Source organism: Tympanuchus pallidicinctus, unplaced genomic scaffold (genome assembly GCF_026119805.1).
Source record: "Tympanuchus pallidicinctus isolate F22 unplaced genomic scaffold, pur_lepc_1.0 scaffold21, whole genome shotgun sequence".
Lineage (NCBI taxonomy): Eukaryota > Metazoa > Chordata > Aves > Galliformes > Phasianidae > Tympanuchus > Tympanuchus pallidicinctus.
Genome location: NW_026294733.1, coordinates 1366143 through 1510321, shown reverse-complemented (window position 1 = coordinate 1510321; position 144179 = coordinate 1366143). Strand labels below are relative to the sequence as shown.

The 144179-nt window shown below is 45.9% G+C and overlaps 3 protein-coding genes across 4 annotated transcripts; 1 reads left to right on the top strand and 2 right to left on the bottom strand.

Annotated features, from left to right (window-relative positions):
* Positions 1-14551: 14551 nt before the first annotated feature.
* On the top strand, positions 14552-16319 carry HAND1 (heart and neural crest derivatives expressed 1). Of its 2 annotated transcripts, none has more exons than XM_052684693.1 (2): positions 14552-15284; positions 15780-16319. In XM_052684693.1, the coding sequence occupies exons 1-2, from the start codon at positions 14781-14783 to the stop codon at positions 15876-15878; spliced, it is 603 nt and encodes a 200-aa protein (XP_052540653.1). In that variant the 5' UTR covers positions 14552-14780; the 3' UTR covers positions 15879-16319. The 2 variants fall into 2 exon arrangements, with proteins under 2 accessions (XP_052540653.1, XP_052540652.1); XM_052684692.1 differs by having other exon boundaries at positions 15777-16319.
* Positions 16320-24506: 8187 nt separating this feature from the next.
* On the bottom strand, positions 24507-32978 carry SAP30L (SAP30 like). Its single transcript, XM_052684694.1, has 4 exons — positions 32778-32978; positions 31061-31183; positions 29341-29439; positions 24507-27433 (listed from the first exon to the last, which is right to left on the bottom strand). The coding sequence occupies exons 1-4, from the start codon at positions 32961-32963 to the stop codon at positions 27305-27307; spliced, it is 537 nt and encodes a 178-aa protein (XP_052540654.1). The 5' UTR covers positions 32964-32978; the 3' UTR covers positions 24507-27304.
* A 3196-nt stretch (positions 32979-36174) lies between these two features.
* GALNT10 (polypeptide N-acetylgalactosaminyltransferase 10) lies at positions 36175-118268 on the bottom strand. Its single transcript, XM_052684655.1, has 12 exons — positions 117962-118268; positions 77940-78042; positions 77005-77143; positions 73156-73322; positions 57326-57511; positions 55299-55482; positions 54291-54408; positions 47434-47541; positions 45348-45569; positions 44522-44638; positions 42553-42705; positions 36175-41827 (listed from the first exon to the last, which is right to left on the bottom strand). Exons 1-12 carry the CDS (start codon positions 118139-118141, stop codon positions 41660-41662), a joined length of 1845 nt encoding a protein of 614 aa, XP_052540615.1. The 5' UTR covers positions 118142-118268; the 3' UTR covers positions 36175-41659.
* Positions 118269-144179: the final 25911 nt, after the last annotated feature.

The following is a 144179-nucleotide window of genomic DNA, read 5'->3' as shown; positions in this document are numbered from 1 at the left end:
CCCAGCCTTTGGGTTTGGATGTGAGTATGATACAACATGACATGAGCAACCTGCCTTGTTCTGCTGCCCGTTGTATGTTTGGATAGCAGGTGGTGCTTCCATCTTTGCTTCCCAGAGCTGCTTTCAGCAGGGCAACAATCACCCCAGGGGGAATCCTGCAACAGCCTCATGGGAGATAAACCCCATGTGAAGGACAGCAGGGTTTCCAGTTCTCTGTGCCCGCAGCAGGAGCCAGGAGGAATGCAGTGTGCCTGCTGTGTCACGTCCAAGCATCCCTTCAGGTTTGCACCTCTTTTGCTGTGTTCCTGCCAGCTGAGTTCTACTGGGGATGCTTGGGGCAGGGTGCAGTTCAGTGCAGAGAGCTGCCACCTTCACAAACTGCATCACATCATAGAATCATTAAGGCTGCAAGAGACCTCTAAGACCATCTGAGACCAACTATTAGTCCATCACCACCATACCTACTGAACTGTATCCACAAGTGCCATATGTACACAGGGAGTTTTATGGAATTTGGAGTGGATTTAGTGGTGACCCCAGAGGACATCGCTTGCTGCACAGTACAGAACAGGCTGGAAGCTCATTCTGCTCATTCAGGAGGGAAACAAAAAGTTTATTCTCTGAAACAGTGGTAATGCAGTGGCACTGCTGCCCAGGGAGGTGGGCACCACCATCCCTGGAGGTGCTCCAGAACTGTGGAGATGTGGCACTGAGGAATGTGGGCAGTAGACATAGTGGGGGTGCACTGAGGTTGGACTTGTTGAGCTTGGAGATCTTTTCCAGCCTTAATGATTCTGTAATACTATAAAATGATGCGGTTTGTGAAGGCAGCAGCTCTCTGTGCCTAAAGGAATGTCCCCATCTCCCTGTGTTACTGGGGCTGTTCCTGGGGGTAGCAGCAGGCACCCCACTGCCTCCAGCACCCTGGCTGTTTCCCATGGACCCACTCAGCAGTGAAGGAGAAGGACGGAGCTCTGCAGGCAGATGGAAGGGGCTCTGCTCGTCACCCAGACAGCCATACCCGTGCCTCAGTTTCCCTGCAAGCCAGTGCAACAGCTCAGGGCATTGAGCTCAGGGCTCTCGAGAGAAACCAGGCAAAGCCATGCACAGAGCCCAGCACATCCCAGTGCTGATAGCAGAGCCCCGCATTGGGTCTGGGCTCAGCTCAGCAGCTGAATCAGCAAATAATTAGCAGGGCCAGAGCAGGAGGATTAGCCACACTCCTTCCCAACTCTCCAGCCCTGTGTTAACCCTTTCAGCCCTGAAGCTTTGGGGTCTCTTACGGGTGTCCCCTCGCAGCACCGCAGTCCTCATGCGCAGCATCCCGGGGAGCAGGGCGGGATGTCAGCCCCGCGCCTGGCGGCTCGTTTGTTCACCTCCGGGCAGCCTGATGACAGCGCTTCCCTTTGCTACCAGCTGCAAAAACCTGGCAGCTGATTTAGGAGAGCTCCCGGGGCCCAAAATGTAAACCGTTTTTCACCAGGAATGTATAAGCAAGCCATAAAATAAGGGATTTGGGTCTGGTCACATGGGACAAGCCTCCCATAAAATTGAAGCATTGATCTGTATTTTCGTGAGTAGCTTCGGAGCTGCCCAGATGATGGAAGACCTGAGCTTTAACAAACTCTGTAATCTCCTGCCATACATCTGAAGTGGCATGTTTGAAGTCCGAGGACGAGTTATTTATATTATTTATATAATGCACAGTGAAAGGACATGAGCCGGAGCAACGGTGGTGGGTGCTGTTCGTGGCCCTGCTGTCCATCACCGCTGTGCACTGGAGATGCCCAACATGGGCAACATGTTGGCAATGGCTCAAGCATCCCAAGACCAGTGGTGCTGGGCCCAGCCACCACCCCCAGAGCCACCTGATATGTGCCACCCACCCCTGCCCTGGCTCAGTCCCTTTTGGTGGGGTCACTCCCTTCCCAGTCACTGTATTCACTGTAAAAATTGTAAATCTGGGGCTGAACAAAGTGCTTTATAAATTACAATCCAAACTTTGGTGAGGCTGGAGGTAGACGTGGGACGATGGCACCAGTGCTTTGTTTCAGCTGTTTCCAAAGGTGATCGTTCCTCCTGTCCCAGAGATGTTCCCTCTCTGCAATGAATTCACTTTCTGTCTCTTAAGGAGTTAAATCAAAAATGATTCAAAGCTGGAAGGTAGTTCCTTAAAAATGAAAAATCCCAAACTGCTGGAGTCACCTAAAGCATTTCTCAATGTCCTTAGTATTTTCTCTGCTTTTTCCCATTGCAAATCTACAGGAACCTGTGATCCCAATATAGGATAACCCGGAGCTCCTGAGCCTTGGAAATCCATGGGTCCTGTGCCCAAATGGGCTGCAGCCTGGGCAGGTGCACAGCTCGGGCTCAGCCCCAAGGTCAGGGGTGTGTGGAAAGCAGCAGTGGTGCAGAGAGCAGCAGAGTGGCCAGGGAATGCTGAGGGCTGCCTCCCCTTTGCTGCTGTAAGCCTGTGACAGAGATGCTTTTTCAAAAACCGCTTTTTCTCTGCAGCTTCCTGATAGCAGATCTCTCTCTGGCAGCTAAAAACTGGGAATACTGCAGCATTCTGGGGACTAAAAACTGGGAATATTGCAGCAGTTGGGGGTTCCTAGAAAGGAGAGCAGCCCCATGTCCAAAGCAAAAGCCCTTCTCTAAATAACCCCCGGCACACCCTCCCATCACATGGGGCGAGATGCACATGGGTTGTCGTTGCTGTGCAAAGCTCAGCACCCAGCCTGCGTTCTGCAGAGCCTGCAGCCAGGCTCCTGTGCCCTTGGTGGGACGGAGGCAGCGACTCCTCAATCCTTTGCCCACTTAAGGCAGGCTCCTCTCTCCAGCCCGTGCAGGGCATAGCTGAAATGCTTTGGGCTGGGTTCGGGCTCTGTGTTTCCGACAACAGCCAGGAGCAAGAAGGACGGGGTCTGCTTTGTCTCAGCACCCGCACACTGGGGGTGCAGTGATTCCTTCGGGATGTGGCTGAACAAAGCCTTGTGCAGGAGCCGGCTGCTCCGTGCCACTTGAGGAGGGATTAAACCTACACACCCGATAAGGGGTAACGGGGTTATTTCCCAGCCCAGGTGCCGGATTTGCTTCCAGCTGGGTGTTGTGCTGAGTCCTGGGGTGCTCACCCTGTGCACTTCATTCCTGGGGAGCTGCAGTGAATGCACAGCTCATGTTTTCTGCATGGGAGAAAGTGATAGGGCAGGTGTGAGCAAGAGGCAGCTTCTTGTGCTGGTGCAGTGTGCCCCAATTCCCAGCAGAATTAGAGAAACTGAGTGCTGCTCTGAGCAATTCTGTTGCAGCTTCGAGCAGCCCCTGCATCGCTGGGTGCAGGACTTGCACCGGGGCTGCTGAGGTTCTGTGGCTATGGGAAAAAAATCAGCTTTTGTTAAAAAAAAAAAAAAAAAAACAACCAAAAAACCAACATTTTGAAAAGCTTTCAATGCGATCACTTAAAAAGGGGTGTGTGTGTGTGTGTGTGTGTGTAAATAATTTTTAAGTCAGTCTCAGGAGCATAGCTGGCCTGACTCATGGCTTTTTTATGCATCGCAACAGTGAATACTGTAAAACACACTTCCAATGTCTCCCAGGGCCTCAGAGTGTTCCAAAGCATCAATTACCCGCTTGCTGTGGGCAGGAGGGTTTGTGTGAACCCTGTTACAGAGTCACCCTGAGAACTGTGCCTCCAAATCCCCTCTGTGTACCGATGGCTGGAACTGATTTCTGCCTGTGCTCCGGTGCTAGTAAATGTTTTAGCTTAAAAACGTGGAAAACCATTAAAACCAGCCCGTGTGCACTTCTGACGGAGAAAATCCCACACAGATGGACTGCATTGAGCCATGAGCAATTATTTTCTGGTGTTCCCGTGAGCTAATGAGATCATCAGCAGTCCCCAGCGGCGACGGTACCCTGAGCATCCATCCAGGCTCCTCCTCTGGGCTCAGAGCCCCACGGGGCTGCAGGCGGCACCGGGTGCCCCGTCGCTGTGCCATGCACTGTCCGTGCACATCCATCGCTCCGGCACCAGCTTTATCAGCACCAGAGCCCTCATTACCCTCCTGCAGCGTAATGCTGCAGGCTCGGCCGGTGCCTTACGGGACCACTCCCTCAGACAGAAGCTGTTATTGTCCAGATGAGGGGTTTGGAATCTCGCAAACACAATCCTATTCTCGAAGGGAATCTCTTTCGCTGATACTTCTCAAGACAAAGAAACATTTCGCTGGGGTTCGGCCGCTTTCCTTCACCCCGGGGCATTCACGGCGCTGCTCCTTTCTGCTTCCATTAGGGAGGGCAGCGGGCACAGCTCACGACCCCTCCAGCATCACCGCCGTGTTCACACCGCGCTCACTGCAAAGCAGCACGGCGCTGTGACCTGCGGTGCCGCCGCGGGTCGGAGCGGTGCGATGGGACGCAGCAGCTGTTAGAATGGAACCGGCGCGGTTAACAAGCTGCTGCACAGACTGGATTACGGCGTGCACTCACCCATAGTTCATTAGGGCTTCGGGACGGGAATCCACGAGAAGTCATGAAATACGATCTCCTAATCTCTCTTAAGCAGGAGAAGCCCGGCTATAAAGAAAATACCTTTTAAAAATACCCGAGAAGTGAATAAATCTCTGCTGGGCTAAAAGGCACCGAGAGCAGAGTGCTGCAGAGGGGACTCTGCTCACATGGATAGGGACTTCGCACTCAGGAGGGGGAACTGAATGCTTTCTGGTTTCCACCCATTAGAAATAGATTTGCAATGGCTTTTTTGGGGGAAATAAAAGAATAAAAGGCATAGGTGGGAGGAGGGGGTGAGTGCAGTGCTTCTGAGAAAGCCATGAGGGGGGAAATTCTGCTCATCCTGGGGAGACACACATTCTTGTGCCCTTCTCAGTCCCAAATGCCCTCCCTGATCTTAGGGCTAGAAATGTCACTTATCAGCAGGAGCAGCACCCAGCAGCACCATGCACCTCTAAGGGCATGCTCTGATTTTGGGACAAACAGACAATCCCTGTGAAGATCCCTCATCTCCTCTGAACCATCACTGCCCTTATCAAGAGAGCGTTCAGTGCACGATTAACTGAGGCCTTCATTAATACTGGTGCAGCTGGGATAGCTCAGGGGCTTAACCCGAAGCATGTGCTGCTCCGGCCGAGGCTCTCCATGCACCGTGCACATCTGGCTGCCGCCCGCCCCTTCCAGACCTTTCTTCTCTCCACGGGCACGCGGGTTATCTGAAGGGGAAGGAAGTCTGCAAGCCGGCTCTGTCCTCCGGGGCTGCTTCATTCCTCGGATCTCCCAGGGGATGATTTGGCAGTAAGGAGCGTCGCCAAAAGGAATGTCCCGTGATGGACGGGGCTTAACGGGACACCTCGGCACGCACCGCCCGGCACAGCCATCCCCAACCCGTCCCCAGCAGCATCCCTGTGCTGGTGTGGAGAGGGGATGCTGGGTGGGAGGATGCGGCGATGCGAGGGGATGTATGGGACTGCCTGTGCTCGCACGTGGGATGCACAGGAGGATGCCCATGTCTGCACACAGGACTCACGTTCTCCCACCAGACACCTCTACACAGGCACTGATACCTCTCTCTGAACACGCAGGCTATGCAGACTCCAAATGTTTGACAGAGCAGCATACGTATTCCAAACATTGTTTGATTCATGTTTTAAAGTCCCACTTGCAAGCATACTTCCACAGCTCGGACATCAATCACTGCAAATATGTTCTTATAAACAAAGCAATACAGACTGACTGTCTCTCCCACCCCTACCATATGCAGGTCAGCGGGCAGCACCCCGAGGAAAGGCTTTTTCCAGCACATCTGAGACCGCCTCTGGCAGCAGCCAGCACAGGTACTTGGGAAAAAACAACAGGAAATCTATTCCCAGGGACACCACCACCCAAGGGCCTGGTAGCCCAGGACAAGGCAGCAGAATCCTCCACTGCTGCTATGGGATGGTTTGGTCCCAATTGCACCCAATGCCCACAGACACACAGAGGGGCAGAAGTGGAAATGCCACAGCCAGGACAGGGATGTCCCAGTGCCAGGAGTTTCTCCATGCACGGTTATTCATGAGTTCTATTTAATCTTCAACCCTCACTGTCTGATTATGGCGTCTAATACTGGGACGCTAAGAAATCTCTGCTCCAGATTCAGGGAATTTGCAAAGAAAACCTCAGCTCAGGGCACTTCATGAAGCACAGGATGCTGCTGGTAGGCTTCTCTCCCCCTCCTCTGCCCTCTGTTTAGGAAAAATAAATAGGAAAGAATCCAGCGGCGGCGCTTCCCTCGTGCCTTGTGAGATGGATCTGCACTCGCGACAGCAGAAAAAACGACCCAATGTGATCCAACGCAGTGCTTTGTCCTGAAATGCTCTGCTCCATATAAATAAATGGCTCCTCTGGAGAAGGGTGACACATTCCAGCCCCAGATGGTGACACTGACGGATGTAATCAGGCTGGAAGGTTTAATGGGAACATGGCGCTGGTGGAGCCGGGAACGGGAAATTTATGGGAGATTTGACAGAGGAAGAGGAAAAACACCAATGGCTGCGGTGCAGGGAGTGCAGGACGGGCCTGCAGCCAGCTCAGTGATGTGATGTGTTGGGCTGGGTGGTGTGGGTTGGCAGCAGCCTCCTGTTCCTATCCATGTCCCTGCCCATGGTGAGAGGGCAGCAAAGGGGTCCTGATGCTTTGCCACCTGGAGAGAGCAACCAGAAAATGTCTGAGTCCTTCATTGCCTTTGGGAGTGATCAGAGCCCCATCCTGGGGATGTTCAAGGCCAGGCTGGGTGGGTCCCTGATCTGGTGGCTTGGAACCTGATGGGCTTTGAGGATCTCTTCCCACTCAACCAACCCTATGATTCTATGATCTCCAACTGGGAAAACCCCGCTATGAAGCTGAGTGTGTGCTGACATAGGTAGGACCTTTCCAACCTTAATGACCGTATGTTTCAGTGACAGCATCCCTCTGGGCCTGAGCTCCCCCTCCCAGCTCGATGCAGAGAGCCCAGCCACCAGCAGCCTCAGCCACGTAGGTGACTCAGGTTTTGACCGTCCACAGCACTGTAGTGTGGGAAACTGGCCAGCACCCGGCCTCTCCGTGTCAGACACACAGATTAGGGATTCCCCCGCACCCTTCCCTGCCCTACAGCCCCATGGCTCCTGCAGCATCTCTGTCTGCATCTCGAGCCACGATGGCCCCAGATAGCAGCAAGCCCTCGGCTGCAGGGCTGATCAGTGAGGAGCCAGCCCTGTCTGCACCTGGGGCTCTTCCCCAGTGAGGCGTGCAGCCAGCCCCATCCTCCGGGCCAGGAGGGGGGAAAATGTGTCACGTTCCTGCAGGGAGCCTTCCCGGGCTTCTTATCAGCACAGGAAGAGCTGCAGCTTAGGGGCAAATAGGAGATGCTTTGCCTATTGCAGAATTTTTTCCTACCGGTGCAGGCATGGCTCCCCCCAGCTGGACCCCGCATCCCATCTCCACTGTCTGAGCCCCCGCAAATACGCTGGGGAAGTTCTATTTGTTTGGTATGGACGTGTGTGAGAGAGGGGGAGAAACAGCCTCCTTGTCCCATATGCTAAATAATAACATCCATATGAAGAGAAAAACAAGAGCGAAGCAGGGACGGGACCAGCAGATCTGGCACAATCAGAGACGGATCAGCTGCGAGGCGCGGGGGGGCCGCTGCACACAAGAGACCCGGCCCAGCTTGGGTTTCGGCTCTGGTTAATGACACTGTAAATTAAGGCTGTCATCTTCAGAAAGGATTTTTCTTTCGGTTTCGGCTCGAGAAAACAACAACAACAAGCCTCCAAAAGGGCGATTTTGCAGCCCTGCAGCCCCTTGCAAACCATTGGGTTCGCTCAGACCCACTGGCAGTAGGCATGCTGCCCCTTACACTCAGGGTGCTCTGTGTTTACATATCTGTATGGTATCTATAAGGTATTGCTGCCTGAGCAATCACTGGGATTACTTTAAGTGTAAAGCATAGTGGAAAACCAACATTTAATGGAAGGATCTTGGTGTCACCTCTTTGGGAAGGTCTGTCTGCTCACTGTGGGGTGCCCTGATCTGACCCACAGTGCGGCTGCATCAGTGCAGGGCTCCCTGTGCCCTCTGCCAGCACTGCCTGCCATGGGCAGCAGGCAGAGCACCATTGGTGCCCCTCTCCTTATCTAACTTCTGTACATCCCTGGTGCAATTATGGGCATTTACGGTGCCGAACAAACAGACTTCTTTCTTTTACCTCAGCAAGATGCTTCTGCAGAAATGGCCGTGTTGGTTGGTTTGGTTTGAATTTTAAGGTCTTCTCAAGCGGAAAAGTTGGTTTGCACAGAGCCACCCCGAGTGCTTCCCAGCAAAGTTTAACAGCAAACTGGAGTTTCGATTAAGCACACTTTACGAGGGATGGCTTGCTCTCCCTTCATTATCACTTTCTGGGAAGCAAGGATCCAGAAACAGAAATGTCTTCAGCTCAGAGCAAAGTATTCCATTTCATTTTTGAGAATTGTGGATGGGGAAAATCAGCATTTTTACAGGAGGAGCTGGATCTCAAACAGTTTTTCTGCAGTGTGTTAGGAGGGCATGCAATAAAATCATTGCTCCATACAGATCTGGATTCACTTTTCCAAGTCTAGCCCATCCCTGGGTGGGACTCCCCAAATCATTGCAGTGCTGCCCAGCACCCGGAGCCACACATAGAGCCCACAGTGGGGTCACATCACCACATGGAATCACAGTGCTTTTCCCACTGTGCAACTCAGGAGTGCATTCCAGCACTGTAGAGTGGGATAAGGCTGGAGCAAGTAGCTGGGACAGCCCCAAGCAGTGCTCCCCTCCACATAGCACAGGTTTGTGCTTATAAAAGCAGCGATGGTGTGGCCGAGGTTTGGGTACAAGCTGTGAACAGCAATGATTTTCTGCACAAAAACTTGCTTTTTTTCTTTTAACCAAAGGAACAGCCGCTCTGCAAACCTCCAGATTTCCATTTCTTCTCCCCTTTTGTTTGGCCGTAGACCAAAGCTCAAGGAAACAACAAAAATAACTGACCCCCAGCTCCATCACCACCTCCTCCCCAAAAAGTTTTCATCCTAAAAAGGAAAATATTCGCAGTCCTGCTCAGGCTGCGCTCCTGCTTCTGCCACCTCCCATTTATAAAATGAGAAAAGAGGGTGGAAAAAAGCACTAAAATTATTTAAAACCCTCGGATCCCAAATAATTCTCAGCTGTGAAAAAGTCCTAACAGACGCCTGTTAATTTTTAACTCTCCAAAAACTGAGTTTCTTTGTGGTTTTTTTTTCTCTGCTTGGATTACCTTCCTGCCTCCGGCTCTGGAGCCCACTGCCTGCTTTAGTACATGTGGCATCTGCCTTTTCTCTGCTTTATGCACGAGGCTTCATCTGAATTTTTTCCCTCTCTGTGTTTAAAGAGCTGCATGAGTTGCTCTTACATATAGGATACCCATGGGGAAACCCATCAGTTTGGGCTGGAAAAGCCACTTCTTGCTCTGACCACTGTGAAACTGCACTAGGTTCTGAGAAGAGATAAAACCAGTGCTTGTGGGGTATGGGGTCCCAAAATATCACCATCTTCAGCAGTCTGATAACTTAGGGCAGGAGAATCCAGCTGAGCCACACAGCTGAGGTTGACCTCCATATTTTGGTATGGAGCAGGATTTGGGGCACCTTGGAGGTGTTGTTACCCCACGGGAAAACCAGTCCAATGCTCCCCTGCAACACTGTGAGGGCTTCACCCAGAGCACTGCTCTGATTGGATGTGAGGAACTTTTCCTCTCCAAAAGAGCAGCGATGCAGTGGCACTGCTGCCCAGGGAACTGTGGTCACCATCCCTGAAGGTGTTTGAGAACTGTGAGATGTGGCTCGTGGGGTTCAGTGGGCACAGTGGGGATGGGTCAGCTGCTGCGCTTTGTGATCTTGGAGGTCTTCTTCAACCCCAGTGATTCTATGACTCCAAGTGCCTACAGTGCAGCCCAGCCCGATCAGATGCTCCCAGCTGGTGTTGGAGGCCTGTGCTGCTTTCACCATCCTTCCTCACCACAAAACCTACCTGGAGCAGAGGAGCACCCTGTGCCCAGCAGCTGCTGCAGCTCAGCCTCTCCCTGCATGGGATTCCAGCCTGTAGCCCCTCTTCTTTTCCCACGTGTGTGAGTGCGAGCCGACCCAATCCTGCTCTAACATCAGGGTGAAGGCTGGGAGCAGCTCCAACCCCAGCAGTGCAGCTCCAGCCGTGCCCCAAACCAGATGCTTCGGCCGAAGACGCCAGGAGCTGCCTTAATAAGCGATTATGCAATCCCTCTCGCACGGAGGAAATGTCTTTCCCAATCCCCAGCCATTAGCAGTTGGCTTATGCCCTGGAGCATGACATTTTAGAGCCCTTGTAAATTTGCTTCAGGAGTGGAAAGCGTCCGGAGGAGGGGCTGGCGCTGGTTTGTGTCAGTGCCGACACCAGGGGGTGGCTTTGGCCACTGCTCCCTGCCGACGGGCGGATGGCACCGCGGGTCCTACATCAGGGCTGAGGGACAGCAGTGCCACCCCTGCCCTGACCCTGAGGCTCTGGGGCTCCCCGCATGTCTCCGCATGGAATTTGGGTGGAGAGACCTGGATTTCGGGTAGAAAAATGTCTCCTGTTTCAGTGCTCCAGTTTCTCCTAGAGGAAGAATGGAGTGCGACAGAGAGGCTCTCTGTGCACCTGGGCTGCGACTCGGAGCTCACGGACCCATTTTTCCATCATCACGACTTGTGTACCCACGGCAGGTAACGGAAATGCAAAGAAAAAATCCCTTTGTGGCACATCCCCCCTCCACCCAGCCCCCTGATTTCAGGGTGAGTGAGGCTCAGAGGGAACGGCTTTGGGCTCAGGGCTGTCACCGCATCCCTTTCTCCTATTGTTCGCATCCCAGCATCACTGCAGACTGACACGGGGCGTCTCTGGGGCTCAGCCGCTCTGCCCCACTCCGCCGGCACAATGAGTCGTTGTTGATTTGGCCGCAGCAATTTCGCAGGTTAATTTATGGCCGCCACACCCCATTAGCGGCAATAAATGTGGAGCCCGGTTTTGCCGAAATCGTGAGTTACGGTTTTTCAAATAAATACATTTTCCTATAAACCAGCGCTGTGTTTAGGTTGAGTGTTCCGCGCAGACACATCCATCTACATAAAATACACAGGAGAGGAAGCTGAGCTGTGACTCCGCTCTGATGACATAAAAACTTCTGTAAACACAGTTGTCATTTACAGCGCGCACGGAGGAGAGGGGAAAAAAATAAACAGCGAGCGCCTGGCGCATCCCTGCAGGAACACATGGAAAATTTAATAATCTTTTTTCCATAAAGCTTTGTTTTCGGTTTGATTTATCCAGACAAGGCAGTGCCAGGTTGGCCATAAATAGATCGGGTTGCTGGAGGGGGAATGGCTGAAGTGGGAGCATTGTATGGAGGGGACGGGCGGCACCGGGGCTGTGGGACATCGGTGGGGTGACAGCGCCTGGGGGTGGGGTGGAAACGGGGCGCTGCACCCCACCTCTGTAAGCACAGCACAGCCCGTGCCTCAGTTTCCCCGTGCTTTTCCCAAAGCAGCAGCGGTGATGGGAAGGTGCTGAGTGATGATTATTGCGCTGGTTCAGGAGAGTGCTATAAATACCCGGGGCACCTTCAGACACAGCCCAGCTGCCCCGGGGGGGGGGGCTGGCACAGCCCTGCTCTTTTGGATGCTGGGTTTGGGGCAGCTGGGCTACGACCTGCTTGAGGGGAAAGGGAGGGGGGGGGGGAGGGGAGGGGGGGGGGGGCAAAACTTGCTGGGGGTGGGGGGGCATTGGGGATGGATCCTGCCCACTGCACCCCAGGGTGGGGACGCAGCCGGGTGCCGGGATGCTGCAGGGAAGACAAGGGGAATATTTTACGGGGCTGCAATGTAAACAGAGTTGGAGCAGAGCCCCTTTTTATGGAGTCCCTGTCCTGCCAGGGCATCTGCCAAGGCCCTGATTTACACTCCTATTTAGATAAGGGAGCAGGGGAGGGGGAGCGGAGCTGGCGTCAAAGTCACAGCACAGCCTGGGCCGCTGCGCGCCGGGAGCTGATAAGGGGCTGCCCCAGGGTTGGGGGCTGAAAGCACAGCCCCTGTGCAGGGCAGGTGATGGATCTGGGGTGTCGGGGGCCAGCGATAGCCTCACCCCACCGCGATGTGCAGGACGCCTTTCTCCAGGCAGGATTTGAAGGAAAACAGGTGGGGAGAAGCAGAGTTCCTCCCGCAATACGAGCCATAAATCCCCTAATCTGAACCGCTTGCCATTTCCCCCCAACACAAACGGGAGACGCAAAACTTAAAGAAACTCACCCAAAGTTGGAGAAGTGCTAAATTTGGATGCCGCGGCAAAGGCAGCCTGGTTTGATTTAGAAGGTGTTGGAGTGAAAAGGGCTCCAGTTTTATTATTTTATTAAAACACGAAAGATTAGAATGATTTTCCAAAGGAAAATCAACGCAGTGATCCCATTATTTGCTCAGCTGAATCCTTCCAGTGTGCACAGGGACTGCTGTCAGGAGGGGAGTAAAGGAAGATAGTACCTGGGCTGGGGCTGAGCTCAGGGGGTCCAGCATTACTCAGTGCTGCACTGCCCATATCCCATGTGATGCAGCTGTAAGAAGGCTGCACACAGCAGTGCTTTGGGGGATTTTGAGGGATGCTCTTCTGCGTGACCCCAGTCTGGTGATTTGCTGGATCAGAACTGTTTAAGGGCTGGGGATCACCGCAGGGAGCAGAGTGCGGTAGCTGTAGCTGATGCTGAGCTGGCACAAAGTGAGACCCGATGGCATTGGCATCCCCCAGCCCCACGCAGGGCTCAGGGATCCCACCCAGACACCGGCACTTGGAAGGAAATTGGGGGGTGGGGGGACGCAGTGACCTACCCAAGGCCCGACTTAACGGCGGGGTAATCACTAGCAAATGTGTGCAGGGTGCTTGTTTAAAGCGGGTGGGGAAAGGGGGGTGGGGGTTCATCGTCAGAGAACAAAGCAGGGGGTGAGATGGGCCCCCCCCCGACCTCTGGGGCCCGGCAGCAGCGGGGACCCCCTTGCACCCTGCCCCACTGAATGGGGGGGCCCAGAGCCCTGCCTCCCGCTTCTGCAGCGCGCCTTGTAACAGCTAACGATGGAAAATCCGAGGCATTTAAGTGGCTCCCGAATCCGCCCGGGAACCGTGATTGAGAGAAGTCAAATAAAATTTGTCATCTTTAAAATGCAGGAGGACGTTAATGGTGTGTTAGCCCGGATGATTAATACAAGCGCCTGCAAACAACCCTCCAACGTTTCCACCCTCCGCTGCAAGATGAATCGCTGCAAAACGCCGTTAATCGCTAACATACCTCGGGCCCGAGCCCCTTCCTGCCCCACTGCCGCCGTCACCACCGCAGCGCCCTGCTGTCCACGCTGGGACAAACTGGGACCGGCCCCGGTGCCACCAGGAGCTGTCAGCTGGGAAGTCTGAAGCAGCACAGCCACAACAGGGCTCAGCCTGGGGATGGGGGAAGTGCAAGAGCAGCACTGGGAGCCCCCCGTCTTGGGATGGAGAAATGCAGGGCACGTCCCCACGCGCCCACTGTCCTGTTAGAAACGTGTTAGTGTGCTTGCACAGGGTAATTTCTATGTATTTATATCTGTAGGTATGTGTTTTCCGTGCATGGGTGTGCACACGTGTGTATGCGTGCAAATCAATATGTGTAAACGCACAGAGTGCAGCTATCTGTGCACAGGACACACGGTGGGTGCATGCAGGCCACATAGCACATATGTGATGGCACGATGTGTGTGTGCAGCGTGTCAACTGTGGGTGTGTGCATGGCTGCAGCTAAGTGTGTATGTGACCCAGCTGTGTGAGCAGTGCACGCACAGCGTGTGCCCGTTCGTGTGCAAGTGCTGTACATGTTGCTTTCCCTGAGTGCACTTGCACAAATCTATGCAGCGCATCCGCCTGCTGATTGCGGATGTGCAACATGCTCCCTGCATACAGGGCTCGCATGCAACAATCTGAGGGTCCAGCACCACCATCCTAACACACACAACCAAGGGGTTCTCCCTGCTGTGCCCTCACTCTCCTCCCCGCGTTGCAGCACTCTTGGCCGCACCGCTCCCACTGGGCCGGGTGTCGTCCCATCCCGTCCCGTCCCACCCTCCCCTCTTCCTCCCCACGACTTTGGCTTTGGGGAAGCAGAGCCCCCTGTGCTCCGTGGTGCCCACCCGGCCCCGCCGCACCCCGTAGCCGCCTCCATTCCCCCGACGGGCGCTTCTTGGGAGGGGGCGCGGATATCCCGGCCCAGGACAGGGAAGCAGAGGGGATCACGAAGGCTGCGGTCCCCCTTTGGTCACCGCTCGCCTCTTTTTCCACGCAGGGAGGGAGGAGAGCGAACGGCGGAGGTGTGAGACCGAATAAAACGCCCCTCCGCTCCCCCCGGGGCCCCCGAGCATCCTCCCCTGCCCATTGGTTCCTCGGCGGGGGGAGCCCCGGCCCTATATAAAGGCAGAGCCGGGAGGCTCCAGAAAGGGTTAAAAAAAAAAAAAAAAAAAAAAGAGAGAAAAAAAAAAAAAGAAGAAGAAGAAGGAAAAAAAAAAAAAAAAAGAAGAAAAGAAAAAAAAAAACAACCCAGCCAACAACGAAACAACCCAAAGCCCAAAGGCACCACCGCCTCCAACGCCGCAGCCCCGGCCCCGCCGCCCGCCCGGAGGAGCGCAGCGCAGCTCGGCCATGGCGCGGTGCTGAGCCCCGCGGGGCCCCGACGGACCATGAACCTGGTGGGGGGCTACCAGCACCACCACCACCACCACCATCATCACATGCTGCACGAGCCCTTCCTCTTCGGGCCGGCGGCTCGCTGCCACCAGGAGCGCGCTTATTTCCCCGGCTGGGTGCTGAACCCGGCCGAGGTGACCCCGGAGCTCCACGGGCAGAGCACCGCGTACGGCCCCGCCGAGTTCGGATCCGGAGGAACGGGCAGGCTGGAAGCGCTCAGCGGTCGTTTGGGGAGAAGGAAAGGGGTCGGGGGTCCCAAAAAGGAGAGGAGGAGAACGGAGAGCATCAACAGCGCTTTCGCTGAGCTCCGCGAGTGCATCCCCAACGTGCCCGCCGACACCAAGCTGTCCAAGATCAAGACGCTGCGCCTGGCCACCAGCTACATCGCCTACCTGATGGAGGTGCTGGCCAGGGACAGCCAGCCCGGAGAGCCCGAGGGCTTCAAGGCCGAGCTCAAGAAGGCCGACGGCCGAGAGAACAAGAGGAAACGGGAGACGGTAAGCGGCGGCCGCGGCCCTTCCCCTGCGCAGCCCGACGGGAGCGGCGGGGCTGAGGGAAAACCCTCCCGGCATTGCTGGGGAATTGCTTTTCCCCTTAAAAAAGAAAAAAAAAAAAAAAAAAAAAAGGAAAAAAATGAAACAGAATAACGTTGGGGATTTCGGTGGAGGAAAGGTCGGGATTCGCGCGGTCTGTGCGGGGCAGCGGCCCGAGGGCTGACATCGCGGCGGTCTTTCCTTCCCCATCAGCCGGGCCGGATTGGAGCGGGGTGGCCGCGGCTCTCCCGTCCGTTTCGGGAGGAACAGATCGCATCGTACCGTAATAGCAACAATAACTATAACGGCAGTCATAACACTAACAGCAACCGTGATATTACGAATAATAATCATAGAAGAAAAAAAGGAGAAAAGCGCAGGCTCCCTATCCCGGGGCTGCTAAGGGCCGCTTTGCTCGACCCGTCTCTCCTCTCCTCACTGCTCTTTTCTCCGCAGCAGCCCGAGGTGTACTCGCAGCCTTTGGCTCACGGCGAGAAGAAGCTGAAGGGCCGCACCGGTTGGCCCCAGCAGGTCTGGGCTCTGGAACTGAACCCCTGAGCCCCGCTCCATGTGCAATGCCGTCGGGGAGGAGCGGGGGGGGGCACAGCGGAGCCGGGTGCCGCCGTTCCCCCCCCCCCCCCCCCCCCACCCTCCCCGTCTCCCCGGGCTCCGTCCCCGTTTTGAAGCCATCCCCGCTCCCCCCGCCGCCCGCAGCCCCCGCCCGAGCCGGGCCGGGTGGGATCGGTGTTGTTCGTTCGCTGTTGGAATAGCGGAGAAACCCCGACCGCGGCCGAGAGACTGCGTTGAAACTACCTAAGGTGCCTCCGGGACCGCGCCTGGGCCGGGCGTTCTACCTCAGCTCTGCATGACCACTTCCCGAGGGACCGGGCGCGCCACACCACGTATTTAAAACAAAACAAACAAACAAACAAAAAAACCCAAAACCGGAATAATTAAAAAAAAAATAATAACAATAAAATTTAATCTTTATGCAAACGATTCCGGGTCCGCCCGCTCCTCCTTCCCCGCCGGCTGCAGAACCGCGGCGTTGGTTGTCGGACGGGGCAGCGGGGCGTTTTTTGCAGTTCCCCGTCCTGCAGCCCCCGCCCGGCGCGTGGTTCTGAGATGCCCCGCAGCGCTGTGTGCGGGGCGGCACCGCGGGCTCCGTTCCATCGCAGCGCTGCGGTTCCCATTCCTCTCCGCACTCGGCAGCTCCCCGCACAGCTCCTCGCAGCGCTATGGCAGGGCTGAGCCCTCCACAAAACCCCAAACCTCCTCATTGCAGCCTCTCATACACGGCTGTTTGGGCTGCTCGGGGCGAAACCAGGATGGGAACGGCGTAAATTCATTGTAGGGTTAATACGAGGGCTTAGCGGGGAACATTCTACCTTCTATTTCACTAAAGTAAATCAACAAAGATGCAACACCTATAAATCGCAAATGTTCCTATGAGGATCGCTGGTTTAAGGATCACGTTGTGCGTGTGCCCGGATCCGGATGGCCGCGCTGTGGGTACGGATGGTGTAAGAAAAGCAGCGGGCTGTGAGATGCAGCCCCGGCCCCTCCAGCCCCACCGCGGCTGTGTGCCCGAGCAGAGCCATCCTCCCGCTGCGCTGCTTTGGATTCGCATTATACAAAGTTCCGCGTGGCATCGGTTCTGTGAGTTAAACAGGGAGGGGGCCCCTGTAAAAACAAAAAGAATTTAAAAAAATATAAAAAAAAAAAAAAAAAGGGAAGAAAATGTACAGAAAAGTGTCTGCCAGTGTCCTATTTAAGGCTGAGTTTCACCGTTCCTTACGGGGCTGCTTTATAACGCTCCCAAGCTGACTCTGGACACTCTGTGCCATGATGGTGCAGCCCGAGCTCCTGCTCACACGTTCCAGCCACTCTCCCTCACCATAAGGCATCGCACGGGGCTGCCCCATAGTGTGAGCTGGGGGAGGAAGGGTGATGGATGCGGGGACAGCCGTGCTGCACAGGGGTCGTGCTGCAGTGTCTCCAGACCCAGCACTGAGCTCCCATCACCAGCAGCCTGGGCACACTGTGCCTGCAGCCCTCCCAAAAACCTCTGCTGCTGTTTCTCCCGTGGGTTTCCAGTTCTGGCAGTGGGATGCCCAGTACTGTCGGTGCAGCTCCTCAAGCACTGCTGTTGGGAGCGCAGTGCCTACTGGCAGACAGCATCTGGGACATCACTGCCACGCACACCTCCCTCATGTCTTTGTGGATTTCCGAGTAAAAATGCTCTCTGTTTCCACGTCCAGAGCAAGGAGATTTTTCAGTGAGATTAGATCACAAAAACGAATGCTACACGTTTCCTGTGCTCCTGTGGTGCAGATGGGCTCTGTGTGTGCGAGCAGCCCAGCGTGCAGGGATTGCTGAGCTGGGGAACAGCAGCTGCGGGACGTCCTGACAGCAGGCAGGCAGCTGCGTGCAGCTCCTACCTCAAGCATCCCCTTTCCCACCCAGCAACACGTACCGAGTGGCAGCTGGGCCGTCAGCTTTGCATTTTTGGCCACCTGATGGCACACCTCCCACTCGACCCTGCCGTGAACTTGGTGCTGCTGGGACACGACAGCTTCCAGCACGGGGCTGCGGCAGCTCGGGCAGAAGCAAACGCCCTGGGGCAGCACCCTACGTGCTGCAGTGCCTCCACTGGGATGCAACCACCAGGAATGGCGGAGCAGACCCTGACCAGACACAGGGATAGGAGTTGGGCAGCAGCGCTGTCGGGTCCTTTTCACCCCATCCCTGCATCTCTGGGTCTTGGAAGAGTCCTCTCGTCCTTTTGCATATTTCTGCCCCGCTCCTTGTTGTTGTAGGTATTTATGGGCCTGTTTATCTGATCTCCAGGGAGCCCGCTCTTATCTCAGAAGCAGCGACGGAAGGGTTACGCTGGACAGCTCAGTAGACAGTATGGAGCCAAATAAAATACCAATCTGATGAAAAAAAAAGTAAGAAAGAAACACCCAACTGCAGCCCCAACCCCAGCTCAGCCAGGAGCAAAAGGGGACCTGGAGCAAAACGGTGAGATCAGGGGGTGCTGTGCACAGTGTGCGAAGGGGAGAGGCACCGATGCAGCGGCACAGCACAGGGAGATGTATGGGGTACCTGTAGCCAGCATCAGCAGGCTGGAACTCAGCTCAGCGCTGCTGCAGCCTCCAGCAAGAGGCACACGGGCACACAGGGCAGCAGAGCTGTGCTTTAAGAGCACTGAAAGAGAAAAAGCAAAAGGATTTTTTAAAAAACTCAGGGCTTTGGTGAGCTGCACTGCAGCAGAATCAACCTCAGCCCCAGCAGCAGCTCCCCCCAAAGGTCACGGCCAGGGCCAGGGCAGATGCAGGGTGATGGGGATGGTGATGCAAGGCAGGGCTGGGGGCAGCCCCTGTACCATGCAGCCTGCACCCACCAGCGGTGAGCCCTGGCCTGCAGGTCGAATGCAGTTCGGCCAGCACAGGATGGGATGTCTCCACGCAGGAGGGGACCCTATGCCAAGAGGAGGGTCCCCTTTACCCCTTCCCCCCCCCCCCCCCATCCTGTCACTGCCCCCTCCCCAGCCTGCACCCCAGTAATGACCTGCTCTTAAGGAAGCGCCTGACAGTTGTGGCCATTTAAGGTAGCCCCAGCCCCTCTCGGGAGGGGTAATTGGGTCATAATTTGTTTTCGGTGTCAAGATGGCGTCAAAGATAAGACAAAAATCTCCAGGTTTGGGGGCTAAAGAGACAGGAGAAATCCTGACCCGGGGCCGACCTCAGAGGAATGGCCACAAGCTCCGGTAAGGAAGATGGCAGGTGAGAGATTTACAGCTGGGGCAGCTTTTTGATCCTCTCCCAACACTCGGAGCCGCTGAGCCCAGTTGCCGGCTCCCGGGTCAGACTGTCTCCTGCAAGGACTGCTCAGGTGGAAGGATTCTGTCCAGCACACGGCCCCTCAGCTGTAATGCTCCCAATGCTTTCCCTTGAATCTCCGTGCTCGCAGAGCCACGTGACTGGAGACCCTCCTAAAGAGAAGACTTGTTCCCAAACCATAGCTGTAGGCACAACCTCCAAGCACAGGGTGACACTGCAGGTGGGAGGCAGATGAACACTCTTGCATTTATTTATTTTTAAATAAATCCACACTCTCTGGCTTTGCACCCCTCTCACAATCCCCACTTGGATACACCAGCACCCTTCCCAAGAGCATCCCTGGCACAATGGACAAACTGCAGTCCCATACCCTACACCTCTTCAACATCAACCTGTATTGCTTCACCCCACGAAGGATCCATTTCCAGCTGGAAGTGCACATTTACTGCTCTCACAACACTCACAAGCTCGGGGTGGGGATCAGTAAGTATTCTCCCCAGCAAGCATCCTTACTTGTCAAGTTTCCTTTTTTTTTTTTTGGCTTTTTGTTCTTTTACATGAGGAATTCAGGTCCTGACCACCTCGAAAGATTTTATAGTAAGCAGAGAACCAGGGGAATTGATGGTGTCACCAGCAGCTGAAAGGAGAGGAATCGAAAAGAAAAAGGGATTTTTTTTTTCTCAGTCTGCAGCTACGTTGACAAAAGTTCTCATGGTCCATAACTGACCTGCAGGAGCAGCCTGGTTGGAGTGCCTCGGCTGGGAGCAGCATCCCAAAGTGAGGGGCTGGGCAGCTTTATGTGCTGACCTGCTGCATGACGTGTCAAACCAAAAACTCCCTCAGCTGTTCACCTTTCCTCTTCCAAGTGCTCCTGCATACCAGCCCAGCTTTTTGTGTGAGGATCAGAGCTTACATCAAGCAAATGGTCGAAATTATTGGGGGTAGGGGGGGTGTGTGTGTGAAGAGGGTTGTGGGGGAATTCCTTCCATTAGAAAGGTAGGTTTGACTCAATGAGAACATCAAACTGGTGGGCACAGATCCTTCCAGGGCTGACTGGATAGAGACAAAGACCCAGAGACTCACTTGTGCTATGAACGAGACCACTGTGGGATGCAACCCAGCTCCTCCCCTGCCCAAAGGCAGATTTGCCCACACAGGTGTCAAGGCCAGGAGGAGACACTGCAGGCAACGCTCAGACATTTGTGCTCAATCTTCTCTGTGGCCACAGCTGGGATTCATCATTGTGCCCCCAGACCTTGCTGCCCTGAGCTGTGGCAGGGGAGCATCCCCCTCAAGCCAACTCTTCCCTCCTCACCTGCCTTGCAGTCACTGCTTTCCCCTGCATGGGCAGCTGTGCTTCCATTCTTGGTGCTCTCTGCTGAGGAAGCAGATCCTGGAAAACATTCAAAAAACAATTAAGTAAAAGCATGTTAGGGGGCTTTGAGGTACTTAGGAAAGAAGCCAAGGCTGCTTGCAAGGATAAGAGATCTCACTTGGCAAAGTGAGATTCAGCATTGGCAGAGCTGCAGTCACCTCTTATTGGATACAAGGAAATAAATTAAAAAATAAAATAAGAAAAAAATAGAGCAAACCCAAGCCCTGAGGCTCTTCCTCCACCCTCAGCCCGCTCTGCTCAATCACATCTCCAAAGCATAAAACCATTGAACGTATTTTGCATTTTTCCCCAGTCCTCTGTGCTGCCCTTTCTGCTGAGGAGCAGAGAACCAGAGCCTGGTTTCCATCAGCACAGCAAGGAGGCTGCAGGAGGGCTCACACAGACAATCAGACACGTTCAATTTCAATCTCCAACAGGGGGAAGAAAAAACAACAAAACAAAACCAACAAACCAACCCTTTTCATGGTCTTACATCCCACTGCAGCATCACTCCACTTCCACTATCTGACAAGCCCAGCCAGCCCCTGCCCAGCAGCCATCCTGGGGACAGGGAGCAACCCCCAGGCCACGGGCACCCAGCACAGCGAGCCAACACTGCCCTCGCACGGCAGCTGGGAGCACAGGAGACAAGGCGGTGTCGGTCAGGGCGCCCAGTCAGCTCGCTGCAGTTTCTGAGTGTAAATACATGAAAAAGAGACCGAGTGGATTCCTCCCTGGTTTTTGGAGCATGAAAACCGTGGGTTGCTTGGCGACCAGCCAGCAGGAGATTAAGCAGCGTTATCTGTGCAAGCTGCAGGTTCATCAGCAGTTTGTTTCCAGCACTGGATTTCCCAATTTACCCTGCATGCTAAAGTTGGCATCTGCAAAACTGCTGTTTGAAGTCGTTCTCCCTTCAGCCCTGCTGCCTTTCCCCCTCCAGCTCCTCGCTGTGCTGGCAGACCCCACGCAAACAGCTTTGGGAATGCAAATGATGCAGCTTCTTCCTTTCCATTGGGGTTTGCTGCCCTCATCCTCACCTGAAGACCTTTCCCTGACACCTCTTAGAAATGCGTGGCAACATGCAGGTGATGTCCTGCTAAGTTTCTACTCCTGCTCTTTGTGACCTCTGGTCTTGTCTTCTCCAACCGAAGGTTCCCCAGCACTCCTGCAGCATGCTGCCATGCATGCAAAAAGATCCTGAATCTTTCCTCAGGCTTCCAGACGTCCCCAAACACAGGCAGTGAGGACACAAGGACTTTTCTGGAGTGCCAGCTCAGTTCCTCCCAGCGTAACGGACTGCCTTTAGCTAAGAGATTAGATTCAAACAATTACTGATCACTGATTTTGCTGCACATCAGAGTCATTTAACTCGACAATGAAAAAATCAGGTAATATATTTTGAGCTCTCAGCATTCTATCATTCCTCTCTGTGATACTCCAGGTGTCTGAAAAGCTGTGCTATGTCTTTCCTGGCTAAAAGTCAAGGCTAAAACATACCTCAGACAGTATCAGCAGAGACTTAGGAGATGCCACGACAGGCTTCAGGAGAACAAGTATTCCAGCCACAACTTCTGCCATAACTCAATTCTTAGTGAAGCAAAACACAGGAGTTGTCTTTGCTTACAAGGATGATGGTCAGGAAGAAGAGCAATACAGGAAAATGAAATGAACCAGAGCTCTTCATGGAAGGCAATCTCTCTGCTTAGCTGATTCACACTGTGACGTTACACGTTAGCGTTGCTCTGGAGCAGCACCCACCTCAGCAGCTGGGCAGTGAATCAGAAACACCTGCCACAAAACGTCCATGCAAAGCAAAGTGCCATTGTTTCTGGAGCTGAAAATGCTAAGAGAAGAAAAGCAAATACAAAAGGGAATGTAGGCCTTGTTGCTAGATAGATCATTTATTAAAGTGAAATTCAGCATTTCATCTCTGTCAGACAGTATAGATTTATAGTCTTATACACAGTGGAAGCAGGACATTTCCTACACCTCAGAGAAATGAGTTCTACAATTTTGCTATAAGTTACTAAGTAGCTTTAACAATACACAGCTATATTACACAGTTAAAAATACAAGGTGTCCAAAACATTTGGCATAATATCAGCACAACACATGGAGGCCAGAAACAGAAGAGAGAACACAGTTTTCCTCTCCCAGTAAGCCACTGAAAGACTCCAAGCCATTCTGTGAGTTACCTGCTGTTCACCTCCCCTGCACCCAGTGCTGGGCAGGACAGGAACCAACCCAACTCTGCCAGGGTGCAGCTGGGAGATGCTGGAGGTGTACAGCATGGCCTGCAGAGATGCTTGTGAGGGAAGTTTGGGTTTAAGGCAGAAGCCCCCCACTACTCCCCACATTTTCTTCAACCATTTCATGCATTTCTAACAGACGTGCTCACAGCCAAGTCAAAAACACGAGATCAGGGACAGCTGTGAGAAGTGCAAGGAGCATCCTACATCGTAACTGTTTGCGCTTTGGAAGTGGAAAATGAGATCTCCCCTAACTTGGTAAGCTAGAGATGGCTAAAGGACATCAGTGACAAGAGGAGTGAGGCATCAATAACATTCCTTCACCTTTAGGACTCTGCAGTCGACGCTGTGGGCAGTGCAAGGACTCCTTGTGGTAGGGAGACCACCTCCTATTACCCACTCTGTTAAACTGTAGAAGCAAAGTGACGCTAGTGCTCTAGGGAAGTATAATGATCTGCCAATTTAAATAAACAGTCCTCCAGCAGACCATTTCTCTTCCCTCCAACTGCAGTTACTGCTGAAGATCTCCCATTGGTATTTACATTTGGCTCAACCAAAAGACGTAAAGTGCACAGCTCCCCCTCCTTCCCCTCTCATAAAACATCCATTACTAGAGTTAACACAGAAAGAGTCTTCCCCCACCTTGCTAACTGTGGAAGCGTGTTTTGCTCAGCCTTTCCATGGGCTGTGTCCTGTTGTTTTTTCTTTTCTCCTTGCCATCACGATGTGCTTGAAAGCATGCATTTACTATGGATTTTTTTGGCTCACGATCTTCTTGTACGTAAGATCAACTTTAAAATGTCAGACAACATGTTTAGATCAAACTTTGTACACCATGGAATCTGGTGGTTTACAGCCACACTTCTGAGGAAAACTGGGACACCAGAGTTTTGGGGCCAAGCAGTACAAGCCTGTCCTCTCTGCTTTTTAGTCTGAACATCTAAAGTGCCTGTCAAAAGAAACATCAGCTTTTAATGCAATTGCTTACTTCAGGTTGATATACAATACTCTTTGTGAGGCAAAGTGTTACAAAAACTGCATTCTAACCCAGCCTCCTTGGAAATGCATGCACTTCTCAGCCACCAGATTGTTGCTGACCTCACTCTTCACGTTTCAAACTCCCTTGAGTGGAGCTCAAGCCAACAGCTACCAGTAATTATTTCTTCTTCTTCCCTTAAAGAGAGCAGAGGGTGAGCACACAGGATAAAATTAACTCTGGTAGAGATGTTTCTGCATTATTTGGATTTCATATTAATGGATTTGGATCTGATCAGAGGTCTAATGAAGTAGATGCAGCTCTTCAACAAGGATTGAATTAGGCTATGGAATTGAGTTAGGCTAGGTAATGGCTGGAGGGCTTCAAAGACAGTTCTCTACCCCTGGGTGAACACCTCCTATGCAGGCTTGTAAGAAATAAGCTTCCACTCTATTATAAATGGAAAATGACATACGGTCATCCCCCATGCCCCAAGGCTTGTGCTCCATGGTTCAAAGCTAGACAGAATTTAAGGCCCAACTGTGAAAAGCAAAATGTAAAAGAGGCAAAAAAAACAACCACCACCACCCACCAGATGTCATACCAGCCAAAGCCATCTGGGTCTTCTGCCTTTCCAACAAGTCTCATCTAAAAGTGCTACGAAAACCTCATGGCTTCATAAGTGTGAGGTTCAAACACATTTACTTTGAAATTAAAAAAAAAAAAAAAAAAAAAAAAAAAAAGAGTTGGAAAGTTTTTTAATTGGCATGCAGCATAAGGAATCAGATACACAGAATGGTATTGTACAGAATGACAATTGCATTGTTGCGTTCTCTGGTTATTAGACACTAAATGCTTTTCAAGAATCACAGGCACCCTGAACATGGATATTGCTACTGAATTGACGTGTGAGTTCAGTTTATAGCGTGGCAGCCAGAAAGTGGCCAACCCTTCCAACAAGACATCAGCTTTCATTTGCTCAAGGCGTTTTGCTCTAGCTAAGTTGAGAACAAGGCAATAAGGCATTCGCAAGGATTTATAAGGCTATGGGGTCTGACAGCCAAAGATTCTTTTGGGGTTTTTGTTTGTTTGGTTGTTTTTTGGTATCTTGCCCCTAAGTCTCCCACCTTATAAACAACTGCTAATGGCTGGTAAACATCACTTCATCGTCACATATCACTATTATTATTAGTTTTCCAAAAAAGTATAATTGCTTAAGATCAAAACCAAGGATCACATTTTACATCAATTGACTATTTTCAGAAAAAAAATAAAATAAAACAAACTCCTGGATACCACCTCTGCATAAAGCATTCCAGTGAATACACCTGAACAGATGGAACCTGCCACCGTATTTCCTCAAAAAGAATCATTTTGCTGCTGGCTGCTAAAACACCCCAACAGATGTATTTAATCCTAGAAATAAAACAAATAACAAAAAACCCCAAACAAACTATACTTTTTTTTTTTTTTTTTTTTATACAGTTTTGGTCTACAAGTCACGCTGAGGCGTAACTCTCAACTCAGAAACTCATTTTCTCTTAATAATATCCTCTGACTACGTGAGCACTTTGAATATTAACACGCAGTCAGAGAAAATACCCTTCTAGCTATCTGTCCTGAATGAGAGAAGCCAGATCTCACTGACTGATGTGGGAGCTGCTCCATCCTTCCAGTAAGGATCACCATAAGTCAGAAACTTTGAGACATTCACAAAATACTTCTCCTATTCCATGTTCTTCGGTTTCACATCGATCTGAACGAGGAAATGCTGAAATCACCACGCTCCCAAAACTTCACAACTGGGGCACGTAGCATAACAGGTTATTTCTGGCTATGACACAGAACTTATACATGCTGAAGCTCATTTAACATCTCCTTAGACTTTTAGCACACCATTCAAAGCTGATGTGGACACCTTGCTTTAAATTGTGACTTCATTTTTGAGAGACCTTGGGAGAGCTTCACTCGTGCCTTACAAAACATCTGATGCAGTGTCAAGCTGGGACTGCGACCGCGTGTTCTGTTCTTCAACACAGCATCGTCTAGATTCGGGTGACTAAAATGCTAGCCAGTGTTTTCAACTGCTGAGTTCAGTGCTTAAGGCTTGTTGAGAATATACTCTGTGTGTGGAGTCTTGGCATCTTGCGACAGAATGGAGACAATGGTTGGGACAGCATGAACACAGAGCGGTGCTTTACAGCAGATCCCCTTGTATAGAACTTGAGGTCACTGGAGAGCAGGCAGACGTGACCAACAATTTCATCAGCTCCTTTAGCCAAAATAACCACTGCGTTGTTTATAAGGACACGTTGGCTTTAAATAACAAAACCAGAGATATTTCTGTCTACAGCACTGTTTGTGAGCACCAGCAATCCACCCTCCAGGTCACAGAACTCTTAGCAAAGCACAAGGAACGCTCACAAGAGAAAAGTGCTTCCATACTTCTGGTCATTCAGAGACAGATGAAATGCACCACTCTCCAGTCAGTTCATCGCCTTGGTTACTGTGCTACATCCATTAGCTGAAGTCTGATTCACACCAAGCAGAGCACACTGACCCACACTGCAGTTTTGTGACACCTGTTAAACACCAGCATCAGTATAAAAGTCACACTGCTTCTGATCGATACCTGATCTGGCATAGAGATTAAGAGACAGACGTCTTAACAACCCACTGTTTCACCTGCTATCATTAAGTCTTGAATACAAGGGAAACACACAGAAGTGAAGTGAAAGAGCCTTTCTACCAACATGATCATTCCCAGCAAATTTGCCTTGATACCACATTCTGAGGAGCTGCAAAATTCCTTAAATGCTTATAGATAATTAAGAAGTGAGTTCTTAAATTAAAAAAAATAAAAAAATGGAAAAAAAAGATTCCAGAAAGTTGTTTGGCTTCCATTTTGGGGGGAGAGGGGGAAAGGGAAGATGGAAAAATAAAAAAATAAAAAAAAAATCAATTTTCAGTCTAGTTGAGTCGTTCAGTGGAGTAGAGTTGGTGAGCTGGAGCATTCATAGAAGTTTGAGACTTGAAGCACTGCCTCAAGGCAAGACAGAGCACGTGTGTGTGGGGAGCAAGCTTCAGACAAACTGCTGAGCCACGCACCTCGACAATGCATTTCATCTCTGCTGCTATTCCAGTCCTGCATGAAAACAAACTGCATGGCGTTTGGTGAGACAGCTGAATTCAGGGGAAAAAAACCCCATCCGTGACCTAAACTGCATTGAGATGTAGATTTCCAGAAAGATTTTGGAACACTACGTTAACAGATTCCGCAGTCCTAAGTTTACTCTGTTTCCTTGTTATTGTCATTGCTTTATTCCAACGTGAGTTTTAAATGAGAAGTCTTCAGACAAATGGTGTGCACGTGTTCTCAGATATTCCTGATAAGAACTGTCTATACTTTTCCATCATCCAGATTTACTGCATTAGAAAAAAAAAAAAATTACAATATACTTCAAAAGTTTTTATATATCTAAAAAGCACAATACCACGTGTTCCTTCAAGATCTCTCCTATTCCAGGTCTCGTTACTCTTCATTCTAGTTGCTTGCTACTTTCTGATTTCTGGTCCAGCCTGCTCTTGTTGTTCTTCACCATATAGATGAAATAAGCAAGAGTCTCTTTCTCATTCACAGGAATATTCCTGAAGTGTCGACTGACAGTCTGGAACAACAACATACAAAAAGACAGAAATTTGGAAATTTAAAAGTAGAAATAACCAGAACTCCGGGTTCCCTGCGTTTTCCAAAAGCTGATTTTACGGTCGCTGAGCACAATACACTCCTAGACAAACATGCACAATTCAGTCCTCCTTTACCTCTCTCTGTCTCTCTCTTTACAGCTGGAACGTTCATACGAGCAGAACACAGTCTTGCTATGTCAGCAGTATTTGCAGCCAACCTACAAGCGGAATTTGAAAGCCAGAAAGTCCTCCTGCCAAAGCAGCATATTCTCATTTCATGCCGAGATTATTTGGAAGAGTAAAGTCTTCCTGCATCTCAGTATTTTAAGGTGGGGTGTCAGAAACACTGAAACACTTTGCTATGTGAACCAGATGTAGTAAAGTCTTAGATTCCAAGGGAAAATACACTGGGTAAGCTTTCACCAAAAGGAATCCCTGGGGATTTGCAATGGGAATGTCAGGGTTCAGTTAAGGCTACCCGTCTCAGATTTGAGTGTAAGCCCTGAACCACAGCTGCTTTCTTTTTCCCCTCAGAAAATGAATGTAGAAAACACTGGAGCTGGGCGAGACCTGCTTCTTATATTGAAGAAGCTCTTTTGGTTCTCAGTACAACTCCAGAGCTGGATATTGATGCAGGCTGAGCAATAAGTCACTCCAAGAAGATTTATGGAAGTTTGAATTTTCCTTACGGTGGGGTAGCAGCAGGAGTCTAAGAGCCTCAGGCAGCAGTGATTCAAGCATGGGAGCTGGACGAGGATCCAGCGTAGTGTCAAAGCTGCTCAGACTTCACAGGAAATCTGGGAAGTGTGTGACAACTTTAAGTTAGGCTCCCTTTAAGGTTATTTTCTGCTTGCACAGTAGGTTTTTTTTTTTTTCTCCTTTCCCCTCCTGGGCATATGCATGGTAAATTGCTTAAGTATGCAGTCCTTCATGGCAGGAGGCAACCAACAGACTGGTTACTTATAACATATAAATCTGATATACTAATGAGGACATACAATCTTACTCCTACGTGCACTACACTATGTATTCTCTACGTTCATTCTCTAGCTGACACTGCAAGAAGAAGAAAGTGTTTTGCTGTCTTTTTAGGTTGTTCTTTAAAGTAATAGCAAAACTGTTCGGTCTTTGGGAAGACAGCTGTGAAAACTCCAGCTCACAAAAATAACCTCATTATCACTCAGTAACTGCTACAGTTCCTCTAAGTGTGGAGAAGACATTTCCTGGAGAATGCCTTCAGATCCCATCAGGAGAGAAAGAAGAGCAGATGCATGTCAAGCACAACTACCCTAACTAACAGAGTTGCAGGGAGTTATTTCTCAATAAATATGGTGTGAAAGAAACAGTAGAGTTTTTTCCTTAAGGAAAAAAAAACAACCCTTTACTAGAGAATCATAAGACACTGGGACAAGGGAGAGAAATAAGGAATCTGAAGTCACGGTCAATGATTTTGCCTTAAAAAAAAAATCAGCAATTTCAAGCAGTTCAGGTGGCTGCAAGGAAATAAAAAATAGGGGCACTTAAAGTAACTATTAATGGGGAAGTTTTAATTTCAGAAAAACAGCCATCTTCAGCTAACACTCAGGCCAGTCAAAACTATGTTTTCCTAAAGGTAACAGACTGTGTCTATAAGTACAGAAGTAAAGGAAGCAGGAAAAAGCAAGTTACTAAAACATGCTTTTAAGAACAACCTCCCATGATTCCCATGACCACCCCGGTGAAAGAAAGCACACAGCTTTCTGTTCACACCATCTCCCAGATCTGCCATGGAGCACATGCTGCACGTTAGTCACTACAAGAATTAGCATCCAAGAAACGGGCACAACAGCATAGGAGCAAAAAGCATTTTAATAACAAGAGAGAATACTAACACCTCGTTATCACTTACTTCTGCCAGCTGAGCCTTGTTGAGTCCAGGCCTGGTCTGCAGCTTATAATGTCTCTTGTAACGTCGCAGAGTATTCACTTGGAGCTGGAACAAGTCAACCTGGAAGTGAAACAGAGCGCAGGGGATGAGTGCTCACTTTAGCATCTATTAAGCATAGATGCAGAGTGATCTAAAAATAACTACTTCCTCATCAACAGAGCTGCTCCTTGCTCGCATTCAGAACCACGTCAGCTTGCCTTACAGACAAATCTAAATCTATTTTATACTTGTTAATGCTAAAAGACTAAAACAGCCTCAGGGAAATACGGAATTTCGTTCTGGTTCACATGCTGTCAACAGAATTGCTGGCCAATTTCTACTATCAATTACACCTCCGCAAGCTCTGAGCAAAAGGAAACCTTTTGTTCCCATAAGGTTTAAAAAGCTCACATCCGAAATACCAGTTTTGCAGGCACTGAACAAATGCCTTGTGACATAAGACAGAGCTCAGAGATAAAACGTAACTCAAATATATCAATGGGGAGTGCACTGCTTACAAGCAGGTTGCAGGATGAAGATCATGTGAGAAATGTCACGTTTCAGAGACAGAGAAGTTCTGCATATTTCCTTCCCCTCCTTCCCCTCCCCCCCCCCCAAAAAAAAAAAAGAAAAAAATGACATAAAGACCAACATGCTGCACAGTTCCATGTGTGGTAACATAACGAGCATCCCTCAGTTTTAAAACAGCACACAGCATACACAAGCTGTAGCACCAACATCCCTGGATGCCAGCTGGGCTTTCAGCAGCTGTTAAGGTAACTGATGTGATGTCAGTATTGTGAAGTTCCAACAGAAAACCAGATGGAACAGAAGCACAAACAGCTACAACAAAGGCTCACGTATCCTCAAAAGGAAAAACAAATCTCAGTGCTTCTTCCAGACCTCCAAGCAGGTGTGTGGATTGCTGGCATAATGCCTTACTTTTCCTCTGAGGACAAACGCTCCTTGCCAGCACGGGAGGCACATCCAGCAGAGGGCTCTGCTGACACGGCCAGTACTCAGGGCCTCCATCACGATTACCTTTGCACAACTTCATGCAGTGCTAACAGCGCCAGAATCATCAAAAAGCAAACACTGCATACAGCTGGACAAAGGGGCGATTCTATCATTTTGTAACGCAGAAATAAATCTGTCTACCTCCTTAAAATAAATAAATGCTACCAATACAGTCCATAACTTGAACGTAATTTTTAAGCAGCTAGAAGTATGACATACAAAGGTCTGCAAAAGCCTAAAATCTCTGGTTCTCACCAGTCATTCAGAGATGGATTCAATACTCTACAGTCTTTGTGAAATGATGCATGCTAGCTAACAAAGAACCACATCAGGACCCCAGTCCCCTCTGTAAATACAGTTTGCTTAGCTTCGAAAAAAGGAAGTAAGGTTTTCTTATCTAAAAAAGGTAAAGCAACCTAGCAGCTCCCTGTTTGGAAATGCTACGTACACAGAGCTGTGCAGTTAGATTATTACACTTTTTTTATAGCAAGCTTTACAAGATCAGAGAATTGCTATGGGGATGACGAAGAAAACCAGGATATCACACATCAGCTAAGTCTTGGAAATAAAAAATCAGAGCAACTTCACAGTAGCTTTTGTGGTGCTGAGAATATTCCAGTGAAATTTCACCAGGCCCAACACTGGTTAAGGTTAAGGAACCTACAAGCTCTTGGCAGCTACTGACCTCCGGGACGTCCGTCTCGTGCTCAGGAGAGTCGCCTCCATCATCACTTGTCTTCCTTTTCCGTTTGTTTCGGACACTTTGAATAAAATTCTTGTGAAAATCACATATATACAGATGTCTCACCTAAAAAGCAGAAGTGGTAAAAAAAAAAAGCAATCAAAACAGGCAGTGTAAAAATGGCATCCAGCAGTATTACAGAGTACCTGCTTACTTCCTCGTGGCCAACGTTAAGAAATCTCTAATCTTAAAGCCCAGGCATGGAAGATTGCTTACACTACAAACACTAAAAACAAGGAAAATGAAGGACTCAAGAGCTCCAGCTGAACCTCTGCAGATAACATATTTCTTCTTTATGGTTGTAATCACATGTCAGAAAAAAAAACAACAGTGGACTGTCCAGAGGAAATGCATCTGCTTTAGGAATTACTGCCAGGGTGCTACCAAGAAAAATGTTGCTCTGTTCCAGCCTTGCAAACTTTCTGTTTTGAACAGTACATGAGATTATTAATTTAGGCAAAACAGAAATTGGCTAATTATCTCAGTTAAAAGAGGCAAACTAATAGCAAACGTATCCCTTTGCCACAGCTTATCTCGCCACAGACCCTGGATTTTAACTGAAGTTATCTGACAAGAAGTGGCACACGTACAAAAAAGGACCACAGATGATCAAAATTATTTGATACCAATAAGATATCTTCAAGTGATGCACACACCCTGCATGCCGAACTCCTTCAAGCAGCACACTTCATACTCCCCATTTCATTCATCTGATTTCCTCTTTTTATCTCTGAAACCCTTAACCTAGCAATGAAGACTTACCTTCTAGAACGAGGTGCCTGCACCACCAAAACAACCCACTGCACCCTGTGACCAGCAGAAACAACATTTTATTCCTAAAACCCCAGAGATCCCCTTCTTTCCATCACGTTTTGTATCTTGGATGTGTAAAAGGGACGTAAGCAACAGAAGAAGCTGCCAAATGAAGGACTCGAAACTTCACCTTCTTTACTTTTCAGTGCTTTCAATCTGAGATCAGATAAGAAAAGCAGGCAGAGCAGACTTCCGGCAACAGCCTCACTTCTGAGAAAAGCCCTCTGCAGCCCCCACCACTGCTCTGCTCTATGCATTCTCTGCCCAGCAAGCCCGTTTCTATCTTGAGCTGACAGCTGTCACTTCGTGGCACAAAGCAGTCAGCAGCAAACCAAGCTGCTCAGTGCCAACCAGCCAACACATGTGCAAGCGCCCTATTTAAAAGGCACCTCACATTCTGAGCTTGATGCAATGGTTTATTTTTAAGTAACCCGCTCCACTATCGCGTTCGCTGAATCACAGAACGGCACGGGCTGGAAGAGACCTTAACGATCGCCTCGTTCCCACCCGCTGGCAGGGCTGCCACCCACGAGGTCAGGCTGCCCATTCATTCTCCTTAATTAACCGAGTCGGTTACGCTTAACTTGAGATAACAATCCGCACCGTTTATCTCACCTAGCAGCACGAGCGTGTTCCAGCACGAAACCCGCATTAAAACAGCAGGGCAGCCTCCAAAGCGCAGAGCCGCCCGTCCGCCCAACCCGAACGACCCCGCCGCCCTCCGCTCCGCTCCGCGGCTCGGTGCCGCCCGCATTCCGCGCCTGCTGCCGAGCACCGAGCCCGGCTCCGCACCCCGCAGCGCCCGGGGATCTCCAGGAAGGCGCGACCTCCTGAGGCCGCGACTCACGCTTTTGTCGATGTCCAGCTTCAGCTTCTTCTGTGAGATGCTCTTCTGGATCCTCTTGCTGAAGGACGCGTTGCCCGCGGGCCGCGCGCAGCGATCACCGTCGTCGATGAGGCAGCAGCTCTGGCCGTAAAAGGGGGCGGCGGGCGGCCCGTCCCGGCTGTCCTCCTCGGTGCTGAACCCATTCATCGCCCACCCGCCCGCCCCTCGGCCCCGAGCGCGGAGCCGACCGCCGCGGAGGGAGCCGCCGCCCCGCCGCCGCCTCTCAGCGAGCGGCCCTCGGGGGGACCCCGCCGCCCGCCGGGGCCCCCCACGCCTGCAGGGGTCCCCTCACGGGGGGGATCCCCCGAAGCGGCCCGGGAAGGACCGCCTGCCGCCTCTCGCTACCGGCGGTGCCCGCGGAGGCCGGGCCGCGCCGGGCTCAGAAACGCCGTCGCCCCCCGAGAAAGCCGGGACCCCGCTCGCACCGCTCTCACACACACACAAAACCGCCTCCCCGGCGGCGGAAGTCCCGCCCCCCCCGCCTGAAAGCACGGCATTGATTCGGTGGGCCAGGCCCGGGGGCGGGGCATAGCCCCGCCGCTCTGTGATCCTATTGGGGGATAGCGCAGTCCGTCTGCCGCTACAGCGAGGCTCCGCCCCTCTCCCGCTCTCGCACGGCAGCCGGAAGGCCGGGAAGAGGGGGGCGCGCGCCGTTGCCAGGGCACCGCGGTGCCCCCCCCCCCCCCCAGTGCCGCGGCCTCCCCTCAGCGCCGGGCCCGCGTCCCTCACGGCCGTGCATGGAGGAAGGCCTTGCGAAACCCGGCGGCTCCCCAAGTCGGCCCTTGCCCGGGCGCTGGGCTAATTAAACACCGCAAAAAAAAAAAAAAAAACACCAATAAAAAAAACCCACCTCCCACCAAAACAAACAAACAAACAAACAAACAAACCCACCACCACAACAAAAAGCACCAAAAAACACCAAGAAAAAGAAAATTTGGGGCTGAACGTGCATTGCTGCCCTAGTAAATAACTCTGACACTTTCTGGGCATCACCCGACACTGAGGTTCCTGAGGAGATTATTAAATACATATAATTTCTAAGTACACAACAGAGAGAGAGGGAAGAGTGAGCTTGGAAGCGTGTTCCTGAGGCAGGCTGACTGGAAACATGCACAAAGAAATGAATGTTGGTAAAGGTGTCACTTTGGAAGCGCCGTCACCTGCGGGCAGCAGGCAGCAAACACAGCAAACACTGCCAGTGGGCACGGGAAGCGGAAAGTCATCCCATCTTCCTGAGGAGGCTTCTTGTACAACCAGAGAAACAACGTGCTATAGGATAACGTATTTCTGCAAAGCCTGAACTCATACAGATGGAAAAACGCGCTTTAGTGCAGGATGAGCTGGGCTGAAATTGCCCGTGTGAAATACCTCAAAGGCCCACACAGCAACACTGACACTTGTGGCCTCTTCTTCTTCCAAGACAGCCCAAAAGTACTAAAACACACATGTTCCAGGCAGCCCTTGCATCACCAAGTGTGTCAGAATAAATCTCGAGGGCAGGGCTCAGTCTCACTACACTTCCTCCATAGTTCTCTCTTGTCTTGGTTTTTGTTGTCAATGAGTAATTTGTTTGTCCCTACAGCTACTGGAGAACCTCAGTGCACTCTCCTGGGGACAGCAGGCCCAGACCCATCCACTCCAAGGGGGAGGGGTGGAAACAGCTTCACCTTGCAGCCCAACAAGTGGACAAGGAAGAGGAAAGAAACTTAGAGGAGCAAAAAGCCCCCGCTGATAAAAGCTCCCATCCCGATTGCTTGGGAGCCTGCCTGAAGCAGTATGCTGGTACACCAAGGTAGATACCAAGGAAATGGGAAGCACAGAGGAGTGACAGTACATCTGTGGTCTTAGATTTCCTGATTGCACCCTACTTTTATCTTAGTGATACAAATAAAACTCAAATCAGGCAAGACTGCCTCAGCGTTTGAGAAACTCACAACACAGACTGCAGGGACAGAAGATGAGAGCAGCAAGCAATCGGATAAAAGAGAACTTAATGGTAACAGCCAGGGCTTCCTCCTGTCCCAGCAGCAAGGAGATGCTGCAGGTGCTCCTTGAATGCCTCCATGCAAAGTTGGCTGGAGAAAGAGGCACAGGTTGGTATTTACCATCCCACTGCATTTCATTTCTGTAAATGTCATGTAAAGCCTGATCAGCAGTGCAGATGAAACAAATTATTTTTTTTCAAGTTGCCTTGCAATATCTATTAATGGGGAAAAAAAAAAAAAAACAAGTTTCTCTTGTTGCTGTTTGCTATTTCAATGCTAGCTCCTGCCAGCTCAGGGTAATGCAGTGACACATCTTTTCAGTCTTCCATAAAAAAGAACGTGGAGGTCTTCATATAATTACAGTCTATTTCAGCTTATTTATCTTCATGGGAACCTGAAGATTTCACAGCCTGCTAGACCAGAACTAGCTTGCTGTAAAATAAACTGCTTCACAGAGCCATTCTTTATTAGGTATCTATCACTAACCTGATCTAATAATTCTTTGTGGGAACTGCAATGAAGTGAGAAACAATGTTTCATACACCCATCAGCACCGAGGCAGCTTTAGTGCCTTTGAAGCAGCGATAGCCTGCTCACCAGAGTCAGCCTCTAATGAAATTAAGGAAACCCGCACAGGCCCTTAAATCTTACCTGGAACAGCACTACCTTCTAAAGATAGGTCTGCAGTATAGCTGTCATCTGGAAGTTGCTGTTTTAATGGCATCATTCACGGTTCTTGAGGCAGAAATACTATTCCCCAAAGAGTACGTGCTGCAAAAGATGTCCTGAGATGGCCTTTTTTTCACCTCCAGCCAGAAATCAGAGTATTCCCATTCACTCTGTGTTGGAGGCCCATAGAATCACAGCACTAGTGGTGCTACAGATTCCCTCCCTCATCACCATTTCTGTGATGGCATATACTGAGTTGAAGGTGACACTGCTATGGTGCTTAAACTCCCACAGCTATAGGCATGCACTGCCCACTGAAATGCTTCCATGGCCAAGAATCACAGTGCAGTCTTCCCCTAGGAGTCTGCCTTGCAGTCGTCTGCTGTTCCCAAAGGAAGAGCCTTTCCATACCTTCACACTTGCATTTTCACACAATATTGCTGCCCCCCTTCGTTTTATTGCACTGTTTTTCAGTTTTACCCCATGGAGACATATAAAAATGAGCTTTGGGAAGGCACAAAAGAAATGGTGACATCTCTGCATGTTTCCCAGTGGGGCTGGAGGAGAGCACCGTGTCTTGTGTCAGGAATCCTATGGTATAGAAACACCAGACCAGGTAATGAAGCTATTTCTAAGAAGCAGAGAGAAAGAAAATCAATCACCAGAGCAAAGCAGTCAGGGACAGTCATTTCTGCATACACAGATTCAGAAAACACATTAAAAATTTATTTTAAATATATTATAAAAGGAAGTCCATTCAACTTTAAAAACACTAGGCATTCTATCAATGATTCCCAGTTTATGAAAGCTACTACATTAAAGTGCTACAAGTCCTTTACCACCCCCAGATATTAGGCTGTTGGTCCTAATATGCACAGAAATAAATATACACTAATTCAAGAGGCACCATCCAGTTTTACAGATAAAATGCATGCAGTACAAGGTATAGACAAACTTAGATCTTATCACCACGATTCTGAAGAATATCTTTTAAAACCAATTCTCTTCACCACCCTACAGACTAAAGCTATTTGTTGCTTTTATCACAAGGGTAAATCTTTCATCTTTTAGCTTGATCAGGTCGTCTTTATTTGTTTGTTTGTTTGAACTTCTCTTGTGGTTGAAGGTCTCATTTGCTTGCTCTCTAATTAGGATTAAAACTTTTTTTCCAAGAGTTGAACTAGTAGCTTTGAGACCGCAGGATCCAGTGTCGTTACATAAGACTGCTGGAATCCCTAAAGTCCTTTGGGTAATACAGAGGTATCAAGAAAGCTCAAATGCAGTGAGCATAATCAGCTAGCAGAAGCAGAGTTTAAAAAAAAAATAGCCATAGGGTTTTAATGAGGATTTCTGTAATATATCGTTGCCTAGTTTCATGCACAGATCTCCAAGTTCAAGTGTGACACTACAAAGGAGCTAGCTGAACACCTACTAAGGTAGAAAAATCAAGCACTTACAGCTAAATCTTACACCGTTAGGAAACTCCAGCACACAGACTCACCTTGCTTAGGTGACTCGAGCCTATTGCTTGATGCACTGAGAAATGGAGCAGGACCTCCTAGTGCTCCTGACTCCCAGCCTGGCTCCTCTCTTACTGTCTATAACCTTTGACAGGCCTTTCAAACCGATCTTCACAGATCCTGAAGTAACCTAAAGTTCTTCATCATTTTTGGCAATAGTTTGCTAACTATTTAAGAAGCTTGTCATGCTAACTAACTGTTAAAACAAATCTACCTTGCTGCTTCTCAGGCAAGGACCCCTTAGGCACTATCAGGCTCCTTTGTTGCAAGTGCTTAGAAACACAGTAGGTGAGTATGAACTTGAACCACAGCAGTTGGGAACAGACAGCACACTTGGATCCCCTGCTAGCAAAGCCAGACTGTTTCACACAATTTTAACAGCACTCTTTTGACTGAAAGAAAACATTACAGGCTGACTGCTAGAGGCTGTCATTTCTCTCCAGTCAAAACTATTCAAGTGCCTGTTCCTATCTTGAAAGAATTTAAAATAAAGGTTACTCCCTTTTCACACCCAGCAGTTATGCAATTGCCCAATACAACTTTTAAGAGATCTCCCTCATCTCCCCTCAGTGATGCAAGTCAGTAGAGCTACTGCAACGATCCTTATATCTTCTGCAATACTGGCTGCTTGTTTGACTTCAGTGCAGCAGGGAGGAGGAAAGTTTGCTGCCTGGAAATTTTCAGTAAAGGAAAGCGAAGTTCTGTGCACAGATGTTACAGTAAAACAAACCAGGAAGAAAGTTAAGGGGAGAAATTGCTTTCTTGCTACTTCTGTATTAGATTTGAACGTATCCTTTCAAAGCTTCTTAGCGATTGAAAGTGTCAACTTTCTGTAAGACACCGCTGCTACAAATCTGATCATTTTTATTTGTGATTTCCTATTTGGATACTCAGAACATGAAAGGCAGGACCTCACATGCCAGTGAAACTCATTAGCCTTCACCATGAACACCCAAAAGCTATCAAGAAAACCTCTGGTCTAGCTTTATTCATTAGTGATAATGTCCACCCTACCCACCCCCAAGTCATTAATGACATCAATTTAACAGAGGAAACCCAGGAGCTTCTGAATTACTGTCACCCACACAAATTTTGCACTTACACATTAAAAAGAATGCACACACACAAATTCTGCATGAGTCAAGCTTTCTCATACACCCTCATCCCCCCGGCCCCTTCCCCTCTCCTCTTGTCCAGCAAGGCACTAGGAAATGGTTCAAGTTTAAGCATTTGCTGTACATTTACATTTAAAAAGGCACATCTTTATTTTAAGGATGCTGTATTCCCCTTTCAGTAAGGCTCACTCTTTCTTCTACTACAACGTGAAAAAGTTATATGCTGAGGCATGAAAAAGGACACCTTGCATGCTTAAAGTCCTCAAACATTACTCTGTAGGCCTTGGAGATTAGCACCTGTATGAAACAACAAGAGCTTCAAGAGCAAATCAAAGTATAATTACACATCATCACACATCCAAGGATCTCACTCTTGTCTGGGATTCTGATATTTTAAAGCAGCAGAATTTACGCAACCATGGAGTGAGGATTTGATTGAATATTTTAAGGAGAAAAAATGAAAAACATTTGGCATTGGATAATGACTGGTATTTAATCTCCAGTCTCGGCTTGCATGCGGATATGAAGATTTGCTTGTGTATTCATGCTTCAGCAATTTTGCTTACAAATAACCAGAAGTAATCGGAATAATCAACCAGTTTGCCCAGCAAAGGCCCAATTAAAGATGTAGATGGTGAAATACAGCTTCTATTTCTCAATCAGTGGATGGTTGGCTATATTAAGTCTTCACATTAGTCAGCAAAGCCTCTAGGGTACTGAAACTTATAACTGATGTAAATAAATTAATAGCTCAAAGCCCAGTGAGCCAGTGAGAAACGTACAGAATTTGTGGGGCACTTACAAGTTCAGAACCCCAAATCTTTAGAAAACAAATGAGATCAACAATATTGAGAAGCACCCATAGGACCAGTCACCCTAAAGCTCCGGTTTCCACGTATTGTAATCGGTTACTGAAGACAAAATGCCTCAACATCCCCACGTCTTTTGATGCATACTGCTACTATCTGTCCTTTCTCACTCAATTAAGATCACTCTGTGGTAAAAGACCTGCTCATTACTGTAGTTCTTTCTGAAGCAAGCGTCCAGTAGGGCAAGCAGCTAGGACTCCAAAGCTCTCTTCACAAAGTGAGTCCAAGTACAAAGCAAGCCATGCATTTTAGAAACAGAAACAAACCCTCTTGTTAGAAAACAAAAACACACAAAGCTGCAAGCAGAACGCCCTACAGTCCACGTACATCACTTGCTGATTGTGTCGCAATTATTAAGAAAATGAAAATTGCACTGATCATGGACAAACAGCTTCTTGTTCCACAGGTATTAAAACATTCATAAAGACATTTATTCAGGCCGTCTAGTGATCCACAGTCAGCACTACTAGACTAACGAGAGCATTAATAACTTAAGGAAAGCAAGTCAGACACAAAGCACTGGAAAGCGGTGCTCTCTCCCACAGGGGAGAAAACATATTCCAGTGACAGACATATTGCAGATACTGAGAACATATGATGTCAACTCTGACTGACATTGGTCTCACTTCCATAGAATAGTGCTGCAGAACTGTCTCAAGGAAGTCTGGATCTTCTTTCCTTTCTTCACTCCCCAAATGTTAGACACAAATACATTTGGCAACCCCACACCCAGCTGCAGTGCAGTGCCCACTTTTCCCCTGCTCTGAGGCTGCCTGTACCAGGTGAATTAGTAGAGCAGGTCAGATACAGCCTCAGTTGTGATGACACAAAAGGTGGAAATGATTTTGAACCTCAGAGTTAGCATAACAGACGTTAGAGCTACAGAGGCAGCTAGTTCTGTCCTAGTCTGCTCCCAACTTACAGACACAGCTCTATATGACCTCAAATATATCTAAAACACAGGTAATGATCCCACAGTTGGCAACAGGAGAAAAGGCTTCTTCTGGAGCTCTGCAAAGGTGAGAGCCAACTCCCTCACTTAACAGAAGAGAAAGATATGCCAGAACAGAGCTTTCAAGGAGGTCACGTCCATTAACCATGTTTCTCAAGAGACCCAGAGTGCTGTACTGCACCTATCCTGAATACTTGCTGACTTTCACTCTCCCACAGCTGGTTGCAAGCTACTTCCCCCTTTAACATTACTAAATGCACAGCTGGACAAATTGTGGAACTGAACAATTATTGGAAAGGGCTGATTTTATTCCTTTAGGCAGCGTCTTCATTCCCATTTTTTTTTACCATGAAATGCAACTGCTGCCTTCAGAATAAGACAGCTGATTTATTGTTTTTGCAACAATTTTAAACCAGCACGTTTGTTGTGTTTTTGTTTTTTTTAAACACTCAGCTCAGACTTCATACTAATAGTTCTCCATTCATTCTTCAGTGTCAGCACTTTTTTCCAGCTTGAGGGGATGAGACAGTTCTGGTTGTGTCTGGTAGATTCTGTAGGCAGACTAGAAGGGTATTACCTTGCACTGCTAACTGACTACACAAGGAACAGGGTATCAGCTGGCCCCTTGATTCCACATCTCTACTAAGCAGCAGGTTTCCAGTCACTAGAAACTGTACAGTTCTGTGGATGCTGGGAAAGAAAGGGAGAGTGCATTCCCACAGGCCTAGAACACCACTGACCACAGGACTCATGATTAGAATAAAGTACAAATGGATAAAAACTAATGGCTAATCCCAGCCCTGACTTAATTATTCTGAATTAATCTGTCCACGCCAGTGAGTTAATCTCTAAAGGAAAAACAAAAGTTGCCTTCACATTTAACTCTAAGAAACCCTAGAGGTCTCCATGATAAAATGGTGCTGAACAGAAAGTGAGTTTAGTATCCAAAAATCTTAACTTGTAAGAACTGTGCTCACTTAAAAGCTCTGCTGATCTTTCACCTTGAGGATTCAACAGCGAGTGACAAACTGACTGCAAAACAAATGGACCAGAAACCCAGATTCCTCATCACCAATAACTGCAGCAATAACCCCAACACTCGGCTGCACTTCCTCTAGAGCTCTTTCCTTTATCAAAGCTATCATTTGGAAAGCAATAACAGTCAATCTGCTTGAAATATATTTTGGTTTCAGGAAAAAAAAAAATTCATTTCATTTCACATTTTGATGGCCTATTTCTTTTTTATGCCTGTGACACCAGAGAATTTAATTTTGTGTCCAAGATTTTACTTAGATGGAATTTGAAAGATAAAGCACATATTCGAGAATGCTTCAGCAGGTGGTATAGCAGCTACATAAAGTACTGTATTTGAGGGTCCTAGAGAATAAAATCAGTTACCACCAGACCCACAAGGGAAATAGAGCAGTTAAAAAATAAAAATAAAATAGTTTGAATCACATTCAGACTCCTCTGAAAACAGAGTTTTTGTTCTCATCTCAGCACAGAAATGACTGGCAAAGCCTTTAGAACTCCACCATTACCAGAAGAGAAGGATGCAGCATCTTCACAATAAAGACTGGCCCTGCTAGTTTACCTTCTCCTGAGATTCTCCCTTTTACCTTCATTAACTGTTAAAAAAAAAAAAAGGATTCTTAAAAAATTTTTGTAACCCTCCCCAGTAAAAACTATAATTGTAAAATATATATATAATATATATATATATTCTCAGTCTTTTAAAGATCAAGATTTCTGTTGAATTTTTCCAAGATGGTTGAGTTTGTATGTTCAAATATCCACTGCTGTGTTGGAGATGAAGGATTGCAGCTGTTCATAAAGATCTTTCGGTCACTCTCACTGCAGTCCATACAGCTGCTGCTTACTGGATGGTAGAGGGTCTTGTCCTGGAGAAGATACATTTTGTGAGGTTGCTAAGCAGAGAAGCACAGCTAATTTAAAACCAACCGAAACGAGACTTAAAAACCAAGGCAAGACACTTCATCACTTGAATGTATCCAAATAAGTTGTTCTGTGCTTTACTGTTTGGCAAGTATTACCTCAATTTCCACCCCATGCAATGGCATTGGGAGCCCAATCCTAATAATCACACTGGGAAGCTCAGAACCTATTTCTGAAGGCAGGTTCTGCAGACTCCAGGCTCACATCCTGTTCCAGTCACTCTGCAGCACTGTGCATATGGACTGCAAGGACTCAGATATGGCATTTAATCAAGAACTTACTTACCTGCCTGAAACAAAAGCACTGCTTAGGAGGAAGATGAATAAATCCTTATCTACTTTTGGCATGACCTTCTAGTGTTTAGAACAAACCAATAAGCACAGCACAACTCTTTGCAAACAGGTTTTGCAAGGGCATTACATTATCTCAATTCCAGCAGCAGACAGGACTGCAAGGACAACATCCTTCTGCTTAGCAAGCCCTGGAGAAGAACTGCTTCCCTTTTGTAACCAGTGAAAAAGGGCAGCAACCTCTTTCTAATCAAAGGTAATTAGTGGCACAACAACAACAGATGAAGAGTCAACCAAGACTTAGGTGGTGTCGTTTTAAGGAGAGTTAGGTGACTGTAGGCAATTTGACACCTTATACATGCACACACACACACACTCACTTTTCGGTATCTCCACAGCTGGTTCCCCTTCATCCCATGACAGTCATAGAGGGTCACAGGGCTGCTGTGGGAGATGGCATCAAAACAAAACTTCTTGGTGTGCTGAGGATCCCCAGGACGGATGTCTTCTCTCCAGCTAAATGTGAATACCTGCTAGGACAAACAGGACCCTCAGGATGGTACCAGACACAGTCCTTTCACCAGCAGAATGACATTCCCTTCTTTGTCCACAGGGTGAGGGTTGCTTCAAGAAAGGACAAAACTATCCTAGAGAAAAACTGCTTCCACCTTTGGGGACAGGGACTGCTAATGAGGGGAGTCTATAACAGCTACCACGTGGACTGCCACACAGCATGCTAAATGAGACTGTGCAGCTGCAAACTGCCATGCTAGTTAGCTTGGATACTAATGGCAGACTTGAATGTCTCTGCATTGCAGACATACATCAAGGATTAAGTGAGCAGCTGACCAATTACAGCACTTCACAGCTAGCAAAAACAGGGAAGAGCTACAGGAGCTCTCAGTTAAGGCCGGCAGTAAATATTCTAGTCTACATACACAATCTGCAGTCACCTTGAGAATAGTTTGCCCCATGCCTTATGACACAAGAAAACAGGAGATTTACAGCTCCCCACCCCACTCCATTGAACTGTCACAAGGGTTAACAGCAGGGCAATGCTTCCTGGTGCTCCATATTGACCTTGCAATGATCTGTCAGCCTCCCTAGACCTCTTTGTTGGGGTGAAGTAAAAGAAGGGAAACAGGAAAGAAAAAGGGTTTTATCTCTAGTAACTAGGCGTAACCTATTGGCCAATGACTGGCCAAATCATAGCTTTAATAGAAGCTGCTGGATGCCAGCATATCCTTTGTATGCGGTGCTGCAGGAATATGGGCCAGCACACAATCCCTCATGGCCCTCATTGGGAAGGGGCTGTTCTGGGGCTCCTTTTAGAGCCAGGTAGGGGAACAGTCTTTTCCACAGAGAGATCTCATGGAGCACTAAGATAAACCAGTAATGAGTGGAGTGCTACTATTTGATGCAGTGTGGCCAAAAAAAACTTCTGCACAAAGCAGCTTTGTTCCCATCTCCCTTTAGACCGCTCTTGTGGGAGAAATTACCATAATCATTGAGGTTCAAGGCTACACAAAAGTCCAAAACACATTCTCTTCCTAAACATAAGCCAACACTAATTGTTGAAGATCCTCCTGACACAACAGAGGCTTAGTTTTGGACTGTGTCTGAGTAAATTGGTTTCCAGTTTTCATGCGTCAAAATTGATAGGCAGCAGCCCTCTATCTCCCACTGAAGCCATTGCCCTGAAGAATTACATATGGCTCAGTAATAAAGGCATTGTTTTCTTGATCTTTTCTCAGCCCAGTTGCTACAGTTTAGACAAACTAATATTTCCCTCCCTTCTCTTACAATAAAGCTGTCGTTTCTGGCACTTTATATGTTGAGAGGGTGAATCTATAGCCTGGACAGTTTCATCTCTCTCCAGCAGTGGTTGGGTGTTTATAATGCATTTGCCTCCTGTCAGAAGGATGATAGTAAGTGGTTATTGAATGCTTCTGCAGGCTCATTAATATGCATGACGCTCCTCTATCACTTCTTTCAGCACAACCTTTGAAGTTAATATTCACTTTGTTACATATTACAGCTGCCTTGTTACTGGTTTCTTTTATTATTTTGGCACATTGTTTTCCTGTGCCGTCTTTTGTTCACCCTGAGAACTTCAAAGCAGAGGTAAAAGCTCTGCATGAAGGCTGCCAGACTGCAGACTCTGCCGCAAGCACGTCACATCCTGCTGCCAAGCCCATCAGAAGCAATGTGCACGTGAGCCTTGGGGTGCACAGCACTCTCCCTTCACCTGACAGTTCTACAGCAGCCTTGCATTGCATTTACCTGTTGTTGCAACTCCTGCTCCCCAGATTTACTTAGGAGCAAATAAGTGATCAGAGGGACTGTTACCTGCACGTTGTTCCATGCTGCCTCTCCTCTGTCCTTCACGCAGCTTTCCAGCCTCAGTGGGGATCCCAGAGATCCATGTTTAGTGTCCACACACAGCCCAGTTCCTACGTTGCGTATCTGAAATATTAAATTAGTGCTCAAATCCCCTCTTATCAAGTGACAGCCATCAGGAAAGAAGGCTTAAACTGCTTCAAATAACAGCAGCATTTGTATGAACACAGTTTTAAGATTTCTCACTTAAGTACATATCTGAGCTGGCAGGTAACAGCTAGAAGAAAGTACAAACCCCAGATGGGACCCATCAGGAGACAGCTGTAAAATAACCTGCAGGTCACAGTGAAAACCATCAGCTCTACAAATGCAGAGCCCACTGTGTTGTTACGTGTAACAATTCAGTACCTCACCACTGGGGTGACTCTTTCAAAAACAAAAATGTCTTTCCTGGTTTTCAGACGTGGAAATGAAGGTGCAGAGTAGCTCAGAACAGTTGTACAGCCCTTTGGAAATGTAAGATTCCTACTAGTGCTCAGCTGCCCCCTCCTTCCAGTTTACCCTACTGCCACGTTCTGCCTTTGTCTAGGAATGCAGCATGCAGACCAAACCAAGTCCCTTTTTTGTTTTGGTTGTATTTGCGCACTAATAGAAGCTGCTGCTTAACTGCTTTCATCGATTAAACCTACATAACAGTATGGGAATTCTGGCCTTTGAAACATATCAAGCAGGATCTTTAAATACTTGCTTAAATACTGGAGCACAGGGCTAAGGCAACTTCAACGTCCTAAATTGAGCGTGCTTGCCCACGGCAGGTTTCAGTGCACAAACTTGCCTCTCCCCAGGCAGCTGCAGGAGGCTCCACTGGCGGGTAAAACTTTGGCAAGTCCCACGCAACCTCACTCATGAACCACTTGAAGCTCTTGCAGTTGAGGTTGTTGCGGAGTTCCTTCTGAGCCGTGACGTCCCCTGCAGAAAGATGCCGGTACTCCGGTCTGCGCTGGTAGATGTACTCTGCATACTCGTCCATCCACACCTCAGCAACCCGCTTCAGATTCTGTGTGGGTAATTGCCATGCGTGAAAACGGAGGGGAGAAACACACGAGAACTCTCTGCACAAACTACTGACATTAGCATTCAGCACAGCTCTCCTGTTTTAGCTCAGAAAGGATTTTCATTCACATCCACTCTCTCTCTCCGGCTTTAGGACAAAGATTATTTTTATTATTCTCTAGTTCCAAGGGATTTTTAGAAAGATATTTTCAGCTGAGGTCAAAAAGAATCCTGGCACTTAGCCATTATATCCAGCGCCTTGTGGTTCAGAAAAACAACATTAATCAAAAGTTGTTTCGTTTTTTTTTCCAAAAAAGAAGCAAGTCAGAGAATGATGCTGGTAAATTCCACTGGCCATTCAAAGGTCCCTGACAAATTGTTCTTTCTTAAATATTCCCTGTTACATTTTATATTCACCTAAGAACCGGATTTGCATTACTCCCTGATAGAAAGCTTCATTTACAGTATCCTTTCTTACCACTCTTTTCTGGTTTCATGGCTTAAAAAACCATTTAAGAGAAACTCCAAGATAGAGTAGGAGTGCACCTCTTTCAGACGACCCTTAAGAACAGAAGCAAAGGGTTTATTTCCTGTCAGTGGCATGTTTCACACTGCTCTGCACAACAACCCCGCCAAAATAAAACCAACAGACACAAAAGAACATAACACAGACTTGAGCTGTTCGAATCAATCAACTGTTGGACCTTGGACTGAGCTCTGGCAACATGAGGCACCCTCCTGGTGCCACACAGCAGCCATGACTGCAGTGACCCCTCAGCATCGTCCAACTTACCTGAGGGCAGTCAGCCCTGCAGCGGTCAGATGCTGCCAAAAAAAAACAAGGATGCTAAGAATGAGCAGTGCTCCCTGCCCCAAGTTCAGCCTGCACAAGACAAAAACAGGCGTTCATCTCAAGGTGACCTTAATAAGTCATAAGACATAGCCTTCCCTGCACCTGCCCACCAGTGCCTTCCAGCACTGTGAGGGTATACAAGAGTCAAATGCTGAATCAAAAGAAATACAGCTCCTTCCTGAAGGGATGGCACAGACATGGCTCTGCTCCTCTGATAGGTCATTTCTGGGCTAAGCAATAAATCCAAATCTCTAACTGGGGTGATGCTACTAAACTGAGAAACACTGCAGCACTTTGCAAGCCCTAAGACTGCAGAGCTGCAGGGTACTTTTTTGTAGTTTGTAGCTTTGAAGCCTTCCTGCTCCTATGATTTTTTTCTCCCACCAGAGGGCAATGCAATTCCTTCTCAATTTGAGAAATTAATTGGACAAAACCAGTGCACAACAAGTAAAGGCTTTTTCCACTTTGGGCTACACTAGATTAAGAAATAAGATGTCACAGAACTTTGCATTGTGGAGAATTACAGTTTGCTCATTTAGTGGTTTGTGATGCTTGAAATGGAGAGGTCTTTTCAATCACCAAAACACAATCAGCACTCTGAAGCGTGCTGCTCTTTGAGAACACAACTAAAATGACTGAAGTATTATACAAATAAAGATGTTATCTTGTTTTTTAAATTGGTGATTCCATACCATGTGCTTGACTCTCTCACCATGTAGCAGTGGATGGTATTTTAAGTATAGCAGCACATGAGTCTGCAGTTCCCCTAGACTCTCATCTTTTTTTTGTTAGGTGTCTGCTTCTGCAAAAACTGCCCAGTTTGACCCCTGTAAATGTACAGTTTCAGTATAAGAAGCCTAAATTTGCCTCTCCAAGTGTGGCGTGGTCACGCTGTGGTCAGATATCCTTCATAGCTTAAAAGGTAAAGAAAATGGAAGAACTTTGCTTTACAAAACCTCCCCACAAGCAGGTGTCTGATCATGTGCAGGATGGGGAGAACATCACTGCCACTTACTCTTGCCAGGCTGACTCCTGTGGGGACCTTGTAAGGAACGTATTTCCTGTATATATGACCAACTCGAGAGCAAGGGATGTCCTCCATACGACCCCCACACATCCATACCTGTGAAACAGCAGAGATACAGATTCAGTTTTGGTTATGTGGAGGGGAAAAAAAAAGGCTTCAAGTTACGAAGAAGCTTGATGCAGAACTTTATTTTTACCTTACAGTACATTCTTTGGAACACCCTCCCTCTTTGCTTTAGTCTCATATCTTTTAACTACCTGCTTAGAGCCATGCAAGCCTTGATTTAGTGCAAGTTTTATCAAGCCCAATGGCTGATAAACAGTTTAATTTTGCATTCCTTTGAGAGAAGAACAGAAAGAAAAGTCCAAGCACACAGCACACTTTAAATTGCCACAGCAGTTTAAATGGACTGCCATATACGATCCTTGGGTAGGCTGCAGTGCCATCTCTACAGTACTAGTCCTGTCATATACAAAATGCTCCAGGGAATACACGGGTCTGCTTAGGTGTCAGAGGGCAGAAAAAAACCTGCTACTTTACCCTGTGGTTACCACTGCAAAGTCTGGGATATCACTTACATAGTTTTACTGCTGACAGGCAATCATTGGTTTTGCAGCCATACAATTAAGCAGAAATCTCTTCCCGATGAAAACATAATTAGCCTTAAAAACATTCTCAGAAAGCTGATGAAACACACTGCTGGTTAAAGATGATTACACTGATGCTTGACTTGTGGCTACATTATGCCCAAAAGTTTCCTTCCCCATCTGGGAAGATCTCACTACGTGCCAACAGTCTGCAACAACTTTCTATTATTCCTCACTTATAGCATGGAGTCATTTTGCCCAAGCAACCAAAACCAAAGGTGTTTTCTGCAACACCTAATCTACTTTGTTAGGTTTAGGAAATATATTCCTACCTGCTTCCCAGAGATACCTGATCAACAGTGAAAAGCATCCTTTACTCTGCAAGACAAATGATGTTCTGAATTCCTGAAGCATGACATTGCCATGCCCTTCGCTTTGTCCCTAGACCTTACATTAATACCCCCAGGGCAGCAGTATTAAAGGCAGCCTGCTGGTGCTGCCAGCTGATGCAGAGCTCTTGATCTCTCCATTCACTGTGGCTAATTTGAGCCACTGCAGTTCACTGTACAACGAGCTTAGTCAACAGCTTCACATATAGCAGGCAATTCCATTAATATTCTATGGTGACGATATTAAATACTTAGCTTGGAAAAGAAATATTTGGCCAAGGCTGCTGCATAATTATTAACTCTGACACTAAAGTCCTCTGGTGTTTCAGCTTTGTCTACTGGCCCTAATAATTACAGTCATTTGCTGACTGTGTATAACTTAATGGGGGTTGGTTGCTCTCCATTAGTGGAATATTTTTCACAGGCAACTTCTAAAGTTCAAGGTACTTAATTACATGTCATTACAGTGAAAGAGAGACAAGAAGTTGACAAACACTCCTTTTACAGAATTTCATCCCTTTTGTCCCTGCTGTGTCTTGAGAGTCTGGTTAAGAAGAGATGAAGATGAAAAAGAAACTTCTTCCAGCTTCTGTGAAGTTTATAGTGGAATCAGAAATGCTTCCTGTCCCATAGCTGCTGTGCTTTTTACTACAAAGGGCCACGATATGATTTCTTCTGCTAGGAAATTAACAGACTGAGAAAACAAGAATTTGGAGATGTTTTGTGCTTCTATGACAAAAATTTGTACAAACCTGCAAGAACTGCAACATAGGTGTCCAGAACTGGGAGCTATTAAATCTGCAGGAACAGCTGAAAAAGCCTAGAACTTAGCTGCATAAGCAGAAACATTCCCCAACAACCTGTATTTTTATACACTGCAGCCAGCAACAAGAAAGTCCTATTGGTTCAAAAGTAGCTGCATTTTAGCATCATGCATGTGTGCATGAAAATACCAGCTTGTTCTCCTTGCTGACAGCCCAAACGATTCCTTAAGGAAAGGCTTTCAGTTGGGCAATTGCAAATACACATCTCTGAAAACACAACTGCTCTAAGAAACAGCAGAAAGCAACTTCTGCAGTCAGCGTGCAGCTAGAGGAAAAAGCCCTATCCTTGTACTGCAGGTCTTGCGGTGCAACGCAGACAGCACTCATCTATAAGGACATATGGGAAGCTGGGCAGAATGGTGAGGCATTGGGCCAGGAGCTCCTCACTGACTCCATAAGGCGCTACGTAAACACATGCAGTGATGTGTTCAGAAAAGCTACTGAACAAGGAAAGTCTGACATCAGTTCTAAGCTGTTTTTCTAATCACGATTTAGAATATTTACTCCCCAATGATGGTGCACCAATGCTGCATGGAGCCAATGGCAAACTTCCCAATTCCTGCCAGCAGACCTCAGTGACTCTTCCACCGTACTTTGCCAGCTCAGTGCTTTACTATTGTCTTGTGCTGCAAGTGACAGCACGTTTGTGGTACAAATCTAATTTTAAAAGCAGTCTCTATTCATTCATTGCTGCTTTGATTTATTTTATTAGTGAGCTTCTTTGTGTGGTGACAGAACTCATTACAACCTCCATAAAGACAATTACCAGTCCTTATCTATAAAACTGGCAGAAAGGAGAGAGGGAAAGAGTGTGACGTGCATCAGTAAAACAGTGCAAACAAAAGCATTAGGACGCTGGAGGTAAAGGTCAAGGGAATTGCATCCAAGGGTCTGTCAAGGAATAACTGCAAGGGAAGCAAACCCGAAATAGCTGTGTGCTGAGAGCACACTTCCACTCAGTTGGCAGCATTCGGTTGTTTTGGAACGAGGGTACAGTTCACAGGCATGACACATCAGAACTTGCACTGCTAAAAATACAGCACTGCTGAACAGCTGAAGCAGCGCTGTTCTGTAGGGAGCACCTCACAGTGACACTGACTGTCACTTACTGCCGCCTCCCCTCTTGGCCAAGCAGCCAGCTTTTTGGGGGGGATGTTGTTTCATAGAGGGGTGAGCTAGTGACTCACCTCTCCAGTGGGCACGACAGTAAACATGACAGCCTGGACTTGATGCACTTAATTTCCAACAGCCATTTACTAGAAGATCGTAAGAACAAGAATCAGAGCTGGGCAGGCAGGCAGGGCTCTATAAAACGACCTGATCAGATCTCATTAGGAGAAAATAGGAAATTTCTCTTCCTCCTCAGGCACAGTTTTACCAATCTACATTCTGAGTTTGGAATCCGGCAGCTGACAGCTCTGCTGGAATTAGCTGAAAGCCTGGCTATGCTGAGGTCAATGGGAAAGCTGCAACAGAGTTTTTGGAGGCCACAGACTCACTCTAATCATAAAATCATATACAGAAGAAGTAAAGTAACAGCACAGGTGATATTGTTTCTGTCTTCCTGGCAGCCTGGAGAGCTATAACTCCATATTCATAGAATGACTCAAGAGCTTTTGACTTAGCTAGTGTGCTATGAAAGCATGAGATAATAACACCACCTATTCTCTGCATGGGAATGTTATGCTGATCCAATTCCCGTTCTGCCATTTCAGAAAACAATGTCACATAAGAGAGCTGAACCTCTCCTCAAAAACACACCGATACAATACCACAGTTGGTGTGAGAACACAAATTATCTGGGTGTACAAGGCTTATGCTTCCCAAGACAGGAATAAAACAAAACAAAACCACACAAAAGAATGAGTCAAGCCTTGAAAAGAAAGCTGCTTCTGCAAGAAACAGCAAAAATAAAGATCACGGGGTGCACCAACAGAGAGAAGCTGGCTGGTTGTCTGAGCACACACTGAAAGGTGGGAAGAAAAGGGCATGGTGGATGAGTCCAGGGGGTTCTCTGCATGACAAGGTAAGTGAAAGGATGAAAGCAAGGGCAAACAGTAACTCAGGAAAACATTAATTCTCTGTACTGTTAAGCATCAGCTGCCACTGTACCTGGGACTGACTGCTCTACAAAAGATTGAGGTGGCTAGAAAGGCGCTGCGATCTGTGCACGTGCACATCTTCTCTTGCACTATACGGACCAGTGCAGCCCTTCCTCATCTATTCAAACACTGTGGAGTGACAGAGCAGACTGCACTTTCCAACAGCCACAGGGGGACAGGGAGTGTTGTGAGCTCATTCTCCTGCTGGTGTGAGAGTACACAGATATTTGAGCCGAGCACACAGGATGAACTGAGACCAAAAAGTGACAGTCTGATCTCTGTGCCAGCAGGACAGAGGAAGAGGAAGCCACTCTTTGCTGAAGCAGAGAGCCTTAGAATTAATGATGAATATGCTGTCTTTACAACAAACGAACAAAAGAAAACAGAATGCCAGGTCTGCTTCAGTGTGGGCAAACGTGAGCTACTCCTTCATTTTTAACCCAGAAATTCCTATTTGGATGGACTGAGATTGCAAGGCAGCATTTACGGTTGAGACCTCAATTAGAAAGTTTGTTTCTAATTCAAATTTTGCTTAATTTCTTTTTTTTTCATCCCCACAGTATGCTATGCTTTGTAGTGAAGTTTTTGCATGCACTTAATCCAAGGAACAGGTGTTTTATTAATAGAATTTGATTCATTCCCTGGTTAAATGTTTTCTGAGGTGCAAAAGACTCATGGTTTCTGTGTTGGCTTGCCTTCAGCCTGAATATTTCTTCTCTGAAGGAAGCACAGCCAGCTGATGACAGAAATACATACGATCTCAAAACAGAAAGGCAAGAAGCTCCTAAATAAACTTGTTTATTTGCAGTCTCTCGGCAACAGAGCCCTGGATTTTAAAATAAATGCAGAAAACCATACAGTCTATGTGTGGGGGAAAAAAAAAAAAGAATATATTTGAGGAAAAAAGAAATCTGCTCCCAGTGAGGCTTGAGAAGGGCAGAACTGATGCAGCAGTTCAAAACCCAACAGCACAACACAGTACTGCACCCACAGCTCCCAGGCAGAGGAATGGGTTCTTTGTTAAAGCTGAGCTGTACATTTGGCACAACTGTGAATTTGCATTAAATAGAAAACAGTGCAAAAAGAGTCAGCCCATGTCTAAATCCAGAGGTAAATTATTTGATGATGTCCCTCTACAAAATCTCAGTTTGCTTCTCAAGGTAAAACGGCAGCTCTAAGCTCACCAGGAAATGTCATGGCTTCATAAATTCTATGAACAAACCTTCTATTCTTGCAGTTCCAGCAGAATTATTAAATCTATCAGCCACAGATGAATGTATCAATTTATCTTAATTTCTGAAAATATACTGAGCCTCTTTCAGCTAAAACTTCATTTTTCTGTTGCGCAATGAAAGAAAAAAAGAGGGTCTTTGCAGAGATTAATTAAAGCAAATTTATCCCTCCATAAATTTCCGTCTTTGGACTGAAATAAAACACAGCATGTTTCAGAGAGGATAAGCAAACAGATGAATGAAGCAGTCTTATTTCCTGCAGATCAAGCAGCACGGCTGTCTGCTGTGGCACCAGAGACAAAGGGCTTGCCCTGCTGCTGTCATCACTCTTGGAAACCAGCATTTTCCAAAAGGGCCGAGGAAAAGAGGCTGAATGCTGTCACTACCCCTCCTGCAGAGAATGACATCGTTACACTATTCCATTACATGCAACACAAAGAATAAATAGAAGAATAAATAGCTCCAACTGTAATGACATCCCCAAAGAGGGAGTCCCTCCTCCCTTTCTGCTGCTGTTACATAAGACAAGGGACCTCCACCATGGCTTTACGGCTGCATTTTGTGAGCAAACAATGGAAGAAAAAACTTTGCTGTATGGTAATACATGGTACATACGCATAGTAATGTGGTTTGCTGAATATAATTTAATATGCCTTTGAATTGCACAGAGGCACTGAGATCTAAGAATCTCATTTTGTTAGAGATCACCCATGCCTGTTTGTCAGGGAGACAGATGAGGAACTTCAGCTGCTGAAATTGCACACTGTGCTATCACTGCTCCTGCCTTTGGGCCCAATACCAAGGCCAAATACCTTACTTCAGTGGCATTCATACGCTTATAAGTTTATATATTCAATCGTTGAAAGAGAAACCACACAGTGGCCCAACAGAGTTTAATGTGAAAATTTTTACTTAATCCTCTACAGGCTATGGGAAGGATTCCTACCACTGAAGAAAAGAACAGCCACCTGCCTTTGGTGATCTGGGGCATCCCAGTGGGCTTCCTAGATGTATTTCAGAGTGTCATACTCCAAGATAACATAGGTATCAGTGGTCTTCGCAGGTCACAAGTGGCTCACTGCCACCAGTGTGCACTTTTGGTCAGCTAACTTATTTCAGAGCCCTGAAACCAAACAGTTTGGACAATCAGTAACAGAACTGTCCTTAAGGCAGACAAATAATGATACGAAGCTGCTGCCAGCAGAAGTGTTATTATTGCAATTGCTGAGGATTTCTCCCAGAGTAATTAATAGGCTCCGTTCCTTCAGCCAGGAGTCAGATGGATTGACTACAGACAGTAAGTTGCTCTCAGCTCTGGGAACTCAACCTCAGGATGGAGGCACTCAACCAGGCAATGAGATGCTTGGATCTCTTTCACTCAAAGAGAGCATTTCATCTTCTTGCTAGAGTGCAAAAAGCCTACCAGTAACAGATAGCTCCACGCAAGCTGACTTACCCTTGCTGGGAAGAGCATATGCATCTGAAGCTGTGACCACAGAGCAGGGGCACACCAGCTAATGCTCCAAAACTGACCCTCACAAATGACTGGTGACATCATCACTGTCTGTTCTGCATACTGTCTTACTTACTCCCAGCTCTTTCACCTTTAGTTGCACGCAAAAGCAAGGACAAGATAGAACATTCACATTCTGAGCCTCAGAACAGTTCTTACTTTTCAAAACAAAAGGAATTTCCAGAGAACATAGCTCACCTTAAAGGATATTTCATACTGCTCTCCTCCCCATATCTCCAGACCTGCATCATACCCTCCCAGCTCCCAGAACCACTTTCTATCGACTGCAAACAGTCCTCCAGCCATTACAGGAGACCTTTAGGAAAAACCAGACTCCATATTACAAACATATTCAAAGACACAGATCTCCAGCTAAACATTTAAAAAACAAAGCAAGATTTCACAAATATTCTTTCCATCACCCAGTGTTCACGATGCATTTGCAGTCCTTTAGGAACAAGCAATTGCTTTTGCATTAGCTATTAATTTCCCAGTTGCAAATGGAGGACTAGACTAGGCTCCTCACAGAACCAGTAAATGCCTCTCCTCCAAACAGAAAGAGTTCACCATGAAGTGACAGGACAGAACCTCTCCCAGAGGGACCCACATGCTGCACTTGTGGTGTTCTCTGACTCAGTAATACGATCAAGTCATTGAGAATGGCCTCAAAAGGTGGTTGTGTTGTGTTGCTTTTTTTTGCTGCAGAAGTAAAAAGGACAGCAGAACTGTCTCAATGTTGGCAAGCACAGCAACAGCAGAACATAACTTGATCACAGATTTACTTCTGCAATGCACTGCAATCATCAAAATTGCTGTAATTATTCTGCTAGGTTTTCTTCTCCCCCCACCTGGGAATGACATATAAGCTGCCACCAGTTTGTTGTTTTTGGCAGAGCACTAGGGATACTAAGTTATGTTTGAAAGATCTCAGTAATAAATGACCACATTAAATGTTATACATCACAGTTTCAAATGAAATGTTAACTTCTGCTGGAATTAAGGTGGCAAAAAATAGCAATGAAAAGGAGAGTGTTCACAGCTACTACACAATGCGTTTCTTTTAAATCAGCAAAGCAAACAGCTGCCAAAAAGCAAGTAGCTCACAATCAGCTTCTGGCTTCCAGTACACCGAGGTGTAAACCAGCCCTGTGACAGGGCGTTGTGTTGTTCAGCCAGCTCTGAGCACACTGCATTTCAGTCACTTACTCAAATGGATCACTGGGATCGAGTTTCTGTAACTCGGGAGGAATAGGGATCCTCTTGTAATACATCTCCCAGTCAAATGCACCTCGCATTGCATCTCCAGCCTGAGTCTCATATCCAAAGTGGTCATGATCAATAACATCAATCATGGGACAAACGATAGTCTTGCGGTTTCGGGCAATGCGATCTGAAGATTGGAGAAACATGTTAGAAAACCTGCACCAGTCGGTTCTTCGACCATGAAAGCATAGAAAAAAAACATCAAAATATGCAGTCCAGATACAGCTTCTCTCCCTTTCTCTGTTTCATTCTCTTTTGAGCAGGTACTTCAATTTATATGAATTCATCTGGTGTTTCTGAGATAATCGAGATATCCAAGGTAAAACTATTCAGATAAAAGCATCCTATTGAGGACATCAATCCGAAGCAGAATAGAAAGACACAGCTGCACCACCACAGACACTTCAACCATCAGGTTCAAAAAACAACAATCCTGTAATTGCTTAGTTAGTGGTCCTCATTTTAACGAGCGACCGCAACGTGAACCCTTCTGCACTGATTCCAACGGAGGGCAATAACCCATTGTACCACCTCGTTTTAATTGCTGTGCCAGAATCTGTCAGGAAGTGATCCAGACTAATGGCATAAGTGCTCTCAGCAGGCTCCAGAAATGCAACGCACCTCCTCCCCTCTGCCTTTTCTTCCAATCAAATCATAGACGACAGGATTAATTCCTGCATAAACATCTGGAACTTCTTAAATACTTTATTACCAAGTAGGTCTCCTGTTGGAAGTTAACTTTCACAGCAGAGGCGACAAACGGTGTTTTGGCTTCCAATGAACGTCAAACAGAAATCCTTACTATGCTTTAAAACTATAGCACACCACACATGTTCTCATTTAAATGGCATTTGAACTACTCCTGTGCTCCCTCTCTCAGGCTCAAAAAGCTGCAAATGCTTTATATGATTGTGAAAGTAACATTATTATCATCCAACAGTCCTGCTGACAAGTCTGACTTCTTTGTTAAACCTCAAAGAGCTGTGACAGGTCACTTGCCAAAGGGTTGTAAAGAGTTTGGTACTCCGTAGGGCAAAGTTTCTTTTTCATACAGCATTGTATCTGACAGCTAAAGCGGACTGGGTACTGTGAGACACCCACTCTAAATAACATGGGTAGAGCAGCAGACACAACTGGGAATTCTAAATCTATAGGAGGTCACAGACCACAGAAAACACAGCCATCCAAAACAAGCACAAAATCCAGATGGCATCATCCCACCCAGCTGAGTGCTGCAAAAACAAACACAAAAGGGAACTTGCCACTTAAAGAGAGACCTCCTCAAGAAGCACCTGGCTAAAGGAGGTGCTGACCAGAGGCACAGAAGGCACTGTCCTCCTTGGAAAGTCATCCTTGGAAAGAACTGGCTTTGTAAAAGTGATGCTTCCTCCTTAAAGATGAAGCACTGCCTTGGAAAGGACTAATCATTTCCACAAATACATACCAGCAGCCATTACTCAGAAGAAGTATTTTCCACAGGCTTACAGACTATGAAGTTGAATACAGTTTCGCAGGAGAAAAAAAAATGGAAGCTACTTAAAAACTGTATATAAAGATCTTTTCTGAAGCACAAAGCAATTACTTTCTGCAAGCTGCTGAGTGACCACATAATAGTTTACTCTTCTAACAAGCTGCAAGTTATTTAATACTTCACTTAGTGAGGAAACAAAAGAATATGATCTTTGCTCTTTAATTAATCAAAGCTTATTACAGTACCATTGTACAGCCTAGCACAGAAAAAAATCTTGTGGTGAAGGTTGCAGGTTGCCAACGCTTTTCTTTAGTCTTGCGGGTAAGTGTTGTTGGGTTTTCTTTCCCCTCCTTTAAAGCTATTTCATGTTCTTTTTGTTCACTTAAACTCTCAGCACAAGGAGCCAGCAGCAGGTGGAAATAAAATACACTCAGCACTGATGTATGTCACCACCTCTACAGCAGTTCAGCCATGTACAACACGACACCTCCACGCATACCTAACAGAGGTGGCAGCCAGTTCACGTTGGCCTCGCAATGGGAATCCAAGAAGGTGATAACATCTCCTATGGCCACAGAGGCTCCCAGCATCCGAGTTCTTATCAGCCCTTCCCTCTTCTTGGTTCGGAGGATTCTTACATTTGGGAACTGGGCCATATAATCTTCCAGGCGTTTCTTCAGATGTTCTGTATGAAAAATGAGAAAATAAAACACAAATAAATTCTTTAAAATGCAGTTCCTTTCTTTACCAGAAAAGAATGCCTTTGGAAATAGGTTCTGAATGCTTAACAAATGCACTAATAGGAAAGAAGAAATAAGAATACTTTGGTTGAAATTTGAGGTTTAAACATAACTTCATAATCAAGACTTCTGAAGATGCTCTCAAACTTCAGGAGTAATTACAAAAAAACAAGGAAGAACAAGAAGATGGAGGAGTGCAGGATGAAAAAAGAAAGCAGCAGAGAAAGGGAAAAGGAATGAGAAGTCAGCAGACCTCTAAGAGAACTCTATCAGAACAGACTGCAAGGAGTCACGGGCATTCTGCAGAAAAACATACTGAAGCCTAAAGAGATGCAGAACGATTCACTTTTAGGAGTAAACTGCACTCAGTGCATTTAAATTGCGTTTGGTTTCTTCAGAGCACAAGACATGACCACTCACTTATGCTTAAATAAAAAAGAGTCAAAGCCCAGCCAGATACCCTGCAAGGCAGGCACAGCCTCCCTGTGTATTTGGATGGCTACAGAAAATGCTTATCAGAGATATGTGCTTTTAAATATGGGAATATTTATGTTACTGAATAGAGACTGGAGCCATGTTTGAAATTGTGCACACGCTTGCGGTCACCATGAATAACAAGAATTCAAACAGGAAAACTGCAGAGAAAGATGACTGAGTGATCAAAACAATGGGCAGCTTGTTTAGATGCAAGAAAGCTTGGTCCACAAAAAGGCTGAGGGCACACAGCTGTCTTTACATCAAAGAGCAAAACACCAAAGAAAACCCTAAAAATAGGCTCAGAGCTGATGCTGGCCTGCTTGCTAATGGGGGGATCTTAGCAGCTGAAGTCCTGACTTACTTGACAGCAAAGCCCATTCCCTGTGTGCCAGGAGCCGTTCATTAACACGTTGTACTACCTGCTGCCATCCAGTGCTGATCAAGGATTCGAGCCTCTTTCAGCCAGTCCGTTCTATCCAAGCAATTAACTAACCTTACATCTCTCACACTAAATGGAAGCCATTGTTCACATCCAAATAACCCCGCAGGTTTATTTGCCTTGACCACAGGGAACACAGCAGCGTATTTTTGACTCCTAGCTGTGCTGAGGTGCAGCACGTTGTCCATGCGATGTGCACAGAGTGCTCCTCTGCTTCCAAGCAGGCACGGAAAGGCAGGGGCTGAAAAGGCAGATGGGGTGAAAGCACTCTTCATCAGTGTGCCAGGGAAGCCCAGTAGTGGAACAACTCCTCAGAAAGAGCAAAAGGGTAAATAAACGTCACCAAGTCTCGAGCTCTCCTGCATGGTGCTGACCCACTAATTATGCTTTAGGGCTTTATCTACTGGGGGAAGAAAACAGGCAAAATCCCTGTGCCTGCCATATGTTCTGCACATTCCCTTTGAAGTAATCATCACCTGCCTTCAGTGAAAGATAACCCAAACCGACTTCTTTGCTTTGGAGCTTTCCTCACAAGCTCTTTACCTTTTTCAAAGCTTTATTTAAATTTCCCCAGGATTTTTTGCTCACAAATGCATTCTAGTGTTTTGCCTGACAAATCTAATTGTCCCACGAAATCTGCATAGGTTTGCCTGCTCAGTAAAGCCCTGCCGTACTTTTTGCCCGCTGGCATACCTTTCCTTCACCCTTTTCAAGTCTTTTCTGAATATGACTTTGAAAGCAACCAGAAATTTTGTCCACTCAATTACAGGTTTGTCAAATAAGAGGTTTCTGTAGAGACGAGATCCATTATTACTGCAGCTGTCCTCCTCACAAGGTAGTGGATAGACTTGAAAGGCAGAAAGAAAAAAAGGGGGGAGAAAAAGAAGAAGAAAAGGCCACCACCACTGTTCTCTAACATCACAGAACATCCTTTGCCATTGTTAGCTTATCACAAAAGAGAAAAATAGCCCTGACTTCACGCATAACCCAGCAAAGCTGGAGCTATGAGGTATGACTTAGTAAATCCACCCAAGACAAGTTCAGTAAAAGAGTGGCTGCTGGTGTTCATTGTAAGAAAAGGCAATGGTCACACAGAGGATTTGAGCTGGTTCCCCTCCCTGTAACCACAGACACAGCAACATTTGCAAGATCAGATCCCGCTTTTAGTACTTTTCTAAACCAGACCTACAAGGCACGGGAAAGTCTTAAAAAAAACCCACAGCTCCAAAACAGTGGAAAATATTTATCTGCTTATTAACGTATCTACTTTCCCTTAGTGAAGTGTGACAGACTTTCAAGCAATTTTGCAAACAAACAAACAAAAAAACCCACAACAAAACATAGTTTTCAAAGGCAAGGTTTCCTCATTTCTTTCCCCCTCCCACTCTACTCTTCTCCCCGCATGGCCTTTGTGAGCCCTGATGGAAGATGTTTGTTTCATCCTTTTACAAATACTATTACAATTAAGTCAGTTTTTGCTTTTAAAAGAAAATCTCACAAAACAAACAAGTGGCATTAACTACTACAAAATTTTATGAGCCTTTAAAAAATGTATTATGGCATCTTGTCACACTGAGTAATTTTTATTACGAGAGCAATTTTCTTTAATGAAAGTTGTTAGGTGAGCTGGATGGAATCCAATGGCTGTGCCTATTCTGGGCAAAGTGATACAGCCTAAACACATAAATGAAAGTAAGTTTATCTGTAGATTAAAAACTAGGCTGATAGCTTAATAACACACTTTGCAATAAACTTGATATACAGCATATACATTAACAGTACCAGGCAAGAACTACTTCAACTACCATCAGCCAAGAAATATTGTTGCCTTTATTTTGAACTGTAAATATAATTCTGTGCTAAGAGATGCTTCAACAGTAAGAAGGGGGACAAGGCCAGAGGAGCCCAAGGATTCTTTTTGATAGCTTAGAGGGGTAAATACATAACAAACAGGGCAACTGAAGACATGCATCTGCAGCACAGGACCAGCTGAAGTGGCACTGAAGTCCCAGGCTCCACAGGATTAAATTGTTCAAATAAAGCAAATTGATACATGTCTTGATATGTCCTCTCACTGCAAGCCATGCAGCCTGTCTCTGTGCAGCACACCTGGATCCTCCCCACTGCTTTTGCTTCTCAGTGGCTCAGTTCACATTCTCATAGGTGCTTGTACAAAATCACCAATAGGTTTGTAGTTCACTCTGACTTGCTTATTCTTGGACCACAGTTATACTCCCACAAACATCACTGAAAAGATTCAACAGTCCTCAAGTTTATGCATTTTAACATCATCTTGCCCTCAAGTTAAACAACTATTTCTACGAGAGAGGCAGGCCACTGTACTGCCACAGATAACAGAGGAAGTCTCACCTCTTTTCTGTCCTTTCTGCTCTCTCAAATCACACTGCAGGACCCAAAACACCTGCTTAGAAGCAATTGCATATGGGATGCTTACCCTCCCTACAGACAGCCACAAACCCCACTGCTTTATGCAGCTGTCCCTCACTGGGCAGACTGGATGCACACGGCACAGGAGGGGAGAACTAACTGGAGGATGTGCAGAGCTTCCTTTTAGCCAAACAGGGCTGGTTCTTCTCTCCTGGAGGTTATTCTGGATAGTTTCCAAACACCAGAAGCGTAACTGTTTGCCTGGCGTTTGTTTACTGGTTATCCCATCCCTACCCCCTCCAGGCAGACGCGTTCGTTTAAGATTACAAATGAGCCCATTCATCTTTTCTGAGATACTTGGGCCTAACATGCTGTTTAACAATTTAGGAATGAATTATACTTCCTCCCAAATCTATCACACTGTGCAAGCCAGGCCTCCCCAGAATAGAAAGCTCTACATCATTGAAATTAACTTTTCTCCCTGTTTTGGTACAGATGAGTAATCCTTTCAAGTAGCAAAATGTGCTGTTATCCAAACAGGCAGCACTTAACACTGGTTTTAATTTTCCTTCAATGTTTTCAACCTCTGATCAGTGAAGTTTGGGAGGATAATAAACATTTAATAAATTACACTGTGAAAATCAGTCCCAATAATAGCAACTGATTAAGCTGATCACAGCCTTCTGAGCAGAATCTTCTTAGAAGGAAAGAAGAAAAGGCCTGGGAAGAGAACAAATTAATATCTGTTGCTTGCTTGATTACAGTTCTGTGGTGGGCTGCCTTAAATGCCTGATAGCTGTGCAGAGCTGTGCAGCTTCACAGCCCCTCCTGCATCAGTGCTGGGGCTCAGCACTGAGGGAAACAGTTCTGAGCACAAAACACAAGAGCTGAAGCTGTAACACCTCACTTGCTAATACGTCTTTCCCAGGGGAAACAGTCAGCCGCTCTCATTAGTTTACTCTTCTCCTTTCCAACTTCATTAAATATGAATCAAAATTAAAGAACTCAGTTTTTTCTTTCCTCCTTTGTTGACTATATCTGATGTAAAGAGGTGATTTTGTGTCTCTAATTTCGTTGTTGTTTGCTTTTGACATCAGAGAATATTTTGCTGACATACACTCTAGATAGCTGTATTTTTGGGCTACGCAGCTTTTGAGGCTGCTGAAACAGGAGCGAACTCTTTGCAGCACACTTAATATTCAGCTCAAGATAAATGTAGCCATGGTGATGAGCAGGAAGGGCAATACTGTCCCAAATGCTGTCTTTAAAGTGGGGAATCTGTGCCCTCAATCTTAATCAAAACCACTTCTTTGGCCTTATCTAGTTGCTTACCCAAGGGAACGTCCACATTCCTGCTCAGTGCTAATGTACTTTTACTACATTGATAAACACTGCATGGGCAGAGGAAAACGCTGAAAATCCCTAAGACCATCACACCACTGGCACCACCAGTCCCAGCAGAGGCTCGTGTGTGCACCTCATACTGGTTTACAGTCCTACAAACAACGGATGCACAGGGAATGAGTGAAAGCAAGCTGCTGTGCTAGAGCTGCTTCTGCACCTGGGCAGCACATCAGTGTACTTTCACCGTGGATAGTGATGTACAGAGTAAGGTATCATAACTAGGGCCTAACACCTATGACCAATACCAAAATAAGACACCCAACTTGCCAACACACGGAGAGATGCATGCAGGCTGATGAAGAGTTAAGGCACTGCACGCTGAAACATTTTGGAACAAATCAAAGCTGTGAGATTAAAGTCTTAGAAGTTACTCAATTTTGCCAGGAAAAAAAAAAAAAAACAACACAAAAAGACAACAAATCAGCTGGTCCTCAGAGATTCAGCTCTGCCTTTATCAGCAACGCTCATCTAAAAAAGTTCTTGGCCTGAAAGTATTTGCTGTGTGCAAAACAACAAAAAAAGGAAATTGCAGAAAGTGCAAGAATTCACAGAAAAATCCACCCTGGATTTCTGTCTGTTAGAGATGATGCTATTAGGTCAGAGATGCAACCCACTTGAAAGTTGTCTTGATTTGGTATGAAGGCATCCCTTCGGAGTCCAAAGGCTTTGCTCTCAGGTGTCTCTGTGAAGAAGGGTAACAGAGAGGGCTAAAACGAACAGCACAGACCTACAAATGTTGTACTTCGGGGCAGCCAGACAGAATATTGAAAAACAATCCTTCATTTCTACAATAACACTCATTAATAACAAACAATGACAAAGCGAAATGTTTGCGCTGCAGTCTGTAAGCCAGAGAACAACAAATGAAATATCTGGCAAACAGAAGAAGTTAGCAATATGGCTGTGGGAAAAGTACACAAATATTTGACTTGCAGTAACAAACCCCCAGCATGTCAGATGTACAAACTCAACACTTCACTCTTTTCTTCCAGATCCCTTCTCCATCAGTTCCCAATACTCTTGTTTACTTTATAGGCACCAAATGCAACTATTACAGTAAGTTGTTGACATATGCCAGGAAGGTCAGTGTATCTATTAAATCCTGAAGCACAAATCCAGGGCTTCTCACAGCTGTGCCGATACCACAGCTAAAACATCTCATGGAAAATAACCTCACACATTCATTTTAGGATGTGGATGACATATGGGAGAGGGGAGCACTGATAGCTGCTTGGCACTGCCCAACGTGGTGAACTACCACACTGCACATGCTTAGCTCACTGTTAACAAGGCCCTCCTGACACAAATAGATGTAAATAGCAGTGAAGATCGCACGCACTGTTTCTTCTTTGAAAACACAACACTGCAACTGAAGCTATGTAGAAGAACATGTTTCAGACTATCCACTTCCATTTCTAAATTACAAAAGCACTATTTTCCAGTTTTCTCAAAGTGCAGAAGTTTCCCCTTTTACCAAAGTCCCTGTATCAGAACAGCTGCTTTGTCAACACACCCAAAATGCACACTTCAGTAGCAGAAACCACGATTACCAATAGTGGACATCACATACGAGCACTGGTGTTCGAATCACATTTCTGATCAACTCCTGTAGAGAAGCAGCTGTAAAGCATTAAAATGCTGATCTGCACTGCTGCTGACATATCTAGATATTTTTGACTGCTAGCAGACGAGGACACAAACTCCAAGACATACTTCAAGGTGAGGAGAAGAGAGTTAAATCCGTTTTCCTGCAAACTTCCAACAGCAAACTACACACGCAGGGTTTTGTATCACTGAGCAGTGCAGTTAGATTTATTTAATGAGCTGTAATGGAAAGCCTGCTCCTCAATTATTTTTTTTCTAAACTTCAGTTTACCAGACATCCTTCACTAACAATAATTAGCTCACAAAGAGGTCACACTCAACTGGACCCTTTCAATCTACTCATCTTCTTTCCAGAAGGATCCTTCAGCAGCAGCAACTGATCTCAAAGCAATAAATACAAGAAGATGAAAAGTAAACTAGTTAGTTAATTTAGGCTGCCTCTTAAAAAGCTCAAGGAAACAACTACAAGGGGCTCTCAAGTTCTTTACAACTCTAGAGAATACGCTTTTAATACTCTCCAGCTACTGCTTAATGAACACCACAGTTTTTTTTATAGCCCTTTATGAAGTTACACACAAGAACAGAAATGGTGCTTAACAATATTAAAAATGATTATTCAAATATGAAAAAATTAGAAAACTGAATCCCATCCACATCTCACTATGAATCCAAAGAAAGCTGTTACTCAGCACATCTGATGTACTGCACAGCCACAATACATGGCCAGAAGCAGAGAATCAAAATTACTCTTTTTTTTTTTTCATTAACAAAATTTGGCCATCTGCACCAGGCTTAATGCCACTCCTCTTGGTGCCCACCATCAAATAGAATACTGTGTAGCCCAGACTCGCTGCAATGGTACAACTGCTCTGCAGTGGTAGCTCTAATTCACAGCAGTTTTGGTTACAAACATCACATGCAGGCTGTGGGTCACAACCACTCAGGAGCCCAAATCCTCCTTCTCTTTTAGTGTTTTTGCCACTATCTCAATGAGTGCTATCCACAAACTCAAGCCACATCCTACCTGGAAAAATCACACAGGTATCAGTGACAGCCTTAGAACTTGGCCATGGCTGCTTACACTGTGATGCTCTGCACTGCTGTTAAACCACAGGACAAGTGACCATGCTCACACAACGAGCATCAGCAAGAAGCTGAGCAGATTTGTGATAAACCTTCTATTCCAATGAAAGAATGAAGTACATTTTTCCTCAGACTTCCAAGTCTCTACACTTATAAAGACCAACCTGCCACCACACACCCAAGGGGAGATTCTCACTGACAGCCATTTTCAAAGCCATTATGAAAAACTAAGCAAATCTGAGATGATCTGCAGTGAATGCTAAGGGCAAGAACTTAATTTACAAAAATAATCCTTTCCTAAGTTGTTTGAGACTATAGGTAATCACAACTTCTACTTATCTTCAACGAATCACTTAAGAAAAGGTTGTGGGAAATCAGTTGCCTAAGAAAAGTTTGTTGTTCCCCGCCTCCCCCTCAATACTTGAAGGTTTAAAGCTTTAAAAGAATCATACTCAAAATTCAGTAAGAAAAACTGTCACCACTTTGTCCTAAGCACAGTCACTATTTCAGAGATGTACTCACCAGATGCACTTTCGTGCATTTAAGAGGGAAAAAAAAAGACTTTTACAATGCATGTGCCTAAAGATGAAAAGATAATCTCTTTAGCTGCATAAATCCTTTCCTGTTCCATTTAAAGATCAAGAAGAATTCAGGTTTTAAACCCATTCTTTTATTTCAGATGCTAAGAGCATGATTTCTTTCAATTAAAGCCTGGCAGATATGGTTAATGGAACAAGAGTTGTATTTGCTACATACCTGATGCTGCAGCAAATGACACATTAATCACCCCTTGCCTGTTCCTTTCAATACGCTGTGCTTAGTGACTCATGCCCTTCAGACCAGCATGTGGCTCAGCCAAGTAGCCTTACCCACATTTGTTTTTCCATTCGGATTATCCCACATGGCTTCCCTCAGAATTACTCGTGCTGCAATATGAGGAGAGATTTAAAAAGTCACAGGGATTTATCTGTAAAAGGGAAAAAGGAGATTTGGCTGTGCCTGCCTCTGGCACTCGGGGAACAGATAAGCACCCGAACTCCCAGTGGTAAACTTTCAAGCAAGCTGAAGAAAAGTGTGGGACAGCAACCCTACAAGTGGAAAGGACAGAATGGAAATAGATTTTGCTAGAGGTAAAAATAGATGGCGCTGCCAACAGAAAACACTCCTTGGACACCATTACTGGAAGCTCTAGAAGTCTTGTGCTGCTTTCCAGAGCCAAGAAGCAGTGCCCACAGGCTGCATTCCAGACTCACAGCACCTAGAGGAGTCTTCCCAATGTAAAACTGCAGTTCTAATACTTATTGCATAAAGTCCTGCTGAAATAAAACCTACAACTAAGCAAAATGCAAGTAAGATGGGGACAGAAAAATAAAAAATGGATGAACAAAGACATCCAGGACTTCTAATCTGTTTGCAAAAAATAAAGCCAAAGGAAACAGGGCAGCGGTGGAAGAAAGACAAAACTGTAACCTGGAACCTCCCTAATGACCTCCCAGGGGAAAATAACACCCCATGCGTCCTGCTTATAAAGAAAATGTTCTCAAAATTAAATATGTCTACATGTGCACGCTACCTCCTAAAATACAGTGCTGTTTTTTCTTTCTCTTTTTTTTTAAACCTGAAGTCCGAAGGTTGATTTTGAAAACATCACTGTCATTCTGCATTACACACATTAAATTCAGCTGAAATTGTTACTGCCTTTCAGTCCCAGGAGCAGATTTTGACTATTTACTGCAAGGAGGATGTTAAGCCTTTCTGCATTGCCACAGTACACACACGTATAGTGCTGTGAGGCAGACAGCCCAGAGCTGAGTTAACACTTCCAGAGCAATCCTGATGTTTGGAGACTGCAGTATTTTCAGTGCTGCCACATTCAACATCACTGCTGTATCAACACAGTGCTTTGCATATAATGTGTGCCTTAGAGATGACTGATGTGCAGTTCTTATCCTTCAACAAGGGACAACACTTGTTCTAAAACACTGTCATTTATACAAAAGCAGCTTTAAAAATGAGTAAGAACGAGCTGTCAGGCAATATGCAAATAACCAAATAGAAGAATGTGATGCATATGAAATTTAAGCACTTAGTCACAATCGCTGATTTGTGTCAAGCTAGACCGTAAAATAAGATATATCCAAAGCACTTCTGAACCACCTGTGTGGTGTGCAGATTCTCTTCTACTCATAGCTAACCCCAAGTACACGCCAAGATGCTTCTTGTAACTGACATTCAGCAATTGTCACCACCTCCCAGCACACAGGGAGGATGACTCGAATAATTTCAGATTTTCAATTGCTACAAAGGGTGAAAAGGTACAAACATGACTGCTTTAATGTTAAAGGAAAGTCAGCTTGTACCAAATAATCATAGTAATGCAGACCACGTCATCAGTTCTCGGAGATGCTAGGCTCCCCTGTTGTGCCTTTTGGTGACTCAAGAAGGCAGCTGGGGCACATGGGCATATAATGTGTTTGAGCAGCCCATTCTGGTAGGTCTACTCTCCCAACACATTTGGGTTCCCTCACTTTGGAGATTTTCTTACCTATAAAAAAGGCATATTACTTTCAGTGTTGCCTTTCACAATGTCCTTAGTGGACAAATGGATGAAATATCATCATTCATTTATCTTCACTGAACATCTTCATCCATGACCTCAATAAAAGAACTGTACGAAGCTTGTGAGGTTTTGCAGGTGATACAAACTTGGGAGGCATGGTCGATGCACCACTCAAAGAAATTTTGACAGGCTAGAGAAACTGCAAACAGCAAGCCCATGAAGTTCAACAAACTGAAATGCCAATTCCCATACACGGGGAGGAGTAACCTCATGTGCTGACCAGGGACTGGAAAGCAGCTTTGTAGAAAAAGACCTGGGAGACTTTGGGCACAAACTGGAAGACAGGAAATACAGATACTGCTTAAATATGATTTCCAACCTGATGCTTGTGGCTTCTTATTCTTAGTTTTTTTTTTCCCCCCAACAAAGCTACCATAAGATCAACTGAACAGTAGAAGAGGTTCCCCAGAGAGATTATAGAGTCTCTTACCCTGGAGATTTTCGAAACCTAAGAGCTTGAACAATCTGCTGCAGGTGAGCACCGGGGAGGCAGATGAGATGATCTCCAGGTGGTGTTTCCAACCTCAACTACTCTGCAATTCTATAAGTGTCGCAGTCTAGCCTCCATCTCAAAGCCACCTCTTCTCCAAAACAGTCACAAGAGAGGACGGTTTCACTTCAGCCTTTCACCCAGTGGTAGTGTTATAGCTGACGTTCTTGTGCAGCAGAGAGCTACTAAATATGTATCAGGTGCAAAGCAGAAGAACATTTAGACAAGAATCCTGCAAAGACAAAATTCGCCATCCTCTGCCCTTTGTTCTTTTTGCTGAAGGCTGTTCATTCATGTAGTGAGAGACAAGGGCAGCTCTACATTTGCAAGCTGCAAGGATTAGATGGGAGATCAACAACCCATTTTGCACAAGGCAGACACTTGAGATGAACAGCTTGATTTCTCACAACCATAGATTCAGATTGTTCACCTAGGAACTGAAGCAGCCCCTGAAGCATCACAAACTGCCTGCCTGGTATTCATTGCCCACTAGCAGTAATAAAAGGCTAGAGTCGATACAAACTGACCTGCATTTCAACTTCTCTTTCCCTCCTCCCATTGCTATGATATAATGGAACTCACACACCACTCAACAGCATTATAATTAAATAATCAAAATCAAACAAGTTTCACATCTGACAATCCCCAGGAGAATGCCGATATACATACAAAAAGCATTTTAGTTTACTTCGAGCAATTCTGGTAACAACAAGCTCAGAGGGATATAATTAGTACCCTGCAAGCCAGCATATGAAAAGCCTTCATTTAACTGAGCTCAACACTAAAGAATAGTTTTAGAAATGAAATGCGAAGCCACAAATCCACGTAGGACTGCCACAGCTAACCATTTTTATGATCAAGAATTCTAGTCATAATTTATACGTATTGCATTTCTGATTTCTACTTATCCAGAAGGGTGCATCCTGAACCAGCTGAGGTCAGTCCATGGGTCTTTAGCAGTTCTCAGCAGGATGCAGAAAGAGGCAGACAATGTCAGGCAGGCTCATTCTTCCTCTCCAAAAATAGCTACTGAATTGGTGCCTCCCTCTGTTCAATATAACCCGTACTCTTTTCCACATTACCTTCCCATTGCTTTGAAATGCTTATGGTCAGAAGAATGAACTCCTTATGTCCCCACAAAGTTTGTGTGGAAGAAAAGTACATGCTATTATAGCAGTCTTGTTGGGAATGCTAAATTCATATCAGAGACTAATAGGAGAAAGTAGAAATACACCCAGAACATTTCCTCTGTTGTGACCAACGGCACACGCTAGAAAGCAGCTTCTTATTGAACCAACCCAGCCAGATTACGAAGACAAGGGTCTGTCTAACCTAACAAGATCAGGTGCTAAAGAACTGCTGGAGACAGCAATGGCTTGCTGCTCAAGGCAGGCTGGGTGCCACTGCAGCACTGCATCAGAATCATAGAACCGTAGCATCGTTAAGGTTGGAAAAGACCACTAAGACCATCATCAACCATCATTAGACTGATCCCACAGAGAGCCAGACCTTCCCAGAGCAACGTGGCTGATATGGGATTCAGCTTTAAGTTTGAAATAAGACCAGATTTTGATCACTGTGTAAGAGACATCCAAAAATAATGCCATAAGTAAGTTGCTCCAGTACATTCAGCTTTCTCAAACAGCAAGCAAAGGAAATATTTCAAAAACACAATTGGGTAAGCTTTTTTGCTTGCTGTTAAGATTTGCTGTCATCAGGGCCGTCTTCTGGCTGAAAAATGTTTATTGTTAAAAGTCGCAGAGTTGTGTCTCAAGCAAATCAAGAAATAAATGGCTGTTGACACTTCCAGAAGATGATTCATCTGCCCAAGAACTCCAGTAATGAAAGCTGTGCAGCTGCCTTTCAGGTATGCTGCAGAACACAGCATCCACCAACTAACCCAGAAATCCATCTTCACTCTCCTGTCACTTTATTAGCTGACTTCTCAACTCTCTTCATAACCAAACCAAAAATTTCTTGCTTGAAAACTGATAAAAAAAACCTTACAAAAGTAACATCAGTCAAAATCATGTGCTTAGAAGTCAGGTTTCCATATCTGTTCTTTAGCTATTATTAGTTAAGTCCTCTTTACTCTTCTGGTGAAATATCCCCCATGTTTGAGAGCTGATCAGATGCATAGATGAAAGATGCTGATGGACTGGTACTACATAGTCCAGTGTAGTACAACACAACACTGCACAACACAACGCTGCTCTGCAACAGCGGAACAGGAGAGAAACACCATCAGCAGGGCCTCAAGGGCAGCTGGGCAAAATCCAGTGCAAAATCCAGTGTGTTTAACCCAACACAGGTGAGCCACGAGAAATACCTGTGAGAAGAATATGGTTTCCTAGCTGGAGATAGCCAGGTTTTTGGGGTTAGTCTTTTAAAGAGTTATTAAGGAGCTAGGTCTCTTTATACAGCCCTCAAGTGAAAGGGCACCAGGAGGTACAGCACAGAGCACCAGATATTTCATCTTGTTGGGGTAATCTCTCGATAAAAAAATGATTAAGGTTTTTTTTCTTTTCATTTTCGGCTATTCACTGGAGTTCATTATGACTGTTTACTGATCTCTTTGGGAAGAAGCTGACATTTACTGTTCTTACTATTGCCTCTCTGATCTCCATCAGGCTCCTAGCTATCACCGTGCTCAACAACGGTTCTGTAATTTTTGAACAAAGGCTGTTACAAATCTGTGGGAAAACCAACTGAAAGAGAAGCACAGCATTCCACTCTGCAGACAATGCAGCAGAGCAACCATTTGAGATTTTCAAAGAAAAATGAGAAATCTCTCCTCACTATTAACTGCTCGCCTATTCTGTGGCACAGCAGTGATGGTATCATCTGCTCAGAGATGTGGTCTTTATTCTCTGCCCAATTTAATCAGGAGATAAATAACCAGAATGGTGGTCTAACAGTCCAAATCTGAGAATGTGGCCTTCCTCAAATACACAATACGTGAAGTAAAAGATTTCCTGGAGCAGTTCAGTTTGAGGTGTTATCTATTCTCAGGCCCTGGATTAAAGAAAGGTGATTATTTTTTTTGAAACACTTACCATGGATAAATTAAAGACAAATTTACAACCAGCAACCTTTCAAATCAAGGTAATGCATTTAGGATTTAGCACTCTCGCCTCTTGAAGACTGAGGAGCTATTTAAACTCCAGGAGGAATGTGGGAAAGCAACACCGGTGCAGCTAGGGGAGAACACTGCCTGCTGGAAAAGGAGAAGCAGCCAGCAGGAAATGCCACAGTGCAGATACAGACTGACAGCAGGGAAGGAAAAATGTTTCATCCTAACCAGTAATTGTCCCAACATGGCTAGATCAACTGAGCTAGCAGGAAAACATTGGTTTCAGAAAGGTTTTTATTAGCATGCTGTCTGTGTCTCGTTCTCTTCCCTTTACAATTCACCTCACTGTCCAACACCAGCAGTCTTTTGTACCCATCTGTAAATAGCTGCTGCACAAATTAATCTCAGCCATTTCTTTGTATGAAAGATGGATGACTGATGGAGAGGAGCTAGCAGAGGCAGGTGGAACAGAGCAAAGGCAAGCTGGACAAACAGCACGTGTGCAGTCTGATGGGGAGAGAAACGAGAGAGCCAGAGAAGTGCTCTGTCAGCTGGTCAGATGGGCACTTCTAGAGAACAAGGAAAACAGATGCACAGGAAAACAGATTTCACTACTTCCACTCGTCCCATAACAAACGTGTTTGTACAACTCTGCTGTGGTTACAGCATGAGCTTTACTAATTTGCTTCTAGACCAAGTAGCAATAAAGAGACCTTGTTGGGAGGGTATTCTTCCCCCAGCGTAGTTTGAAAATCCTCTGAAGAAATACTTAATTCATATAACTGATTGATTTGTTCAAATCAGCATGCCTTACTTGCAAACTAATTAGAGAGATACTTTAGAACAAATACTGTAGCTATCAGGTAGTGCTTATTTCACAGTCAATATAGGTCAGAACACAAAATGCTCACTAGCTTGTTTCCAAGCTCATTTTAGGAATTTCCTACATGTCCAAATTTTGAAGCTGTATCCTTTAGTGTCCCTATAGAGAGTTCTTTTTGATTAGTTGCATAATCTCAGGAGCAGGACTCAAGCTCTGCAGTCTGTAAAGAATCTAAACAGTCGTAGTAATTTTAATGGAGAAAACAGATTTGCTGGATCTGACCGTAATCCTCTAAAAATCACTGTACCCTCTTTAACACAGGAAGACCAGCTGCTTCACAGGGCTTCCAAATTCCATGTGCTCTCAACACAGCATTGTCTACAGGACAGACATTCATTCCTCCCGTTTGATTGCTTTTTTCCCCCTCTTTAGCAGGAGTGCACACTGCATGTGTTTTGCTTTAATATATAAATTAATTTAATTTAAATCACGCAGCACATAAATGGTTCAGAGAAAAAAAGATATCTTGCCTTTTTACTGCAGATTAAATACATCCAGCAACTACATGTATACACCGCTATGACAATTAACAATGGTTCTTCCATTTATGGTAATTTCTCATGCCAGAGATGATATGTGTTCACACTGAATCCAATCCAAAACAAATGCTCTTTTCTTGACAGTACTCTCCCTGTTTCGCACTGCATGTCAGCAAGGGAAAGCAGTCAAGGCTTTGGATGCTGCAGATTTACTTTCCAGAGGCACAGTATTCAGGGAAAAAAAGCCAGGAATCTCAGATAGTCCAAGGTAGAGACCTCTTATCCAGGCTTCTTTCATTTTCTGAGTCTAGAGGAAAGTGCAAGATCTGAGGAGTGAGCTGTTTCCCTTCAGTCCTTGTTTCTGATTTGCTTGCTTAATTGTCTGGTTCCTCCATATTGTCCAAAATGCAGGACAGCCCATTCCAGAAGTTAAAACAGTACAAACTGAACTTGAGACATGATTTTTTTTGCTGAACTTTTGGACTTTCATTTATATCGGAGCATGATTTACCTGAGCTCCACTGTTGGCAAGGAAGAAATCACTCAGTTACCTTAAGCACACAAATAATTGCAAGTTCATTGATCCCTTTGGCAGATAAGCATAGGCAGATAATAATAGATGGAGATGTTACATGCAAATTGTCATACCTCTGTCACTGAAGTCATCCACCAGCACTATCTCTGCTATCAGCTCAGGAGGGGAGCGGTTCAGAACGCTGTGCACTGTCCGCAGCAGGGAGGACCATCCTTCATTGTGGAATGGGATTATCACGCTGGTGTTTGGCAGCTTCTCCAGGTACAGCTTATTCTTGCAGCTGGATACAGAATAAGGTCAGGAGGCAGTGCCAAAAAACACTAGCACTTCCATATTAATCACCATCAGGGAACTCAGTTCGTCCTCTATTCCCCAGAACGATGCAGGGTGCCTGAAAAAGGACTTCTTCGAGACAAAGTTGACCTGTTCCAGTTTGCCTTGCCAAAAAAAACCCCATTCCTTATGAAATAGTGACTTTTAATGGCCAATAAGTGATATTTAGCAATTCAGAAAGTCAAAGAGATCTGTTAAGTACTGAAACTGCTTTTAAAGGAAATTCCCATTATAGCCTAAGGTACAGCATTCTGCAATACTTCTTTTTCCAGTTCTCACACCTCCAAGATCATTAGGAAGAGGATTTTCTGAAGTCATTCCAGAAGTTGAATGCGTCTGTTTTAAGCTCTCTTAATACATAGGTTTAACATACTTAATCCCAGATTTCAGGGAAGTAAATAATTCTAATCACACATATAGCCATCATCCAAAAATTTCAAATGGAACGTAAAGAAAGTGAGGATCTTGTCTAACAGCACCTTCCCTAAAGAGCTGTAGAAATAGAAAGCATTATGAACAATAGATGGAAGAGACAGGATAATCACAAGAAAAGAACTGCTCGATAAATAAACCTACTTCCCTCAGTAACAGATCGATCTCCAACTTCTACACAAGGCTTCCTTTGTCATCCTGGGTAAATTATTCAAATGCTTTTTTTTAAGTAGCCAGTCTTGTTTTAGCAGTTCTAATTTGACACTCAGCGTTAGCAAATCAAAGCAAGAAAGTTGGCCTTTGAATCCAAAGCACTGCAGAATCTCTGCAGGGCCAGAGATTCAAGTCTTAAGGGTCCCCACAGACCCCTGGGCTTTATGGGCACTGCCCCAGACCATTAGTCTCCCTTAACACTGAAATAGGAATAATGCTGCCTCATCCTGTGGGTGTGTTTTCAAGATAGCCTCATGAAAAACATCCAGACAACAGTATTAAGTGCAGAGTTTCTTTTCCTGCAGGTGTGGCCCTCAGAGTGGAGTTTGAACTTTGCTGAACAGGTGAGGTACAAGGCCATTTGATGAACAACTGCAGTTAAAATTACCCCACATGTTCAGTGCAAAACAGACAGTGCTGAGAGCAGGAACTGAGATTTTTAGCACTTAAATGGTAATGCTAGCATGGTGGCTAGCAGAAAAGGGAGGCCATGCTCTATTCCCTGCCCTGCCACAGCACCGCCTGTTGCACAGCATGCACTACAGCTTTGCAGACCAGGCTTTTAGCACACGCACAGCAGAGCACTTGCATGCAGGCAATCCCCTCCCCATTCCAGGAAGGGCAGATAGGAACAAAAGCAGCTCTGGCAGTGGAAGCTTTCTCCTGGGTGCCTTTCCCAGGGAATGGAGAAGGATACACCTATGTTACACAAACTCAGTAAATCTGTGGTTACAGGAAGCGACTGTGATGCCTGCATGAAAGGACAGTAGCTTATTATGGGTCTAATGAATTGTCCTGGGGAGATGCCAAGAGCTTGCAGGCTACGGCTGCAATGCACAGATTCAGTATGCAAAATAAAGCTGCATGGACTGCTTTTATCCAGCCCTTGGCAATGCAATCAACCTTCTTCGGAGGTAGCTGCTAGCTATAATTTTGTGACATGAAACAAGGTCCCCCAGTTCTCTTCTAACCCTTCCTAAACTGCAATTCTCATTCTCCAACTTTAGCAAGTAGAAACTTTATCTATTCAGTTTAACTATTAAAGAGTTTCTCTCAAGCTATCATATCCACAACTGTTTTTACAAAACCTGCAAAATTAGTACTGAATATTAAAAACCCCAAAGGCACTGAAGGGAAACATTATTGCCCCAGTTCACCTTGTGCTTATACTCTCCTCTATCTGCAGGCACATTTCTGAACTTCAAAGTTTCCATTTTTTCCTACCAAACATAAAAAGGAAGGTAAAATAAGTGCTCTGCAGCACAGCTCGTGTCTTTCTATAGCGTTCTTTATGGACTTTACCTCAGCTAAACTTCATAATAAATTGCCCTCATCAAGCTCCCAAATAATATGAAACAAAACGTTTCAAGTGTATCTTTTTTTAATGGGCAGGGAATAAACAGACCTTCTCAGCTGTGAATTCCTTTACTGCAGATCTCCATTAAATGCAACCCCATTCCCTGCCCAGCTAATCCTAGCATCCATTACATACATGCTGTTTATCCTCATCTTGAGACCTCTGCAATTATAACTCACCACACTGGGGAAAGGATGTGTCAAACATCAAGCAGAACCAGCTGCAGCAGTGTCATTAATCACAGCTTAAGTTGTTGGTGACTCAGACACTTCACTTATTAATTTTAACTGGGGACTACAGTCAGAAGTTTCAGATTTTAAAAAAGTTTTAATAGCAGAATTAGCAATGAGGAATCAGCAACTCTGTGAAGCACTGGGGAACATTAATTAATTTATTAATCTTCAGGTGAGGAAATACTGCACTGTCTACAGCTTAAATCCTCAGAACCATGGCAGCCCCCTCAGATGGCAGCCAGGCACAGTTTAGGTTAGCAATCTCAAACTATTTCCCAGAATTTGAATATAAGCTGACCAAAAGCATCTTCATCTGATCAATCCGTATGTTTGAACATTTCAGCTGTGTGCCTGAAGCGTTCATGGAGTTATGCTTGCTCCTCCGGTCTGTGGGCATGCATTGAGAAAGGTCAAGCTGCAGGATTTGCTTGGTTCACTGCGACAGCTGAAGAGGTGATCTCTTGAATGCCCTAATGAATTTTAAAACCTTATTTTTGGAAATGGTACTTCATGAGTAAAGCAGATGTCGAATTCAGGTTGCTGAATTCAAAACTAGCTTTCATCCACACATCTAACGAGGCTTTCTGATTAAAAAGTGTGCACAGTTTAAAATACATCTCAGCTTCGCATCAACAAGGATTAAACAGGTGATCTCAAAGGTCACTATTCAACTAGAACTGCTTTATACAAACTCTGGCTAAGTTTTATGAGGAAGATATGTACAAAAATTAACGTCCTTTCTTCACTGGTAGTTGAGTGGAGCTACTCAGGTCTTGTTTTGCTCCTAAAAATTTCATGGTTATTTCCAGCTACTGGCAAATGTAAGAACCACACAGAGTTTACTGACAAAGCCATCATCCAACTACATTTAGGGCATTTGTCAAACAAGTCAGACATCTACATCAGTTTCTGCTGCAGAGAGAAACAGTTCTATCTTATTAGTTGCTAAAAATTGTTGGCCATGTCAGTAGACTCAGGAACTAAGCTGTCATGTTAGAAGAGATGAACATGGAAGTAGATGCATCCTACTTAAGTTCAAGGTTCCTTCAGTGCAGGGCTGCAAGTTTTTGATAATGTTTAGTATTTTGGAATTGTAAGAGATCTCATCTGCTTTACGGGCCTGCTCTCAATGGTCTCTAGAAGTTCCTTCCAACCCCTACAACTCTGTGATTCTGTGATTTTTATTTATTTTTACTATTTTTTAACCGATTTGTCACCTCCATTTCCCACTGCAATTACTGTTCTTTATGAATGAGACAGCAGTGCCAACAGCACTCTGGCTGTGAAAGGCTTGTGTTGGACAAACAAAACTACATAAAAGCCCAGCACACTGCAGACATGGTAAATTAGGGCTTGTAAACATTCACCTCTGGAAATGCAAACTGTATACTCACTTTGGATGTCTGATGTCTGGAAGGGAACGATTCAGAGAAATTTTATCGCTCACGAAGATATTAAAGCCATTTTCCCTGTATGCCTGGTCCACTCGCTCTGCATCAGTCATCGGGTAAGGTTTTCCCTGTTCTCCATTTCCTGTAGACAGACAAAGTAAACACACACTGTTACTATTAATTGGCACTTAACAGGCTATAGGCTAACCCGTGTATCAAAAGGACAGCAGTTATCTTAGAGCCCTTTGAAAATTTCTCCCTGAGTTTTGTGCTGTATGCCATATTCAGCTCTGGGTTAACCTCAGCTGTGCAAAACCGTACAAGTTAAAGTCTTCCTTCTGGGATCAGAAACAGATGAAGGGGCTACAGCAACGCCAGGAAGGATCTTCTGAGTATTTTTTTTTTCCACAGCAGGAAGAACACATATGGTTTAAATATCTCATCAGTGTTGCTTTTTTTTTCACCACAGATGGATGTGTATATTTAACAACGCTGAGTTCTTGTACAGAGGAGGCAGAGACCTTGCAGACATCAGTGTAAAGATGTAACATACAAAATGGACCCTTTTATAAAGGTAGAAGATAAAATCCAGAATTACAGAATAAAAGTTGAATGTTATGATCTACAGCATTTTCCCCATCCCTTTTCTCTTCTGAATATCCCAGGTTTGGAATCCCATGATTTTTAGTCAGCTTTTAAAAATCAATTCTGCACTTATTCTAAAAACACCAAGATGTTACTAACATCCTTTCACCTCATAATGATTATTTTGGAGTTGGTGGAGAAGGCTTTAACTGAGATTAACCAACAATAACTGCTGCATCATGCCAACATCATCTCAACTCTGTAGTTCAACATACCAATCCGCACTCAGTCTAGCAAATAAAATCCAATTAATTTATGATTTGTATTAAAATATTTATAGTGATCTTACATACCCACGCGCTCAAGGTCCCTCCTTATAGCTTCCTTATTATGCCAGTCCTTTTTCCTTTGTCCGTCCCCCAAGTAAAGGTCTTTCTTTTGTCTCATGTGCAGTGCCTTTTAAAGAGAAGACTGGATATATTACAAAACCACAAAAACCAATGAAACCCTTCTATTAACAGCCTCTCCCTTCCTGTAAGGGGAAACTATGGATCTCCCTTGAGGTCAGACTTGAAGCAAATCATTTTTAACCCAAATGGGAAGATGGAGAAAGCAAGCTTTGCATGCCTCAGAACAGTACTTTATCTATAGCTGTTAAGCAGGTGTTTTTTTTTCTGGTGCACTATCATGTATGCAGACCAGTATTCTTAATCAGAGAATCTATTAAAAACTCCCATTTTCATTCCGAAAACATCTAATACATCTTACTTCCTATTTAATTAACAATAAAGCTTTAATGGGTGACCTATTGCAGGATCATTATTAATGAGCACACGACTATACCTGAATAAAATCAAAATAAGATTTAAAAGGTCATTTATTAGGACTCTTGCTGCTCAACTTAAAAGCAAATTTTACACGAGGCATGAGCCTGAGCTAAAAGCAATTAGAGCTGCTCTTTTCATGATGTTGTTCCTGAAATTCAAAAGCAATGGGTGTTTTGGGAACGAGTTGGCAAATGAAAAATGGGGTGAATTCAGAACCAAGCAGACGATTGTGTGGAAAGAAAAATCACAATCTCTCTCTAAGACAGACATCCCAAACCAAGGGAAATATATGCATGTTGAATAGAGTTTAAGGCTAAAAAAAGAAAATATCTAAGAATGGGTTTTCAATTACATTACAATATGCTGCTAAGTACAGATACAAGTCATTTGTAGCATCTTTTCTGAGGAAGTAGTTACATAAAACTGTTGGGTTTTTGTGTTTGTTTGTTGTTTTTTTTTACCTTCAAAATACTCTGGAACTGCAAAGTAAGCTCCACACATTACAACTTCCCAGAAAGAAAAAGCAAGAGCCAGGCACTGCTCACAGGCACGAGGGTGCAGGTCTCCCTCTAACAGATCAACCCAACTAAACCACCATCCGTCCAAGCAGCAGTTGGCACAGTAACCTTGCAGGGCTATCAGATGTCTTTGGCATTTAATGCAGAGATTTCATTTGCTTTCAGAGTTAAATTGCAAACTACTTCTATGTCTAAGTTTCTCATGGGAAAGTAGGGTGTCTGGACATCTTTCTGTTTCAAGGTGTAAGGCTTCAGACACACAGAGCTCACCTCACTGCAGTCTGACTGCTGAGCTCTGAGGAGCCCTGCTGTGAAGGCTGAATGGATTATCCTCATAGGAGCACCCCTTCCCATGGTTGCTAGCACTTCTTCCACTCCAGCTCAGCACTCTGTGTATTAGCTTACAAAACCACCAGTGAAGACAGGTTTACGGTAAGATTTCAGCATAAACTACAGGGGCTGAACACAGGTGTCTGCTCTGTTCTGGGTACTTCTTTATGGGCAGTAATTCTTAGCAGAGGAAGTGCACCAACAGCATGAGCTGTGCTGATTGTATCATCAGACTAAGGGTAACAAATGAGAGCTCTATGAGTAATAGAGCTTGATCTGATTGAGAGATGCCCTATGAACTATTAGAACTTACTTGGTATTTTATTTTCCATGCAAGAGACTTAAAATCTAGATTTTTTTCAATGTAGGATCATATGATGATTTATAGTCAGTTGCTCAACTTATCTGGCAAGACATTTTGCAGACCTGGCAGAAGTCAAGTTTCATTCATGAAAGCAGACACTCAGCTACACATACCAATTAATTAATACAGAGACTCAGAGTATTCCCCTTCCTGCTGTCTGCAATTCAGATTTAGTTCCCCTGCAGGAGAGCTGAGGGGCACTCAGCCAACAAGGAGTCACTCAGCTACTTCTCAATGTCAACAACTATTAAGGAACTTCTATTTGTGTCACGTGATGAACAAGGCGAGAGCAAAGCAAACTTCCTCTTCTGATAACAGAATCATTAAGATTGGAAAACGTCACTAAGATCACCAAGACCAACCCCAATCCACCTCTACTATGCCCATAACCACATCCCTCAATGCCACATCTCTACAGTTGTTGAACACCTCCAGAGACAGCGACTCCATCACCTCCCTGATCAGCCTGTGCCACTGCATCACCACTCTGCTGGACAAGAGGTTTTTCCTAACGTCTAACCTGAACCTCCCCTAGTGCAACATAAAGCCACTGCCTCTTGTTCAGAGCTCAAGGTGCTCCAACCCCATATTCCCAGAAGCAATGAATGCTGGCTAACGCTAGCGATTGTGAGCAGCTCTGGGTGACAACTGTGACAGAGCAGCTTGACAGGAGGAGAGGCAGCCTGGTTCTTTTTGGTATAAAGCATATCAAATTTTCAGCTCAATGAAGCAGCTGTCCTGCAACAGTTCAGCAATCCATTTGTCTGGTCCACCAGAGCTGTTTCTAATTTTTCATCCCCACTAAATAATCCTCAGCACACAGCCATTCTGTGAGAGCTTGGCCTCTATTTTGCACGAGAGACAGATTATGAGTTATTTATCCCTAAGTCCTGCACAGAGCCCATTACTGGGCTCTCCCTACTGACTTACAGTTCTACATATCAGCACCAGGGAAGTAAAAGTGATCTACACAGCATGCCTCATCTCCTGCTCTTCAGCCTCTGGTGCATACAGCCTTCCTATCCTGCACCTGTGAAGCCAGACAGAAGAGTCACACACGTAAACAACGCTAATCTTTGTACCAGCATATCTTTCCATGAGTACCTTTTAAACCTTTCAGGACAGACATACTGCAGATGGTCAGGCAGACTGGCTGTGTTCTGGAGCTGTTTTGGCCTTGGGCAGACAAGCAGCATGAATCAATCCAATTGAGAAGTGCTGCTCTAAATGAAATACAACTCAGCTAAGTGCTATGGATTTAGAATATTTCTTTCATCAGTATCACTGGTAAGCAAACTTCTAACATATTGGTTTGGCAAGTCATTATTAAAACACGGGACTCGAGAAGCCTGCAGTGATGAATGCCTGTGTCTTTGCTCCAGTAGACCTCCCAGCACTCACCATCAGAGCAGCCCTGAAGGGAACATGTACTCGAAGCAGTTGTGGTTAACGTAGCATCTCTTGCTAAAATCACACAAAACTAAATAAACTTAAACAGACTACTGAAAAAAGAGCAAATGACTAACATTTGCCATCTCCTGGACCACAACTGCTGTGCCCACGTCACTGCTCTTAGCAGAGCAGCTGTAAGAGCACAAGCAGCATGCCACTGTCACAGGGAATGCACGCACGTTAACTTCAAGTCCCCCAGCAGCCACAATGGGCACTTTGCTGACATTGGTGCTTTTTTGGAAGCTTTATTTTACATGTCTGAGCTCTAGACATCCAGACACAGCACATACAGAGCAGAATGTTTCCTTTTTTAGTGGCTTTCTTCAGGGATGCTGCAGGGATTTGACTCATTTATGCAAATGAAATAACTTGATGATATCCTTTCAGCAGAAGCTCTAGACTGAGATATCCAAGCAATGTGCAAAACACAGCCAGGTTTCTAGGACTGACTTTTGCCTTCACTATTTAACAAGCAGCTCATTTGTGGAAAGCTTTATCTTACCTGTAGTGCTGCAGTTTGTGTCATTTCTCACTTTTATCCTCATTACCCATAAATTCGAATTGCACAGCAGAAGGCTCAGCACTTTTGTCCAAAACCCATCAGCACAATCCCCTCCTTACCCACATTTTTGCTATGAAATTCAACGGCTGTTGTTCGAGCATTGTGGTTATCTGTTATTTACGGTGAGGGTGAATTGACATTAAGCATCTGCATTTCTGTCCATATAAAGCAGCTCAGCAAACAGAAGTGCCAGGCTACAGACTTTGCCATTTTCCATTTTGCTCTGCTTTCACTTCTCATTTTGCAAAAATCTGTTTGTTCTTGAAGTGGTCAGTTGTTAACAGCAAAGCAGAAAGGAGATTTCAAAGCCTGAAAGCTTTATTACAATCAGCTATTAAAGCTATCTGAGTGCACAGGCCATTGAATTTCATCCATTAAGTCCTACAGCAAGCCCATAACTTCTGTTTCAGCTCAAACACATTCACTTTTTCTTCAAAACTGGAAGTTGTTTACCACACAAGTGATTACTTCTCCAGCAATATCTTAAACTAATCTCCTGCCTGCTTTCACTCTTCGTTTTTTCAAAAAGTGAAAATGAATTAAAGTAGAAGGGCATATTAAGCAATACATTGGAAATGGATTTAGACAGATTGCTGTAAATAAGCCCCTTCTGTCGCCTACCATGCTGTTACTTAACGTGCCACCAAAGGAATCGATCAGTGTTCAAACGCCAAACAAAAATGGAATTTTAATCTTTCCTTTAATCACTATTTAGTGTGCCTGGCTCCAGCCAGAATAAGAGAAGAGTAGATGGAGATGTAAACCAAGAGCTTTATATACTAGAGGAAAAAAGACTCGCTGAAGTGCACGCAGCTCATCACAACGCTGTACAGATTTCAAACCCTGTTCAAACATTTATTTTGTTGCTTGTTACTTTTTAAATTTTTTATTATTATTATTATTTTTAATCAAGGAGCTCCGATCTTCAGAGATGATGGCATTTTTTCACCTCAGGTCTCTTCGTTTATCCCTGTACCTCAGTGAGTAAATCTCGCTGTCGCATCCTACAACAAGCTGCTGAAGATGAGGAAAACAACAGGGAAAGGGAGGGCAGATTTAAGCCATTCCTTTATTAAAGGAAGCTGCAGTCAAAGGCAGAGGTAAGCGACATGCCTGTGGGCTATCTAGAGCTGGGTCAGAAAATCCTGAACAGACAAACTCACTGTAAGAGGTCAATTTTGACTGTAACCCCTATAAGCACCGCTGACAAGAGCTGGCAATTTCAAACCACAGTTGGCAGGACACACATACAAAGGTGGGATTTCCACCTCTCAGCTGATACACATTTAGCTTCCGAAGGCCAGAAGAGAGAATATCTCACTTCCCAGAAGGTTGTCCTTAAACTACATGAGTAAGAAAAGGGGGATAACGTTTAAGATGTTCCTCAGCACTGTCTCCTCTACTCACAACAGCTGACAAAACCTTCTTCTCTGCAGCCCTCCATTTTGCAGTGCCAACACATGATTGTTTCCAATCTGCTGGCAAAAGCTACAGAAGAAGCAAGTTGCAATTAATATGGGCAAAGCAGACCATCCTTCTAGGGGCACTGTGCAAGAGAAGAGCACGCACCTTGTGTGCAGTCTACCATGATTGTGTTCCAGCAAAGCTGGAGTAAGGAACACCTGGCCTCAGCACCGTGCAGCCTCCATTCTCTGTACTAGCATGAAAATAACCGAGATTTTCTCATAAAAAAGAAAAATATCTCAACCATCAGCTGGAGGTACGCTTTTTAGGTCAGGAAGCTAAGCACGACCTTGGTTAGTCACAGCTCTTCATTTACTGGAATAGGAGACGGCATACTACTAGGAAAAGAAAGCTACTAAAAGCCTGTCCTGCATTCCATTTGAGTGTTTTCAAAAGGTTAATTTCTTAAGCTATTTCAGTTCATCAAAAATTTAAGAGCTACATTAATATAATCCATACGCTCAACGTTTCAGGAGCCGTTAAAAGGCAACGCAGAACTAAATGGCAGCACATCATGGGGAAAGATTAAATGCTTTAAAAGACAAAGAGAAGTATGTCTGCACAGCTGTGTCGTGACTCAGATCCAAGCAGCAGGTCTGAATCAGACCTAGAGATTCCCCGCATAATGCCAAGATCCCGCAGTTTAGCCATCATGCTCTTCTCTCCCACCAGCATCATCAGTAAAATGGAAATTCATATGTTCAGTCTTGGGCTGTTCTTTGAGGCACTCACACCTCAGGGCATGGAAATAACTTGCTCGGCTCCTGCAGGAAGGAAGAATGCACCACATGCCCTTGGTTCAGTCCTTATCCTGTGTCAGGAACCAGGACTACAGCTGGAGCAGAACCACAGAATGAAGTGGGGCACACAGACACAGAGCAGAGCTTTTTCTGCAGAACGCCCAGGGATGCTTGGCAGCTGCTTGCAGAGCTGTTGAAGTAATGCTTCTCTCGCAGAAGGCCAGGTGTGCAGTGCCTTTGGTGGACAAGATGGCCTACTGCTTCAGCATTACCCTGTTCCAGCTGACTCAGTGCTTATTAATGCAAAAAGCCTTTTGTATGGAGTGCTAGGACAGAACTTTGTTGATCTGAATGACGCCTCCCCTTTACATTTCTTCATTTAAGTTTTATTTGACCTCAGTTGCTGAAAATCCTTTAGCACAAACCAACTTTTATCTGCAGAAGCATCCTGGTTCATCAAATGATTAAAGTCTGAAGACATCAGCTAAGGATGGCAATAAGACATCCAGCTCAGCCACCTATCTCTGCCAAACACTTCACACCTTGTTCTTCACTCAGCTTTAGAAGTAATGTGATGCTTCTGCAGCGCTCGCTGTTCTAAACCTGCTCTCTGACTGACTCCATCCAGGCACACACAGGTACAGAGCCTTCCCAATGTCAGTGCAAACAGTGAATTCCTCCCCAGGTTCCAGCACACCTGAGAATGCAGAGCACCTTCAGTCTTGGGCCATTCTTTCAGCTGCCAAAAACCCAGCAGAACTATTTTTAGACTTCAAAACAGTTCCCATTGCTTTAGTTTGCCCACAACCTCTTTCTCATCCTTTCCGTTCACTACAGCATTTAAAGCCCTTGGTATCTGCAGAAGTGCTCTGTTTCCCACATAGCAGCATGCCTCAGGAATCTGCTCCGAGTTGTGGGATAAGCTCCCACGGGCACTGAGCTGCATCAGAAACCTCATTTTCCCCCTCAAGCGACAGGCACAGCTCTTTGACCTTGTTTTAACATATAGCAACACATTGTAAAATTCCAAAAACAAGAGTTTACTCCCTGGGCTATCCTCCCATTGAGATAGGAAACAACTGTTAGTCACATTGCCTGAGGTACTGCTGTGATGAGCTGCTCTGACAGCAAGTTTGTGAGGTATGGAGATGGATAAATCATCTCTGAACCATCAGTCAGAACGAGATTAAAGGCTTCCCAACACCTCTCTTTTGCTTCCTGCTTCATGGGAACTCCACACCAGGGAGCCAACACATATGCTGTACGTCAGTGTGTCCCCAAGAGCCTTTGGATTGCAACTGCTGGAAGAAGCTCTGCAGAGCTGCATGCTGTTTTCTGCAGTATTCAGTGCTATCAGAGGTCGTTTAAAATGCAGTAAACCTTCTTATATTCACAGGAATAAGAATGAACAAGCTGGTTTGGAGATCAATGGACAGCTGACTCCAGACCTCTGCGCACATCCACGCTCCATTTAATCGCAGAAGGCACTCAAGCTGCAGCAATTTCCTGTATGGACATACTTTACAGCACTGCTGCTGAAATCTGACTTATCATAGACTTACGGGTTTTGCTGCATATGCAGAAACACCTGACTAATCTGCATTAAGATTTAATAAAAATGCAGGATATAAGAGCTGTTAATTCCATTATTTCCATGTATCCCCTGCACCCAGACCATAAGCTGCTGGTCAGATTACAGGAACATTAGGTCATTCAAAGACTGCTCAGATGAACACAACTTCCAAATATTTTGAATATTAGCAGAGATTCACACCATGCACTGCACCTGCAGAAATTCTGATCTCATTAAACATACCACAACCATCGTAGTGTGCCACCCTCAACAAATACTGCACAAGTGAAACTCACAGTATTTGGACAGCGAATGTAAAATTACACATACGCTGCATGCTGCAAAGTAGTTGGGCCTGGTAAATGCATGACCACAAATTGGACTTTGCTCAGTTTACAAAAATTATAGCATTTGTTATAGCAGAAGATGAAAGAGCTATTGCAATATACAAATTTGCAATTGAAATGTCCCTGGATAGACCTTGGGAAACTCTGGTATAATGGCTGAAAGAAGGGAGATGGCTGCTAAAGCTCCAACAAGTCACAAGGTGAGGGCAGGACAGAATCTATGCACTGCATGTCCAAGGAGAGAGGTCTAAGTGTGCTCCATCAGGTAGATAAATCAAGGTGAAACCATGGTGCACAGATCTCTCTCTTTGATGCTTTCTAGAGCATAAGCAAGGCTACAAGTATGCCTTGCATTTTGCAATCAGGAGCCACCATTAAGACAGGAGAATGCATTATAAATATTTACACGAGGCTAGATTTGGCAGCTTGAAAACTTACTGAGTGATAGCTCAAACCAATAAAAAGAAGCAATCTGGATTTTGCTTGGAAGAAAAGGCAGAGCATTACAAGGTATCCAAAAGCATGAGAGACCTGCAGGCTTCAGAACAGCTGAGATCAGATGGTTACCCCTCCTTGTGGAAGTTGGGCTCATGCTCAAACTCACTGAAGTAAAACTCAAGGGCACACTACAGAAGTTGATGCCCTTGGAAGGTAATAGGAAAAAAGAAGTCTATATCCATCATTGGGATGAATAAGTTATAGAAATTTTTCCTACAAGGAACATGCAAGAGGCAAAATCTAACCAGGAGTGATGTAATTTGCCAGAAAGTCAGACTCAGCACTGGAGGAGCTCTAACATCTACAAGTGGCACTCAGCTGTGCTACAGGAAATAATTCCCAGTGCCAACTCGTCCTTCTTAGCAGATCACTGCTGCAGTAAGAGAATAAACTGTTCCTCAAAAGGTTCTGTGTCACCCATCCACCTCTTTCACCTTTCCTGCTACTGACATCAGTATGAAGACCAGAAGGACTACAAGCCCAAGACGTTGAGAGGCTTGCAGACATTTTCAGAGACTATTTTTCATGTTTTCTGCTGCCAGGAAAAACAACTTGCTAACTTAATACTTAAACATCACTTGAACAAAATAATTCCAACTAACTCCAATAAAGCTAAGAGAAGTGCTCACATTTTTCTGTCTTATCTTCCATGCTCATCACTCAGTACCCTTCAGTACTTGTAATCCTTATTGTGACAGCTGTAGTTTATAAAAAGCATTACTTGTAATTGAACACGTTTATTACTGTTACCTCAGGTGATGATCCACTGTTGTTTCGCCTCCTAGTTCATACTGCTAACATCAGCCTCAATCTGGCTTTTTAATTAGAAGCAATGGAGCAAAACCCCATTCTGCTGTTTTTCAGCAATGGAAAATCACTGTTTTCCTTTCAGATATTTTAGGAGCTTTGAAGTAAATTCTCTATCAACTTCCTGGCAGAATTGATGCTTCTTGACAGCGTTATGCTAAACTGAAAACATCAGCACTAAAAGGCAACATTTTACACGCCTCTTCTTCCCGAGGAGTTATTTAACTGCTGTTCAAACAAGGAGAACATTGCATCTAGCAATAGAAAATGCATAGATCGATGCCAAAATTAATCATGCTCCTCTCACAATCAGACTTCCTGAGATCACCTCTGTTACTCTGAAACGTTTGAGCCATCCTGCCTCCAGTTTCCCCATTCATGCTGTCAGACCATTTGACGTACTTGTGTTCTGTTTGCATCTCCAAGTTCTCCTCAAGCAGAAGGCAGTAAATACAATAACTGCCCTCAATGTCAAGGAGTCCTGCTGCATACCACAATGTGGGGTAGCTGGTCAACTGTGTACAGTTACAGCATTCTTATGAATAGTTCCTTGTAAGGAAGAATAAGTCACTCCTTGAGACCAGACACAAGCTGCATTAACCCACTCTGAACGAAAAAGTAGAGCCGTGAGCACAAATGCTCCAATTTCAGTCTTCAAACATCTTCCAGAAGCACAAGTCATCAGTGATGGGGTACGAAGACTAAAGACATCACACACGTGAGGAATAAATACCACCATGACCTGGCTGTTGAAGGTTATAACAAGGGGAGTTCTAGGCACCTCGAAGTAGTTTATAATGGATATCAACTTCCCATCAGTTCAGTGCTGAAGTGCCAAGTACACGTACCCAGCAAGACAGTGCCTGTCACTCTTTTACCACTCCTCTGCACTGCACTGGCAGAATTCCCCACTTTCTCTGTACACCATACATGCCACCTGGTCACATTTCCAAAGTCTACTACTTCTCTCCAAGCAAGCTGCCCCAGTGGTCTGCTTCTACTCCTTGAACACGTTGTGAAATTGTGACCATCACACATCTTGACTCTGTCCCAAGGCTATTATTCTCCATACCTCTACCTTAGACTGAGAAGCGGCTGACCCAAGGCCAGGAAAGGATCAAGTAATCTATACTGAAATGACGAATCTAGAGGCTAGATAAATTCTAGGTGGGTATGTTGGTACCTCCTAGAGATGCCCTCTGGCAATGATTCATCACTTGACACACACAGCTGCAAGCTGCAATACAGCATGAAATTACCTGAGTGCTCAAGATGCCAAGCAAGGCAGCAAGGAGGGCACAGTATAGCAGTTAGGGTACAATAAGAAACAAATTTGAAATCACAAGATAAATTGGTTGGGCCTAGGAAGAAGGTTGTTGACAGTCTGAGGGCTATCATCTCCAAGTGCTTGTGGAAGACAGATGAGATATCCAACAAATGGAAAAATACAAGCATATCTGGGGAATTAAGGACAAGAGAAGTTGAGGATACAAATGTAAAAACTGTGTATGGGTATAAAAGGTGACAAATCACTTTAGAGAGCACCAACAGGTACTAACTATGGCAGCATCAGGATAAAAATCAAGAACAAGCAGCTTCTTTTTGGGACGATTGATGACTGTGCAGGCAGGAGGGAGGTGATGCATCACTTCCCTGAGTGATGCAAACATGAGTAGGCAACAGTCCTGTTATTGCTAATATCCAAATTGGAATTTACTCAAATGTAATCAAAATCGACATGTTTTGATGAAAACATACCAGTCATGTATCAAAATTAGCTTTGCCAGAATCTTTTTAGGCTCTGTAAGATTACCTATTGATTGCAATATTGGAATAACAAGCGTGCTCGTTAAATCTGATGTTGTCAACTAAGTGGAAAACAGAATTAAAATCCAGAAGTGGATTAGTCAGGAGACTAAACAGAAGAACACATCAAAAATTTGGGATACCACTCAGAGGATGACTAAAAAGGCATTAACTGTATAAATGCAAGATGTGACTCACTTCTTATGCAGCATTTAAGCAGCTGTTTTGTCATTTCTGGGTGATGACAGATCACTGACTGTATGAATCTGCCCCACACTTTGGAAGAAAAGCAGAGCTCTTCCTGGGATATTTACAGACACATCTATACACAGAAGTACATAAAAGTATGGGCACTGAGCAGGGCAGAGAAGACTAGTTAGAAAAGAAGGTATTAGAGACAGTCCTCTTTTCAGACAGTTGCAAAGAAATGGGGAAACGTGAGATTAAAAGCACAGCACAGTCAGAATTATGGCAGTGGCTTTTCTACTACAGGAGATATTAGTATGTGCCATCTCAGGCCAAAAGCTAATTAGACTTTGAGGAGTCTCATTTTTACCATAGGGGGCTTAAGGGATATCTCTCCCTTGACTTTAAAATGAAAACATCCAGCTCTGGAAGTCTTCACTAACTGGTCTCTGGAAGCTGAAAGTAAGTAAAAGCTGCAGAATAACCTCACGAGCATCCTGCAGGAATCACAGAAACACAACACAATATTCTCAATTTTCCCAAATCTACAGCACAGCAGAACTATATTCCAAAGAAACTGAATTATTTGGAGCATTTATTGTCCTTCAGCATCGTTACGACAGCACAGGACTTAGCCTTATAACAAAATATAAATTCTCTTCTCTGCAGCACATAGCCTGACCTAGCCATAATGAAGCTCCATGGGACTGAGAAAAATTGCTGTATAGGAGGACATTCTCTGTAATAGAGGTTTTGTAGCTCACTGTACCAGAATCAAGCAAGCAGTCTGACTTGAACATGTTATACCTAGCATTTTTATGAGTTTCACTTCATATCGAAAGAATACCACTTAAGCATTGACAAAAAAAATCAATAAAGAAATAAAACACATGGTCATACATAAGTACACCAGAGAATGGCCAATATAAATATCTCACATTTGCCTAGGTGTTTTTTTCTACCAAGGCTTATTAAACAGGCAAAAAATAAGTTCATTCTGCTAGGACTGTTTTAATGAGGGAAGGCCATTAGCAGGTCTTGGTAAGGTGCCTCTGAGCAATTCATTGTACGCACGACCTCCCTCACGTCCTCTGAAAATTTATGCTATAACACTTCAAGGCAAAACCAGTGCTGGTGAAACTGTACTACAGCACAGCTTACAGGAACAGAACACGGTGCTCTATTTTACCAGCTTGGAGGAATTTTCAAGGGAAACTTCTGTTTAAGCTTTTGTAAAGTCTTCCTGTTTTTCTTCAGTGGGAGCAAGGAGCGAGGTGCACCCTTTAAACTGGATTTTAAGTGTTCCCAGAACACAAAGGCAGTTGTTCCAGAGAATATTCAGGTGATATTTGGGCTTGGTAATGTTGTATATCTACTGTTCAGTTTTTGTTACTCTTAAGATCAGTCAGAATTCAGAAAGAAAGTCTGCACTGTTTAGTGCAAGGAAGGCAACATGTGGAAAGCAGAACACCGTAAGTTCAGCAGTGTGCAGAGGACAGGAAAGGCACAGCTCTGAAGCAGCACCTTGGGCAACATCAGGCAGCATCACCTTCCGACAGCACTGCTTCCTAAACCACAACAGGAGATGTGTCCAGGACAAAGACCCTGGGCAATAAACAAGAATGATTTCTTCAAACGCTGCTTCTGGTGACTGGATGTTCCTTCTCAAGGCCTCTTTCACTTGTTTTCAGATGCAGACAGCTACAGGAAAGGAGTTATGGTAAGGGCTGTTCAGCACAGCACAGACCAAGCAAGAATTCTCACCACCTCCAAAGAGTAATGTGGCTCTGGGCAGCCTGGTCCGGTGGTTGGCAATCCTGCACACAGCAGGGAGGTTGAAACTAGATGACCATTGTGGTCCTTTTCAACCCAGGCCATTCTATGATTCTGTGTTCAGCAGAAAAGCAATGTGAAAATCATGAGCGTAACATGCAGGGTTATGCATGATTGGAAAAGGATTTCTGATCAGTATTTCAGATCAGCTTTTGCAATACTAATCATGTTTTTATTTCCCTCTGCCTGCAGAAGCATGGATGTTCTGAAAACAGAGTGCTCCAAGTCTTCAACACCATTTGCAACTGAGGCAGCACCTCCACTTCCAAGTTTGACTGGACGTTGCCTATAAAATTGATCAGACGTCCCAAATTCTGTGCCACAGCAGAATGCAATAGGATAAACTTTTTCTAGAAGAAATTTTATCTATTTTAAAGTCATTGTTTTTTAAACATTTTGAAAGGTGTGAATATCTGCTGAGTGGGGAGTAAGCAGGCTGAACAAACTGAGACTTAAGAGAGTCAATTAGTGGTAACAGACTCGTATTATTACCATAAAAGACTAAAGTTCAAAACTTGATCTGTGTTATAAATGAAGAATCAATCAAATTAATTTCGACAATAACCATTCTTTGGAAATGGTTTTTCCATCACTGCTCAACAAAAAGCCCTGACCTGATGACTGAGAGCACAGACCAGAGCAGCTGAGGTCAGCCAACACCATGCAAGATCTACTGGCCCTTTTGAGACTGATCTGCTGACCACAGAAAGCTTTCAGAGATCCTTTTTGTTCATGACAAAGGCTTATTTCACTGACATTTCTGCAGCCTTTGAAAAACAACAACAACAACAACAAACCCTGCCAGCACTGGAGTATCACTGTATAATAAATCAAGAGTAATAAAACAAGAATACAAATTCTCTCCAACCTTCTGAAAGTCAAAAAATAAGTTTTCATTCAAGAACAATTCTTGAAGGAACCATGCCACGGATACAGACATACAAGGTTACTACCAGTTATTACAAGTTCTTTCCAGGTTATTCCAAGTACTTTACAGGGGACAAACAAGGTGCAAACACTGCAACTTCTTAAAACCATTTGGCATAAGCAAATCAACTAAGAAGTTCTGAATGACTTTGCTTAGGAGGTGGACACCCCTCCATGCTCCATCTGACCTTACTAATAATCATTCAAGCTCCAAATCTGCTACCAGAGTCTCTGTTGTAAGCAATCATTTGCCTCTGTGCAAAAACGTTAATTTCATGCTCTGTAAACACATCTCCTTGTGAAAGACCAGCCTGCCTATAAAGATTGCTTTTGACAGCCTGATGACCATCTTCTGCAGCAAGTGACTGAAGCATCCTTCAGTAGGTAGCAACATCTGTTCTCCCTTCCGTACAGCAGAGGACAGACCAAGATGACAGGTTTACAGGTGAATCACATACAGTGACCTTTAAAAAAAAGGGAGCTGGAGTGCTTAGGCACTTACTTAAAGCAGAGCAACTTGACATCATAAAATTAAAGACAACAACTGCTTTCAAGTAGCTGTAACATGTCATAACATTCCATCAAGTAACATACTGTGGAAAATGTTATTTCTGCAGTGCTACTCTTAAGAAAAGGATGCACAGAAGATGAAGGCTGGGGTAAGAAGGATGGCTTTTTAAGTAGCAGTGGAACTGCAAGAGAAAGGCTGGCTGTCAAGCTTAAGGGAAAAATACCACATTTCACCAAAACCAGCAGCAAGAAGTAGGCAGATTATTTGGCCCATAGCACCAAAGCCAGCTGTACCTACATTTGTGAGCAGGAAACAGGCACTGCCCATGAGATCAGGAAAGATTATGCTATACTGCAAGCTTTCTTCTTTGCAGTGCTAGTCTGAATCCCAAACTAAATCCATCAGGTACATACAATTTTAATTTTCAATGTCAGCACATGTGAGAGAGAGAGACAAGATAAAATATTTAAGGCAATATAAAAAAGCAGCTGACTTCTGAAAATGCTACATGTGAAAGTTACCACCTTTGCTAGAAAGGCAAGAGAATCATAAATATGCCAGGCATCTAATCTAGGGAACAACTCGGAATTATTCTATGCTATTAACAGATGCACACTGAATATGGACTCAGATCACTTCATAATTCATATCTAACACACATTAGAAGTCAGCCTCAGTATTGCAAAGCTTGTCAGGGTGGTCTTTCAAACACATCTGAATCCATTTTGACATATGCAAAGAGCAAGGAAATGCTCTTCCACCTCTCTTAAAGCTTTCACTTCTGTGTTGCTTCTTAGATGCCCTCAACCAAACCTATTTCCTCATGTTCTAAAATACCCCAGGGGCCACGCACATTAAATGAACCAGTCCTCCTCACTTCTAAGAACATTTCTTGAAACTTGAAGTAATAAGCAAAGAGACTTCAAAATTTAAGTCTTATGACACTTCCAGATTAGGAAATGCTTACGTCCTTCCCTACATTTACTGCTCCGAGGAAAGGCCAAACAAATTCACCATCCCCAAAAGCACAAAGCAGAGCAGTTGGCTACTATGAATTATGAAAGTATAAAGCTCAGATAGATGTCAGTGCTTCCATAATCCTATTTAGGACAACAGCTCAGAAGCAAGCTGCACAGGACTAGATTTTCACAAATTACATTAGGAGGAAGAAGGACCATAACATTTACTATAAAGAAGAGATGTCAATCTTACAAAGATAAGAAGAAAGATTCTTAATACAAACAATTTGTTGAAATTACTTCCCAATTCACAAAGCAAAACAAGCAGGACCAAGGCTGCTATGTACTTCCAAGTAAAACTGATCTTAGATTGATAAATTCTGAGACTTTTTTCCCATGGCCTGGGGTAAAACCTTGCAGAGTCTTTGAAAAGGTGAAACCAGACTCTCCTCTACATAGCACAGCAAGACGTGCTTGCAGAACTACACTGTTCTATACTCCTCTTATTTTTGGGAGCAAGCTCATATAAAATACTTATTCCCTCCCCCCCCCATTTTGAATCCAGTTCATCTCACTGATCTCATTTAAAGGAATTCCCTATACAGAAACGTACCAGCACAACTGAGCAGGACACAGAATCACAAAATTGTCAGGGTTGGAAGGGACCTAAAGGATCATGAATCTCCAACCCCCCTGCTACATGCAGGGCCACCAACCTCCCCATTTAGACACGATCTGCAAAGTGAGGGCAAGACCAAAGCACCCCTGCCAACAAGACAAGACATGCTTCCAAACCCTACTTAACGCGTGCTGTTTGATTACTGGATTATTACCAGCCAGGCAGACTATTTCAAGCTAATTCATTTGCCATTCTTGCTATTACTACCATTAGCAAACTCGATTCACGTTTTCTTGCTCCTTCAAACAGGAACACGTACCAACCTCCAACTTCCAGGCTTATTGAAGCAAGGAGTTTTAATTCCTCGCCTGGCAAAGCAGAAAACCACTCATGTCAAAAAGAAAGGAAACCTCAGTGCCAGCCTGAGGGAGTCGATAACTGCTTCCTGGTAGGTGCAAAATTCGGGATATTTTTGGCTGCTCGGTACACTTTGTTTTAATGCGCCCAGACATCCTCAACTACTTGCTGCAATTTAAAACACCTTCCCTATATATAACTCTAAATGGGCATTTGCTGTAGTTTTCAGAACTGTGTCAAGCCCATGCTAACGTGCTAATTGCAGTGACGGCTGAAGATGACCCCAGCTAAACAACTCCACAGCAACACTATTCTGTTTAAACAATCTTGAGAAGTTTCAGAAGGACCATTATCTAAAAGAAGGAAAAAAAAACAACCACCCATAACAAAAATGAACCACAAAACAAAAAAATGCTTATGTAGTTGAAAGCCTTCATCATTTAATCCTCCATACTCAGTAAGAAGCATTCAGACTGTCTGGAATAATTTACATAGCAGCTCTCATTACAGTAAGCCAATCATTTCATCCAAGAAGGGAAAGTATGAAGAAACCATAATGCATGGTGGTGATGGGGGAAAAAAATACTTTTACCCCCACACTTCTTTTAAACACATTTTCAAAAGCAGCAGTTGTTTCAGACAAGCCAAGATATTCCAGTTAGACCACAGGGACAAGAAACCACGCCAAATTCCTTAAAACCAAATAGAAGCCAACTTCTTGCTATTTTCCATTAAAGGTGGGATCGTTTTCTTTTCCTTAAAGATGTGAGCCAAAATTCATAGCTCCTACAGATTTCAAAGTATTCATATCAACCTTCTGAGTGCTGCTTGGAAATACAGTATGTTTTTGATTGATGCTTCTGAAAATGAACCGTGATTTGTCTCTTCATCACAAATGCAGACCTCTAGAAATTGTGGGCCCTTCAAATGAGGATCCACAGGTCAGTGGGATAGCCAAACTACTTGCCTTCAAAGCCAGTTTTGCTTCAGGCCAAATACAGTATCACTTATTCAAGAATCACTGCTACTTGAAGAGGCAAATCACATGCAGTTTTCCTGCTGTCAGGTTCTGCAAGCTTAACTACCTTGGTAGAGAGCTGACAGTTCTCCCTAGCACACTGTGATGCCACTTTATACAAGAGATGGAGAAAATCTCAGGTGAAGAACAGCTGAAGGAGAGCCAAGAGAAGTAAGGGAGATGAAAACCAGAATAATGCATGGTAGAAGAATCTTGGCCAGGTCTTCAGGTTCCATGCGTGTTATAGAAAGGGGACTTCTGAGCACACATTAAGAGAACAGTGCAGCCAAAGGCACCATCTATCTTTGAAGCTTTCTGATGAAGCAGTATTAAGAAAGCAGAGCAAACCCTGCAGGTAGTGGAAAAACTCTGGGTGACAAGGGAAAACTGCTTTGTGGCTCAGATGCGCAACCACTAAGAAAAAATACGCATTATGAGCAGAAACATTTAGTTTAAACTTCCCTAATTACACATCGTAAGACAAGAAAATATGTCCAACTAAGCACATCCAACCAGTAGCCCTACAGCAACTTACCATCAGCAGAGCTGCCCCCCCTCGCACATTTGGCATATATCATTTTCCAGTCATTACATGCCTGGGAAGCATCAAAACCTGAACATTTCACTCGCTGCAGCCCACCAGTACAAAGAATCATTTTATCCTACACCAACAGAATCAAACAAGAAAACTCCTCTTTGCCAGGCATCAGTGAGAGCCTCTGTTGAGCTGCACAAGAATTCGGCATAACCAGAGCATACTTAAAAATCAGCACGCAGCAGTGAATGTTTGCCATCCCAAAGCATGGGGAGATTTGTTAGGAGGATTATATCTAAGCAGTTTTAAACATTAATGTGAAGTAGCAAAATCCAAATCATTAGACTTGCATTTGCTTGATTCGGCTCCTGCTGCACAGCAGCACGCCATGCTCCCTCCAGCAGGCAGGTAGGCCCCTGCTCAAGTAGTTACCCACTGATGCTTGCCATCACTAATCTCCTCCTGGAATCGTCCCCCAGTGCCAGGCAGGCTCTGGGGATTTCAGTGAGCACAGGCTGGCTTATACCTAAACTGGTCCACAGCTGGAGGAAGGCTCCTTTGGGGTAACATGGACACATACGGAGATGTCCTATGGTTACTCTGCAAGGCATAAACCAGATACGTTGTCAACTCTACAAGAGAATGGATGTAACTTCTTGTGAAATATTTTTTTTTTACCCCTACAGACCTCACAGAAAAGTTAGCAATAACATTTATAAGCAATCCCCATTTTCCTTTCAAATTCTCTAGAAACATTTTTGGTGGAAACCCCCACATGCAGAGAATTAGGACTACATTTAATTGAAGAACTACAGCATATACACAATTTCAGATGGACTGCCTCTTCGGCACCTCAATGCCTGGAGTGCCATTTCTACTGCCTAGCTTTGAGCAATTCATCTTTCAGCATTCAGCCTGTCCACTGAGAACTCAGGGTGCTGAACACTGGATCACTTTTTAATGAGGCACCTACTGCAAAGCACAGATATTTCCCCAGCCACTCGCAGGCTATGAAGGAATGAATGACTGGTTTACGTACTGGGGAGTCAAGCTGCCTGAACTTTGGAAATCAAAGCTACCTGGCACAATTCCCAGTGTCAGTAATCACGTAGCTCCTCTGACCACAAACCCATACGTTTGAACACAAAAGCAAAACTTTGTCATGTGCATATATGTGTATATACACACACACACAGCATCATGTGTGTATATGTAAATATATGCATATATGTGTGTACACAGATTGCTCTGAAACTAAGGCCTCCTATTTATTACCATGGAAACTACAACAGATACAAAGAGCACATCAACACTGTTTGATAGAGCAAATTCTCAGCTACAAAACACTATTCTTCAACTGTCACCATCATTAGCTGTGCATTTTCACTAGTGATGAACAAGAGCCTGCATGCTGCACCCACACCAACTGCACGGCCCATCCAGAATGTGGCTTGTCATTCACATCGCTGTCACCACTGCTGAAACCACCACTTCGCTGTGCTCACATCCACTGGTTGGTCTCCATAAACCTTCAACAAGCCCTGAGGAATGTCAGTGGGTGTCATTTCTTCTGCATGCAGGAATTCAGTGACACACATTTGCTTCACTCACACTTCCATGTCAGAATGCCTCTCTGCTGCCAGCTGTCACACAGCAACGAAACGTGATACAGTATTGCTGGGAAGGTTCAACTTCTACTGTCATCCCATCAACATCTGCCCCTGATGTCATGGCCCAACATAGTACAAGAGGAGGCATTACTTTCGGAGCAGCCATCATACATAAAATGCAATGAATGAAGATGCCCTCCTGGACATTCAATTCAAAGCTATGCAGAGACCAAAAAAAAAAAAAAAAAGAAAAGCATCAAATTCTCTTTATTTGAAATCCTTTACCTTAATCCTGAATGGAGTCATTGAAGTATCACAGAAGTGTCTGTAGCAGAGCCACTGCCACTGGTGCACAGAACTCAGTGCTCCCTTATGCTCCAACACACGCTCCAGCTTAACGCTGAGAGCTTGCATGCATTTAGAGAAATTACACATTTAATTGCAGCATTTAGCAACGTGTTGAAGGACCATCTTAAGCAAACGCTCACCTTCTCCTGTTAGCTGCAGAAGGCCAGTAAATAACAGACTAAAACCATCCGTGGCAACATTTGTTCCCCGTCTCCATGTGTGCCCCTATTGACTAACATCTGTGCATGTCTTGTAAAAGAATGTTTGCAGCCAGTAAATTCCCTGACAAGGGCAGAAAGTAAATTTTCTTGATTCAGACACAGAACGTTTAATTCCTAAAACTTTATTTTCAACATTTCCTCAGAATACACTGCATGCAATATTTAGAGCTCCTGGCTTCCAGGAGACATTTGTCAAAGCACATTTAGAAGCAATAATGTCTAAAACATCTGCAGCTGGTTATAATGCAGCAGGAAAATAAAGTTGTCTGGCTTCAGTGCTGTGCCAGTGTTTGAGGGAAAAAAAAATATCAGAACCATATGCCTGCTCTTAGCATATTCTCAAGTGGTCTATATTTCATAAGGTAACTTCCCATTAATTTTTAAAGTCCTACGAATTGAGTTCTACTAATTGGACTTCTTGGGCTTTTTAGAAAAATGCTTTTAAAGAACCTTGAAATTCCCATAATTCAGCTGGCTTTGATCCTACAGGTCAGACATCCAAAATCTTGCCAGTAAGAAGCATAAGCTCCAAAAATTCTCCTAGCAGGGCTATATCCAGCATACCTCCCCTTCATTTCTACCCAGAAATAAGTCTCCTGGGATTGTTTTATCCAGGATATCACTACGATGGATGCAGAAAAAGAGTAACTTACATTGTGGTTTTTAAATTTACGCTGTTTCAAATGAATGCTGGCATACAGTTTCAAATGAAAGGAAATGATAGCAGGGATTTTAACCTAGTGAAAAACTCATCCAGGTCTGAAATGAATGGCTCTGAAAGCTGTTCAAACAAGGTGAAGCTCTTTTCCTGCTCCAACACAACATTTTGGCTTCACATCTCCTGGGAAATCAAGGGAGATATAATTAAGCAGTCTGGTCGTACTCTTTTCTCTCAGCAGATGAATGTTTTTCTCAGACTCACAGGTTAACGCACTCACTCACCACTTTCACTGCTCAGTCTCTGATCTCAGTGTGAAGTTCATAAAGATTTGCCCCCACCCTTCTTTCAGAACACAAGAGAACATTTCAAAACCTGTCTTCAGTTTAAATGCTCAATAACCAGTTTCCCAGGAACACTGCATCTGGCTGACAGCTCAGCAGGCTTCCCTGTTCCTAAGGAGCAACTGCACTGCAGTGACGGAGGCAGAGTCACCCATTCCTACTGCAGAACCTTCCATCAGGATAGATACTGACGTGGCTGTTGACACACCAGAAGATTGCAAAGCAAATATAAAAGAACAAAATTAACATTTCACTTACTGTAAAACAAATATATATATATACACACACATCTGGATGATGTACAAGATAACAGTGCTCTTTTTGCAACCACACATTCATTTTTGAGCTGAGCCCCAGTATGACATAGTCTTGCATTCCCCAGTCAAAAGCTGAACATCAACTTGATGAGTGGCTTCCCAGCTGCTCACAGGTCCCAGAAGGGGCAACAAAAATTGGCAGAGTTCGGATTTTATTTTTTTAAACCTTTTGCAACTTTATAAAACCAAGCAGCCAAAAGTCAAAGGCTAACTGCAAGCTCAGAGGGGCCTCCGAAGCAGCAGCCAAATCTCCCTAGCTCTGGTTGAGTAAGGGGAGATTGAATATCACCTCCTACAGAAGTTAACTGCTCTCACCAGGAAGATGAAGCAACTCTACTGATGCCAACTGATCTCTTAAGATACCTTTAAAATGAAAAGAAAAAAAAAAAAAAAAAAATTAAATAAGTAACAACCCACATCAGAATCAATGCAGAACATGGATTTGGAAAGACATCAGACCCAGAGCTCTTACAACACAACTTATAAGTGGAGAAACTCTGCTTTACTGTTACCAAAATTCAGTTCCTTCAACACACAGCCTTTTCAGTAACAGCCTACAAAGCCTGAAGTTCTGCTGCTGATCTGTCATCACCTCCATTCCAGCACCAAGAGCTGCTTTCAGTCTATAAATTGCTCCTCGCACTGCAGCCTGGCACGAAGTTCAGCACCATGCAGCAGGCTGGGCTGCGTTCAGTCTGACAGTGAAGTGCTGCGTGGGTCTTGTTTCTGTAACAGGACTTCTGGACATGGCCACTGAAATGTCCTGGGAATGACTGCTGAGGAGCTTTATCATCCCAACTGTACAACTGGTTTCAGCAAGACCAGTATCGCCACTGGCACGTCTGTGCATTGGTCTGCAAAACCCAAATTAAAACCCCAAATCAACAGCAGAGCCCGATAGAAGCATTCAATACACGAGGACAGACGTGTCTAGAACTCACTACATAGATTCAGGTTTTAAACCACTATTCATAATGGCCCACAGACCCATCCCTTCTCAGCTTCCAGCACAGACCCAGGACAAAGCAAGCTGTCCTTACAGGCAAGGCTCTCCAGCACTTATTGCCTTCCTATCACCTGATCAGTGCAGTAAATACTTGCAGCACAAACATGTTGGCTGCCAACAACTCTACACAACACCATTTTTCTGCAGAGTTCAAAATCCATCGTGTAGAGCACTCAGTGTTTTAGCAGCAGCAGCAAGCTATGCAAAAAAAAAAAGAAAAAAGCAGGAAAACATTGTGAATGTTAGTCTGGATGTTGCATGGTCTTACCAGGCACGATCTAACCTGATACTGTCAGGGAAATGCCCTCTAAGGAACACTAGACTATTTTTTTCCCCCATCGCTGCTGAAGGACCACAAATACAAAATTGCAAAACCCCAAAGAGTGACTCAATGGCAGTGCCAGCTCATGAAAAACTGCTGCAAGAAACAAATGTATTTGTTTGAACTTATCTGCAACCAGCAAGCAGCACAATATTACTTTGTAACCCACAATAAGGAGTAGATCAACCCGGGAAGGAATGTAGTCCATTTTCAAAGACTTCTAGAAAATGCCTGGAACATTTTAATAACTTAATTCTGACTTAGAGAAATCTTTAATTAAGACAGCATTTAGAAAGCATTTTCAGAACAATCTGGAATCCTGTGGAATGTGCTATAGCCCCATGGGAGCTTGCTCTTGCTAAGAGCTGAGCTCAGCCACAACTTAGGGAAGGACAGCAGCCATGAGCAGCCAGCAACACCCACATCATCCTGTGCCACGGGCCCAGCACGTCAGTGTTTGGTACCACGAGCACCCCAATCACCCTGTCTCCCCTTTATCATTCATTAAATGAACTTGCCATGCTTTTTCTACAGAGGTGTTACCTCAAGTCATGCTCATATAGGACTTAATTATTAACTGCTAATTACTTTTACTGACAAGCCACTGATAGTCTTTGTTGCTTTAAAATCAAGCAAATTAGGTCAAGGCAGCTTAAGTGCTAGTAAAGTATGTCGCATAGCACCTTATATCCACAGCTCAGACAGCACTTCCTCACCCAGCAGCAAGCAAACAATGCATAAGCCCAGTCCAGACAGCCAAAGGGTCTTAGTCTGGATACAAACGAACTTTCCCTTGCTCTTTAGGCCTCACCTCCTCTAAGTGTTTATCAGTACAGGCAGTTCCTGGGAGATTTCTTTTGAGGAGATTATACCCTGCCAGGGTCCTGTTCTGAAACTTCTTTCAACTGCAGCCTTCTGAAGTACTGCAGGCCTCCTAATAGCAAGAGACAGAGCAGAAAAAGCTGCAGCACAAGGATCTTTCTTTCTTTTTGGATAGTCCTTAAGTGACAACCAGCAATTCATCAGCTGTTCCTCTGGAGAAAGCTGCCCATCCAACCAGTGCCACAGCAAGATAACAAAACACTTTAAACACTTCCAATTTCTGCAATACACACAGAACTAAAGAGCTGTTCTTTTACGTGAAAGCTGGAGAGGACACACAATCCATCACGTCCAAGAATGAAGCTTTAGCATAAGCACTTCCCAACAGCAGTGCTTAACTGCTGTGCTCCAACAGGGTCCCACCCTTGAGCAGCAGCACATACTCTGTCACATGCACTCGAGCCATCCACCTTGCTGACTTCATAATGAAAAATTGAGGCCGACCAGGCAATTCCATTAACGTTGATTAATCGCTGTGTCAAGCATTGTGTCAGGTCCTGGGGATGCCAGCTGTCCAGTACTTCAAATTTGCCAGCTTCATGTGAGGCAGAGCCAAGCATTCTGCCCAGCGCAGCCCCAGCAGCACAGAGAAGGGACACAGGAGCAGCATGAAGAAAGGGACACTGCATCATCTCCGCTCTGAAGCCACGTGTTCCAGAGAGGTGCATGTCTGCATGTCCCATTCCCACATCAGCCTGTGCAGCCCAGCTGTAACTAGAGGACAGCTAAAGCTTCTCCTGCATTCAGAGAATAGTGACTTACAAGACACAGTTCTTTTACTGGAATAGTCTGTGTTGAATGTAAAGCACCATGAAGAACAAGAATCACTACAGCAGCATCCCATTTCAGACTGGGCACAGAGCTATACATCAAAAGCATAAGAAAAATGAGAACAGTTTGACTAACAGGAATAGAATAAACCCCCTCCTTACCCTTTCAACCCCAAACAAGTTACGGAAATCTCATATGCAGCAGTCAGAAGGCATAAGGCTCAGCAGCGTTCCTTACGTTCTCTGTCACCTTTCAGAAGAGACAGAGTGCTCAGCAGAAGCCAACAGCAAGGGCTGACCCAAGTGATGGCATGGCATTATGTGGCAGGCATTTACCTAAACTAACACTTGACCCACTCCTGCTGATAAACGTGTTATTTCTCAAGCATGGAGTGTTCCAGGAACACAAGCCAACATTTGTAGCTATGATTGAGCTACAATAAAACCCTTTGGAAAGCCTTCTGCAGCTTTTTTTTTTTTTTTTTTTTTTTTTTTTTTTGCTAAAGAGCGTAGTTTAATGCTTCTACCATTTTGGCTGCAGATCACATTAATCTCTTGCATGCTCCCTGTAAGTTGTCCAAGTCATTCTGCAGACTAATAGGGAGGTAGTTTTTATAAGCTAAAGCCAAGATTGTTTTGAACCACAGAAGATACAAGATTTGACGAACTTCAAGAAACCCGGGGATATCTTTGCAACTGCTGCCTTTCCCTCCTGTGTTTTCAAGTATTATCCTATCTTAAGATAAAGATCTTCTGGAGGGAGATTAGTTCTTACACAAGGAATTGATGCAGGAGGTAGTAAACAGAATTGCTAGAAGTCATCATTAAATTTATAAGCCCAGACACACAAATAGAATGTTGGATTATATGTCATTAAATTTTAAAAGCACTCCATAACCAAGAAGCTTTCAGGGCCTTTTCCATCAGCCAGGTTCCTCCTCCAAGGAGCTGCCCAGAGTTTTTACAAGCTTCTGAAGCTTTGTACCCAATGATTTCCAGCAAGACCCAGGTGCACACACTGGCCTCTGCTCCAGGTCCTAACCCTTCTTGCTGTCTGCACACATCATCTAATTAAGAACAGCTTACAGGTATAGCGAATGGTGATGTGTTACACGTTCTTGCTTTGGAAATGAGAACAGAAGCCAGACTGCCTAATCCAGGAGCAACAAACACGTCCAAACTCATGCATATTAAGCTGACAAAGTTCAGTACTGGAATGGAAGAAAACCTCCTTTGGTGTCCCTTTCTTCATTCTGAATGGAAGACATTGCCAGAGTCTACGCACAAGTTCACCTTCACAGTGCATCAGGATCTCTGAAGACTGAGACACACCAGTTTCAATAACCTTCTACCAGAAAAAGAGAGACAAATACAGTTCCTCACTGCTGACTTTGTGATCAGAACTATTGCCTTTCCCTTGCTGCCCAGGGATAGCAGCAAAGAAATAGCTACATGCACACACAGCGCTGTGAACAGGACTGTAGCTGCAGACACAGCCAGAAGTCTACATCAACACATCATTGATTAATCCAACTTCAATGAGCTTGAAAAGATTTTACTGAAGACATGCTGCTATTGTGAAGCTGTGACTCACAGATGAGGTAAGCCAGTGCTCCTCTTAAATGTTTAGACCTTTAATTTTAAGGAATTAAAAAAAAGGGATGAAAACCAACAAAGTTTCAAAAGTCAGATCGTCTCACAGTACTGATGAGCTAGGGAAGGAAAAAACAGATCCACAAATCTCACATCTGAGACAGAAGACAAAGCATTACAGTGATTTCACCAGGCATCAGAAGACTGGAAATGCCAAAGATCTTCACACCGGACTCAGCCAGCAGTGAAAATCCAGCTGTCCTTTTCAGGAAGCTGCAGACTACTTGTCACACTGTATGAAGTCAAATTACTGCACTTCTGGGAAGCTGCTTTTTGTGCTACCAGTACCAGCAAACAACCTGACTTTTAAGGCATTTTCTACAGAACAACTTCAGGGAAGGAAAATAAACATGCTTTCAGTGGATGCAACTTTCAGAAACATTTTTCCTTTGAGTGTTTTAGTCCTTCCTTACAGACTTCTGACCAGGCCTCCCTTTGCATTACAGAAATAGAAGTCAGTTCTCATGGAGCCATCATTTTTCCCTAATGGGCTCAGAGGATTTAATTCTGCTTTTCTAATTATCTTAATAGTTACTCAGAAGCAAGAACTTTATAGACTAATAAAAACAGACCTAAAATAGTTCCATAAAAGCTGCTAAATATGAGAGGAAAAAAATCTACCCCAAATGTTTGTAAGCTGGGTAAATGACAGTCATAGAGTGCTCCAGACAGAACAACCTCAGAGCTTGGATTTAACTGGAAATAACTTTGCTTCTTGCATTGTTTTTTAAAATCTTAGTAGCCAAATTCCTACTCTACAAAAAGTCAGTCTGATTTTGATGATGCCAGCTCTGGAAGCACAGTGTTACACAGCATCTGATACATTCTAGTTTTCAGGGATTCTCTTACTGCTTTTGACCTTCCCTAATCCAAATGGTACTGAGCTTCTCTGACAAGATTTCAGAGGGAAAGATTCCATAAACACTGGTAAAGTTAAAACACTAATGTCCACTGTGATAAATGGAGCAGAGCACGCTTACTTTGCTCTCATTTATATGACACACTTGGCAAACTCCTGTATAACTGACAACGTGTGAACAGAGTAAGGAAGGAACATCTTATACAGCAACTGACTGGTGACCACGTGCATGGCGCTGAAGGTGAAATCCACTATAAAGGTTTACATTGTGATGCTGTGATTCCTGCAGAGGAATCTCTGGCGCTAAGTGAGATCTGGAAGTGCCTTCAGAATCACGTGTAAAACAACTGAGCAGGTCACATCTTTCACACTGCTTTTTCCAGGTTTTAGGTATACCTCTTCTTCTCTCTGCCCCAGGGCTTTGAATGCAGATACCAGAGTCCCACATGCCTCATGCAGAGCACATCATGCTCTGAACCTGCTGTCCTCCAAGGGGGCAATGCTGAAGATCACAGCTGGGTTTCAATGAGGAAGAGGCAAGATCTGCTGTACCTTGAGCTGCACAGGAGCAAAGCTTGAGCACACACCCCAAGGGTAAGAGCCCTGAACGTGGGCTTCAGGTCTGAGGAGGATCAGCTGGTTTCAGAAGATCACTCAGCCTAAGCCCTTAAGCCCACTTAGGCCTCCATCCACAAGGGAGTTAAGCACCAAAGTCTCACTTTCTAGGGTTTTCAGTTCACTCTGGCACAAACCAAGCGTGCAAATGCCTGTACCATACAAACCACAAGAGATATAAAACAGTTATCTAAATGAAGAAACTGAAGGAAATACAGAGAAAGGAACGAGTCGTCCACTTGCTTAAACGTGAACAATTTGCAAGAAAGCGTATTAGTAACATGCAGATAACCTAAAATATCTATTCTCCATTCCTCCTTCAAAAGTACTCCACAAAGCACTACATTTCTCACATTCAGCCCATCCAGTGCTTTCTCCACACAACGATCCTTCTCCCATTCCATCCTGCAGTGCTGGCCCCACTAATCACTGACATATGCTCCAGAGCAGCGCGTTTCCTCTGGCATGCTGTAAAAAGCAACGCTGTCACCAGAGCAATGCACATGCTGGCAAATATGGTCTGTCAGGTTTTGTTTTCAAGGACTATAAAAATAGACTTCACTTGAGAACTCATACCCTCTAGAGATAATTTTTTTTTTTTTTAAAACCAAGTTTTCAGATGGCTTGTTAAATGAAATATGAGACTATGCTTTTTCTCTCTGGATGTTTGAAAACAATAACATTTTCAGGTTAAGCCAATATTTGAAGTTTTATTGCACGACTGACAATTCTCAGCTAATTTATCAGTGCTCCCTCCTCGTGTGCATCAATTTACAGCTGATCCTCAGACATTTCTACGAGGAGCAGCCTCTTATTACAGAAATTATCTGAAAGGCACAAGCACTTCACCTGTTTCCACAGCTGAAGTCTTTCACCTTTGGTAACCAGCGTTACTCTGTGCCCATAACAGCCTAAGCTGAAAAGCAAGGAAAAGGATCTTGGCGTAGACTGAAGTTTGAGACACTTTCCTGTTAGTCTGTATGTAATTGGCTTCGCCAAGGACTCTAGTTCTCTAATCAGATGGCCCAAGCTCGTATTTGCAGAAAATATGCAACTACGGAGGAAGAAAATCTATTATCTTCTACACACAGACACTCCACAGCAATTGAAATCAAGGACAACTCAAGAAGCACCCTTCACGTTTCAGATAAGACTTTTCTAATCTTCCACACCCCCATTCACAACCCGCATCTGCGATCACAAACAGCTCGAGACAGCCTCTCCTCAGGGTCATTTAGGAGACTGCAGCTGGAACAGCTATAGATTGTACATTTCTATCAGATCTGGACTTTTGAATTTAAGAATTAGTTTAGGTGATGGTGTATGTGACATCCTGCTTAGAAGGATACGGGAAAAGGAGAACTGATTCACCTTTAGATTGATTACCGAGGCTTTAACTCAAGTTTCTACATGCACCTACCTGCAAAAAAAAGTTTTTTTAAGTCACATTACATTGTATTTAGCAATGGCATTCTGTTTTGGCTGAGAGCACACGGCAGCAGCACAGATGTATGTGCATCTGGCAGCTCTGCTGAGGAAGTTCTCAGCAGCAAAGACCCTCTCCCCAGTGCTGACCTGCTGAGATAGGTGGTGAGACAACCTACAAGCAGATAAACTGAAGAGCTTGAAGACACAAACTTGTGCTTACATGGGACACTGAGGTTCAAATAGGACAGCAGGGTCCCAGGGAAGTCAAGAGACAACATGGGAAGAGCTACCCTCAAGAAATATCTGGATCTATCACCACAGGAGAACAGCAAGTGACTCATGCCTACCTTGTCAAAACAATGAGAAAAATCTGAAGTGAAATAGGAGATGGATCTCATAATAGAATTGCTTGCTCTTTTTTAAGCTCAATTGCAACATTATATATATTTGACATTCCTCATAAGATTTTAAATCATCTGTTTTATAAGGAGCAATGATAGAAGGCACAACAGAATAGTTCCTCTGGCAATATTTGAGTAAAGATGCCCTTAATGCTTAAATGAACCTCACTCAGGGATATTTTGATAAATGTTAACAAATCGGAGGAGTGGAGATGCAGCTTTCACACATTCCAACTGTGCGAAGGAGGCGTTGGCCAAATCTCAATACAAAGATGTATTTTTAACCACAATGCATACGCTCAGCAAAGCGCAGAGCACAATTCCCCACTCCTGCTTTTCTCCAAAGGAATTCCACGTTTGCCAAAATGTAACAGCTCCTTCTGCAAAGTGCAAGAGACAAATGTAACTGATGCAAATTCCATGGTTGGAGTTTACCTAAACAGATTCGTGCTAAAGAACTGAGCTCTGAGCACCTGCACTCCCAGTGCAACATCACACACTCCCAGCTTCACTAGCACCTCTTCCTGTAGCTGGAGCTGCCTGTGTTGGAATTCAGTGAAATTGTTTATTTCTCAATCCATCCTAAGCTTAAAAAAGAAACATGATGGGTTTGGACGATTAAAGGAAGAGGGAAGAGATATGGTGATTACTGGGACAATTTACTCCTTTAAGGCTGGTCTCCCCTTCACATTTCCGGTCAACAGGAACAATAGGAAAATGCTAACAATGGTAAGCATTTCGTTAGCCCTCTGGTCTCTCTCCTCTTTCTCCCTCCAGATACATTTCTGCCAGTTTCTGCATCAAAATCCCAAGTCTTCTGATACTTTACAGACGTTTCTGAAGTGTGATTCCATGCCTGCAGACCCAGGGAAGCAAAACAATATTGGGAAGTCTCATTCTGAACAGTTTAATTGTGCCAACATAACTTCTCCACCACTGTGAAGGAGACCTGGGAACAGATGCTGTTTTCTTGAAGTGAGATTTTTTTTTACTTTTTTTTTTTTTTTTTTTTGCAGATGAAATCAGTTTCTTAAACAGGATTTCAAAACAGCCACAAAAAGAATTGGACTGCAAGAAACAGTAATAAGTAAACATTAGTTTTAGATATTTCCAACACAGCAAGCTGCAGGCTGAGAAGCAGAGAGAAGCAGCAGCAGCCCACAGTGTATTGGTGGAGCAGCAAAGCTAACACATGCAGGTATGAAAAAAGGGTTGTTTCTTATTATTTGGCTATCACACATGAAAGCCTGACAAGTGATAATCTGCAAGATGCACGAAACCACGGAAGATAATCACAGGGTTTAGTTCTTCTTGAGAAATGGAACCCTCGTCAGCAGCGGCTAACATGAACTGACAGGTATGTTAGCTAAAGGCAAGAGCTCTTCTGCAACATTACAGCAAGTAACTTACTGCCTAACTAAAGCCCTTTGCAGGGTAACACCTGTACTTACCCACCTTTTGAGGTTCTGATTTCCTTTAGTGAGGGAATAGATTTTTTATTTCACTCATCTGAGCCAAAAGCGCAGTGTCTGAAGAGCAGCGTTTTCAAGGACATGGAGTTAAGATTAAAGTCAGACGAGAAGAAGAGAAGGATCTGCTCTTTCTTCTAAAATAAAAAGAAAATCCAAATAATCTTAGGGGATGCTAGACCTGGTTACGTGTGTTTGTGTATCATACCTTAGATCAAAGTCACTAAGGCTCCGGTTTTTCAAAGGAGCATCGCATCCTAAGACATGTTTGAAAACTTTGGTCTGAGCATTAAGAACACTCAAACACTTTCGCTTGTTTTATTTATTAAGCAATAGCTCATGTTTACTAATGCCTCAGAAAATTCCTTCTTCGGACTTCATCTGAGAGATGCTGAGAAACATTAGGTGTCTCTTTTCCATCATGGAGAAAAATCGTTTTATTGATAACGATGCAAACGAAGAGAAAGCAACTTTCCCAATGAATCTGAACAAATAATTTACACAGAGGCAAGCCCACATGATATTCCACTCAGGAAAAATCAAGATTGCCTATTAAAGATTTTAAATGTTAGATCTTCTTACATATTTATAAGCAAAGGTAGAGAAGATGATAGAAAACCATCTTAGTTTGCACATGTACTTGCAAGCAAAGGATTTCAGGCTTTAGAGAGAAAGCAGATCTGAACCTTTCATAGCAACCCAGCTTTGTAAAAGCAGTTGTTCAAGTGGGCAGAAGCAAAGCAGCTCTGCATGCAGGAGACTGCTAATAGCACGTTCAGATCAGATCCACCAAAACCCTGAAACAGAGCAAGACTTTGACCAACAAAGGAAAAAAATATTTCCATTCTAATCAGGTTATTCAAAGGACAGAGCAGACACATACAAATGTAGACTTCATTCATTCAAAAAAGTTCCTGCAGGACACAGATAGATTCACCGTTGTTCTGCAATTCCTTTATACTTATTACTGACTACAAGTTCTGCAGCAGGAGGAGAGTTCATGCAAGTCTGAAGTGGAAGTTCAACAATCCATACCTGGAGAAAAAAAAAAGCAACAACCAACAACCTCTTTCAGATTTCTTTGAAACTCAATGCCTGGTTGGCCATTATTTCAGCAGGCAGCCGGAATTCCTACGCATTTCAAACAAACACTCTGAAATGCTTTTGGGAATTTTGACTTTGGCAGTCGCTTTGTGAACCTCCAACCACACAGGACAGATCTGTATTTGAAAGCTGTGCCATCAAGCCACTGCTACGTCAACTGAGAAATACACATCAGCGCTGAGGGGAGAAGCTCTGAACACAAATTGGTGACACTCAGCTTGGCAGGGAAGGATGGCACCATTCACTGCTTTGAGAAACAATTTTTAGAAGTTACTTTCTGCTACTTCTTGTGGTAATTGGACAAAAAAAAGTACTACAGTTGAAAGATTAATAAGAGTTTGAGCCTGGAAGACACAGGCACTGAATAAACATTAAGAGCAAAACTCAAGGTTCCGTGCTGCTATGCGTTCAAGTCTTTGCTGCTTCCATTTCCCTTCCACTCCTCTATTTCTTGCTAAGGAAAGAATTGCAATATCCACACAAGTTACACCTCGCTTACAATGATTTTTTCCATTTGAGACTCTTATTAGGGTACAAATCTCAAGCCCACCAGCTGCCATTTAGCACTTGGAAGATCTGTGAGAGCACCCAGACAACAAGACAAATCTCATCCCAGGCTCACTTCGCTGGCAACGCATTTGTGCACTTGTATAATGATTTCCAAAAGATGAAAGTCAGTTGAATGCCACTCACCTTTGGTACTGTTAACCAGAACTCAGTTTTAATTAAGATGCCTGAAGAGAGGTGTTCTAAGACCTGAAGAAGTCAGACCTTAAAAATGAACTGGCTGACATTTCTCCCAGCTTTCTGAAAACGCTCATGATGGACACTAATCACCATAGCTAGGAGTTGGTGCTTCCAAGAAAGTGACAAGAAGAATAAATAACTTCTCTTGTGAGCTGCAGAAAATGTCATCAGCCTTAAAAAGGCAACTCAGTGAAGTGAGAAGGTGCAGAATAGCATCAGGGGAACTCCACGAGTGGGACAGCTGGAAAAGTTCAGTCTCAGTAAACTCAGCAGCTTCTCCACTGAAACAAGTTTCTTCCCTGGGTATTGGCATCACTGGAGCACTGCTTGTACTCCACTGTAACTGTGGTTGAAAAGCCTTAATTATAGATATATGCTCCAGAGAGTTCTCTTTTAACCCCGGAGCTAAGATTAGAGAAAATGAAGCAACTGCAAAAGGGCAAGGAAAAGAGCTAATTATTTAGAAAGAAAAGCAAATTTAAAGACCAAGACGTGGCAGACCTCCCTTCTTTGAAGCCACTATTTAAAGCTTTATCAAGTTTATGAACAATAAGAAGTGTCAAGTGACACATTTCTTATATTTTAAGGGGCACGTGGGACTTGGATGCAGAGCTGCCAGCAGATCTCAGACATGGGAGCAGCTAAGTTCCCGTTCTACCTAAGATTTTAGAGAAGAGGGGCTGCCCAGTAACCTCTTGTGCCACACTGACTGGTTTTACTGACTGGTAGTTTTCTCCAGTCATCCATCAGACCCTTTAAATTCGGCAAGAGAAGCACAGTCTGACAAGTCAGCCATAACCTGATACCCAGTACTGCTTGTATTTCTCACAAAGCTGTGTAATAAACACTCTCATCCTTGTTACCTACCTATCCAGTCGAGGTAACACAAAATAACACCACGAGTGTCAGTTACACTGATAGGGGAGATACCATTACCACTGACAGGTCATGTTTTGTGCTGAATGGAGCAGGACAAGTAGCACTTTCTGCTCCCCAAGTTGTAAGAAGTCACGAGCAGCATGCCAGATCTGTTTATCTGAAGGTAAACTCCAAAGGAGATAACAAATGTGAAAGTTTGTTCATGGCAAACAAAATGGAAAAGGCAGTCTTACAGGAGAGCAGAGAATTACAAAATCGAGGGGGATGTGCTCTGATTTCTGGATCAGGGAATAGAGAGTCATTGTTATACTCCTGAAAGCGACTTGAGCATCAGGATTTGTACAGGTGTCTGTGAAATCTGATGAACAGATTCACATTTCTGTTCAGTGCCAAAAAAAACCATTGACAGCATTCTGCAAACAATCTGGGATCTGCAGTCAGAGTTTCTTTCGCAGCCCTCTCTAGAAACAGGAATCCCAGATAAAACTGCATATAAAGGGAATACATGAGCAGCCCAACCACACCAGGCCAGCCTGAAGTGGTTCTGCCCTGGGAGACTGGTTCAGATTAAGACAAAGTACAAATTTAGGGCAGAATAGTCACTCCTGAGTTGATTCCAGATTAAGAAGTGCTAGATACAAAGCTAATATCTATTCAGCTTTAACAGAATCTACATAAGCATTGCTTAAATGACATTTAAAAAAAACAATCATTTAAGTAGTCATTGACACCTGCTTTCTATTCCAGTATATCCCACCAGATTATCTACATCTTAATCCATTCAGTTATGGAAAAATTCCTTTCCAGTTTTCTAAAAAAAGTGAGCCAGAAGACCTATATGTGCATTTCAATCACTAAACACGAGTGCTTCTCTGCTACTTTTCCAAGATCTCATATGCACAAAGCTATTGCAGCCACCTGTCCCTGTGACTGCACCGTACAATGCAACATTTATGGTATCACGCAATTTAAAGCAGCACAACCTACTGAAGTTAATCCACAGAGAGAATAACCTGGAAGACACGAAGCATGATGGACCCTCCAGAAAGGCAGAGTCCTTTGACAGCCGATGTCACAACTGCTCTGCTCACATATGTGTTCATACCTCCCTGATGTGCACTGCACCACTGAGCCCCACGCGCTGCATTCTGGTTATGGCACACTCCATAGGAGCCTGCAAACGTCAGATCTCCTGCACTGAATGTGATGCTGTGTGAAAGGTGATACTACCTCAGTCTGGTAGAAAGCATTTTCTGCCTGACTTCAACATACCATCAGTGATAAGGAACTTTCCAATATTTTCCCAGTCGGTCAAACACATGGCAGTTAGCTGGCAGGAAATTTGTATCTACAGTTGCTCATAAATCTTGCTGTCTCACCATCTGATCCCTCCTCATAATGGGAAAACATACAGCTCTGCAGATTGCTGTGTGATTACGGCTTTCACTGCTGACCTACGGATGTCAGGAGCCAGAACATTTTCCTGCTGAAATTTTCCTTTAAAGAAGGAGAGTTAATCATGGCAGTGTTTAAGAACTGCATACAGAGGATGTTTCAACTGCCAGCCACAGAACTACCTGCCCATGGATCCTCTGCCCCACGGCAGAGACAACCCTGTGGGATACGAGTACAAGACTCCCCATTTTTAAACAACATAGGGGAGCTAGAACACAGCCTGCTGGTTCATTCAATGATGTGTTACCATCACGGTTCAGACCACCAGCACGAATAACGAGATCAGTGAAAGCTCTAATTTCTTAATCAGCATCTCTTCCCAGGTTAAATTGGGACTTCGCAGCTGCAAAATGGATTCACCACTTCACGTACTCTGTGCTTCAAAACTCTCTCTCCCCCCCTGCCCTCTTTCCTTCTAAGACAGAAACTTAACTTTTGCATAAGCTCACTCTGTAGTACAACATTTAGTCAGCCCAGGAAAAACTGCTTATTTCACAACTATATTGAAATAATGAACTTCAGAGTAGCCAGTTCTAGAAATTGGCCACGCAAAAATAGCTGTTATAGCTCTAACTTGCATTTCATTCCTTACATTCCAATTGTTTTACACTGTGTTTATCAAAATAAGCTTTTCTAAGTTTGCTTTTGCATCAGCTAGGAAGCATCTAGCCAACACAAGCAACAATGGCAGCCTCAAAGGTGTCACAGAGAGCCAAGCTCAAAGTTCAGCTGCAGCACCACGGGCCAGTGTGCCACTGCCAAAGACTCAGGCAGCATGACAAGCTGGCTTTCTGCTTACCTCTGGCTGGCAGAGAGCAGAAAGGTTTTCCTCTTCTCTTCCCAAGCCCTAGGGAAGCCTTCCAAGCAGGGGAAGTCTGCAGAATCACCCCATTCTCAAGCAGCATGTGCCAGCAGCAACATGAAGCTGACAGCCAGAGACAGTTTCATAGCTGCCCCGAGGTTGGTATGGCAAAGCTGATCTTCCTCTGGTGAAGAAGAGGTGAGCAGCAGCATTCTGGAAGCAGCACTCGCTGCTCCCTGCTTAGGTTGAAACCAGGGCTGCTTTTTCAGCAGTACAGCCCAAACACTGGGAACTTAATTCACCAAAGCCAAAGTTTACAACCCCAAATTGCCCAAGGGCTGCGTTCTCACAAGTCTTCAATCACATTTGAAGCCTGTGTCTCATTCACAGCCCCGAGCAGCCAGGTAGAGCTGGCAGCAGAGGGCACCACACAATCAGCTTTGTGATTTATATACTTCCATCATGCTCACAAGTGATTTTATAGAGCACAAATTACTACTACAACAAGCTACAGGGTGACTTTATAAAGCATGCATCATATCAAATGAAATGCATAAAAGGAAAGGCTGCTAATTTGCCACAGTGCTTCTATCCAGCAATTCAGAGAATGAGATGTTCAAGCTTAATCTCTCCTGGAGTTCAGGCACCACGTTCCCATAACAGCACACACCACGCAGCTCGGATCTCCAGCGCGGCCAGACAGGTAGCGAGGGGGATCTCTGCAGAGGATTAGGACTCATGCAGCTATCACATCAGCCCAAGCACAAGCTACCAGCCCACAGACTAACTCATCTGTGTCTTACAAACCACAGGACCAAACAGCAATTAAATGTTTGAGCCGGCGATGCCCAGCAGCCCCTGAAGCAGAGAGCTGAAATTCAAGAGACAAAAGGAACAGGCTGATTTCTCTTGAAATCCTCCACACTTGCAGATCATGTGCTTTTACCTACCGAATACCTTTTTAAAAATATATAAAGAGAAAGATGAAACTACACCAAAGTCAATCTTTATTACATTAGCATGCTGATATACGCATGCTGGTGAGGAAAAAATGTATTGAGTATATGAAGCTAAGCCAATGCTTTTGTTATCAGCAGACCATTTTAGTACCTCCATCCTGTCATCCCTATCAAGAGCCACCACCCCACCAACCTTGTTGCACACACCATGAAAAAAGGACTTCATATTGCCTAATGAGCAATCGTAAATCCATTACGATAAAGGATGCTTCTGCACATGCAGTCGTAGTCGAAGCAAGTCAATGCAATATTGACATCTGCAGCATGACCTTGGGGCAGGTCTGCCACAGCTTGAAGCCATCCCTTCTCTGCAGGGTGAGACCCAACCACCAATGCTCCAGAAGAAGAAACCCAAGGGCAGAAAGAAAGAACCCAGACCTGAACCACGGTGTCGAAGCAACTCTGTTAATTTCAAGCACCCTCAAAGCGTAACTGCAGAAACAATTAACTGCCCAGGAACTTCTGCAGAAACAATCCACCATAACCTTCTCAGGAATATATTTACATGGTTCCTGGTTGCTTAACTTTCTGATAGCTCTGTTTCAGGCACTAGAAAGATTAAACAAGTCAAAGATAGCCTGCATGGATACACCGCCCTTGTGAAAGTAACACGCAGCACAGGTGCACAGCTACGCAAATGCTACGCATGATTTAAACATCCAGATCTTAGCACAGCAACTGTATACTCCAGGAATTCTTTTACCATTTTAATCCAACCGCATCTTAAAACTTCTCCCTCCTTTTGCTGTAACTCTGGAAGATAACATTACTGAACAGCAGCGGTATTCGAGAGAAAGAATGAGCAGGAACAGAGATCTCATTGAAAACTCAATTTGTATCATGTCTAAAATGCCTCCAATACAGACATGAGCCTGCACGAGAAGGCAAATTAAAGCCAGAAATAGACAAAAAAAAAATCTCTTTTCTGACTGCAACGAATATTGATTTTTATGATATAGCCTCCTATGGTCTTACTAGTTTCGGTGTTAAGAAGTCAGCCCTTCTGTACGGGTTCACGAGCAAGCAGACAAACAGCACATTCATTACAAGCTGGAAGGTGATGAGCTGTACAGAACTGTGAATGGCTGTCAGGACCATTGGAATCATCAGCACTGAGGGTGCCCGACAAACTCTCTGCAGTCAGCTGGCAGATAACTCTATGACAACAGTAAAAAAAAAAAAAAAACAAACAACCATTTGTTTTATCTTTATTCTGCTTCATCTGAAATTATTTTCACCGTGGCAGCCAGCTGTCCTTCGAGGTACGTTTTCCATTGCTCAGTGTAACTGCAGCCATCACTTCAGGGCCCAGTCCTTGAAAAACACACACATATGATACACAGATGCCTTTGCTATCAGACCCACTGTGACCCACAGCTCCACATTACTGAAAAGGGAAGGTTGAGCCTTCATCCTGCACCCAGCAGCTCTGGTTTGCACAAGCACTGGAGCTTTCATTTCAAATCCCCCTGCAATCAGCACAAATATTCCCCTGCCCAGTTCAACACACCCACAAAACAAAACAGACCTCAAAATTTATGGACAGCTGTCATGCTTCAAACAGCTATAGGATAAAGAAAAATGGAACAAACACTCTGCATAGTGCAGGTAATACGACATATCTTACTTCTGAGATGACTGAACATATACTGAAATCAGCAGTGATGCACTGCACTGTAGAAACTGCCAGGCTTACAGCTCCTCTTACCCAAAGCCCACAGCTCGGGGACCATTTTGGAAGACCAAAAGAAGAAGTAAGTCTGTTACCATCTTTTCTGCTGGTCTAGACTTAGCCAAAACTAACTGCTACCTCCACAGCAAGGAGCTTTGAAGCTTCCCAAGGATAATTACCAGCTTCCTCCTTCATAATGCCTAGAAGCCACGATTTTACATTGATCTTCACCTTGCCAAAACACCAACTATGCAAAGCTGTGCAGCAGTGGCCTGCAGGGCTGGGTTATGTCAGCAATGCAAAATAGGCTGCCTGCACACAACACGAGCCCAAGCACAAGTACCATAGGCTTGCTACAAGCACTGCGTGCATTAAAAGGATTTCTGTGCAGTCTTGAGGGTCAGCTGCACAACCACTATATGGCACACAACAGCTTCTTACCCCATCAGCATGGGACACGAGCAGATGATCACACCTGGGCTTAACCCCAAACGCTCACATCTGGAAAGCATCTCTTTGGGAAGGAAGAGCCCCATCCCAGCATGGCTATGTCTTGTTCCAAGAGAGGAATTGCCACAGGAAGTTTCTCTACCTTTACGGTGCAGTCATAATGCAAGTCTCCAAGGAGGGAAAGATTTAGACAACCAAGAGTTTTAAGTAGTCCTGAAGAAGGAGAGTCTTGTGAGACAGCAGCTGAAATGGTAGTTACACACTGACATTTCAAGCTTTCACATCCCCATCATTCTTAATGGTACAGAGCCAAACCAAGAATTGGATAAAGCAATTACATTGCCAGAAGTAAAACAGCTAAGCTGAGCTTACAAATGTCTGATTTGGGTGATCTAGCTCTGTCTCTCACACGGAGCGGAAGGGTTTGTCTGCTAGATGTGCAGCTACACCACCGGGACAAGGAAGGAACGCAGCCACTGGCTGCAATGTCACTGAGCAGTGGGCACACAGTGGCAAGAGCAGAGGGACCCGAGCTCGTCCTGTCCTCAGGGAGGGCTGGGTTCTGCAGGTCCTTGCCACACGGCCTGGGGGCACCAGGTGTAACAGGAGCTGCTCGCCGCCTCCACCTGAAGCAGGGGAGGAGAAATGGAGCAGACGGCTCTCCTTTGGGAGGCAGAATCCTTTGTGCTGTAAGGATGGGACAAGCCGCCTTTTTCCCTAGAGCAAAGAGCTCGCTCTACTCCCTCACCGCGTTCAGCCGAAAGGCAAGCAGACCTCCGGATCCACGGCAAGTACCGGCGTCCCACCTGCAGCCCATCCCAGTGCAAAACCCTCGTCCCTCACCTTACGTAAAGGCAGACCTCGCGTTCCCCACGAAGAGCAACGACACTCCCCAGCGCATCCCGCTCAGTCGGGCAAAGCCTCCCCCGGCCCTCCCCGCGCCGTTTGGGGTGGCCTGATCCCCCCGGGCAACTCACAGCTAAAGGGGAGCGCTCAGCCCACCCACCCCCCCCAGCCCCTCGCACGCAGGACCGCAGCGCAGCTCAGCGCTCGCCCCCCGCAACCGCTCAGCGCGCCGCCCGGCCCCGCTCAGCACACCGCCCCCACTCACCGCCGCCTCTCCTGCCGCCGCCCCCGGCGGCCCCACGGCCGCCCCCTCCCCGCCGCTCGCCCCGCCGCCCTCCAGCTGCCGCTCGCGGTACAGGGACCAGAGCCCCACGTTGGGCAAGAAGACGAGAGCGGCCAGCGCCAGCCCCACCGCCTGCAGCAAGCGCTTCTGCTTCCGCCGCATCGGAGCCGCCGCCGCCGCCGCCGCCGCCGTAAGAAAGAGAGGAAGAGCGAGCGCGGAGCCGCCCTGACGGAGCGCAACTTGCTCAGCGCGCGCGACGACGGCGGGCGGCAACTCGGGCACTTCCGCTCCGTTCCGCGCGGGAGGCGGAGCAAACGAGGCCCCGCCCACCCCGCCGGGAGGGAGGGTGGTCCTTCCTCAAGCCCCGCCCCTCCCGGCTGGACCCGCGGGGGCGGCGCGGGGAGCGGCGAGCTAATTGCTGCGGAGCGGCCCCGCAATTAGCGCCCTGGTGGAGATCTTCGTGGTAATTAAGCTGCCTTCCTCCGGCCCATAAACCACATGATGGATAGCCACGGGATGGCTCATTTGTTTATTTATTTTCCTCTTTTAAATAAACAAGCGGCGGCTTAAATAAACCACATTTCCCGAAATTAGGGATCATTTGTTAATGGCAAAGAGCCCTGGGGGTGAGCAGCAGCAGCAGCAGCAGCAGCAGCAGCAGCAGCAGCAGCAGCAGCAGCAGCGAACCCCATGCGAACCCCATGCGAACAGCAGCACTGTGACCGCAGCACCCTGCAGGGCTGCCGGGGACACAAACACGGCCCTCTTCCAATGTGGAGCCCAGAGGGGAACGTTCCATTTCCTTGAACAACAGCAGCAGAAAGTGCGTGAGAACGTCACGACCCCCCGGCAGAGCGGGTTGGGGTATAGCCGAAGTTCTCAGCCCGCTAGGTGGCGGCTACCCGCATGGTCAGGCGCAGAGAGCCCCGATTTCGGGGAAAACACAGAATTGGGAGGGGAGTTCTGAACCCCACTCCTTCATTCCTATTAATTATAGATGAGAATTGGTTACCAGCTTATTTCTTCTATGGAGCTGATAGCACTTGCATTGTTCCTTCTTCAGCAGGGACAACAGAGCCCCGAAATTCCCCTGTTCCTGCCCCAAAAGCAAAGTGAGTGCTATTCCTCATCACTGAGCACCCCACAACAGCACTGAGAATAAAGCTGCACTCACATTACCCACTGCATCCATATTCCTGTGGGCAACACTGATAGTAGCTGGACAGTTGGACTAGATGGCTGTAGAGGTCTTTCCCAACCTTAATGATCCCATCCCACCCCAACACCACCCATCCCACCCAGGATCCAGGCTGCAGAGCTGCATGACCTCCGAGCAGACCACAGAATGTTGTGCTGCCACCTGGACCCTTATAACAACAGCCCATCCCTTTGCTTCCGTGCTCTTTGAAGAGCGCTGGGGAAGCAGCAGACGGTTTTGTAGGTATGCGCACAGGATTACATTCTGCCCTTGGCAGAACATCCTCATTTATATAAAGAAATGACAGCCACAAAGTTTGAGAGTTAATTAAAACAAAGCTACTAGCTGGCTTGACATATGTTTAAATTTGGGATTCTGAGCCTGCTTGCTAAATTAAATGTTTGCTTCGTAGATTGACTACGGCAGAGTTGCACAAGATTTAACAGGGAACAGAATATGTCCGATGCTGCAGGTAAATCAGTGCTCAGCCTGGGAGCATCCTGAACGATGAAAGCAAGTGAAGAGCCACGTAGGAATTCCAGTGATTGTACCTGAAATGAATGCGTCAGGTTTTCCTTCCCAAGTCATTGTGGACTGCAAAACCACGTACAGCTCATGCAGCCATACGTAGAATCGCAGAATGACTTGGGTTGGAAAGGACCTTAACGATCATCTAGTTCCAAACTCACTGGGGTTCAATCCACCAGTGGGGTTCTGATAACTGAATGGGTTCCATGGGGTGAGCGAGCAGGATGTGGGTGCTGCAGCCATGAGCACACATTGCAATGCCCGTGTCCTCCAGCTGGGACCTTTCCAAAATTTGTCACAGTGGGGACTGGGGGACCCAGCAGGTCCTCAAGCAGAGCCTGCAAGCCAAGAAAACCCGGCTTCAGCCAAAGCCACGGGTGGTACCAGCACACGGCTTTGGCACGTTGCTGTAACACTGCCTCACTGACTTCTTCCAATAACCACCCAGCATTTCTCCCTCTCCTCTTTCTCCTGAAGTTTCGGTGGAGACAGCTCTCGTTTTGGCCTGTTGGATGTAATGCTGTGGGGATTAATTGGGTGCATGCAAAATAAATGTGGATTTGTTTCTGAGACGGAAGAAAGCCTGTGGATGTTAAGCCTCGAGCTGGAAAGGGAAATGTATACCTTGCTGAAGCACTTTTCAAAACAAATATAGGATGAATTAATCACTGCTCAATCCCCATTTGGAAGCTCTCTTTGCTAGTAAGCTGGGTCGCCTGGCTTCCAGCTTGTGTGCTGAGATGCTGAGAGGCAGAATGCAGCAAAAATGGGTAAGGGCCGGTGCTGGTTCTCCTGCAGGGGTGGGTGTGGAAAATGTCCACGAGCTCCGTGTCCCTGCTGTGCCTGCTGTGAGGTCGCACCCAGGATGCAGCTCCTCCACAAACCCTTTGGCTGGGCTCTGGGTGGGTGTTGGTATGCTGGCAATGCTCCTTTCTGCTAATCTAGTTTTTAACCAGGAGGAGGAAAGGAAAAAAAAAAATCTCTAAATAATAAATGAACCTCAAACATGACCGTATCACAACAGGACTTTTTTTTTTTTTTTTTTTTTTTTTCTTTGGCATTGCTTTATCCTTCAGCATTTATTGGTTGAAGTTCAGCTCATATCTCACGTGAATGGAATTGATTTGTTGTTTCTCTTTCCTATATTTTTCCCCCAGAAAAGGGAACATGCTGTGCTCAGCAACAAATTCACCTGTGGGCAGGAGTCAAGCCCTGCTCTGCAGCCCAGCAGATTCTGCTTCTGACATGCTGGGGTGCCCCCAGACCTGGGGGATGGGCACTGGGGATGCTGCAAAAGCACAGGTGTGCTTGAATTGCTTGAGGAGGTGAGGGTGACTGCAGGATTTTTAAAAGAAGCTGTAAGCCCCTGTGGGAGGGCATCCAGACTTTGCAGGAAAGGGAAAAGAGCACCAAAAGCAGGGGAGTAAGGGAAAAACTTGGGAAGCAAAATGTGAGTTCTCTGTGTTGAGACTGACTTTGAGGTTAATCTGCATGGGATGGACCTATGCACAGCTTCTAGCAGAAAAAGAAATAAAATAAACTAGCCAGTGTTCCCCATGGATTCGCCTGGTTGAACCAAATCCCCATAGTCAACAGAGAAATCTGCTGCATTTGCTTTGGGCGAACAGAGGCAGCAGCATGAGACACGGCCAGCCTGCTGCTAGAGCAGAGCATGAAGCAAAGAGGTGGTGGGCCCACTCATCCTCCACAGTGCAGTTGTGTGAACATACCAGCATTCAGCTTTGCAAGGGGATGTTTGTGTTTGTTTTTTTCCAAGCCAAACCCCTCACCCACTTCCAGGCTGGGGTACGGTGTGTGGCAGATGTGTGGCTCTGGCGGCTGTGTGGCTTTGCTGCTCTTTCTGAGCACAGGAGGATGCTAACAAATCTTGGCATGGGGATGAGGAGGGAGAGGGTCTCCTGCTGCTGTCTGCTCACGTAACCTTATTACAAAAGAACGAAAACCGCAATTGTTGTTGCAGTTTTCTGCCTGGCATAGGCAATGAGCCTCGTCTGCTCTCTCTGCTCTGAGTTCAGGTATGCTGCAATGAATAGGATTCGTTCCAAGCCCAGTGGAGACAGCAAGGCTGGCTGCAGCGAGATGTCCCCACAGCTCCCTGCCTCTGCTGCTTTGAGCACACCATGCATTTTTAGGCCAATATTTCCCATGCTTCCCAAGGGATGTAAAAGCTCACGCTCTAATAATTAAGGCAGCTCTGAGCATTGCAGCCTTCAGCATCACTTTTTGCTTCTTAGACTTAGTTTCCTGTCACAGCTATTCATGCATGGAGCAGGTAGCAGCCTTCCAAATGTGCCAACGTGGCTTTAGCTAGAATGAACTGAAAGCAGATTCTCCAGTGTGTATGTGAGAGCAACGCCAAGCTAACACTGAGAGAGGTTTGCAGCCATGAACCTTGCAGCTGGGAGGTTTCCTAGGAAGAGCTGTGCAGAACTGTGCTGGACCTGGTGAAGAGGTTTGCTCCACACTAGATCCATGGGTGCAGGCTGGGTGAGAGGAGCACTGTGTGGATCCCAGGTCTTCTTCAAGGTGGAACTGCAGTAGTTATGGAACACCTCTGTCCTCAGGCTCTTCTTTATTTGCAAAGTGTGAGAAACTCTGCTTGCACCATTAAAACAGAACCTTATGGCAAAGGGAAAGAGGAATGAAGATGCTTAACCCAGCACTGATTCTCTAATGCTGAAGACAGCCGGGAGAATGGGAGAAGTAAAGCTGGTTATGATAGAGTTTAAGTGAAGTGCCTAAAAACTTAAATGATACAGATCATCACATTTTGAGTTACTGCACTCAAGTCCCACTACGGGGAAAAGAGCACGAACTGTGAAATGGAAATAGAGGAGAATCCTGTCCAGAATTCAAGAAGTGCCTTTCAAGTGGAGAAATATCAGCATAGGAGCTGATCTATGAAGCAAAGCTGGGCACATGGGGTCTTCCATGGGGAGATAGCATCATGGAACAAGCCTGGGGCTGAGCAAAGGTCACCACTCTGAGTGGGTGGCCTGGGCACAAATCCCCCTCCATGGACCCCAGCAAAGCCTGTGGCAGCTGAAGTGGCTGCTGCCCAAAGGGCATGTTGCTGAACCAGCCCCTCTGAGCACTTTTCCAGCAAGGGGTTGCTCTCTGCTTCAAGCAGGTCCTCTCTGAGGGCTCTCGTGTTCAAGAGCCATAAGAAAACCAGGTCCTTTGTGCTTCATTTTCCCTCTCTAAAGAGAAAGGCAGGAAACACCACGCATGAGCTCAGTGTGTGGTGCTGCCTTCATCCCCAGGGTCCCAAACTTCCTTCCTTCTTCTCCTCCTGCAATCTGCAGCTCATCCCTTCCTGTTCCCAGTCTGTGGACTACAGGGACTTAGACCATGACACCACCCCCAGCAGCGTGCCCAGGTCCCCCTTTCCCTGCCTGAAGGAAATAAAAGCTGCTGTGTCCCAACCTGTCCAACAGCAAATCTCACTGGGGAGCCGTCAGGGCACTTGGTCTCAGAGCTGTGTTTAATGGAGCATGCAATGACCCAGTGATTCTCTGTCACACACTTGTGCATGTTGTGCCCTCGCAGGTGGGGATCTGAGCTGTGTGTTTGGTACATTGATAACATACGCGGTTTTGTTTCTAGATCAGAAGGAAACTTCCTAACATCTTTCTCTTCTCTTTTTTTATTTTCTCTTCTGTCTCTTTTTTTAAGGGCTCTCAAGGTGCTTTACCAAAGAGAAATGCTATCATATCATTTCAGTGTGGTATCGAGTGGCTCGCTGTACCCCCAGCAGGGATGTCTGGGGGCTGAGAAACCCAATGCCTGCCCCCTTGTCACACACACAGAGGACACTGCCACTACAGCATCTCCTCGCCAGTGCCCAGCCTGTCCCTGGTGCTGGGAACCCCCTGCAAGTCAGAGAGTGACCAAGTAGGGATGTGGAGAGCAGTCAGCAATCACTGGGCAGGAAGACAGAAATTAAAGCCATAAAAAAGCAGCTGACAGTATTCTTTTAAGCTTTCCCAGACATAAACCCTCTGCTCTGTGGACACTTGGGTCTCTCATCAGCTCGCATTGTTTTGTTCCTCCATGTGCTTCTCGTCTGGATGAAGAGAACAGAAATGTTATGGCAGGGAGGGAAGATGGGAAGGCTATGAAATGCTGCGAGCTGCCGGTGTGTTTTGAGTTGCTTTATTCTGAATCAATATTGAACTGAAGAGGAATTATAAATCTAGCAGATTACAGCTGAAGCAATGCCAGGGCATCTGTTTCCAGATATTTTCTTTTCTTTTGTTTTCTTTTTTTTTTTTTACTGGCTAGAGCAGCTGTTTTTACAAGAATCCACAGTAAAAGACTTATTAAAACAAAAGGGGAAAAGAAATAACAATAAATGGGAGATATATAGCAGACAAGGAGCAGCAGAGATGCGGGGCTGGGAAATAAATGGAAGAGAGAAGGAAGAACCAGCAACTGACTGTTTGTAACCAGCACCAGGCGATAAGAAATCTGGAAGACATTTGTTTTACACGACAGCAATCCCAAGCCCCAGGATTTTGCCGGGTGATTTATGATGTCTGGCAGCTGTTGCAGGGGTTGAACTAAGCACAGCAGAGAGAGAAATGTGGAAATCACCCTGAGCACCGGCATGTCGCTCAGTGACAGGGGAGATTTATGGGTGGGAAGCAGATGGGGCGGGTGGGAGTTCTGGAGGTGGGGTTCCAGACCCATCACTTTGCTGTCTATGACCAGATTTAGCTTTGGTGGCATTCAGGTTACAATTAAGGCCGTGGCTGTGTAATGGAGGGCATTCACACAGCTTAAAGCCTCACTGCACATCACTGGGGTGATGTGACCGAGACATCACAGCCCAGCGAAGGATGAAATAATGCAGGGAGGGGGAAGAACCTGGAGGTCATGGAGCCCATCACACGGCCTCACCCAGCCTCTGTGGGTCACTGGGAGGCATGAACACATGCAGCTTTGCTGAGTCCATCATCAGTGGCCCAAGCCTCCCTAAGTGCATCCCTGCCATAGATCTTTCTCTAACTTCTTCCATTTGACATTCCAAAGGCTCAAAACCTTGGGAGAACTTCCATTTTCACAGTAGCAGCATGCAGGATTTTCCCCGTGCCATCCCAAATAAATGATGCTCAGGATCCAGGCGATGGTTTCAAACTAAAAGAGAGGAAATTTAGGTTGGATACGGGGGGGGGGAAAATATTACAATAAAGCACGGGATGCTCAGAGAGGAGGTGGATGCCCAATCCTGCTCTGCTCCTGGTGCCAGGAGTGACCAGGGTGTTCCTGACCAGCGCTGATCCCACCATGGGATGTGCTCCCGTGCCCTCTGCTGCACCACACATTGCCCCTTCCAGCCGCTGGGGATATGGCCTTGTGTTTGCTCTGGGTTTATTGATTCATTTTGCAACAATGCTCCGTAAATGGATTCATTCTTGCAGTTATAACCGAGTCGATGAGAGCTTGGGAAGTAGAGATGGAAAGAAAGCTGAATAGAAATCAAGCCCGAAATACAACTGCAGAATGAATGCATCTCCTAGGTGTGCAAAAATGCAATAAATGTCTCTCTGCACCGAATGGACAAACAGTGTCTGAAAACCTAATTTTTGATCTCTTTTTCCCTCAGCCCTCTCCATTAAACGAGCAGAGTCAGAATTCTCTTCTTTTTTCCTTTTCTCTGCCTTGTGTCTTTAATTGCTAAATCTTCCGGGCACGGATTGTCTCTTCTAAAGCAGCTGAGGACCGTTGTGCACAATGGCCCTCCAGTCGCTGCTGGAGCTCCAGGATGCAATCCAAAGCGAAATTATTCACTGAAATTTGCAGTCAGCTCACAGAGAGCCGCTGAGCAGGAAGGAAGCAATCTCCACCTAATCCACAGTTTGATGCAGATTATTCATACGGTCCTGCTGAAGAGTTAATGCACTCGATCGGGACAGAATCGAAACGATGCTGACTTAATATGATGGAAAATAAATAGAATCTGCTTTCGAAGGATGCATTGACTGAGCTGTCATGTCTGATGCTGGGGAGACAAGAGTCTACAAGGTTCAGCTTAATGTAGCGTGGAAATGTATTGGGTTGTATTTATGCCCATATATGATACTTAGCCGGCTATTGTGCTGATTAAATATTTAATTAGCTGTCTGTGAGGGGAAACGCACCATTAGTCTATAGGGAATTACACTGTTCCTCGAGTCTGCTCTTAAATAAAACTTGTAATTCATTGTCACTTAACGTTATGTTAAGTGCACATTAAGGAGGTGTTTTCAAGGGGAATAAATGCAAAAAATAGTTGCTAATGTTGGGTTGGACGCACCTGCATGTGCCTTGTGGGCATCCTGGGGCTGCTCCTGCCAGAGGAAATGCTCTGGGGCTCTCTGCTCTGCTAGGCAGCTGTTGGAGCTGAAGTGCTGGTTGTGATGGGCTGCAATCACTGTGCACCTGGTCCAGGTGCTGGAGCAGACTTCTCACTGCAGATGGACCTAAACCAAACCCAAAGGCTTTGGCACGGTCAGGTTGCTTCATCCCGTGCCCAGCTTCCAGCTGTCACCACTATGCAGCATGGCTTCTGGGAGCAATCACCGAGATGGGATTCCCACAGCGCACCCAGCTCTTCTTTTATGTGCTTCACATGGGAGATGCAAGGTTTGCTTAGCAGCCTCAAGCCTTGGGGAAAATGGATCTGGGCTCAAGCCGTGACTTGGCATCACGCTTAATTATAAGGTGCTGCAGGTGGGGCTGTGGGAAGCTGCAATTTCCCTGCATGTGAGCGAGGGGCCACGGTGCTCAGCCATGCCGTGGCTCCCTGGCATGCAGAGGATGGGATGCAGAGCCTACACTGGGTCACACTGGGATTCACAACAGTACTTCCCTCTTGTGCTCCCCTCCTCGTGTACTGTGACTGGAGTGGTGATGCCAGAGCTCAGACTGGAGCTCTCAGGGGGAAGTGGAGGAGGCTGTTGACTGCCTGAGTTGGGTTCCTTGGGTTTCATTTCTTTTTCTCTTTTAATTTTTTTTTTTTTTTTTTTTTTTAGCTGGCTTTCACACCTCCCTTCACTCTCTATTTTTGATAAATTGAGTCAGCCCTGGGTTAGGCACTGGGGGAGTGGAAAGGCATTGAGAGAGCTGTGGGATGGGATGGTGGTGAGGCTGAGTGCCTGAATCCTCTGGTGTAGGGCTGTGCCACACTCAGAGAGTGCACAGGCATCTATCAGCTGGTTAGGGCAGGGAAAAAGGGTCTGGATGGGGGCTTTAGGGGCAGCTCATGTATGGTGAGTAGGGGTTGAAAGCCCCTTCTCAGTCCAGGGATGCATCTTGTGCAGCTCTTGAGGTCTTTGTACTTTTCTGCAGTGCGTCCTTCACGGTGCTGGAAGAACATCTGGCTCCTGAGCCCTGGATCCAAGCGTGACAGCACAGAGGATGGCTCTGGGCTTCACACAGCCGCAGGCAGATGGGGCGAAGAGTGGGATGGGTTTTTAGCTTTTCTTTAGAAAATTAATCACACTTTAATTACAGTGAAACCTGGAGACATGGCGAAGGATTAAGTGGATTATCTTCAAAGTAATTTGTTATCAAATATTTATCCTTCTGGGAAGGGAGATGCAGTTTGAGAAAGTCTGTGTTATTAGTGCTGTGGGCCAAGGACGTGCCATGTCCTTCCCTCCCGCTGCCCCCCCAGCCCCTTGAGGCAGTGGCAATGCACAGCAGGGTCCTTCCTTCCCCGGGTGCTTCACTGGGGCCTGGGAATGGTGGCTTTGGTGCCATACTGGTGCCATAGTGGGGCATGGGGTGACAGTGGGAATAGCCATGGGACAGGTATTCTACTGAGGAACCGGAGCTGTGGGGTGAATCAAGTTCAGCCCGAGCTCCTCATCTGCTCAGCAGACTGCAAGTTTAGTGCTCGGATGCTTCATTAACTAATAATAATGAGTCATTGTGTTTGCCTCCTGGGCACTGTAAATGATCCAGTGCCAGGAGACGCCGTGGGCCTGTGGAATCGTGGTGAAGCTGGAAGGGGCTGAGTCTCAAAGCACAGAGAAGCGTGGCACAGATTTACCTCTGTGTGCCCAGTCCTGGGGCTGCAGCCATGGAGATCGAGGTCTCAGGGACAGGACAGTGCCACATTAGAGCCCTCTTCCATCTGCCCAGTCACACAGAGCAGCTCTTCTTCCTTTTCCTTCCTGTTGGTAACCATCCTAACAGGCATTGCATGTGCTGCTGATACCAGGACACCCCCAGTTTGGAGCTGGGGCCCAGCTGCAGCATGAGGTCGTGTCTGCGTGCCAAACACGGCAGAGCAAAGCATTGTTTCCCATAAAACCACACGGATGGACATTAATTAGATTCCTATCCTTTAATTCTTTATTAATTGAATCTCGCATTCGCTTCTCTTTCATTTTGCTGCAGATTAATGCCGTACTGAGCAGTGGGGATTTCCCTGGGCATCCCTTCCCAGCAGCACATCCAGCCCACACTCTGCCCTGTGCCCACCACCACCACCACCCTGGGCTGGAGACCCCAGCTGTGCCACGGCACAGCGCTGGGTGTGGGTGGATGCTATTTAGTGTGTCCACATCATTAACGAAGGAGAAAGCACTCCAGCAGCCTGATGGGAGATGGGAGGCAGATACAGCCGCCTGCTCATTTCCGAGCACCAAACAGAAATATTTGCTGCGTGTTTCTGCCTGCTATGTATCATCATTAGCAATTTTGCTGTCTCTGTTAAGCATTTGTCTGTAATAATATAATTTTAAAAACGCCTTTCTTATTTCTTTTAGCCCTTCCAGCAGTAGATTCTCCCTGGCGTTTTTATCTTACTTTTTGCATTAACCCTTCACATCTCCCGTGCAGTGCCAATCCCCACCCACCTTCCCTTTGCTATATAAACATTTTCCATTATAATTGCTGCTCTCTTTCCACTGCCAAATCACAGAGCCTTTAATTGCTTCCTTTCTTGACCACATAATTGGGCTTTCTGGTCTGCAAACCACCTCTCATCCTCAGCCATACATTTTCCCACCTTCTCACAGCTCCCCACCTTCCTGGAGCCCACCCATCCCTTACTCTTTGCCATGACCACCAGCCCTGCCAAACAGGAACAGTGCCCCAGACCCATACTAGAACTGCCCATGGACAGGCAGCACACAGCATCCCACCTTTGCCAGGCTGTGGGAGGTGAGAAAACTCCCACTGTGCTGCAGGAGGTGTGAAAAATAGGGAAGGGAGAAGCAGTTACAACATGGATTCTCTGAGTGTTAAGTCACCTGTGTGACCCCTGCTATGTTTTTTCTGTGTGCTGGCGCCTGCATGGGGTGGGAGGCAGAGCTCCAACAGTGGGTGCCCACTTTCCCCAGGTGAGGCTAACTGGTTAGCTCTGAGGGCCAATGATAGGAGGGGAGGAGATCTCCAGACAGTGAGTTAGGGATGCTGTGAGCCTTCCTCTCCTACACACAGTGCCTGTGCGGCTCAGCAGCCTGCTCACTCTCCCTCCCCTTGCCCTTTATGGCAGGCTTCAGAGCAGGGGAGCAGCCTCTGCTTGTTAGCTGCAGGTAATTGGTTGCAGACGGGGCTGCTCTGGGAGAAGAGCAGGGAGCGGCTCAGGGAAGAGAGCTGGGCTGAAAGAGCAGTCACTGTGCCCAGCACCAGCTCACCAAGAGGTGGGGCTGGACCCATTCTCTGGCTGCTTAACGTCCCCTAACTACAAAGCCCTGCAGTGTTCGAGCTCCCCCCTGGCAGGGGTTGGAACTGGTGGGCTGTAAGGTCTCTTCCAACCCAACCAATTCTGTGACTGTGCAATTCCCAAGGAAAGCTGAGAGCCGGGGATATCCCGCACTCAAGAAGCACAGCAAACCCCACAAGGCTGGTGTTAATTGCCAGTTTTGCAGAACGCAACTTGTGAGCAAACTCACTGCTGGAGGCAGGATGCGGGTAGCCCTGAGGCAGATGCCTGCACCACACACACACACACACACACACACACACTTGTGTGCAGCTCTCAGATTTTGCATGCCTTTGGATATTGCTGTTGAAAAGATGCAAAGCCAGGGCTGCTGAGGATCCTCTCTGCAGCCAAAACCCAGTGAGATAGTGAGATGTGTTCCTGCCCTCCTGAAGCTTCCCCTTGCCCTGAAGTTGGGGGCATTTCATCAGCAAAGTCCCACTGTTAAGCTCCTGGCTGCAGGTTTCGGCTGATGGAACCACATTGACCCCACGCAGTCAGAAGTTAGCGAGGGAGTTTGAGGGGCTGACAGGTGGGAAAGGGGCAGGAATGGGAAACAGAGCCCTAAAATGAAGCAGGAATGCAAAGGGAAGATTTTCTTCCCCCGTTTAACTGGCAGAAGGTGACACTGGGCCTGTCACCCCTCTCATTACGTCTCCAAGGCTTTTCATGCAAATTCAGGCAAACAATTTCTCGGCTCCCTTTTAGCGCTCCGGGAGGGCCGATTTCATTTCAGGAGCAGTGGGGAACAATAATCATCTTGAAGTGTCTTCCATCCTGAGAGACGCCGATAAGAGCCGCGCAGTGGACTAACAGCACTAATTTGGCATTTTCAGCTGATAGCTTTGCAGATGACAAAAATCAGCCAACATAAAAGCACGGTGAGCTCCGGAACAGCATCACTCCTGCCTTTGTGCCCACCCTCCTGTATCCCAAGAGCAGGGTGAAGCCCCATCCTTGGGACACCACTGCTCCTCTCTGTGCTTTCAGTGCGGATGGGATGGTTTTGGGAGGGGAACCGTTGGCAGGGAGTAGAGCCCCACTGTGCCACAAGCTGTGCATCTGTTCTGCAGTGTGCCAGTGTTCACCCCGAGTTCTGCTGCTGTCCTAAAAGGGTACTAAGCCCAAAGCCCAAATCTTCTTGCTGCAGTTCCAGTCCATCGCATCTTGGCCTCACCAGCAGAGGATGAAGAACAGACACTTTCACCCTTGTGCTTACTTTTCCAGCTGTTGCTTTGCTACAGCCTGCTCTTTCTGAGCCTAAAAGCCCAGTTTTCTCAGCTCACCCTTTTGTTTTCCTCCCCCTATGGTTTTCTGCCCCCATACTTCTCACTGGGTTATTTGTAAGGTTCAGCTGAGTTCAGCTGAGCCATAGGCATCAGGGCTGGCAGAGAGTTAAACTGGGGATGCCAGGGCAAGACACACTAGGAAGAGCAGTGGTGTTGCTGATGCAAGTCCCCTGCTGCCAGCTGGAAAATGAAATCCCATCCCATGCTTGTGAATGGGATTTCAAAGCAATTTTTTGACCTGAATTGGGGCAAAATGCGATACCAGAGTTTTTTTCATGGGAGAATGGGTGGAGAAACAGCTTTAGGAGAGCTGCAGTGGAGTGTCACAGCTCGACGCGTGACTGCTCAACCGGTGCCCATTAATTTTGTTTTCTCCCTGAAGACAGAAATGGGACAAGACGAGCGGCTCTGGTTCTCCCATCCCTTCTCCCAGAGGAAACTTGTAATTTTTGAACCATCTTGAATTTTTCCCAAAGGAAAAATTTTCATTTTTATGAGAGTGACATTTTCAGCCAGCAAACCGTTCTCACGGGAAATTTCTACCTGCTTTTAAATTCACCTCACTCTCCTGAGCTTTGATTTCTTCCTCTCTCCTCTTTTTTTTTTTTTTTTTTTTTTACTTTTCTTTTTGACCAGAGGCACTGCAGACCCGGCACTGCTCACTCAGAGCTGCTCTCATTCTCCTGTGAGATCAAAGGCAGTGATGCCCAGGACAGCCCAAGTCCACCATTTGGGAGACGAATTCTTGGGTTGCATTGCGCTTGCTGGCCCACATTCTGGCCATCTCCAGCAGCTCCTGCCCTCTGCTCTCACTCCGCTGACATTTATTGTGGCTCTGCCAAAGCTGAAAAAGAAATGATGCCCATTTGCCTTGTCCCTTCGGGGAAACCATACAAGATTTCTTGTCTCGTTTCCAAATGTAATGGGATAATGTCTCGCTGGTCTGGCTGGTGGTTCTATGGAGGGAGCTTTGCTAATGCAGCAGTAATGCCCTGTTGATGTAGGCTATGTATCACCAGGGAATCTTGGATCAGCACTGTTATTTTATTTTTTAGCACAGGCAGCTTTCATAGGAAGGGATCACCAGAAATCACCTATCCTGTGACATATGGCACTGTGTGACTGCTCTCCCAGGGACTCTGCAACATCCCAGGGGTCCCCAGTGACCAAAGGCTGAGCGCAACACCAGCCTGATGAAAGCCTTCAGAAGCATGGAAGCATAGGCAAACCCAACTTCTTCCCTTCCCTTCCCTTCCCTTCCCTTCCCTTCCCTTCCCTTCCCTTCCCTTCCCTTCCCTTCCCTTCCCTTCCCTTCCCTTCCCTTCCCTTCCCTTCCCTTCCCTTCCCTTCCCTTCCCTTCCCTTCCCTTCCCTTCCCTTTTCCCATCCTTTTTCCCTTCCCTTTCCTCTCTTTAAGCCTGGGGCTCAACTTGGCCTGTGCCCAGAAACTGGGGAATGGCTGTGAGCTGGTGGGAATGAACAGGGCACTCTTGCATGTGTGATGCCTCCCTGAATTATTTACGCTGCCCAACGAGCTCTGTGTCATTTTGCCGAAGGGAAGGACTTAATGGCTCAGCCCCGCCTTACCCAGCTGCTACAGGGAGCAGCGCTCCTGCACTGGGAAAGGCTTTGTGCTGAGACGATGCAATCCTCCGGAAAGCCCTTAGAACCAAGCAGCATCTTAGAACCAGCATGGACCATGCTGCAACTTTTTCTCTTGCAGGAAAAAATGCTGTGTTTGGCCCAACGTGCAGGAAACCACCTATGAAATGCGAAGCACTGGCAAGCCATTTCTACAAATTATCAGAGGGGAGGGGGTGAGAAAAAGGAGCTGTCAGCCCTCGTCCTTCCCTGGGAAGTGCTGTAGGATGAGATCTGCAGCACTGGCACCTGCTGCCCTATACAGAGCCTGCTGTGGGGCTGCAGCTAACCAGTGCTAAGTGTCAGCTCCATGCAATCAAGGAGGAGGTGTTTGCAGCTATTTAAGCACACACTCCTGCTGAGCAGGCTGTTATCAGTGAATCTCCCAAGCTCACTGAGGATAAATGCCAAAGCTGTGCTCCCAGCTGTGAGCCCTGCTGTGAGCTGGGTTTCATCATGACCACAGCTGAAGGAAGAAGCTCTTTGCCCTTTCCTTCTCACAAAACCTCAGGGTCCTGAGTTTGGCATCATCATCCCTTTGCTGTTCTGTGGCTCCAGCCTCTGTGCGGCTCTTTGCTGCTTTCCAGTCCCATCTGATTATTCCAGATTTGTCCTTGTCTTTCCAACAGAAGATGCTCTTTACCACTGTCCCCTGTAAGCAGGACTTAATCTGAGATAGGTTTAATGAGTGGCAGAAGAACTACCTAGGAAGGCTCTTAAAGCCTTGCTGCTCTCAAAGCTTTTATTCAGCTGGAACGGCTTCTGTGCAAGCCCTCCAACAACAGCTGGAGACTGATGTGTGCTGTGTCTCCTGGGGACCACCAAAAGCAGAGGGAGAGGCCAGCAGGGCAGCACAGAAGTGCTGATCTTGCTCAGAAAAGCCGTAACGGAACACCCAGTGCTGCCCGTAAATCCCATTGTCTCATTACGCTGCTGAGCAAAACCCCAAAAGAGGAGAAAAACCCATCACAAAAAACACTCTGCTGTAAAAGTGGAATATTACAAAACTCAGGGCATAAAAATAATAATAAAAGTGCAGGAAAATGTGAAGGCACAGCTCTGTGCATGTGCCAGCAGAGCGTCAAGAACTGTGGCGAGAGCACCAGGGCTCACTTAAGGGGCCGTGGGTCTGACCCACAGAACTTCTCTTCTGCATTTCCAGCTCATTACAATTCCTTGGACTCAGGAATATTCATGTGCATTATGAAAAGCTTCCCCCCTGCTAATATTTTAATTGCCAGCCGCTTCCTGTTCCAGGCGGAGTGAGGGAATAGGATGCTGAGGAGTCGGGGGGGAGCGTCAGGAACTGCAGATGGAGCTGGGGGGGGGCCTGGGCAGGGATTAGCACTCTGCACACACGTGCACACACACACAGCACAGCGGGGTTTCTCTGCATGCCGAGAGGAAACCAGTTCAAACAACAGGTCTGGCATGAACATCTCCTGCTCTATAAATAAATCAATAAAGGGAGTGCGCTTTGGCTGCTCCTCCTGCGAGCAGCTTACATTCCCCCCAGTGCTTTAGGTCCTGCTTCAGCTTCACTTTCCATCCCTGCTGTGAGGTTTGTGGGATGAGGACATGGCTGTCCCCACAGCCCCCAGACCCTAAGTGCTGGAGGAGCAGTGGGGCTCAGGAAGGGTCACCCCAGAGCAGCCCACAGCTTTAGGGCTGTTGCCATTTGTTCATGTTAACTTTAAAGTAACAGAGCCAAAAAGGAGGAGGTTGAGCTTGTTTCTGAGTTATTCAGGTGACTTGGCAAAAACGTAGGGAGGTAGGGGCAAATTAATTGGTTGTTGTCAGAGGCCAGTGGAAATAGGATGGCTCTATCTGGGATAGCAGGATCCTGCACCCAGGGCTGCTGCTGGCTGCCTCAATGGCCACATTTGGGACCACATCCCACTACGACTGCCCCAGCAGCAGCACACAGAGCAGTGGGGTCCCAGGGCACATCCTGCACTGCAGCCAAATATTGATGGGCTCAGATCTGCTGGCTGCTGGAGCACAGCGCGCTCCCGATGCATTACAAGGTGATCAATAATGAGTGGAAATTAATGCAGTGGAAATGTTGCGTTCAGAGCCAGTTGAGAGGTTGGCTGTGGGCTGTCGGTGCTTCTGGGCCTCATGGGGACAGCAGGACACAGCACAAGATGCAGGCGTTGTCAGGGCATTCCACTGCATCTCCCTCAGTATGGGGCTTGCAGGATCTCAGGTGGAAAACCAAAGCTCCTTATGTACTTGCAGTCACAATGTTACTTTAACAATCAAATGGTTTTCATCCCCATAAACCCCACCCTGCTCATGCTTCCTGCAGACACAACCCATCTGCTCTCACCTCACTCACATTCCACTGCCTTTTTTTATTGCCTAACAAGTGATTTCTGATGTGATTTTGCCATCAGGCTGAGCTGCTGCTCCCAGCCTGAATTGCTGTGGTGGTGTAACACGAGGTCTCAGCAGGGCTGAGGGACAGAGCTCTGAGTCACAGCTACCTGCCGTTCCATGGCCAAGCCAGCAGCTCACTGCCTCAGCAGTCCCTTCGAAATATTTTCAGCTGGGGGCTGATGCAGTTTCTTTGGGATTGTCTTTTAAGAGAGAAAACGATCCCGCTTTAATTTTAAACAGCAAAATCTCCATCCATTTTCCTGCCCAGCTGTATGACCTGGAACAATATTGGCAGGATGAATTCTTTGCCCAGAAGTGAGCAGAGGTGCTGAGTGTGGCTCCCAGCCTTGGCTCCTTCTGCAGCTTCCACATGGTGCTCAGCAGCTCAGCAGCAATGAGGTTCCCCAAACACTTTTAATGCATAATAGGACTGGTTCAATAATCCCATTACAGTCTGTCTTCAGGATGCCAGGACTAATTGGCAGACACTGGGACCTGCTTCCCCAGCTGGAATTTTATTGCTCATCACAATTAACCACAATACTAAAGTCTCTTGGCTGCGTATGTACCATTAGCTCAGTCTGGAGCCATGTCCTTGCTGGGCACTTCCAGGTCCCCAGTGCACTCTGTCCCCAGCCCCTGGCAGGAGCTCATGATTATTGCAATGGCTGATTCTCCTTTGCCTTGTGCCTTTTGCACTAATAGGATTTATTTTGCACATGTTCACTTGGAGCATCTTAGTGCACAAAATGCTGAGAGCAGCCGTGCATTGGACATGTGCTTCACTCCGAGCAGGGGCAGAGCCTCAGCTCTCTCTGTGTGATGGACACATTTGTTTAAGTGCTATTTTTTTCTGCACTACAGCAGTTAAACAGCAATCAGAGCCCATCCCAGCCGTGTGCCTCCAGCTGCTCAAGGCTGAGCCGTTTCCTGGGCCTTGGAGGGAGCAGAGAGCTGTGGACAGACCCTGACAACACAGCTGGGGCCTTTTGTTGCCTTTTAAGCAATTCTGGCTTTAGAAACTCCACTCCCACTGTGGCTCTTCCTGGCGATGAGAATTTCTTTGGCTCTGTGTTCATATTCCCCATCCCCACACATGGCTCAAACGACAGTGCCATGGAGTGATGCTCTGAGAGCATGCGAGCCAGAGGAGAAACAGAACCTGAGAGATATGACAGGAGAAACTTTACAGGGCTCCAGAAAGTGATCACACAAATTCTAGGAAGAAAAAAAAATCCACCAAATACATTAAATAACAAAGCAAACTCAGAACCATGAATGGATGGAAGCAAGGGGAGCTTTCTGGGGAATCATCAGCATTCCTGACGGTCCCTTTCCATCACTTCAGCAGCACCAGGACGCTGGGGTGAAGGGCACAGTCTGTGCAGAGCTCAGGTTGTCTTTAGTTTCTCGACATTTTTGAGCCAAGATCTACGAGATATCTGTGGATGTTTGAGCTGCTGGATGTACCAGGAGTGCTGCTTTGGGATGAGGCTCTGTCATGGGGCAGAATGGGGGACAGCAAAGCGCGGCACTTCAGAAGACACTTGTTGAGAAGAGGAGCAGAAGGAGGCTGGAAGGGTTTGTGTTGTTTTTCACAGCCTGGGCTGTGACTAAGGCTGAAACACATGGGGTCAGGGCGGGGAGGGCTTGGCTTCAGCAACAACCACAGTAATGATGGCATTTGTGTTAAACACAGGCTGTCGGAACAGATAGCCGCTGAGCAACAACTGAAATTACACTTCATTCCTCTGTTGATTGCTTTTTAGGTTGAATAAAACCCTGTTTTAGTCTATGACTTACAGCAGTAGCTGTTCACCAAAATAAAACTCCTCTGAATTCACCCCATTTCAGTTCACAATTCCAAGCTCCCACCCCATACCCCCGTGCAATGGCATGCATGTGCTGGGAGCCCACGGAATGCATGAGGCTGCCTCCCATTTGGTGCCTTTTCTTCCACACCAAGCTAATAGCAAATATCACCTGAATATTGTGTGGTTTTTTTTTTCCAAATAACAAAGCCAGCCTCCTTTACCCACTTGGCTGTCCATGCCCACATGTCATCCCTCATTGCTGGTCCCCATAATGCTAAGCACACTGCAACACGTGGGGCTGGGGGCTGTCAGCATCCTCCTGGGCTGGCACTGAGGCTCTGATTCCAGCTTAGCGCCGCATGCTGGGGCTGTATTTCATGCTTTCTGGTGTCGGCTGATAAACCTTTGATTTTCACTTCTGGGAATAATAGCACGGTAATGAATTATATTCACAAGAATAACTGTAATAGTCATAAAACTGAAAATAGAAGAAAACTGTAAATCAGTCACCCTCTTGTAATGTGCTTACTTCATCTGAATCACCCTCTCTGGGCAGATTATCAATTTTATTTGGCTTTTCTGTCCTAAACTTTTATTAAGTGGGGTGCCTCATGCGTAAAGATCCCGAACACAAGCCATATGTTCCCGGGATTTATCTGTTTATTTTGCCTTTCTGCTCTCCCTCTCCTGCTCACAGCTTTCTGGACCTGCAGGCAGCTGATGTTGGACCGTAAAAGACACATATCCCCAGTGTGGCTTTGCCTTTATCATCAAAAGCAGTAAATGCCATCACGCTGCATGGTGATCAACATGCTCCGTGCTGCGCTGAAGGACCCGGTGCTGCTGCACGCTCATAATTCCATGTAATTAAGCCAGAAAGACATTAGCATTGCTCCTGAGCAATGAGAAGAGCCCATCCCAGCCCCCAGTATGCTGTGAGCTGGTGGCACGGAGTCACTCCTGACCCAGAGCGCAGTGACCCCAGCAAGGCTGCGGCAAGCCCAGGAGCGACAGTTCCAGGATCACAGAACAGGTTATTGATAAGGAACTTTTCATGGGCATTTCCATCTGTGATCTGAAATCACGTGTGATCTGAAATCACTGAGTAATGCAGAGACCCAGAGCTGCAGCTCTCCTCTAGGGCTGTGCTTTTGGCATCGTCTCCCTTCCCAGGTGCTCCGCAGCTGGCAACACGCTGGGCTTGCCCAGCAGCAGCCCTGAGTCTCTTTTTTGGTGGCCATATGCTCCTGGAAGTGTTGTAAGAGAGGGTTCCAGAGGGGTTTGTGATCTCATCTCTGGGTCCAAGATCCAGATTTCAGGTGTTAGCAAAAATCATTTGGGCCAGTAAAGACAATTAATGGAGCTGAGCCTATGGGCACATATTGAGGACACTTGGTCGGTCCCTTCAGCACTCAGCAGAACGTTTGCACACAGCTGTGGAACAAAGGCTGTGCAGGAGAGGAAACCCTCCTGCAAGCAGCTCCTCCACCCTCATTGTATCACTGCTGCCCAGGGCTGCTCCACGGCCATTCATGGGTGGATTTCCCCACTTCACTGGTGGACATCACAGTGGAAGCCCAGAAAAGCCCTACCTTGCCAACCTCTCTCAGCTGGAGGTGCTCTGGCTTTTCCAGAGCTGCTATTAGGCCTGATGCAAGGAGAACTGGAGCCTGCTGTGCAGCTCAAAGTGTTCCTGGCTTCAGCAGAGCTGGAGAACAGACAAAGAAACAAATTGCAGAGGTGACTGAGATGGGCCGTGGGTGGAGGACAGGCAGAGAGCTCAATTATTTCCATGAATCACGGAGGTGCTTTGCTCAACATGCAGGGCACGGAGTTATCCTGCACAGATTCCATCAGGGAGCTTCATCAGGGGAATTATACAGCAACCAGAGTGGTGCTGCCCTGGAGCAATGGGGGCTGCATGGCAGGGATTTACTGCTCTGGTTCATGGCTCTGCACTCGTCTGCATTCCCAGGCACCCTTGAGGCTGTTGGAACCTCGTAGAAATTGGATTTAGAGGACAAATCTGAAGTTCAAAACTAGGTGCAACTTGAGCATCAGTCTGCTCTTTGCAGCCAATCAGCAAGGTGGTAAAAGCAGCAGGAGCACCCTGTGTTTGGACAGCAATAAGAGGGAACCAGAGCCAACCAGTGCACATTGCACACAGTGCCTGCAGCTCCTGGCACTGCTGAGGTGAGGGGACCCATTTGGAGGGACCCCAATCTCCCAGTGAGGACAGAGCGAGGGGTGCTCTGCTGCTCTGAGAGTGTCAACAGTGAGACCTGGGGAGGGTCCTCTGGGTCAGTGAAGCACTGAGGCTCACAGCAGATGGGTTTGGTTGATCAGTGAATGGCACAAAACTCTGGTGTCCAGGGCTCATGCACAAATGCACACAGCTCTGCTGGGGTCTGCTCATATGAGAGGCTCCTTGGTGCAGCTTTTCATGGTTTCCCAATGAAAAAAAAAGGAAGGTCTGATACTGTAGTACAGATGTGTCCATGAGTATCTGTCTTCCTTCAGTGTCTTTGGATCCGTGGGCCAGCAGCAACCCAAACTGAACAGAGGAGAGTTGTCTCCCTCGTTCTCAGCAACCACAGGCATTCACCTAGAAAGGAGAGCAGTGTGAGACCTGCCACTACAAGACACAGGAGAATCTCCACCATTCCCAGCACTGGCAGTGGGTCCCTAGGAATCCTGCAAACCCCTTGCACATGCAAGCTGCGGTGATGTGTTGGCCTTCCTGAGCATCTCCTGGGCTCACTCCCGTTGCTGGACTCCTATCAGTGGGGTGAAATTAATGAGGAGCAGCAAGGAGGCAGATCCTGCTCAGAGTGGGATGCAGTGAGGGAGCAGTGGGGAGGGATGCTAGGTGTGAGTCAGTGCCCAGCTCTGCTGTCTGCTTTGGAAAGCAGCTCCCTCCCTCCCCACCCCCAAGCCAAAAAAAAAAAAAGAAAAAGAAAAAAAAAAGCAGTGACAGCTTGATTTAGTGCTGGATAATGAGGCAATTGTGAGGAGGATGGGTACAGCGGGAGCTTTGCTTGCCAAATCGTTCGGCTTAATTGATCAAATATTTTTATGCATCGTTTATTCCTTTAAGGCGACCGTAAGCCTCCACTTCTGCTGCACTGAAATGAAAAGAGCAGTGCTGGAAATCACCCAGGCTGAGCCCTGCTGGGACAAGCAGCTGTTGGGGACATCCCAACCACCAACAAACCACACGTGCTGAGGGGCCAAGGGTAGGGTGGGTGAGTGGACCCGGCCCCCGAAGGCTCCCCAAGGCGTGCAGCAGGCAGGGGCACAGCCATGGGCACTGGCTGTTTGTCTGAGCTTGTCCTGAGGTCCTGGCAGAAGCACAGGGCAGTGCCATGTGGGACCATGCCCTGTGCCAGCCCATGTCCTTGCTGCCTGCAGTGTGATGGCAGTGCCCTGCTAGACAACCTGGACAAACAAGGAATTACTAGGAAATGCTTTCCCCATGCAATTAAGTCACTGTAATCACTAAATCCCTCCATTAAAGCTTCATCTGTTAATCTATGAAGAAAGAAGGACAAACCAAATCCTTCATCGTTGGCTTTTATCTCCTGCCCTCCTGTTGCTGGGGTGCCCACAGGGGGAGACACCCTATGTCCCCTGCTCAGCATACAGCCCCTTCTGCCGCAGCTGGGGCTGCCAGGGGCTGTGCTGAGGGTCTGCTGCCACCCAAACTCTAACAGGCTGTATTTGGGATAACTCACAACTGGGTAGGCTATGGAACCCCACGGAGCTGTGGGATGCTATGGAGGTTGCAGAACCCCACGTGGGCTGTGATGAGGGGCTGCAGGGGCTCAGGGGAGGGCAGTGGTGTGGCCCTGCAGAGCAGTGCCCAGCTGCAGCACGGTGCCTGTGAGTGCCAGGCTGCTTTCTCCGTGTTCAAAACAAGAGCTGCCTCTAGTGGTAATGAGAATGGCCTCGGGTATTGTGCTGGAAGCTCCTTCCCCATCCTGCTCTGGGATGTCCCCAGCACACTGTAACTCGCTGGGGCTGCATATGAGTGGGTCCCTGCAGCGACGCAGTGCATCCAGAGCATCCTCGTGCTGCAGCCCAAATCTCCAGGCACTGCTCCCATCCCCATGCTCCTGCTGTTTGGGTTCAGTGTGGCATGTAATGGCCTTGACCTAGGCTGCCTTTTAGCTGAATAAATCGTGTGTCCTCAGTCAGCCTGGGGCTGCTGAGAGGAGATCGACGACAGACTTGTGCTTCAGCCCTGCAAGGACAGCGTGATGTGAAGCAGAGCACAGCTATTTAAACTCCAGGAGATCAGCAGAGATGTGGAAAGTGATACAACTCATGGACCAGAGGTGTGCTTCACACTGGAGTGGCTTCAATGGGGCACAAAGGGACAAAAGGACAGGTGTGTCCCATTGGCTCCAGACATGGTGCATCCTTGCAGTTTCTCCACACCTTGCCCATGTCCTGCCCTGCTCTGAGGTTTCCTTGGAGACCAGGAGATGCTGAGCTGTGGCTGAGAGCTGAGAGATGAGGCAGCTGATAGACACCACATATCCCAAGGTGCTCTTTTGGACAATGTTGACCCACAGATTTCATTTCCTTCTATTCAATGTCCTTCATGCCAAACTTTCTCCATAATTCCCCTAGAACTGTCCTCACTGTTCTCCTAGAAAACAAGCTGCCAGGTAACTTCATCACTCTTTTGGAGATCCCCCTGGTTGCCCAAGGCCAGGTGAGCTCCATCAGCAGCCCCAGGATGCACAGGTTCCTTCTCCTATATTCAGTTCTCTGCACCTTCCTCTTGGTTCAGAGCAAGACTGGTGATGCCAGATTCCCCCAACAGCACACCCAGGGATGCTCCTCACTGCTCTTACTCTCTACTCTCTACAGTTCAAAATCTCAGGGGAAAAACACCCGGCTCCACTTGCAGAGGTATATCAGGAAGAACCGCCGTTCCTTAAGACCATTGATGATATTTGCGGCTCTGCATTTAAAGATGATGATAAAGGCAATCAAGCTGTCAAGAATGAAGACAGATGGGGAGCTCAATGGAGCCAGCGAGGGATTCCCTGCTTTCGGCTTGCAGCTGTGATTTATATTTCATTCTCACCTACGGGCTTGGAGCAAGGAGCAGGGCAGCAGCGCTTCACAGAAACACTGTATGGAGTACAAACAGCACCAAAATGTCCACATTTGAGCTTCTAGAGCTGCTTGTCCCTCCTTCAACCATCCCCATGAAATCATAAACTGTTCCCAGAAATATTCTGGGGAGCAGAGCTCATCGCTCACAACGAACAGCCCTTGCTGCTGCCCCCAATCAGGTCTCACGGTGGCTCTGCTTTCCCTCCCTCTCTCCCTCCCTCCTTTCGTTGTCGGATGCTGTTTTCTCATCCTACCTCTGTACATTGTCATGCCCCCAACGGACGGTGCCAGCCTTATCGTCTCTGTAAGACAAAGTCATCAGCAGGGCTCTGTGTCTGCACTGATACGGTATCCATGCAACCTGCGTCTCAAGGATCGTGTTTGCTTTTTTCTCTGGATTAAAAAAAACCAACAACACAACACAGCACAAGAACAGCCTCGCTACGAAGAGTTCTAGCAGTTAATTAGCTTCCACAGTGAAAGGGCCACTGCCCGGCAGCTAAAAATCATTGTGTTTGAATGGAGAATTAAGTCAGCCAACCAATAAATCTGAGCAACAAAACAGTCCCTTTAGCTCCGAGGAGCTCTCTTTCCTCAAAACACTGATAAATGGCTTTTTCTCAGAGCCCACGAGGTCATCAAATTAATAAAGCATTTCAAGTAATGTATGGAAGAGAAGTGACACCCTGTTGCAAGAGATTTGCTGTTGAAATCAACTCTCTGTAACAGAGTGTGATGCATGTAGGGTTTCCAAAGCAAAAACCATCCTCTAATGTAGGGCAGTTGTCCAAACTCCTTCATGTCTGTTCTGGGCCCCTGTCCTCCTCCTCAGTCAGTACTCAGGAGACTTCGGTGGGAGGAAAACAATATGAAAATTTGGGATTTCCCAGTTGACCATGCAAGAACCTCAGAGTGTGAAGAAAGCTTAAAAGAAGGCACCAGTGAGGGAAAATAAGTAAAATGCAGAAAAGCTCTTGAAATGATGGTAGTGCATGGTTATGTCCTTTGCACATTCATGTCTGTTGCAGGGATTGCTCCCCATGCCCCACCACACATAGGTATGAAGCAATACTGCACCCAAAATACTGCATTTACGGGCAGGGACTTTGCTTGCCAGCACTGACACCAGGGATGTTCGCAAGACTCAGCACAGATAGGATGGGAGCCTCTCCCCTAAGCTGAAGGCTGGATATGTCCCCTCACTTCCCACTGAATTGCCTTTCTGCAAGCTTGTATTAGACTTGAAACACTTTAATATGAAATATATGTTTAATAATAGGTAGCACAGAGAGGCACTGAATAGGACAAACACTGAAAAACAGAGCTAGCAATCACCTCTGCAATGCTGCATCCACTGGGTACCTTTCTTCATGACATCCTCGCCTGGGTTTCATTTGCCTTTGATTTACTCAGAGCATAAACCTCTCGAGGGCCTCTGCTATGATGACAACCACGGTGCCACGGCCTCCCAGCGTGATCCCAGTGTGGAGCCCGTTATTATGCTGGGACAGCCCGTATCCCAGGGCATCGCTCATGGCTCCCAACACAGCCGACACACAAACCTGGCAGCACGCAGACAACTCCAGCCTCTGTGCGGGCTCATCGGCATGCAGCAGGAAGCCCCGATACCATATGGAGCGTGGAGGCAGATGGATGGACATATGTATCATCTGCGAGCGTCTCCGCTGATGGGAACGTCCCAGCGCAGGCATTACTGCTCCAGTAGATGGTTTGCATTTGGGGCACCAGAGGATTTTTCTCCCATAAAATAAATAAAATACGTTCTGAGCATCTTGGGATGCAGCCATTCTAATCCCTTTATTCCTTCTAAAGGAAAATGATTCCATATTCAGGGCGCTGTGCAAACAATTAATTAGCCTAATGAAAATGAAAGCCCTAATTGCTTGATATTATTATGATCATCGGCCGCCAAGCGTGACCAGGGAATAGGCACTGTCCTACCAGTGAAAGAGCTGCACTCCATGCCTTTTCAGGATTTTTGTCCACATTTCAGTGTCTAGCAAAACCATTCTTTTTTTTCTGGCTTTGGAGCGGTGCTGCAATTCTCCCTTCCGCATGCGGAAAAGCTGGCAGTGTTTGGAGGCATCTGAATGAGCTGCTATACAATTTAAAAAGAGAACAGAAGAGATACCCAGCTGGTGTGAAATGACCTGGCGGGGAGGAGGCAACAAAGCCATCACTTTGCCTGAGTTGAACTGCACAGCAGTGCTCCCACTGCGTCTCCTCCAGGAGACTGCACTGACAGGAGTGCTGCAAGGGAAGAGAAGTGATCTTCTTCAGGGGACACAGTGAACATTGAAGTACAATCCTCCTTAATGCAGCTCCTTTTTCAATTATCTGTTGTTATCCGAATGGAAAAGGGCTTTAAATTCAGGCAGATGAACTTTCTCACCGTGGGTTGGATCGTGAGGAGTCAGGTTATGGGAGCTTAAGGAAATGAACCATTCTCATTTGTGCGTATCTCATAGCAGAAATAG

Excerpts from the sequence above, each read along its gene's own strand:
- HAND1 (XM_052684692.1), top strand. The coding sequence starts at position 14,781 with ATGAACCTGGTGGGGGGCTACCAGCACCACCACCACCACCACCATCAT. Across the intron at positions 15,285-15,776 it reads ACAAGAGGAAACGGGAGACG|CAGCCCGAGGTGTACTCGCA; the intron begins GTAAGCGGCGGC and ends TTTTCTCCGCAG.
- GALNT10 (XM_052684655.1), bottom strand. The coding sequence starts at position 118,141 with ATGCGGCGGAAGCAGAAGCGCTTGCTGCAGGCGGTGGGGCTGGCGCTG. Across the intron at positions 73,323-77,004 it reads CCAGACATCAGACATCCAAA|CTGCAAGAATAAGCTGTACC; the intron begins GTGAGTATACAG and ends TTCTGTATCCAG. Across the intron at positions 44,639-45,347 it reads CTGCAGCTGCCTGGGGAGAG|ATACGCAACGTAGGAACTGG; the intron begins GCAAGTTTGTGC and ends TTAATATTTCAG.
- SAP30L (XM_052684694.1), bottom strand. The coding sequence starts at position 32,963 with ATGAATGGGTTCAGCACCGAGGAGGACAGCCGGGACGGGCCGCCCGCC. Across the intron at positions 31,184-32,777 it reads AGCTGGACATCGACAAAAGC|GTGAGACATCTGTATATATG; the intron begins GTGAGTCGCGGC and ends TCTGCTTTTTAG. Across the intron at positions 27,434-29,340 it reads ACAAGGCTCAGCTGGCAGAA|ACTGTCAGTCGACACTTCAG; the intron begins GTAAGTGATAAC and ends TTGTTGTTCCAG.